Genomic DNA, 135,504 nt, shown 5'->3' with positions numbered 1-135,504 from the left:
AGAAGTATCGAAAATAGTCGTGGAAATTTAAGATCCAACAATACATTTCCAGTTCATCAGTGCATGCTGTTCAGTCGACCTGTGATATCGGCGTTCTCAACATACCTCATACCTTAGCATATGCATTACGTATCGCAATATTTTACAATGCAAAAATTGACCATTACTTAGCAACTTGGCCCCTGCGAAAATGATCCATTACATGTGGAATATGATTGAACCGTTTCACAAGGTTTTTATGCGTTGTAGGGCAGAAATAGAAGCATATATGGATTGCAATTGTTGAATTGTATAATTCCGTTCTTGTTTTCAATTGGACTTTACGAGCTGAAAACGTGTTTGACAGAACATCGACAAAAGGACATTCCGATATGTGTATCAAACAAGTTTTCTTTTTGTTATTTAGCTACGAACAGAATATGATCAAGATACATTCCACATCGGAACTTGTGTTGAATTAAACTTGTCATATTAGGGTGCAAAAGTAAACTGATTTCACCATTGTTATTCATGACATCGTGTCATAATCACACTTTGCTTGCTCAGAGATTCATACAACGATTGATGCAACAGTTTTCGAACATTATAATACTGAATTGAATAAACGTCCAATGAAATGTAATTTCAGTACTAGTTTGCGAAAGTGGTCTTTTCGTAACCGAATTACGTCGCTCAGATAAAGTTCACTGACCAACATGTTAAATAAATAGAATCAGGATCAGATTAAACATTTTGATGGTAAATCATAGGTTTTTGTTCTTTTGCTTTTTTATTGTTAATATATTTAGACGAATATAAAATATTTTTACCACATAAAAATATAAGTTCAATAGTAGACTCTGGCTAACTTAACAAATACGGTATTCATTTCTGTTTTTTTTAATAATATTATTTTTGACAAAAGCACGTAATTATATTTTTCTGTTCACTAAATTTTATTTTTAACTTAATCACAATCAATATATTCCATCATTTTTTTTTTTAAATCAGCAAATTTAAATTCATTTTTATTATTAGGTTTTGAGAATTGGGAACTTATGGTTATAATCAACAATGAGAAAAATTTTAATGTATAATTTGTCACAATTTCTTTTTTTTTGTAAATTTAATTATGCGTTAAGTTTATTATTATTTTATGTTTTAATAATTGTTTGTTGGTTTTGTTGTTTGTTCAGTTTTGTATTTATATACCACCCCTATCATTTTGGAAACAATAGATCGCGACTGAACGGAAATCGTACCATTATATCAAAAAGTGTCATATCATATCATATATCATATCATTATTCTGCTGCGTGAAATAGGGCGGTCCACTTAAAATTAAGTTATTCAACAAAAAATATCTAAAAGAAATTCCAAATGTGTGTGGCACTGCACTCTGATAAATAGTGTCTACATCTACTGGACGAACCAGATCAGTTCAGTGTTTTTAAGTCGTTTAAAAATTTTCAGAATGTAAAATGACTCTGTTTTGAACCAATAATGGATTAGTCAAAAACCCTTAAAAGGGTAAAAAGTGACGCAAGTCCGTATGCATACTTCCAAAACAACTGATATCGCTGAAGGTGACGCATTCTGCGCATGTACGAAAAAATTGTAAAAGCAAAAGTTTGACCAAAAAAGTTCTAAAAAATAAATTTACCAAAAAAATTTTGCGTTACAAAGTGGCAAATGATTCGGCTTTCTTCCGTTTGCCCATTCTTTCAGGACATATTGTTCCTTATTTTAACAGTTTTGTTAACAGTAATTTCCTCAACATCTGCCACTCGTGACGCAAAATTTTTTTGGTAATTTTTTTTATGTCTTAGAATGACGACTAGAATCTACTTCCAAAATTGCAAGAAATTCTAAAAAAGACTTTGGGAGATAGAACTGGAAACACGGACGGACTAACAAAGTAACGTAGGATTTTTTCATTTCGTTTACAGTACTGTAAGAGACCAAAATGTATGGGAGTGTGGCTTCTTGGAAGATTTATTGCGTGGCCAAATTTTAAGCTACACGAACGTGCTCGTTGAATTCGTACGGACGCCTAGTTTTTGTATGCTAATTTGGAGTCATTTAGATTTGAATTGTAAAACGTCAATATTTGCTGTATATACATGTGTATATATGGTTCTGCAGTCTACGACAAAAATGGGTACCCTCAACCCAACACTATGTTTACATTTAGCTATATTCCATTGTTTAAGGTTCTTCTGATGCGAAATTTTTTGTCTAGAAAAATAGTATAAATTGGGGTCGTGTAAAACCTGTAAAACATAAATGAACTAAACATATGAACGAAGAAAATTCGTAAATAATCCCTTCATTGCTTTACATTCGTGCAAAAAAAGTCCCTTAGACTTAGTCTAAAGTATATATTGTTGATGTTTGGAAGACTTCAATACGTACCAAAAAGCTGATTTCGGCAGAGACATTTCACTTTCGGTACTAAATTTAAACAAAATCAAACTGACTCCCTGGACACATTTTATCAGTGAACGACTTTGGATTATTTTCTGTCCGACGCCACAGACTTTCCGACAAATTTTCACACACATTTTTTTTTGTTGGACCACTCTACTGTACAAATCATTTTTTGAAAGAAAATCGGATTAATTTTCAACTTTTTAAAATTCATCCATTAAACTCTCTATTTATTAAACTCTATTTGAGCTGACATTTCTAAACAACTACGTAAGTTATGTACACATTTAAAAAAAATGTATTTTTCATTATCGCTAAAACATTTTTTTAAATTAAAAATTCAACACACTTATATGACTGGATCTTAGGAAGCACAATTTGATTAAATATTATTTTTTTATTTTAACGAACATTTTTCTTGTTTTCTTCTACCATTTTCTATATTTTGTGTAAATAATATCTCACGTATATCACAGAAATTTGTTTTCGAGTAGAGATTCTAAAGAGGTGTCACCAGATGCAAGAAATTATATTAATTTATAATCCGCTGCAGGTGTGCAAGATAACCACTTGATCAGTTATTCGATGAAGTGACGAAACATATTCAGTAAAAGTATAAGTAACGTAAGCGAGTGAAATTTTGTTTTAAAAAATATTTTCCGCCAAACCATAAAAATCGAAGTCTAAGTTTGCGTCGGGCTCTCTCTCATGACTTAAGCAATCCAAAGGCAATTGGCATCAACTCCATACGGAATCTAAATATTTGATTCATCCATACATCCGATAGACGATACTTCAGTGGGGTGAATGGAATAAGGCCAGTTCAAAGACCAAATTCGAAATCATGGAATATATGAAGCGTATTTTCACCGCATTACCAATAATGTATTAATCAAATCAAAAGAAACGTCAAAAGATATGAAAGTAGAAATGGGACATGTCACATTATCGAATTATAAGAAAAATGAATTTTCAAAATTATTGATGAAAGTGACTTGAATCTTGTATGGGCTTCTGGAACAGTAGAGTTATTTGGATAATAGGAAGTATAAGAAACAGCGTATCCATTTTGAAGACTTAAATTGTACGATTTGACGTTAGTAACATTTTTGCTTTTGCTAGTAAATCTTTCAACTTTTACTAGTAGTTGTAAGTAAAATAAACCGAAATTAAAACGAGAGTGATATGTTTGAGTCTGAGGAATGATAAAAGTGATGATAAATTTGTTTACGTTCGACGTTCTTCCTTCTCTTCATCTTCTTAATGTCTAAAATTACACTTCTATCTATCTCCTTTTCGCATTATTATCCATTTTTTTCTTAGCATAATGAAAACGATTTCCATAGAAGTAAAAATTAAAATAAAATGGAAAATGATTTACTTGGTACGATTTCCGATTCAGACGTTCAGCCATACGTCTTAACTACAATTGTAATTTTAAACGTTGACAGGGGCGGCTGTTTGTCAGTGCCATTTCGCTTTTTGCGCAAATATATCAGCACGGAGATTCTGTGCGAAACAAATACCGAGAATCTGAAATGGAGAATTTTCAAATCAAAACGAGAGTTAAAGAAAGGAAGAAAAATTCTCAATTTTTCTACGGACAAGCGAATAAGATAACAAATTAAAATGTAAAAACTTACAGAAAACGTCAATGTTATTAGACTGAAAATACACGAGCAATTTTGCGTTGATGGGATCGCCAATTATACTGCGTTTTCCATTGTTTGGCCTGTGGTGAATATCTGATTACAATTGAAAAAGCAGCACAATTGTCGATCCCATCAACGCAAAATTGCTCGTGTGTTTTCGGCCTTAGGCATGTATTGTCCTCAGTAGTTTTTCAGCTCATACAAACAAAACTGATCATAGGTGTGTGTGTAACTTTTTCACCCGTATAGAGACGTACGTTTTGGTTTGTATGAGTGGAACAGCTGACGCAAACTTATATCTAAATTTCACTGACGTCAACTGTAGAATGAACATAAAGAAAATGTCTGACCTGCATAAATGCTAAAAATATGGCACTCGATGCTATTAAAATAAGATTATGCTCAATCCATTCCTCACCAGCGGTAACACATCCCTTGTCATTTATTTCTGTTTCAAAGTTCTAACATTGGAATAACAAAAAAATAAAAATTAAAAAAAAAATGAAAATAAAAAATAATTTAAAAGAAAAACGCAACTGTCGATTATCTAAAGGAGCGAGTGTATATCAACCAAATATGAGTTATTTAACCAAGACATTCACTGAAAAAGTCTTGACCAAAAATTGAACTGGCATGCTATACACTCTTTTCCGTACTAAAAATTGTTCAACCATGAGTAAATTGAGGAAAAAAAAATTAACACAAAAAATGAAATTACTTTTAGCATGCAAACGCAACTCATGCAATGAAAGGAGTGGTTGTTAATATGAAAATTGTTATAATAAAATTGCAAGGAGAACGAAACCCGATGGCTCGGTCGTATGAAAATCTTCAGAACTCTCAGTGAGAGCCCGGAAAATAAATCGCTAAAAAAGGAAAATTGTTTAAATTGAAGATCGCCAATGCATTTTCGTAGCCATCCAGCAATGGATAATACTAGGAATAATTTATGTGAATGGGATTTTAGATGAAGGACATTTAATTTAAACAAAAAAAAATTATTATTCGGAAGCGAGTGACTCTCACCACACTTAAAGCATCATCCCCATCTCCTTCCTCCACCAATAAAGCGCAACTAAAAATTCACATCAAACAATAAAAAGAAGAAACAACCGAATACAGCACACAAAACGCATAGCGAATACATAAAAGTTTTCCAATTTTTTTTTCGATCCATGATTTCCATTGGTTTGATAAATTCCACCAAAATGCAAATATATCAATCGGGTACAAGGAACAACGTTTATTTGTACTGCATAATGAAATGACCAAGCTCAAAGGATTTACATAGCTATTGGGAAATGGAAAATGTTCGACATCGTTCGACATCCAAATGTGGAATGGACCCTCGTAAATCAATAACGATGTTTGTGTTACGGGTATTCCACCCTTTCTACACAGAGCAAATAATTGAATTTTGTTTAAATAAAGTTTTCGCATTGCTCATGTACGATACGTAAAACATTCATCATGTACACTAACATGGATTTTACCATAAATTTATTAAATATTTGAAAACAGCGATGAATAAACATGAAACTTTTGAGCGTATTCCATCGTAACAGTCAAAAATGGTAATTTTTTAATTAAAAACCGACTGACTTTCGTTGCCGATAACAGTCGGTTTTTGTTAAATAAATTTTGTGAAACATAACATCACATCGACCGTCAATAAAACTTCATTAGCACCGGATATCCGTGATCAAATATAGTCAGTTCGGAAATCGAAAAAAAAAATTGGAAATCAATTAAGAGGATTCGTGTAGTAAATTTGTTTAGTAAATACAGCAAATTGTTATTAACCTGTAGCACCATTACACTAACATATGATGCGGCTACATGGACTAAATTTCCTTCTAGCCAATCTTCACTGGCTCTTAAACACCCTCGTTCATAAATATGCCTATCAGCCGGCTGCTTTAAATGGGAATAGAAAGAAAATTCGTATTTTATATGGACCACCCACCTCAATTAGTAGGAAATCATTCCATTAGAAATGTTAAATTTGTTTAAAAGTTTTATTGTGTTAGCACCATGGTGGCAAAATAAACAAATTGATTGACCACCAAACATTTGCGTTGCATTTAAATTTTCAAAAGTTTTTACTTACATGTCCCTCTCGCCGTACGTCGTATCCACATTGCTTATTCTTAATCAGTTCGTGTGGTTTACGCTTGCAACACGAAAAGGGCACTCCACATGCCTCCCGACTTCCTACAGCACGAGATGAACAATTGAAATAATTATTACTATCCCAGTCTTTTGGGCCTTCAATGCCGCAGCACTGGAGCCAGTCTTCTTGTATCCAATCGATCAAATTCTGTTGATCGGGGTCTTCTCTGTAGTGAATGATGAAAATTTGCAAACTTGTGGTTGCTTGCTCTTTGATCTGATAAATGAAAAAAAATAGTATTTTACATGACTGGGGATAAAAAGATGAACACGAGAGTTTTCGTGTGAATTTTGGTCATCCGAGGCGAAGCCGAGACACACGAAAGCGAGACTTTTCATTTTTATCCCGGGTTATGTAATGGATTTTACATGCTGAGAGCGTCGAAAGATGTGCTTAAAACATGAAAAGAACGGTTTTCGACATCGCATTCGAAATCATTCATCCAAATTTTGAATGTCAGAGGTAACGGTACAGGTATTTTAGCTTCCGAAAGTTAGCGAAATATCTACACCATAACAATGTTTAAAAAAAAAAACTAAAATGGAAAATTATGACGACACCATGTAATCCAAATACGACTATTGATGACACTGTGTAGGTGTAAAGGCGTAACAGTTAATAGTATATAATAGGAGTTCTGTGATCCATGACTTGTTGTAATTCTTGTTTTTTAATGGAAAAACATTCAAATTTATAAATTTACCTGAAATGTGATTTTGAATGTATGATGAATCGCTAAACAACTACTTTAAAACGGGTAATCATTTCAACTCAATGAGAACGCTCAGATTCACGATTCAAGTTTTCGGATGCTTGCTTCCTGACATTTTGCTTCAGGAAGCACCATTAATTAGAGCGTGAAAATTGTTTTAAAGCTACGGTAGTATTGTTGTATTGTGACATTCATTTTCAGGAAAACAACAAAAAAATTATGAAAAAGCAAAATTCAGATTATCCGATGTTTAAACGCACTCAAATAACTAAATAATGAGAATTTATTGCAGCAAAACGTTTATGAAACATTCGCAACTCAATTCCCGCTGTGTAAAAAGGATTTTATCTGGAATGCAGTCGACGATTCGTCTTCGATATAATCCATTATTTTTGAAAACAATGCAAACTTATCAGTACGGACTAGGTCCATAAATTTTATTAAGTTTTTGAATGGTCTTACGAGCTTTGATTTTTCTTTCAAAGATTTAAATTTCAATAAAATTAGATTTTACACTTTTGCTTCAGCTGGTCGTTTTGAAGTGTTCCGCGCGTCAAATGGAACGAAAACACTACACACACACTGAAACCAATTCCGACGACCAGCTGAAACCGAAAATGTGTAACCTCTATGTTGAATCAATCCCACTGTGCCATTTTTCCATTGTAATTTCAAAAGTAAGTCAATGCCCCCACAAGCTCTTTAAAGCCAACAAAAAGCCACTTTATATTGCTTTGATCTTTAATATAGTGAAACGATCATAGTGTACGCAGGGAGTAAATATATTTCAGGCAAACACATACTCTATGTGTATCCTACCCCACGGGTACAATGACTGCTTCGTGGGAAAGAACCGAAATATTACTTTGATAATTTAAAGTTTAACGTTTTGCAGACTGCTACGTTATCTGTTCCTGTTATGGACATTGTCGACAAAAGCGAACGATTTTTCTCCGGCCGAAATTTTATATGCAAAATGTTGAAAACTCATTTGGTTAACGATAAAATTAGATCAGAATTGGGACGCACTCGAAATTATACCGATGCACATAATTCAATCGGTGTATTGTCCTTAGGCCGAAAACAACCTACGTTTTCAATTGTAAATCCGATAATCGTTGACCTCAGCAACACAAAATTGGTGGAATCAACAATTATGCTGCGTTTTTCCATTGTAATTCGATATTCACCACAGGCTAAACAATGTAAATCGCAGCATAATTGTCGATCCCATCAATTCAAAATTGCTCGTGTGCTTTGAACCTTAGGTCGAAAATAGACGAACAGTTTTGCGTTGCTGAGAGCGCCAATTATGCTGCATTTTCTATTGTTTAACGTATGCTACAAATCGGATGACAATAGAAAGCCCAGCATAATTGTCGTCAATGATAAATTGATCTTGTGCTTTTGGCATTGAAATTTTCGAACAAAAACAGTCTCGTTTCAGCTAGTTTCGATTAGACATTTTAGATTCTCATTATTTTTCCCGTCTATTCAGTTGTTATTAATTTTTAAAATACACATAAACTCACCCATCCTTTATCTTTCAGAATGAAAATCAGTATACCAGCTCCCATTTCCATCAACAGCAATACCACTAGGAACATTGAGTACTGTAACAGGTCAATTATTTCGTCTTTAAGTTTCAACGTTTCAGTTAAATATAAGCGGATTTGTAAAGAGCTTACAGCAGCAAGCAAACATGTATTCTCTCGTAGAGCTCCAACGCAACCAGTAAAGCCAATGATAAATGTAATCGTTCCACTGCATATTAAAATGAATGCAGGATCTAATGCAATGGTTGTTAGCTTGGAAATATTGTTGAACACATCTTTTTCCGTCCAGGCCCAAAATCCAACGGCCATAATACACAGACCGAGTAGCTGTTCATAATAATTGATAAATTGAATATTAAATTTGATTATGCGAATTATACGGAACGAATAACGAATCGATTAATTAAATTTCAGAAATTAATTGTTGCGTTAACTTAATCAAGGCGACATGGAAATATAACGACTGTTAAGTGGTAAATTCGTCACATGTAATTGGGTCAACAAGCTATACATTATCCCACTCATTCAAGTGTTTAAATCTCGTATATGATCTGTTTTGCAACACTTTTCGATTTCGATTCAACAAAATAAAGGAAAAATGTTTTAAGAAAATTGTTACTCACCCAAAACAAAACATTCACACTAAATATCACATATTTCAGGCAACAACTAACTTCCGATGTATCTCGACGATATTTTCTGACGGGCATATTGGTTCTATCTGAGTCCAAGAATCATTGGCAAAAATTTAAATGGTAAAAAGAACACACAACAAAAAAACAACAAACCACTCAATAGAACTCACTTACAATGGTAAAATTTTGTCACTTAAAAACAGCTACACTAAAATCATTGCGTTTCATTGGTTTGCTTGAGCTTTCGAGAGCAAACTGTACAAAATTGTTTACATTCGAATCGAGAACATTTTAAATTGATTTGTTTTTTTTTTTTTTGATTTTTCTGACTCGAAGAGATGCGAGATTTCCGAAAAGACCAAACGTTTTGTCTCTAATGCTTAAAATAAATGAACGTCAATGACCATGAAACAAAACGCTGAACTAAAATTTCTGAAGAAAAACAAGAAAAAAAAATCCGCGCAGAGACATCTGTTAATGTTGTGTTTCATACGAAAGTTGAATATGGCGCGAACAGCAATTGATTTCGAATTTTTTACAAACAATAAAATTTGTAACGAGAACTAACGTTGTTTAGTGCAAAGATATTAACGAAAGAGACTCAAGCACTTTCACCGTTTAGCTATCCGTTTAGAACGCCGTCGGCTCGTTCCGCAAACCCCACACTTGCCTAAACAAATATTTACAAACAGTGACGTAACATACTATTGTGTACCTGATTTGCACGATTGATTTTAGGCAATTTCGCGAGTTGTAGGCCGAACGGAGTGAAGCTTACAAACGAAAGTGCCTAAAATCAATCGTGCAAATCAGGTACACATGCGAGTTTTCATGCAAAGGGCCGAAAACTCGAGAAAAAAAAAATCTAAAATTGCCCTCATTTCGGCCCAAAGCATGAAAACAATAATGAACCATTTATTTTGGCAAGATAGATTGTGAAAGTGACGTAATAGTACATTTCGTACCTAGGACTAAAAGTCTTTTTTAGCGTGTGAGAAGTTTCCAGACAGAGCCGAAGGCGAGGCCTGGAATCGAATACGCTAAAAAAGACTTTTAGTCCGTGGTGCGAATAGTATTTTTCATATTGGACTAAAAAAAGGGCGACGAAGTCGCACTTTTCGGGTCCTAGGTATGAAAAATCTATTTTTGTGCCTGTGTCATGGACCATAATACGTAGTGAAAATAGCATCTGATGTTCTGTCGTGATAATAGCTCATGATTTCTGAAGTTGAATGGCATATTACGGACTGATTTGGAGATGCTTATTATGACGAGTGTGACGTTTGCAGTTCCAAAGCGTTGCGCAGTATATACTATTCACGAAGACCACCGGAAACGAATTGTAAAGCTGCTCTGATGGAAGACGAGTTCAGTCCAGTGAAGTAGGTGTATTGAAAAATTTCCTGTCAATACCACTGAATGCTAATAGGGAGCCTATATAGCTAGGGATGATAAATTGAAAGGTACTGAGGCTAAGATTAGCTGATGAACCGTTTTATTTACTTATTCTCTAACAAATTTTGTAGCAGCGGCTCATAACTGATTTTTCTTCCCACCTTACCTTGAACCGATCTGCTGAACACATTTCACACAATACGAACGTTGTACTTCTTCAGCCAGTGATTGAATGAGTATAGATTAGTTTGGACACCATTTACCGGCATCATTGAAGGAAGTAGTTCACTTCGAAAGCCATCCTTGAGAGCAAGTGCTAATTTCTCCTTGTCGAATATCCGAAAAATTGGTTCCTCTTCTACGCTATCCAACAGACTGAGCATCAACGCTTGGCCATCCAATGCAGTTTTTGGATCGATGGACACAGGAAATGGAACCTAAGCAGGAAGCAGAACATATCTGTGGCTGTTTTGTCCTCTCCGAATGTTCGTCATTTTGTTTTACCTTTTCTCTATCTAAAATTTCGCGCGGAAAATTCGCTTCATGTTCCATTGCCTTTCTTAAAATATATTTTTGCACGCCATTGTTGTAATTGTATGATTTCGGCAGAGCAAAAATGTACTGAACTAAGCGATGATCTGTAAATGGAACTCGAACTTCCAAGCTTGAAGCCATGCTTAAGAGATCCTAGAATTCAAATTAACATGTTCGTTCGTAACATGGCACTCACTTGCACAACAATATCCTTACCTTTCGTTCTAACAGGGCTGGCATAAATGCTTTGATATGAAAATATATTCTACGCCTATACTCCTCGTCTGCATCTGTCTCACCAACCATAGTGGGACAATGTGAAACAATTCGGTCGTAATATTTGCGCACAGAACCAACTAAATCTAGCTTGTCCTTCAACTCTTCCCTCAGCAAATTTTGATAAAATGCGGAAAGTCCTCCGCCTGGCACTACCAGCTTATCCCAGTGAATGTGATGGTAACCGCCGAAAACTTCGTCTGATCCTTCACCCGACAGCAACATCGTTGCTTCACCATTTTCTTTGATCTCTTTGAACATAAGGAAGAGAGAAGTATCAAAGTCACCGAAAATTGGGTGACATTTAGCTTCCGTAACCTGCTCGGTAAGTTTTGCCGTGCTGTTACATTGATTTGATATCCAATGATGTCGAGTGGCATACTTTTGAGCAACCAGTTCGGCGTAGATTTCGTCATTAGTTCGCCGGGTAGCTGTACTCTGAACAATATTCGAATGATCAAGTGATGACTGACAAAATAAAATTTTGGATCTAACCTGAAAGAGTTGTTGGTACTCGGGAAGCTGGAGAGAGAATGTGTGTAAGGTGTCCCTTGATACCGTAGAACGTTGCTTCATAGCACTATCGAGAAAATGGGTCACAGTTGTAGAATCTATACCACCGCTTAGCAAGCAACCGAATGGAACATCTGAGACAATCTGGCTTGATACTGCTTCTTTAATTAAATTTTGAACGTCTTGGGCCGCATCGTTCATGCTGATGGAACGGAAACTAGTCGCATACGGTAGTGACAGATCCCAATATTTCGTTAGGAACAGGCCATCTTTTTTAACCTAAGACAATCGTCGTGAAGTTGCATAATTACGAGCTAGAACACTAAATTCTCTGTACCTTAATGTAGTGACCAGGCATCAGTTCTTCCACATTATGAAAGGGAACATTTCCAGGGAGTCGTACTATCATCAGTGCCATCATCGTCTCCAGTTTTGTTAAAGGAACGTCAGAAGTTATTTCTGGGTGACTAAGTAGAGCGGACACTTCACTTGCAAAGACGAATTCCGTTAAACGAGATGATTCTCGCAAGACAGAGAAAAACAAAGGTTTCACGCCTAGCTGATCTCGCGCGACAAAAAGTTCGTCCTCATACCAAATGGCAAAGGCATACATTCCAACGATTTTGTCTAAGCATTTTTCCTTCCAAGTCATAAAGGCACGGAGAACAACTTCAGTATCCGAGTAGGAATTGAAAACATGTCCGTGGTTTTTCAGTTCCAACCGGAGTTCCTTCGTATTGTAGAGCTCTCCATTGTATATCAATGTGTAATCTTTACCCTCGGAGTCTGTGAGGGTCATAGGTTGTCTTCCTCCTAGGAGAAGACCAGATTCGGTAAGAATATTGATTCGCACCTTACGTATCTGTTTACCTTCAGGATCTACAACAATCAGCCTAGAATGGCCAAAAATGCATTTACTGCTGCTAGATGACCACACATTCTGACTATCCGGACCACGGTGTGTTAGTTGGGCGGTCATCTGTTCCACCAGAGATTTTCTTTTCGAGTACAGGCCTGCACTCTTAGTCCACGAAATGCTTCCACAGATACCACACATTTTACTGACTTACGTAATTCATTTCTAGGTTTTATATCCACTTTTAATCAAAAATTTCAAATTTTAATTCTTCACACACGACTTTTCAATCCTAACGAATAGCTGTTGATGTACTGAAAGATTATCTTCTTGTTTGCCTCAATGCCTCATATAACATAACACAAATACAGTTTCCAGTATCGGATCAGTAACACTTTCTTACAGAGGTGTAACGATTAAGTAGTCAAAACCGAAAAACAGCGAAAAACTGCTCCTTATGAGTATGATCTGGCTGCTATTACTTTAACGAAATGTGTTACTTATGCACGGTGAAGTATCTAGCATCGTTAGAATCGCTACCGAAATGTATCCCGTTAGGTTTAAAGGAGGTGTATCATTCTTTAGGTCATTTCAACAAGAATTCCAAGCGGGACAGCCAAAAGGCCAAATTATTTTGAAAAAAAAAACAGTTTCTCTTCCAAATTTTGTGAGAGCCAGATATTTTTACTCCCAAACCGTTCCGAATTCGTTGGGGGGTTTTCATTTATTACGTCGAGTAAGACATAAAAAGTCGAAGAAAATAAATGCCGAGGGGAAAAACCTTTTGCCAAAGAGTCTTGTGAAGTGATTTACGTTGTGAAAAAAAAATGTAACTAAAACAAACAGTTACGTCCACAATCTACATGACGTTCAAGAGATAAGATGATTCGCCAATTTCTTTGCACTAGTTGAGTTAAACTTGTCACCAGAATTTGTTTTGCATAGGGATCGCTAAAAAAACATTTTTTTTTCATTTCGGTGAAATTGATGGAATGTGAACTGAAAATATTTATAACGAAAGGAGGTCGGAAAGTATTGTTGAAGTCTACGTCCGTCGTATGTGACAGTAGTGGATAGTATTAAACGGCGGCTAATAGTGAACAATTTATAGCTGTGCATCAAGTCCATTCGTCCATAAAAAGATTACAAATTTTATCCTCAAATTTTACTATACAAAACAGTTAATCGAAGGGCAATCATTGCCTTATCAATCTCCATAAATATTGTTTCTATAAAATATTCCTTAAACCTAGGGTTGAATTCCATAAATTCAACATTAAAAAAAACATTTTTAAGTTTTCCATTTCTTGACGTTATGTTTTAAACAAAATTAATAAAAGTAATAAATTCTAATCACTATCACTCAGCTTTCGACGCTTTTTCTTGCGTTTCTTCTCTTCGGCTTCCATTCGCATGTCCTCCAGATCTTCCATTATACCTAGAACGAAGCGAAATAAACGTTTTTGAATAAACAATGGACAGTTATCGTTGCTATCAGCAATAGTCTTTTACATAACAAGGGATAAAAAAATGAAATGTCCAGTTTTCGTATTTCGAGGCGAGGCCGAGATCAATAAACACACGAAAACGTGACTTTTCGTTAATAATCTCGAATTTGTATGGATTTTCATGTTAGCACCGTCAAAAAATTCATGAAATTCGATTAATAGAACGATTTACGACTCGTAATCATGTAAATTATATCTCTTCCCTTCTCGATTCTAATCCAATTTGTTAACTTCTACTGATAACCTCGACAATACTTTCGAAAGTAAAATTTGAACAGTAAAGTGACTGGGGTCTCACCTATTTTTTTACTAACATACTCCTCTCGCATTTGTTGCGAGAATGACGATTCCATATTGTCGCAATCATCGTCCATTCCACGATATCTGTAAATGATCGACGTCAGTCAGTGGACGCGACGGTTTTTACTTTAAATTTGTAAACTTACCTCGATTTGTCGTAACCAAAGATCTCTTTTATGTACTTTGAATAGTCTTGCTCCTCGGGACCATCATCAATGAAATCATCCATTTCAGAATCGTATTCGCTATCATCATCGTCAATAACTGGTCGCCCTGTTTGAAAATTGAATGGTAAAAGTCGTTGATTTGATCGAGAGCTCATTTAACTTACGTTTCATCGGCTTTTTAATTGATACAGGACGTCGTTGCATATCATTCGGAGGAAATTGTCTGCCTCTCACATCGGCTGGCGGAAATTGTTTAGTTTTTACATCTTGCGGAGGGAAAGGTCTTGTTTTAACGTCCAGCGGAGGAAATTGTCTAGTTTTTACATCTGCTGGTGGAAACGGTCGTGTTTTTACATCTTGAGGCGGGAACTGTCGTGTTTTGACATCTGATGGAGGAAAAGGTCTTATTTTTGTGTTGCCATTATTGCTGTTTTGAGGAGCGGATGTTTTTTTCACGTTCAACGGTGGGTAGTTCCGATCATTCGGACGATTCGCCGTTGATTTACCATCATTATTTGCCAATGGTTTCCGTACATCTTTGGGTGGAACTTCTCGAGCTGATGGTGTGCTCCTCTGAGGATTGTTTTGCGGAATTTTATCTTGGCTTCGAGGCGCTTTCGGTAAAGGCTTTGCAGTAGTCGGACGAGGATGGGTGCTCGACGCTGGCAGAGGGGCTGGTTTTCGAAACTCGGAATTTCGAATATCGGAGTTGGTTTTACGGTCCCGGTCATCTTTAAGTTGCGAGCTGCTAGATGGCGTTTTTCGACTTTCTGTAGAATGCTTCGAATCTCCATTCAGTCGTCTCTCCGGATTAGGCTTACTCACAGTCTGAAGCGGTTTAGAGCCAATTTTCGGTATTCTACCGTTTGGTTCCATTTTCCGAGGTTCAGCATTTGATCCGCTCGGACTAGCCACTTTAGAACTGTTCTTTTCGTCGTTTGACCGGTTTTGCTTTCGCTTTTCTCTTTCAGCAAAGTAGCGTTGTCGTTCCTCCATCTCTCGCTTTTCTTTTTTCGTTAGCAAACGTTCCGCTTCCTTCTGCTTCACTTCGACTTCCACTTCAACGGGTTCGAATTGCTTCTTTTCGGCTAATTGCAGTAATTGATTGAAATTTAAGGCAGGTGGTGCTGGGCGATTTTTCGCTTTTGCTCTTTGTTCGTCGCGTTTCTTTTGTTCTTCTTCGCGTCGTTCACTTTCCGGATCGTAGAGATTTTTCCGTCGATGACCTGGCTTTTCTTCGTCCATTCTGGAGGTGCCCGACGACTCTGTGGTACGTTTCCGCCGATGCGGTCCACTTTCTTCCTCTTGTTCACGTAGCAATGCTGCTCTAACACGATCTTTTGTACCCGTCAAATCTGCCTTCTTCGTTGGTCGACTATCTGCAATGTATGAACCACATTTATGAATTTTGTCGGACACCTCAAACCGACTTACTTTTACTCACCCGAAAACTTTTTCTCTTCCGGCACTTTCTTGTACTTGTCCATTAAATTTTTGTAAAATTGAGATGCTTCTTGTGACGTATATCCATAATCATCTTCATCCGGTTGTTCGGGCCCTTGCAGCGTAATTGCTGTATTGTCATTATCGACAGCGTCTTGAAGCACAGATTTATTGGCCGATTTGGTGACTTTCAGCATTTTTTTAATTTTATTCTTTGCTTTGTCATCGCGCATTGCCATTAATTCATCCAGTTTTTGCTTAGCTGCGGCAGCTTTCTGACGTTCATCTTCTTCACGCTTTTTCAAAAACTTTTGAATGTTTGCCGACAGTTTCTTCTCTTTCGATTCTTTTTTGGGTGCAGAGAATTTGGCTGGATAGAATTTCGATGACTGAAAATAAATTTGAAAAAGAAAAACTTGAATGGATGCTTGAAGGTTATAATGGAGTAAACATTTAGAAGGAACGGTTTCAGGGCTAATGGGCACACCCCAACACTTCATCCGGTTGTAATTTAACAGGGATAATTCGAGAGAAACGAAGTGAAGAACTTGCAGGGCTGCACATAATATTGGAATGACGAAGACTCCGAGCGCTGAAATAAGCACAAAGAGTAAGATCCGAAACCATTAGCTAGGCAAAAATAGTCAACAGGTAGCCGAATCCCGTCTTCGAGTTTCCGTATGAAACAGACAGTCGAAAAGTACAAAACAAAACATCATCGAATGATGACCTCAATATGGTGCTTTGAAATAGATAGGAAACTCCTGGCAATCCGAAATGGTTTACGTTTTTGAGCAGCCATGGAAATATTGACTGTAACACACAAAGTACATTAAAGGTCTCGACCCGATTGTCCAGCGAAGGTATAATTAAGATTTATCGAAAAATTAACAAAAGTTCACCTCTGTCTTTGGGTTTTGTAAACTATTTCGCTTGGCAACGTGCAATAAAGACCCGAAATCCATGACGATGATGGTTTCTGATATTTACAAATCAAACTAATGTGACTACAATTTACTGATTCCGAGCAATGCTTCAAACAATTCAATTTTTGTGTGACACATTTACAGTAAATAAAAATTTTCCATCATTTTGACTTAAATGAAATTCATATACATATGAAAACACAGTTCGTGGTTTGGTCACATGGATCGCTGTAGTAAGTTGACATTTGTTGAAAATGTGGCGGGAAATCAAAGGAACATCGTCAAGTTCATCTAAAAAGGAATTCACAGTTTACCACTGGAAACGCACTTCAACGCAAAATGAGTGGCATTCTAAGTATTAATACTGGACAGTGTATCATTATACCAATATGTCATCCTTGAATGAAATTTATCATACAGTTACAGTAAAACCTTTTTATAAAGATAATTTTGACAGATCGAATGAACTTTTTTACACTTTACGTTTATTAAACCTGATGAAACCAATCCGTTGGATAAAACCTTATAATTCAAGTCAAAGAATGCAAGGAACTCGATCAAATGGTGATGCATGAGTTTATGTGAGTTTTCCATCAAAATCGATGAAAGTATCAGGCAGGTATGGCCTAACGTTGGCTATGGGTGTATCTTCGTCGCCATATTACGGGGACATATAAAGGTTTGGTAAACGAACTGTAAGTTTAATACACTTTTTTTGCCATGGCACTGCTGTTTTCTTTGAAATATACCAATGAGGGATTCTTTTGAAAAGCAGCCTGCCGAAATCGGACGCATTTTCCAGTCGACTTTTTTATATGTGCCTAGAAAGGTATTCGACCCTAGAAGCCAAAACAACTTTCAAAAAAATTCTTCGAAGTTTGTGTGGCTGGTGAAAGGTGATCAAAAACCGAAAACTTGCACTTTCCTTACAAAAATTTCTCCAGTTACACGAGCCGTACAGGGTGGTGTGGGGTGTCATTAGAAAGAGGATCACATGTACTATTGAGCCGAATAGGGACTTATTGGATTTAAAATTCATTTAAATATGTGCAGTTGAAGTTTTTGACCGAAGACTTACACTGTTCTTACTGAAATTTCTCGAGGTACACAAAACGTACATCGTGTAGGGTGTCATTTGACAGGTAGTTTAATATGCTTTTCGGCCAAATAGGGTCTTATGTCGTTTGGATGTATCTACGATGAAATAGAAGTTGAAATGTTTAGGTGTACATATTTCATCATAGATGCATCCAAACCACATAAGACCCTAATTGGCCGAAAAACACGCTAAATTACCTGTCAAATGACACCCTACACGACCATGTACGTTTTGTGTACCTCGAGAAATTTCAGTAAGAACAGTGTAAGTCTTCGGTTGAAAACTTCAACTGCATATATTTCAGTGTCGTTGAATTTTAAACTCAAAAAGTCCCTATTTGGCTCAATAGTACATGTGATTACCTTTCTAATGACACCCCACACCACCCTGTACGGCTCGTGTAGCTGGAGAAATTTTTGCAAGAAAAGTGCAAGTTTTCGGTTTTTGATCACCTTTCACCAGCCATACAAACTTCGAGGAATTTTTTTGAAAGTGGTTTTGGCTTCTAGGGTCGAATACCTTTCTAGGCACATATAAAAAAGTCCACTGGAAAATGCGTCCGATTTCGGTAGGCTGTTTTTAAAAAGAATCCCTCAATGGCCAAAACTAGAGACAAGCCTTGGGTATCACCTATCATAAACCTGTGAACTTTGACAGTTTAAACTGAACGAAAACATTACTGTATACGCTGTATACGTCTGTACGGTCTGTACACGCTCTCACTCACAACGATCGCCATCATTTAACGAAAATCAAACTGAGCTTTTCAAAATGTCAAATCTTACATCTCAATTTAACGATTGGCTGACCAAATTTATCAGTGTGATGTCAAATTTCGACTATCATGAATGAAAATCGTAAACAAATTCTAGAATCTATCAAGGTGCAAAGGAAAGTCGTTCGTAAATAAACTGAGCTGTAAAGGAGCTGAAGAAGCAGGTTTGTTTTGATAAGTTTTTTTTATTGACTTACCAATGAAACGTAGCAATAGAAATACAGATAATTAACCAAAGTTCTGAGTCTCTCATGCCTGACCTCTCTTCATTCCTCAGCATATACGCAATAGAAATGGAATATCATATAGTAGTATAAGCAGGTAGTATTATAGATCACTTCCTAACATTATTATAAGATTCGATGGATTAGGACAGTGTTTTTGTCTCAATGGAATAAGGATGATGAATGTTGAAGCGCAGTTTTCTCAGATTTCTTTCTGTTTCCCGATAATACAAATTCTAAATGTTTAGTTGACGCTTCCTCTTTCCAAAGCCTGTGTGTGTCCTATAAATACCTCAATCCGGAAATTCGGATTCAAAGTTCGCTTTTGTGTGAAAGTTAGTTTTAGTCTCGTTTTTAATTCGATTTTTTTCTACTTCACTCACAGTTATCACCGGTGTAGAGTATTTTAGCAGAAAGTGAACCGTAAAATGATTCGTAAAGTTGGTTTTTATTTTCGGAGCCAACTCACGTCTAATAATTTGATTAGTGACAAATGCCGCGCACTTCCACATTATTCTGCAAACCGGTACAAAACGAATTCGGCCGCATTGGAACATCGGCTTAACCAGGTCAGCCGGCTTTATTATTTGCAAAAATCTAAGAGACCCTCCTCTATTCTGATTGAAAAATCTAATGTCCAATGTTACTCAATCCACAATGCATGTTCAATGTTCATCCTTTTTAGATTGATGAAGAGGTTGCTAAACTGTTGGCACTGAAAGCATCTCTTCAAAATGAACCAGTCACAAAGCAGCAGTATGTTCTTAAAACAGAAAAAGGGACAAGAGATTATGGTCCGCAGGAAATGGCCCTTCGACAGGGAGTTTTTGATAAGATTATAGCAGTGTTCAAGAAACATGGTGCAGAGACCATAGACACTCCGGTCTTCGAACTGAAGGTTAGTAAATTGTTTGATCTTTACTTACAAGGTTATCACCGAAGTCTAATTTTCCCACAAGGATGTTCTCACCAGAAAATATGGCGAAGATTCGAAACTCATCTACGACCTCAAAGATCAGGGAGGTGAACTTCTATCATTACGCTACGATCTCACAGTGCCTTTAGCTCGCTACTTAGCAATGAACCAAATACAAAGCTTTAAACGGTATCACATAGCAAAGGTGTATCGTCGGGATGAAGCAAACATGAATAAAGGTCGATATCGGGAATTTTACCAATGTGTAAGAGTTGCAAAAATTGACGCGGTTAAATGTTCGATTCAATCTGAAAAATTTGTATTTTCGCTTTAGGACTTCGACATAGCTGGTAGCTATGATCCAATGCTGCCAGATGCCGAATGCGTCAAAGTCGTATCGGAAATACTCAAATCGTTGGATGTTGGTCAATATGCCATAAAACTAAATCATCGTCAACTGCTCGATGGAGTGTTTGAGGCATGTGGCGTACCAGCTCATAAATTTCCAGCGATTTCTTCGTCGGTCGATAAATTAGACAAATTATCGTGGCCGGAAGTTCGAAAGAAAATGATCGATGAAAAAGGCTTGAGTCCGAGTGCAGCTGATCAGATCGGTGAATATGTTCGGATGAATGGTGGCGTTGAATTGATTGAAAAACTGCTCGATGATCCCAAGTTGAAGAATGTTCCAGCTGCCGTTAACGGATTGGAAGCGATGAAACTGTTGTTGCACTATTGCAAGCTGATGAACTTGTCAAATGAAATTTCATTGGATTTAAGCTTGGCACGAGGATTGGATTACTATACTGGTGTTATTTATGAGACAGTGTTAACAGATGAGAGTGGCAAGGTTGGATCCATAGCTGGTGGTGGTCGTTATGATAATCTAGTCAGTTCGTTTGATCCGAAAAACAGACAAGTACCATGCGTTGGTCTCTCCATTGGTATTGAACGAATTTTCGCTGTGTTAGAAGCAAAATATGCCACTACGAAGACTTCCATTCGTACAACTGATGTGGACGTCTATGTAGCCTCAGCACACAAAGGACTACATGAAAAACGATTAGAATTACTGTCACAGCTGTGGGATGCCGGTATTAAAACGGAACACTCATACAAACGGAATCCGAAGCTGCTGAACCAACTGCAATATTGTGAAGGACGAGGCATTCCATATGCATTAGTGCTTGGTGACTCAGAGTTTGAACGTGGTGTGGTTAAGATCCGCGATGTTACGACCAGGGCAGAAGTTGATATTCCACTGAACCATTTGGTTGATGAAATACGGAAACGTTTAGCTGATCTGAAATAGTTGTCAGACTGAGGGTGGTAGGCTTTCTTGTCTAGTTGGACTGCAGTTATGAAATAAATTTTTATCAAATGAATGGAGAACTTTTTTGTTGGTCCTGGTCGGATGGTCTTTTACTGGAATTGTTATCTGTGAAGCATAGGTCGAAAAACGATGAAACAGCAAAACGTTTCGAGTAATGGCAAATCTTGATGGAGATGTTTCTGACAAACCTAATATATTGTTTTGGAAAGGTGTCATTATTGGAAATCCAGAGAGTTCTACGAGCAGTAATTCGTCCTTACAGACCATTAAAAACCTGAATGAAACAGTAATTCACTAGTTAGTGCAGTTACTACAGTCGGTGTATCGCAAAGGATGTCTGTATGTCATGTATATTTTTCCGACGTTAACCGTAAGAACATTAGACATTACGACACATCCATCTGTGCAGAATTGCAGTATCTTGTTGCATTTCACTTTCTAGTTGTTGAGGAGAGTCACTGCTTTAATATAGTTTTGCATCATCAGCATACAGTAGAATCGAGCCATTGAATCGAATCGAGAGAACGTCATTTATATAAATTATAAAATGAAGCGGTCCCAGTTTCAGGCCTCCTATACCTCCTAGAATCCCCTGAAACTCCTAAAATTTAAAAATTGCTTCTAAAATCTCCTAAACCTCCTAAAATGAGGCTGCGAAAATCTAATTAAACTCTTATGAATCAGGATCGAGAACAGAATCAGTGGATGAGTAAAATTCCATGAAAAATTTCCCTTTTCTTTTATTCTGGGTTTAGATGGTTTAGATACTGCCAATCCCCATTTTTTTTTGTAAATTAATTTTCTAATCGAAAGTATTTCGAACATTTTTCTAAACATTTTTGGTTAGTACAGTGGTGATACTTCAATCAAATTGTAAAATATGAAGAAAAACTTTCCAGTCCTTGAATTCCAGTTGAAATTAACTTTTAAATTATCTATCGCAATCACAAGTCGACTTACTTTTAATTATATCAAAGTTTTAGTTTTTGTATGACGAGCCTCATAATTAAACGTTTTCGACCTTTTTTCGTTTTTATATGCTGGAATGGAATTTCAGAAAAACTTCAACCGAACGAAAAAAAAGTAAAATGTAAATTTGTAGTAAATGCCACCCATAAGAAAAAGTAAATTTTTCAACAAACGAAAGCTCTGTCACACGATCCGAGCTGTTTCAATTTAAGTATTAGACGAACTGGGTCCGCCGTATCAAATTCTATCGTATCGTTTCAAATCAATGAATATACACCCACCCTACATATTTCTTGTGGCAAAAAGACTTGATAAAATTGTTGTGCAGCACCAAATCAACACCGTTATTTATTGACGTGGATTTATTGACAAAATTATTCACAATTAATCTGTACACTCAATTGGCTCTCCGTTTGATTGCAATTTTGCCACGGGCCAGTTGCGTTGTATGAATCTTCACCTTATTGTTGTCGTTTAGTTTCTTAACCCAAATCTGTAACCGAAAGAAATTATCAAAATTGGCTGATCTTAACACGACCTTTTCGACAGTTCGAGGCACACAATGCGTGCTCCACACTTACAATCTCATTTCCTATGGCTGAAATAGTTGCTGCAAATTTGATAATGTCCTTCCCCTCAATATAAACCGGCTGGCCTCGATGAAACCATCGCCGTTCATATAACAGTTTCCCATCTTCGATTTTTGTTTCGACCATTGGATACGTTGGTGACTGCAATATACTGGGCATTCCATTGCTCGATGGCGGACGTACCGGTGTCAATGGTTTGCCGCGCAATATCATCTTCAAGTCTTGTTCGATTTCTTTCTCGTCCAGCAATAGAACTAATTGGCCGGATGGCGGTTTTCTACGCTTTTCGGCTGCCACCGGAATGGGTTCATTCGGTCGTCTGCGCAATTTCCTTGTTATTGTTGGCTTCACTTCCATACAGTCACCCATCAGTTCCATCGTATGACGTTCGGTTTCAATTAATTTCCGTTTTTCATCAAAATCAGACAGTAGATTCTCTTTCAGATCGGCTTTCTTTTCTTCGTACTCTTTGGACGCAGCCTTCTTTTCCAGGATGTAGTCACGCTCCACACATTCGGTGAGATAATTCCGTTGAATGTCATTGAGGCATAGTCGCTCGTGACACTGAAAATCTAGCTTTTTTAAACGCCTAAGATACTCGGGGTGTTGATTTGTTTCTAATTCTTCCAGCTGACGTTTCAAATTCGCCAATTTGTCTTGGTACATTCTGAATGACAACAAGAAACAAGTGAACGCAAAGAAAATGCGATTGAATTAACCATAAACTTACTGTTCTTTAATTTCAATGGGCTCCGCATTGGTACGATGATGACTTCCACTGTTAAATTCTGACTCGCTGGCCTCTTCGGTATCTGGAAAATGAAGTAGTTATTGTTATTAGAAAAGTGAGTCGATTGCGACTGTTGAATGTTTAACCTGAATTATTATCATCTTCGCTTTCATTCTCTTCGAATTCCTCGTCATACGAATCGAAATCTTCGTTCAAGGCGTCCGGATAAAACGGGGAATTTAAGTAAGACATCGTCACTATCCTCCGATTTACAACGACGGAATACTTGAACGATTGAAGATTATTTTACTCAGCGTTAACAATAACAAGACTTTCACTCGAAAAATGGCGAAAACTCATCTGTCACCAAACAAAACAAATCGTAAACAAGACAATTTGTAATCGAAACTGAACGAAGTTGCACACGCAATTTAACATGACATTCGTCAATTTTTTCGTTCCATTTCAATTTGGATTGAACAACTTCATTGTACATTCAACGACCCGCAAAATTTTCGAAATAGGTGATGGAATTTGTTTATGTACTGTCCGTTTGACAAGCGGATCGCCACGGTTCAGCAGTGGGTTGCGAACATTTGTTTTTTACACGTTGGCACATGTGCTCTTGTCAGATTCAAGATTGTTTTTACGAAGGTTACGCTGATTATACTTTGTGAAAAAGGCCAATACCTTGCAAATATGTCACATCTTGGACAGAATTTGACACTGCAATATCTGCAACATGAAAAAACTAAATGTTCGAAACCCACTGAAACCCCGTGCTTCCATCTACGTAATATACACTACACATACTAGGTGAGCCAATCTTAATCTATTGCATCATGAATCTATTCTATCAAACACAATCAACCTATCAAATTTACGTTGCTCTTTTTCGCTAAAACTTTTATGCTTTTATGTTACAACATTTTACGATTCAATCCCGGCTGATTCACAATTGAATGGAAACCTGCTGTCGCAAGAGCTGTAGAATTAAATCGGTCAAGTGAATGTGGCGATAAAACGTCCCTTCCTTTTTTATGGCAGAGAGCCGTGTGTGTCAAATGTATCCACAGGATATCCACATACAGAAGCGCTTGTAGCCAGCCGCCCGATTTTTATTACATTCTTGGGTATTTGAAATCGATTGAAATCTTTTGGCAATTATTCAAAGTTCAATCGACATAGTTGGGATGAACAGTGGTGGATTCAGAGATTATTTCGGTAACCAAAGTAAATGAGCTGTTGAATGATCAAAGATCAAATGAAGACATACAAAGCACTCAATTAAGTTAGCCATGACTTCACAAGTTAAGTATAGTTTCCACTTAAAAAGAGCACTCCGTTTAGCCTCCGTCTACATGACAGTTGTAAAACAGTGGAAATTGAATTTATTTCAATTTTTTACTCCGTTTAAGTGACAGTTCCTTTGTTCTATTTTACAACTGTCATGTAAACGGAGTGCTCTTTTTAAGTGAACTATACTTTAGTTGTGCCCAAAGTACATATATAGACCATGGGTGTTAATGTACGTTAAGTTGGGCAATTAACATCAGCGCCACCATTTATCCTCTCGAGTACAACTCTAATGCTTCAGTGTAGTAGTAGAAGTTGCATACAACAAAAGATGTAAAGGTATACATACACCGCATACAGTTTTAACGAAAATCAAACGTTAAAAGCTTTTCCAAATGTCAAGACTGTCAAAACGTACATCGACGTGCACAAACCTACACACCCGTATCACTTAAAAAATCTACCTCGTGTCTTTCGGTGTGTAAATCTAATTTCTAGAAAGCTGAACATTACCAATTATTTGACCAAATTTATCAGTTGAATGTTAAATTTTTAACACAATGAGTGAAAATCGCGAACAAATTCTCGAATCCATTAAGGTGCAAGGCGAAGTCGTTCGCAAGTTAAAAGCTGCAAAGGAGCCCAAAGAAAAGGTTTGTTTTGATATGTTTTCCATATACTTTTTCAATGAAACGTAAGACCATAGAAGCAACAAAAGAAATATAACCCAGGAATATTCGTCTTAAGACATTGTTTGACCTCTCAGCATTGGTTTATAGGTAATAGGCAAAAAGTCAGCATCATTGTTACGATTCGTTTGATTGATTGCGTTTACTTTCACTTGAAATATTTGGAGTGATTGTGAAAGCATATAATGTAAGAGCACAGTAATAACTACTCATTGTTTGATGTAATTGATTCATACAAACGTTTGAATTTTTCGTATGCAATTTACGTGTTCAGTTACGTGTCTCATTTTTTTGCTCGATTTTCATAATGTCTTTTGGCTACCAAAGCTCCAAATCGTGATGAAATTTGTTCTGATATTGATGTTATACCAATAGTGCAAATAGACACAGCAACATACAGATATGTTTGTGTAATTACAATAATGACCATGGATGTGCCACGAATCTATTTATCAAGAACGTTGATCTCAACATTGCAATATTATTGAGTAAACAGAAACATGAGTGAGTAGTGGCAATTAAGGTTATTGACTGAAGTTTTGTTTTACTTGTTGTCTTGCACGATGCAAAATTTATTTGTATCAAAGCATGCACGAATTCCACCCATGGAGTAGCTTCTATTCTTAACTAAAATTGTCCTATTATATTTATCCAGAACCATGGAAACTGGCCCGATTCAGGAGAAACAGGAGGAAAGCTTAACTAAAAACTTAACTAAGGAACAATTCAACAAATCATGAACTCAATCAGAGTATATAAAAAAATCTCATCCAACCGTCCGAATGCATCTTCTCTAAACGTACCCATAACACAAGCTGCATTTGAACGCTGTAAAGCAATACCTATTCTTTGCTTCAAATAAGCCTTACATCTTGTTTCACCAGTTCTTTCAGAGATCAAATTGCAAAGAATATCCACGAACCGAACAGCTTTGAAGGATATTTGATTTTAAATTGGAATATTATCGAAACGTAGCCCAATAGTCTCAGTTTGCAATGAAAATACAGAAATCTGTAAAAGGGACTAGCGCGACGTTTTACTTTTAAGTTCAATTTCAATGCAAGGAAGTCCCTGTCCATAAGCGCCGTTTTAGTTTGATTTTAGTTTTTTTTTTGTTTCGTTTGTTAATTTGGATATTTTATTCTAGTTCGTTTAAAAAGTTGAAACTAAATCGACAATAAAAATGATTCATAAACTTGGTCTACATTTTCGGTATAACCAATTCGTTTCTAACAATCTCATTATAATAACGCAGGCCTAACGAAAGTTTCGTATGAAAATCGCGCCTACATTTGAACATCGGATTTATTGTTTGAAAAAAAAAACGTTGTTTTTCTTCAATTGTCTAGTACCCTCTCTACCCGCTCTACTGTCTCATCGATTCCGAAATGAAAGATGCCAAAGACCAAAGCCAAAGATAATGATCTACACATCAACCACAATTTTCAGATTGACGAAGAGGTTGCTAAGCTGCTGAGACTGAAAGCATCTCTTCAAGATGAGCCAGCTGCACCGCAGAAGTTCGTTCTAAAAACGGCAAAGGGGACGAGGGACTATGGACCGCAACAGATGGCCCTTCGACAGGGAGTTCTTGATAAGATTATAGCAGTGTTCAAGAAACATGGCGCCGAGACCATTGATACACCAGTCTTTGAACTGAAGGTGAGTAAATTGGTCGAGTGTTCCTTGTACAAGATATTAATTCCTAATTTTCCCACAAGGATGTTCTCACCGGCAAATACGGTGAAGATTCGAAGCTCATCTACGACCTCAAAGATCAGGGTGGCGAAATTCTATCACTACGTTATGATCTCACAGTTCCTTTAGCACGTTACCTCGCAATGAGCAAGATACAAAGCATCAAACGGTATCACATAGCAAAGGTGTACCGACGTGATAATCCATCAATGACCAGAGGTCGCTATCGAGAGTTTTATCAATGTGTAAGGATTAGTTAGATAATCTCGGATTGAACGTCCCACTCAAATTTTCGTTTCCGTTGTAGGATTTCGACATAGCTGGGAACTTTGATCCAATGCTTCCAGATGCCGAATGCGTCAAAGTTGTATCGGAAATACTCAAATCGTTGGATATTGGTGACTATGTCATGAAACTAAATCATCGTCAACTGCTCGATGGAATGTTTGAGGCTTGTGGTGTGCCAGCTGATAAATTTCGAACAATTTGCTCGTCGGTTGATAAATTAGACAAGTCACCGTGGGCTGAAGTTCGAAAGGAAATGATCGATGAAAAAGGCTTGGATCCCAGTGCAGCTGATCAGATCGGTGAATATGTTCGACTGAATGGCGGCATTGAATTGGTGGAAAAACTACTCGATGATCCGAAGTTGAATAAGGTTCCAGCTGCCGTTAATGGTTTAGAAGCTATGAAACTCCTGTTGCACTATTGCAAGCTGATGAACTTGTCAAATGAAATTTCGTTCGATTTAAGCTTGGCACGAGGATTGGATTACTATACTGGTGTTATTTATGAGGCAGTGCTAACCGGAGAGCCCGTGAAGGCGACGGCTAATGCAAACGAAGAAAGTGGTACGGTTGGATCCATAGCTGGTGGAGGTCGTTACGATAATCTGGTTGGTATGTTTGATCCAAGAAGTAGACAAGTACCATGCGTCGGTGTTTCCATTGGTGTTGAACGAATTTTCGCTGTGCTAGAAGCTAAACATGCCGCTGCGAAGACTTCAATTCGTACAACTGATGTGGACGTTTATGTTGCTTCAGCACATAAAGGACTGCATGAAAAACGCTTGGAAATTTTGTCACAGCTGTGGGATGCGGGCTTAAAAACGGAACACTCATACAAACTGAATCCAAAACTGTTGGCGCAGCTGCAACACTGCGAAGAGCGTGGCATTCCATATGCACTAGTGCTTGGTGACTCAGAGATTGAACGTGGTGTTGTGAAGTTCCGAGAAATTGCTACCAGAGCAGAAGTGGAACTACCGCTGAACGATTTGGTGGCTGAAATACGGAAACGTTTAGCTGATGGGAAGTAGTTATCGCACTGTGGTTAGCCTTTTCTGCCTCGTTGATTTAACTAATTTATTCCTTTCTTATTAGTATATAGTTGCCTAAAAACAAAGTTTTTGTACACTTGAGACTCATTTTCGTTGTTGTTACCAGTGCAGCATTTTCAAAAGTAAATATTTTCTTTGGCCTCCAGTTAAATAAATTTTTATCGATTGAAGTGTGAATTGTGTTTTGTATGGTCGGAGTACACTGTTTCAGTTTGTGGATAACTCCTCTCATCAAATATCAACATAAAATGTTTTACCAAACCAAATATGCCTCCATCCATCATACCAAAACTATTGACTTCTTACTAAGCGTCAAAAGATCGAACTACCGAAAGATACGACGATTAGACATAGGATTCATTTCCACTAAAAGTGACCTCACATTGGAGATGAGCAGGGTACCCGAACTTGGCAATACAAGTCCGACCCAAATGTAACTTTACCGGGTCTCGGTTTTCAAACCATGTAATGCGAATAGGCTTGTAGTATTCAATAAATTTTTAATAATTTTTTTTTGAAACGGGAAAATTGTTCAGAAACCAGTAAGAATTGTGTGATAGACTAGTACACTACGCCACTTCGAGTCCCTCAAAACATTTCTTCTTCGACTGTTACTTTTGAGCGTAGGCCTATTGTATATATTGACCGTTATATACATCGCAGAAAATCCAAACTTTTGTCAAATGAACAATAAAATTTTAAAACCAATTTTTTATTGAAAGGCCTCTCAGACAAGACAAACTCTTAGATTTTCAACTTATCGGGCACGACAGGTTATTCCACAAAAATTTTATTTTTTAATTTCATTCTCCAATTTAGACTTTCTATTTCTACAATGCATGACGGCTGAGATATACATTTGGGCTACTCCTTCTAGAGCTCGAGGGTAAAACTTGCAGAAAAATGTTTTTCCTATTTTACCGTAATTGGTAACGTGATCATGTGACAATATGACATAGGTTTCAAGCCATGGCATAATGAGAGACTCGCCTATAATACAAAACTTAGTACAATGTATGATCGTCAGGTATCCTGGGTCCAAAAATAATTTTTTGATGTTTGAAAATTCGAGTTTGCAAAGACGTTGTTGTTTCCAGAGAAATAATATTGTTTCGGTTCTACATCTTGAGTCGGGGCGTGAGCTGCCGTTATCATTTCTATGCTTCCGTTTCCAGATTTCTCCCTCACAATCTTTTCTTATCAATCAGCAACGTCTTAACTAGTTAAAGATTGTCGAAGACAGAGCCATGTGTTTTGAAGATGTGAGACAAACAAAAATTTCAACCACAATCGGTCTAGGAATTACTTTCCCTGATAATGGGAAAATTGACCACTGCGAGTCGTTGGCAGCTTAGAAATCACTTAACCTTTAAATCTTCGGAAAATTTAGATGAATCAGACAAACCGTCAGGAAACTAGTATCAGACTACTTCAATTTTCAACTAAAATTTTCGCTTTGGAAATGATGGTCAGGCAGATTAATAAGTTTGCTGTCCGAATATTTTTTGCAACAATATAAGATGGACGAATGAGTTGAATCATCGATTTTCAACCGTTAAGTTCTTTTCAGGAACCATTCACATAATCCTATCTTCACACAACATATGCTGAATCGATCACCATACACCATTCCATCGAATCGAAATTCAAATAAAAAAAAACTCAAAAACTGTGTGGCTACACGTTGTTGTTTATTTTAGCCCTCATGACAAAAATGTTTGACAAAAAATGTGTCCTCTATTGTCTATTTCCACGTCCGAATCCACCACGCTGTAACAAACGAAGAAGACCAGTTAAAAAATCGATCGAAATACGAATCGAATCACAGAACACTTACGAATTCAACATCACCGGCTCCAGCGCCAACATCGCCTTTCTTGTCTGGACCACCGCCAGGTACACGACGGTATGCCAAACGATCTTCTCCAGTTTTGGAGGCATCACCCGAACGTGCCATCGCTTGTGGACGAGGACGAGCAGTTTCTTGTCGTGTAGCCCGTTTCAGTGTGGATGGGACGATTTCTGGTGGTAAATGCAAGTATGTACGAAGGTACTCAATGCCGTCGTTTGTCAAGTACCTGTGGAAAGCACACAAAAAGCAAAACTTAAAAAAAAACTGTTCTCGAATGCATAATGGCAAAGGTGGGCATGACTTACCAGTAGTAATGTCTCCATGCGAACTGTTCCGTAACTAAACCCTTTGAATGTAACGATTGCATTGTCTTGATGACATGCAAATTGGGAATCTTGTCTAATTCGGGGTGTTTTGGTGCGTTGAAGTCCTTCATTGCTACCATAACTCCCTCCTTGAATAGGTACTCATAGATTGAGACGCGGTGCTGCTTTGGCATAAACATTCTGTAAAAGAAAAGAGGATTTCCATATTAGTCGAAGGGGTATCTTTTGCCGACATCTCGTTGTGTTGGACATTGGGACAATAATTGTTTATTTCGGCTGTTTTACTTCTAAAATGATAGTTTTTGCGACACAGTCACGGATGTTGTAGTTTTTCAACTAAAGAAATTGCACTCGCCGTATGTATACAAACAAATCAACTTTACTGCAAAATATCTGTAAAATTCGATATTGAAAGGCAGTTCAAATGTTTTACGGTCACAATTACACAGTGCGGTGAAGCGGTAAGGAAATTGCACGTCGAATTAATTCAAAAATTTTGCAAATAGTTTCACAAAACTTTAACAATTTGACACTTGATGAGAAAATAACCTAAGCGGCGATCATCACAAAAAACCAAATATTCGCGAAATTTGTCACTAAATCAGCCGAAAATCAATTGATTTAAATATTAGAAAGTACAAAGAAGCTCGTTATTACATTCTGGTTCAATTATACTTTAAGATGATTCGAATTTTTCAAGATTTTTACGAGCGAACTTACTTTACGTGTTATGTGTTGTCTAAACACCGGAAGAGAAGAATTTTTGACGTTTGTCACAGATTCAGTTCGATGCGTTAAAGTGTTTCTTTTTCAGAGCATGTGGAGCATGTTGACTTGATTAATTAAAGGCATGCCCGCAAGGCGGCGAACAAGCATTTCATTATGATTCAGTGATGGCAGACGTTTCCAGCAATGAAACTTTTCGTTCATTGGTTTTCCAAGGCTGTAAACTTTGGAGCCACAACAGTCTATAGTCTTGTGGTTTTCAGGCTAAAGGGATTGCTTTTGCAGAAGACTTGGATTAATGGAACAAATTTGAAAAATAATAATCTTGGAAATCTCCAAGTATTCATCCATATAGAATTTATTTCAGTCTGCTGAAATCTGTAGTGTCAGTTTTCACCGTGTATCTAAGGCTAGTATACAAAGTCAGAGAGCGTTTACATCAGATTTACATTTTAAATGGACAAATTTGAGAAATAGCCTATACATTTTCCGTCAACATTCTGTAATCGCTTTGCATGTGTCGCGTAGTTTTCAAACACTTAACTCAAACTAGGGCTCAGTGTGTTTTTGTGGAGTTGCATTACCTTCAGTAGTTAACAACAAAATTGTAAATCATCCTCAACCTCAAAATTTTGTTCAGAGACTTTTATGATGATATAGGAAATATAATTCAGAGCACTTATTTTAACTTGCCCTGCCTTCTCAAAATAATAGATTACATCCTTGTTTGGAACTTTCTATTTAGTCAATGTGAAGGCGAGAGAAGCAACCACACAAGGTAGAAAACAAAGTTCCAAACAATTATATCTAAGTTATTTTACTCACTAAGCCATTGGGAAATTAATTTTTACGCTCATGCCATTGAAGTAATTAATCAATTCACATCAGACATAACAGAAGATTAATTTTCTATGCAAAGATAGACCCGAATTCTCTCTCCGAGCTGATGCATAATGTATACGTTTTACCACACAGATAATCTATAATTAACTGGTTCAAGAGGTGCCAAGGTAGCGCTGTCATTATTTGAACATGTCTGGTCTCCCTTATATTATTGTAGTTTCCTTTGATCGACAGCGCCACCATGCCCCCTCTCGAGTAAAACTCTATTGGTTCGGACTTCTCGCTCTGATCATCAAAGTTCTGAACGAACAGGTTACGACACCCACGAAGGCGGGTGACACCAAATTTTATGAACAGATAGTGTGAGTAAATAACCTCCATACAAACTACACACACACTCTACGGGGAATAATGATCGAGATGTATTTGTATTTCATGCGTCGGGGACCACTGTCGTTTTTTAACGCGCGAAAAATTTGAATGAGTTGAGTTACATTTAATTTCCGTTGGTTCAATTAATTAGTTTTTAATTGAATTAGGTTAAACTACGTGAAGTGAAATCTTCACAATCAGTTATGAAAATGAGTTTTCATAGTTCAAACGCTGTAACATGAACTTTTTGAACAGAGGCAACACATCAGTGAAAAAGTTCGGGTTATTGAAAACGGAACACGGACAAATATTGCGAAAAATATGTTGGTGATGTTATTAATTGACATTCTTAGTCCTGTAAACTGAACGATTCGTAAAAAAAACTTCATTCAGTGCACCGGGATGAGATTTGCAGCGGATGTCGGTCTTGTACAAAATAATTTACTCATCTTTCCTACGCGCGATCTTGGTACAAAGCCCTTTTAAAATTGTTACATCCTACTATTCCGCTGGTCGCTGGAAATTTTCTAACATACATATATGTTTGATGATCGTAGACCGGATTCGTCGGAGCTAAAGTTTATTGTCAAATCCTCAGTGAAGCTACACCAGCCGAGAGGTTTTATTTCAATTTTTAAAAATTGAAAATTTCCGATACATCACAGAACAAAAGAAGTAAATGCAAACACATATCCTCTTAACTCGCCGACCCAACATTGTCCGAGAATAAATGTGAATTACACAAGGAAAATCGAAACAAAACATAACAAATTTTATCAAAACAACAATTTCATGTTACAAACGAAATAGTCATTTGTGTACCTGTTTTGGACGATTGATTTTAGGCAATTTCGCGGATTGTAGGCCGAACGAAGTGAGGCTTACAAGCGAAAGTGCCTTAAACCAATCGTCCCAAACAGGTGCACATGTGAGTTTTCATGCAGAGGGCCGGAAACCCGAGAAAATTCGAAAAATTGCCCTCATTTTCGGCCCCGAAGCATGAAAATAAATTTTGACAGTTCAAATTTTACGCAAGTAGTGGTTCTTTTAAAATAGCATAACGCAATGCAACGGACATCTCGATCATTATTCCCCGTAGAGTGTGTGTGTAGTTTGTATGGAGGTTATTTAAGTGGAGAAATCAACTTGAAGAAAAAAAATTTATCGAAAATTCAGAATTTTGTTTTTGTTAAGTTCAATTTTACATATAAACTTCGCAGCCGTTGACGCAATTGTGTGTCACCGCCTTCGTGATCAACTCAGGGTTGTCTTATTCTGTTCTTTCAGAACCTTGCTGATCGTAACAGTCTATTGTCGAAAGTTTAGTAGACATGAATTTGCCGACTGCTGCCATGTTATGAAAAGCTGTTTGTTTTAAATATTCGCCGCAAAAATATTGAAGCATATCGTGAAAACCCCTCGCAAGTAACCATCGTAACCATGCATTTTATATGAATGAGATAAGCTAAATTAAACATTTTGAACATCCAAATGAATGGCCTAGCAACACTGACTGATAACTGTCAGCTGAGTTTGTTTTTCATTGTTTTCGTTTACATTTATTGCGTTTGAGCCGAAAGTTTTCAGAGTTTCCAACAGTTGAAAAAAAACTATGGGCCAAAGTAATAGCATTTCAGGTTAGTTGAAAATACCCGACCGAACATTCGTTAGCAATTACGTTAAACAAATTTCAGAGGCGATACCAGAGACAGTGGAGCAACTGAATTACGAAGTGAAAAAGCACGCACAAATTTTTTCCGAAATTGGAACGCTGAATTATGACGATTTCCAGAAATGTTTGTCCGAATTGAATGAATTGTTCGTACGACAACAATCGGTTCAATTTTCAATCGTTTTCAATGAATTCACTTTGTTGATAGATCGCGCAAATGTTTGGACTCTAGTGGAAAACAGCTGGTTTTTGCAGTGAAAAAAGGCACAGACGCAACGATGTTATGGAAGGCAACCGTGCAAATCGCATGTGTAAAAGTCGATCCTGAGTCGAGACAAATTGAAAGCTACAAATTCCTGAATCTAAAACAATTTCTGCGAGTGTTCAAAACATTTCAATCACATCTCCAAGTGATGATTTCCAGCGAAAAGCAACAGGTTGGGAACGCTTATGAAAATTTTTAGTCTACTCAAACCAATTCAGATTTGATTTTCGCGTTCAGGAAAACTTAACCGCTTCAATATTAATGGACAAGGTGGACTGTTTCGCCGAATCGAGTCCAACCAGCGAAGAAGCATCCGGATCCGAACTACTTCAGGAGTGTTCAATTTGCTTGGATCGGAAGCCAGAAGTATTATTGCCATGCGCACATACATTTTGTTGTCCCTGTATAGAACAATGGTACGTTGATTATGATTGTTGTATTATGCATTTACATCCATGAAAAGGTCACCACAAGGTCGCAACCCACACTTTCCTTTCTGATTTAGGATTTTCTAGTACAGAGAGATCAGTGACTTTAGTGATATTGAAAAGTTACTTGCACGTGTGGTAGCCATGATGGAAATAGTATCTCCAAACAGATCTAATATATATATCGAACTTGAGGCCGGCAGAGCCTATTTTTTCGTAATTTCTTGACATTGCTTTTCGAGAAACTTGATAAAGTTTTCAAGAATTTAAGAAAATCCGATAAAAGAACTGTACACTAAGGCAGTTTGTTTGTTTGTCTGATTGTTCCCAGTGTATTCATTGTAAGTCTAACTTAAAACACAAAATTTGTCAACAAAAAGTGCTATCCATTTTTACGCGAACAAACTAGTGTGCAACAGCCCTTCCCACTTTCTGACACACACCCATTGTCATACCATGCAGTATTTGGAGCTTCAAGTTGGGTCCTATAATCTAGGTTGAAATGTCTTATGCTTCCACACTAAGAGTGTTGCTATTCTGTTCTTGAGCTAGGCATTTAATGCTGAAACGTCTGGAAAGGCAGTGTGCTCGTGTGAGATGGATTTAACTCTGAATGAAACTTAACAAAATCTCTGCTCCGAATTCGAGCCTGACGAAATTTGCAAAATGCATGCTCAGCCCTTCAGTACTTTTAACGCGAAACTACCATGGCTGCACTGCACTACCAATTAAAAGGAAGACTGTTGCTATAAACCTTTAAAATTGGCGAATCTAAATATAGAGTGGAGCTGCCCTAACCTCGGCATCGATTTATCTGTCACCACAAAATGGGCTCTAAATTGTATAACATCTCTAAAATAGTGTTAAAAGGACTCCATTTCTAGCGTAACATTGATTTTTTCCCTTTACAGGAATATGAGCAGAAAAACCTGTCCAATATGCCAGGCCGAGCTCAGCTCAACCGATGACACATGGGTTCTTTCAGAATTACCAGCTGCAGGAGAGATAAGCGAAAAGATATGCAACGAATTGATGGCATTGTCCAGAACAGAACAGTGAATTTGATGAAGACAATGTTTCCCCTTTCATTTGATTGAGCTTAAGAAACGTAAGAATATTAATTGTTCGTTGATTGGTTGTAGTATTATTTTTGAAGGCGTTGATGACGAAAGTGATTATTGTTGGGATGGGTGGTGAGAAGAAGAAACCCGGACAATTTTGATTAATAATTTCACTGAACAAAACAAAGAAGTTGAAGAAGAAATAAATAAATTATTTTTCGAGCATTTAGTCGGTCAATGAAATTGTCGTAGGATTGTACGAATTTTACTTTGTAAAAGAATTTAAATTTATTGATATGACGAATCATTTCCATTGATATTGTATTACTGTTTAAAACGAAGTTATATTGGATATTTTCAGCAAAAATTTAAATTTTAATTAAATTAAGCTAAACTTTAAATCAAATTTTCGTTGTTTCTTTTTGTGTGCTATCACAGTTTTGGAGAGAGAGAGAGAGAGAGAGAGAGACCTGCGATGACTCATAAAACCCACTGATCTCACTGAGTGTTTGATAATTGCGATTAATTACATTATGGCAGTGCTTGAGTCCGATGGTTAGTTTGAACCTCACCTTCTCATTAGCTTTTGCCAAGTCCGTGCCCATCTCCCTCGCCATCTCCTAATTAATTGTCTAGTTGATTATAATGCTCACCTGGTGCAGAGCTTTTGTTTAGTTCAGTTATTTTAGTGCTTTTCAACTTTTTTGATGTAATTTTCCTTCCTTGGACCTTCCTTGCTACATGTTTTCGTTTAATAACTAACAATGAGAAGCCTTCTATGCCGAAAATATGGTGGTTGGTAGACATTTCGGAAGCGTTCATATGGATTTTTTTTGTTTTTTTTTTAGAATGTTCATATGGCCAGCGTGGGACTTATTTTAAGAAAAAATAATTAAACATTTTCTTTAGCAAAAAAAAAACTCCAATCGAAGTGGTCATTTACCACCTGGTAGGATAGGTGAAATTTATACTATCCAAAGCAATAATATAGGCATGCAGGGTATTCCAGTTAGTCACAATCTGTTTGAGATATTTTTGCATAACCCCAGCGAACTGTGAATAGACTTTCTTTAATTAATAAAATTGTTGTAGACTTTCTTTGCAACAAAATAATATCTGCCTGTACCCCCATACTCAAGAATTAAAATTCTTTAAGTTGGAGTCATGGGAAATATCTTATTTGGGGTGTAACAGTAAGAGATACATTGGCGCCTTCATACATTAATGAATCTAGCAGCGGTCGATTGCGGATAACGCGGAAAGATTTAAACACAATCATTATAAGCGTTTCAAAGAAAATTATTTGTTTGCTCCTCTAGCTTTCGAGACTTTAGGCTGTATGGGACCTGAACCAAAGAAATTCATTGAGAAATTAGGAAAAATTACAAAGGCCGCTTCAGGGGAACCGCGATCATTGGATTATTTATTGCAGAAAATTTCAATTGCGATACAAAGAGGCAACGCTGCGTGTATTCTGGGGACTTTGGGACCGGATAAAGTAGATGATTTTTATATGTTGTAACCGTTGATTTTTGAAAAGATCGTTTTTTTACGGGCTGCGTCATTGTGAGCAGCCTTTTTTTCGCATATTTAAATATACTTTTTTGTTGCAAATAATTGGAAATTCACTTCGAGATTTACAGAAATTTTCGAGGATATCGAGGTGCAAAGTACTTTATTAGGCTCAGGATGTGTAATTATGACACGAGGCCGCATAAGACGTGAGCCTAATAAAGTACTTTGCATCGAGTTGCATACAATGTTTTATCCCACGGAGGCATCTAAAGTTTGAAAATTTTGCATATTATGATGCTGAGTGGCACTAAAGAATTTTAACTCACAAAAATAGGGTCTGGTCGCAATAGCTTCACTTCGATTTCTGATCAATATATAATTCATTGCTGCACGTGATGCAATTTTATTCCAATCTACGTTGCTTTACCTTTACCAGACAATCGATCGTTTGTAAGACATAGTTCGCTTTGTTTATTCTCAGATTTTGCTTTGAATAAAATAAAAGGAATGCGCAATTCATAAGAAATCAAGTCAGGGCCTCGGTCAGGGCCTCGACTCTCATACGTTCGTAATTTTAAGAATTCGTAACTTTACAGTTCTTCTTGGATTCTATACAGGTAACTGTCACGGTACGAATTTATAGAGTTCCAAATTTATGAGAAACCCAGGGTGCAGTTCTCGTATTTTCGTAACTTTAAGAATTCGTAACTTGACAGTTCTTATGGGAGTTGAGTTGTGTGTATAAACTGTCAAGTTACGAATATTTGGAGTTACGATAGCATGAGAATCGAGGCCCAGTTGTTATTTATGCAACAATCGTAAAAATTGATTGACGAAATCAGTCAGTCAAGGGACGTAACCCACCCAAAAGGTGAGGCCTAGTAATTCAAAAAGCAAATTTTGACGCTCTGTTGACACAAGTTTCTTTGATAGAAAAAATTCGGTTTATCATCGTTTAGACTCCAAAGTCTACAATACACACTAATCTAAAAACATCGGAATATCGGAAAGTTTTGCACCTCTTATGGAATCAAATCAAAACAACACTTCTCTTTCATTTCAATTATATCAGTAAAATTTTGGTATTTTTATTGGTATTATTAAGCGTAACTTCTGCACTCTACACTTTGTTTGATGGTAACCGTAAGTTGTGACCGTCATTTGGTCCAACAATTCCTTCTGTGCTGCTAAAATTATTTCTGACTAAGTGTTCGTTAGAAACTGTAACGGCCGCTGTTTTCTTGGAAAACATGATTTTCTCGAGCACGACAACAGGTGACTCGAAAGCTAATGTCCAAAATAAGGAAGCTGTTAATGTTAGACCTGTCAATGAATTCAAACAATTTCATTTTATTTGACGAAGCAATAATAAAAATCTGTGAAAATACCAAAATCTCCCCAAAATTTGTGGATCTGAAAACAGAATATTTGAAAAAATAAAAAAATTCAAAAAAATAATATTTTACCGCCAAATTTTCGGTGAAATTTAGTGGAGTTCGTGAGGACGCCGCTATCAGCAGTTGGATCGGAAGATGAACAAGATAAATGGAATATGAGAGTCTAGCCAATGGTTGCCATTGTGGTAGTGATAAGAACCAATTAACTGGACCACCATAGCCATGAATGCACGCAAATATTATCCAGGACAAACTGATCGCCCAACATACTCGACTAAATGACTCGTAAAATGCACTCTCCAAATCAGTTGCTATGTAATCTGGCTGCTGCATATAATATGGTCCGAATATTATCGAAAGTATTGTGCCTACGGCAATTGACCAACCAATTGCAATGAGTATCTGCGTGGAAGATGAAAATATTTTTCTTTCTGGTATTTTTTTAAGGGATCTGTCTACCTTTGGTAATTTGATCGACTTCCTTTTCAATTTGTACAACATATAACCGAGTAATACTCCCACCAACCATGCGCCCATTCGAGTGTGAGTTGGATAATAAGTTTTAACCATTGAATCACCGCCCATCCTGATCAATATTTTTTAAATTAAATATAAATAATTCGCTCTCTGCAATCTCGATCGTCGAGTACTGAATCATTGACATTTTATTGATCAGTAGGAACTAAAATCTAAGCAACGGCTACATCATATCATTGGATTGATCACGAATTATTAAAATTATGCAAAAAGGTTTAAAATGATTTTTGCACTGGACTTTTTAATGGGGACAACTATCAGTAACACTGATTTTTTTGAGAGTTCGAATTCCCGTTTGATTGGAACACTAAAGGAACTGAGGAAAGGATATTGAAGCCATAGCCTATTAATGGTAAACTGATTCACTAAATTTACTGAAATTTTCGGTAAATTTTGGTAAATGAATTTACCGGTAACAAGACTTGATTGAAGCTTGCAAGAATTTGTCATTTGCTACTTCAAAGATCTAGTGAAATTCGACCGCAGAAAAACACCTAAATTTTGAAGTAGCCATAACCATGACTTTCGAGAAGAGTCGGAAATGTTACACCCAAAATTATCATACGAACTCGTGTGGATGTGGTTCTTTTAAAAATTGTTTTTTAGATCAATGTTTTGTAGACCAAGCGAATTGAAAACGACTTACATGTGTGTCATAGCTTGTGCTGAGTAGTGATTTATCATGAAAATGCCGAAAACACATCCCATTGACAATGCAATTAGAATTGGAATAACCCAAACGAATTTCCGACGCCATCGCCATAACGGATACACGATAAGCGGTGACAAAACAAACAGCTGAGTGTCCACTGCTAAATACCAGGAATGACCAAGACACTACAGAACATATAAATTGAAACAATTTTGTTAGTGAGCATAACCGAAATTAGTGAGGAAGGTTTTAGTCACCATATTGTTCGGATTGACATAATTCTGAACGTACAAAAGTGTTGACCACCAGTACTTCTGGCATGGTTTATCAGCAGCACTTATGAAAATTTTCCACAACGGTCCACTACCAAACTGCCGCATTAATGATGATGATAGTAATACTAATGCGGCTAGCGGAGGAGTAAGTCGAATGTATCGGTGGAAGTACAACAGGAAAATGTTTAATTTTCCATTGCTGACAATTTTTAAATTAAAAAGAGCGAACGATGAATTGAACAGTTAGTTAGTTAGCAATTAAGTGTTGAACAACCTTTTGTCCAGATGTCTCAGGCTTGACCATGCGACTAAAAGACCACTCAACAAGAAGAAACTATCCACTGAAACCGTTGCCGATATCAATAGCATACTGTACAATTGTTTCATCCACTATGGACAATTAAATCGTTAAATTAAATTACTCAAATTGAATACAATACACGAAATGAAATACCTCCAGGATGTAGGCAGGATTTATTAATGGTCCCAAAGCGAATATCATGTGAGCGTGACCGAACATTACCTAGAAAAAAGGGGTCCAACATTTGTTCATTTGCTGTTATCGTATAGAACAAAATGAAATACCCAAACAATAGACAGCACCCTAATACCATTCAAGCAGTCTATGGCGTCTTGGGAGCTGCTTCTTTTGCAATGGAATATTTTCTGAGCGTTTGAGTACACGGAGAAAGCCGTTAGACCAATTTGCTTATTTTCTATGTCAAGTAGAAACAAAATTGTTTGCGATCAGCTGTAGAAGTTACAAATAATTTGGTTGTACCAAAGCACCTTTGGTTGTACTAACTTTTATTCCGGGTCATCAGAACATCATAAATTGTACTGGCTACCATGAGTAGAGCAATAATTCCGAAAAAGGATCTTTATTGACGAAATTTTTTGTTAAAATTGTAATTTTTAGCGTTTTTATGTCTCGTTGGTTGCGGTGTAGGTAACAATACTTACATAGTAAAAACATCTAGCGGACTCAAATCAGCTTTAACATTTGTGTGACAAAAATCGGTTGACACCAATGCCATTGCACTTACGTTTGAAACATTCAATGCATAGTTCACAATCTGTGTCAATGTTTCTGGTGAGCATGAATCCGGAACACAAATGCCGAGATTCAGGCCCAGCGATCTGATTAATGAAATTAGAAAAAAAAAACGAATTCTTAACCACCAGTCACATTTAAACTGAAGAATTATCTAACCCAGCTCGCTGCGTCGGCATTAGTCTAGCACCAGTTCCTTTAAATTTATTGTCTTTTTTTAACTGTCTATTGTCGTTTATTCTATCGAATATTTTTGATGTTCCAGCATCGCTTTCAATATTTAATTGAGTTAAACAATATTGTCCTTTGAGAGCATTAGTGTCCTGATTATCAGCAGGTTTCTCAATAGTTAGGCATTCATCGAACTGACCCAATTCATATGCGTTTCCGTATAAAATTCCAGACGGAATTTTACCCCAGGCATCAATGACTGTAATGTTAATAGGGATCATGAATATTAGCTGGCAGGCCCGGACTGGCCATATGGTGAATTCGGGGAATTCCCGATGGGCCTTTTGGATTTTTTTATGAGAATTTTTAATTTGTGGGCCTTTTTAAGTTGAGTTGCATGGAGCCCCCGATGGGCTTTTTCGAGCCAGTCCGGTTCTGTTAGCTGGTGTATTTTGAGTTTTTTTTGTTTTTTTAATATATTAACTAATAGTACGGGAGACGAGTACGACTCCTTTTCACGCACGTGCCATCGACAAAGTCTCATAAAAAGTAAAAGTTTCGAAACAAGCAAGGACATAATGTATTATAATATAGCGAAGCAGTTCGATATAGCTATCATGCTGCACAAGTTTTCGCAATACATCGAGTGCAGACATACAGCTTCATTATGACTGCTTTTATGGCACTGCTCCGCAGAATGCTGATTTATCAATATTTTTGCAAGAATGTGAACGTCGATATCAACTTGAAATAGGTCGAAGAGGTTAGTTGCAAGCCACGGCTTAGATGCGAATCCTCTTTTGCATTTTCTTTTGGTTATCCAAACAAAGGAAAAGACTAGACGTTCAAAATTATCGATAATATCTATCGAACGAAATTACCTATCGATTAATCATATCGTTATGGATAATTATCGATAATTATCAAAATATCGAAATTCGATAATTATCAAAATATCGATATTTTGATATTTATCTGAAAATTCATGATAATATATCGATATATCGGAATATATCGATAAATATCGGATTTTCGGACCGAAATATCGATAAATCGAATTATCGATATCTTGATAATTATCAAAATATCAATAATTATTGATATTTTTTTGATAATTTTCGATAAAAAAAGTCGATAATTATCGATAATCATTATCATTATCGCCCATGCCTAGAAAAGACGAAATGATCCACGCATCTAAACGAGGGCCTGTAACTGACCTCTTTACCCTACACTGCAGTACTTCGTACTTGAAAATAATTCGAATCGAATTATCCTAAAAAATCACCAAATACGAGTCTGGATGGCGGAGATGAGTCCCACAGTTTCTAGCCTTGGACATCTCGAAAGAATATTGTTCTGCCTAAATTTGATCATTTAGTTTCACACTAAATGGACTCCACCCCAATTAACGTAACGAGAAAATTCGTTCCATACTATTGAAGCTCCCCTCTCTACATATTTAAGGTTTGAAAGTATCATCATTAAGATAATGCTAGGAATCAATGGTAAAGGACATTGTGATAAAAAAGGTATGATTCTTAAGAAAGGAGCACTTTTCGTAAGACATTGACGGTCATTAAATTTAAATTTAAAAGCCGCTTAATGTCCCTTAACCTTAAATATACCTTAACAATTTGCTTATTTATTATTTCGGTCCCTGATTCTTTATTCTGTTTCGTTATAATATTTAGTAAAATAAGTCAAATACAAAACAATGGCATTTTTGCTTCCTTTTCATCGGTAGTGTATTACAAGTAGGGACGTATCAGATCATGTCACAGTACAGTTAAAATATTAGCTATAACAGGGAGACGTACGTTTCATTAGACAAAACAGCTAAGCAATTTTCTAAGCACGACTGTAGCGTATATCTATATAGTCTACAAATCGATTTTAGTGAAAAATTGTTTTATTTTTCTCGTACATTTGATCGAATTATGATTATTTACTTATTTACATGTTTTCGAAGAGAAATGGAATATTAGGCCACCTGGTTATTGTTACTTCTGAGTCTTACTTCAAAGTGGCCAGGTACGAACTAGTTTTTAAGGACATTAGTAGATTATCAGACCTCAAATAGCTTACGAAAAGACCTTTCCAACCAGTCGTTGTTTGTTTAGAGTCCATCTTTTTTGGCTTCTGAAATCTTAATAAAAAAAATGGATTGGGTCCGTGTCTCTATTCAGCTTTTGACCATTATTCTCCTGACTTCTTCGGTGATATGATGAAGTTCCAAAAAGACATTTCATGTCCACTCTGCAATCTATTTTCGTGACCTTATTACTGCCACAACGCAAACTCTTTTTACTGAGAGTCGACGTTCTCAATGAAACTATAGAGACTGGAATCAATTGAAACAACCTCCGATTCGGATTTAAAAAAAAAACACATTTTTCTCTAGTGTTTGACAAAATCCCATGATTAAAGGCTAACAAGTTCATTATTGTTCAGAATTTGTAGCCGCATCATCACCCGCCTGCACCTCAGCAATTCCCAACGCTTTCAAAATCTCAGAATTTTCCGCATGATCAGCTGGATTGGTCTGCCTGTAATCCATCAAAATTTTCGTTCCTCCATCGCTCACTATAAGTGTTCCACCAGTCTGGAGTCCATTACCAGCAAGATTACCTGGCAATCCATCTGATCTGCTCTAAAAGGGAATACAGTTTTTGGCGATTCAAATACAGAGAATAGAACTAAAACCTTAGCAATGGCATTCCGTGCGGTTTTATGTAACAGCGACATCAGCACTCCAAATGTGCTGTATTTTTTGTATCCGATTTCCTTATAACTAGCCTCATCAACGTCTATGTACAAATCGCCTTTAAAATAATTTCCCTGCACAAATTCTTCGTAGCCGAAATCTTCTAATCCGACAGCGAATAGACGGACGTTGTTCTTCTGGAGTGTAGGTACGAGTTTACTGATTTCCATGGCTGATTGTCGACAAAAAACGCAACCAAATCTTCGTAGAAATATGATAACTGTCGTAGATTCCTTCCAAAGAGAGTCTAGCTTCACTTTCTGTGAATGATTGTACCTTATCTTGTGAACTGTGATTTTTTCGAACTTAATTGACGGGCATTTACCTCCATAGTGGGAACCTTCTCAACCAGATTGTTTCCCAATGCGGTTAAATTTATCGAGCTGGGAGTCGAACTCATTTTCCGTACAGAAATGTTTGAAAAATAATCGAAAACAGTCGACGTTTCGCATGAATGCAATGGATGTTTCTCAGATAGAATACGCAGACGTTCGTGCTTTGTGGGTTCGTGTTGCTTATTGATTGTAATTGATCTCGCAACATATGCCTGACTCAATCTAAATGGCAACGAAGGTCTTGTTAAAGCACTTAACATTTTCATGCCGATAAACTGTGTATACCTTTTATCACTTTACGGGTGGTCGGCCGCTAGTATTGTTATGTTTTCTGCAACATTCATTTGATTTGACATTTTTGATTGCAAACACACATTCGGTAGAGTGCGTATGCGTTCAATAGGAGCGATTAGAGAATGTAGTCATTTTTTTGAAACGGTGCTCTTAATTGCGAGAGGGGCGATTTTAATCGTTTGAGATGATAAAGTATACACAGTTCTTCTAAGTAAATTAAGCTAAATTAATTTACCAGCCAAAATATCGACGGAGAACTGCTTTTGAATAAAAAACAGTCTTAGCGGTTTCGAGTTTAGATTTTTTTTTCGGAATTACTTTTAGTAAAAGGAATGCTTTACTTCCCCGAGTATTTACTTAAAATTTGGATTAAGAGTGAATTATTAAAGAATAATTCGCAATTTTGGAAATGGTGGCGACCTCGATCTAGAGTGTGCTTCGAGAAACTAATAAGTGGAAATGGGTGCGAACTCGATGTGGATACCTTTCCGAGAACATGAAAATTGGAATCTTCCCTACCGTTAAAAAATGAATTGCTATGCTTCTACTTTACTATGTTTTAAATAAAGTTTCTTTTAGCATGTCAAAGAAAAGTGAAACTTTAGAATTACACTCGCGGAATTTTGAAAACCGACATATTTTATGTAGTACGAACACTATGTCGATTTGCTAGAACAATTTATTTTCATTCCAGTCGCCACAAAGACGTCCGGTGTATTTGGCAAAGAAGCAATTAAACTAATAAAAGCAATTGGAAGCAAGGTCGCTGAAGTTACTTATAAGCAAAGAGCGACGAGTTTTATGTTCCAGCGATTAGCACTCTCAATTCAGCGTGGAAATGTTGCATCAATTCTTGGTACAATTCCACCTTCCAAGAACTTGGCAGAATTATTTTTAAATATAAATAATGTAAAATACTTATTTAACAAGAAAAACCAAAAATTTCATGTTTTGTGGTTTACTGGTTTTTGTGTGTGTAAATTTTGCAAGTATTCTCATATGGAGAAAATTGAGAAATCAGAAACAGAAAATGTGTCGGTTTTCCAAATTCCTTGTGTGTACCAAAAAATGATCACCTTAAAGTATTTTAATTTTAAGATGGAGCTGAAGCCCAAGATTTTTTTATGACAACGAGCAAAAATTGCTACATAGAGCGCCCCACTCGGATAGTTAACGGATGGTAATAAACTACCGAATTAATTCAATGCTACCGATAAAAAATAATAAACTACCGATAAAATTAGTACCGATAAAAGATAATAAAATACCGATAGAAATACGGTACATGTCGATGGCACCTCCACCATTTATGGCTGAGTATTTCTCTGTCTGTGAAATTTTATTAGCGTATTATTTTCTAAAGGGACTAATTATTAGACGGTGCGAGAGAAAAAAAATAACTCCTAAGTTACAAATAACTAATCTCATTTACGTTACATTTTATAAACGAATGAATTCCCTAGGAATGAATTAAACGCATTTACGTTCCATTTCGTAAAACAATAAATTTCCTAGGAACCCACAAAACGCCTTTACGGCCTCAATCTCAACTCATCTCAACAAAATCTTGAGTGGTTCTAAGATATTCCAGATCACTTCCAGATCAAAAAAAAATATGGTGCAGGTCGTGGAACTCGCGTCTCAGACGTCTCAGATGGAAGAAGTGCCAGCGACATGTACCACATTTCTATCGGTATTTTATTATTTTTTATCGGTACTATTTTTATCGGTAGTTTATTATTTTTTATCGGTCAAATTGAATTTTTCTATCGGTCGAATATAATATCCCATAGTTAAACTGGTGATATGCGAGGTGAATTATGATCTCCTCATAAAAGAACTAAAATTATAAGGTCGAGCGTGTGTCGATTGTTTTTATTTTGATATGCAACAGAAAAAAAATTGGCTAAGTGTAGATCGAGGCTACAGACGGGGAAAAAAAAGTTGTCACATAACAATCTAATATTCCCGACAATGATATCCTTAGGAAATAGCAATTATGCTAGTAGCCAATTATGCGAAGAACATAAATGTATTTGTTGAAAGAAGGTTATGAAGGATGGCTTACACGGTTTACCTTGCAATAAAAGCGGAGGATGGATTCCTGAAGGTTTTCCGAATCTGTTACAACCTCCGCGCATTTCTAGAGATGACGGTAAGTAAAAGTCAGGACAGTGTGACCCTAATTCCACGGTAAGCCGATGTACCCATTAGAGACGCACTAGCTCCATCTTATATAGATCAATCATCCAAAAAATCTGGATCAATTTCAGATAATGCTGAAAGATTCGAGCATAATCATTACATACGTTTAAAAGAAAATTATTTATTTCCACCCATTGCTTTTGAATCACTAGGCCCCGAAACAAGTATGTACATTTATTAAGATATTGGGTTCATTAATGCGAAAAGCTTCTGGCGAACCACGCTCAATGGATTACCTATTACAAAAGGTTTCTATTGCCACTCAACGGAGAAGCTCTAGTTGCATTTTGGGGACTTTCGGACGTAATAGAGTTGATGATTTTTATTTATTGTAAATATTTGTTTTTGAAAAGATCGTTTTTTACTGGTTGCGCCTTGCAGCCTTAAAAAAAAAACAATTCCATGTATACCGTATACCGTGGATACCGTGAAATCAATTGTATTACAACCACTAAAGTACAGTGTGATTTTTTTTAAACAATACAAAACCCAAAAAATTTTAATCATATTAAACACTGTAGCTTCAAAACTCTAATCCAAAAATGCCGTCAAACATCGTATCAGACCAAAACCAAAAAGATCCACTGACCTGTAAAAAAAATCTCACTGACGATTGATTGATTTTATTGCTATTTTATCATATAGTGTGTATCTTTTGTTCTCATGCGAAAGGATATGCAACAAACACCCAACATAGCTTTGAACCTAACTTAATTCGTTAAATGAAGATAATCTAAAAAAAAATAATTCTGCGTTCAAATTCTTGTCGACCGAAATGTCGTTGACAAATCGAACATTCCATAAATTTATTCATTCAAAAATATCAAGGTCTTCGACGATCTATGAATGGTTTTAAAGTTTGATTTATGTTTGGAACATTATTCGACAGTTCGTTTAACTTTCGATGGGTTTTTTATGGAAAGCACTGGTCAAAACAACAACAATATTTTGTTTTGCACAAATTTGGCTGAGATTATATTGAGCAAAACGTATTTTAAAAAATGAAAGTTAAATCCGAGACACTATAAAACTTTATGTTAGTCTTTTGATCTTGAGAGACAGCCAAAATTTATAATTGAAATTGATACCAGATGGTCAAGCATAAAATACTATGCTATAGGTGCACAGGGGGTGTAACTTAGAACAATTTTTATTGTCGCTGCTTAGAACATTTTTGATTTTTGTACCAGCCCTGTTGAATGTCGTTCAAAAACATCGAATCGTTTTTTAATTTTCTGAATACCTTTCAGCTCATTACCGACAATACCACAACATGTACCGAAATATTTTTTGAACCGGTGGGTGGCGAATTAAAGTCGCATTTGCGTCTAGTTCTCCAATTAATTTAATTAAAATCTGATTCTTATTGTAAAAAAAAACTTGGAACGAGCCGAACAATTCTTATGATCTGGAATTTTGATTACCCAACGCAGATCCAGTCAAATAAATCGACAAACATTTTAAATGCAAATTTAACCGATTTCTGTGATACAATTGGAAATTCCAGATCATACGAATTGTTCGGCTCGTTCCAAGGTTTTTTTTTTAAATAATATCAAATTTTTATTAATTTAATTAAAGAAATAGATGCCCTAAACGAGTAATTATTCCGTGGACCAGCTGGTAATCGATCAAATGGTAATTTACAGCCAGGTTCTACACTGAAATTCAACTTGACAAAATCAAAACCAAAATCTGCTTGCCTTTTTCATATAGTTCGTTAATGTTATAGTTTTCGGCAACAACGATTTTCTGTTATAGTAACTTTTAATTGTCTTCGGCAATTGCCTAAAATCGATGGTATTTTACGACAATTTTTATATACGGTAAAGTGGTACACCCGTGATGGAGATGGGGAAAAGGATGTCTAAAAATGTGAACGGTTTTTATGGATGGCTCCGAATTTTCCTATCAAATATTTGGGTTCGTGTAGGTCAATAGATCAATTGCGCACGTGGCGTGGAGTAATTTGGCACACGGTGCTAAAACAACGCATTTTTCGACTATGTAAAAGGTGAACTCGCACAAACTTTTGTAAAAGGAGTCATTAAGCTCATGTCTAAAAAGCATTTGCAATAATAAACTTGCGTGTGCGAGTTCACCTTTTAGGTAGTTTAAAAGTGCATTCTTTTTGCACCGTGTGCCAGATTCCCCGCTACCGTAGTAGAAAACTTTTTCTGTATTAAAAATTTTACTTGGAGAAATCTACTGAAACCTTCATATTTTGCTGCCAGCAGAATCCAAAATTATCTTTGCTTGATCTTTCACAACTTAGATGGTTTCTTATATTTTGAAAATGTCATTAAGGTGGACGTGTATAAATAATATTGGACTTCGAAAAAACATCTAACAGTATACCGATTCGGTATTATTATCGAACCTGAATAAATGTTTCTTTTTTAATAACTTGGTTGATATTATACCAATAAATTTGGTAAAATATCGACTGTATATCAAAATGATTCAACTGCGCTGTTTCAGAGCGATGAACTTCTATTCTGTAAACACATTTGAATGATTGCTCAAAAAACAGCTCAAAAACAATGCAAAAAAACATTAAAAAACTAGACAATAGGTTTTTATAAATTTGGTACTAGCACATTAGCACACGTCAGCATAATTTAATTTCGATTAATTTGTTAGTTTAGGCAGATGTTTTTATATACAGTCTCCTTCACACAAAAAATGAAAAATTACATTTTTCAATTATTTTTTTTTCTGACCTGTATGCCCTCATGGTAAAATTTTATTTACTCGAATGGACAAGTAAACAATAAATGTCTGTATTCTGTATGTATATTTGCAATATTCAGCTAGTAGGTATGTTTGTAGATGAATGAATAGACACTATATCCAAAGGTGTCCCGGTGACCTTAAAATATCAAGAAACACCAACTGAAGAGTGGTAGACACAAAAAAAAATCCATGCTTAATCGTCCTCTCGGACATTGTATGCATTATGTCTCACCAGCAGCCACTTCAACATCAAATTCATGAATTGTCATCATTACAATCGATAAGTAATGGAAAAAGAAGTCGCGATGCAACCGATTGTTTAAGTTGATTAGAAAGTCAGTAACGTGTCGTTGTAAATTATCTTTTATACCAAAGTCAGGGCAATGCTATCTACTCCCCACGTCTTTTATCAATTGATAACATCATAAATGCCCAATCACCCACTACTCCTATCCGATAAGTTTTCTTAAAACTACAGAATGTCTTTCAGTTTCTATCCGCATATATATATCAATGACCGAGTGGGTATATGAACGAGCTAGGTTTTAGTAGAATTTTGATATTAGGCGACTCAACTCACTATCTACTCTGCTAATTATACAATTTAGGACACTGACTGCTTATTGGTAATAACACAGATCTGCTTTGGATTGTTCGTGCTAGAAGCAGTGCTATGGTAACAAGCAACTAATACATTTTAGCGACCACCTGCAATTGCGTTATTTATGGACACTTGGTATTTAGTGTCTTCTATTAACCTGTCACGGCAAACGTATCAGCAGTATAATTATTGAATCTGTTACTTCGTTTTATCGAGGTTTTTTTAAGAAACTGATGTGGAATCTTTTACTTCATTTCTTTTTAACATACATTTTTCTATATAGCCCTCCAATTTTCGCAGTAGCTCATCATTTACTGCTGTCCTCGTAGTCGATAACATGACCAGCCGTTTGTAACAGGTTCAATAGGATTATAATATTGCACATGTTCCCTTTGCTAACATATTGAAAAATTGCTGCAGACACAGTGTAGTTAAGTAGTGTTTATTGAAATTATATCAACGGACTTATGTATGGTGTCAGTTGTATTCATCTCCAAAACATTTCTCGTTTGATTTAGAGGAGATATTATTAAAATGCAATTGAAAATTATTGGTTTATTGGTTTTCTGTATACAGAAGATTGAGTTCAAAGTTCGTTTTATGTTCCCACTGAAAATGAGCTCTCGAATTTTGCTTTGTTCAACAACGATTTCCACAATATCCACAGGCAGAACAAAATGTAGCTTTCACAATTTAACGATAAAATTGGTGTTGTAGTGAAAAGTATTTCAGGATGAAAAGATACTCATTCATGATGAATTTTAGTTCCCTTTTTAGGAACGGCTAAGCTTCTTGTTATCGATCACAAAACAACAAAAGTGTCAGGTTTGAGTCAACGTATATAGTAACTTACACTACTAGATGCTGCGAAAATAATTCATTACATGAGGTAAAGATTTTGTGATAAAATCAAACTAAAAAAAAGGGAACCGAAAATGGTGCATATGTAATGGATCATTTTCACAGGAGGCAGATTGCTATGTAATGGTTAAATTTCAAATGAGGCAGGTAGTAAAGTAAAATGTAATGTAATAGTATATTACTTCCGAGGTTCCAAGTTGTGTATTTGATAAGTGGGGTGTTACAGCCCAACTCGAAGGGAAGGGCTGTATTCCCCACTTGTCAAATACACAACTTGGAACCTCGTAAGTACAATGCTTTACGTGATTAGGCAATGTAAATGAAAATGAAACATGCCGTAACACGTAAAATCTATTGAATATAAATAGTTACAACAACAGAAGTAGTAGATTAGGAACCATTTTTTTTACTGACGAGTCCCGTGTGAAATTGTGTGAGACTTCCGTATACTACCTGAGTTTCCTCGGAGTTGACTTTGTCCTGCTTTCGTAATAAAAGCAATTCGATGATAGAAGTTAGTGCCAATTAACCGAAGATAATTTTCATTTCATATGTTACTTGACATTCATAAAAACAATTCGATTCATATCACATATACTGCAAAGCTTTCGATCCGGCATTAATACACCGCCGAATTCTTCGGTATAAACTTAAATTAAATAGACTTACTTTTGATGGCCCACAATTCGGAACTGTTCAATCCAGTCAATATTGAGTTGAATTGCTGCATACAGAGCTGATCATTACTTTGATCAATTAATTCTCTCCCATTTGGATAGCCTTCATCGTTATCGTTATAAATCAACGTAAAATTACTTTCAAAAATATCTAAAACCGTCGACACAACATTTTCGGTTTGTTGAAAAATGCTTGATCCGGATATTCCATAAGCGAATGGAAAACTTAGAATGAAACACAAAGAAAATAGTTTTGTCATTTCGAATTTGCTATGCTTTAGATAAAAAAAGGAAAAACCAAAAACGAAACACTTTTACAAATGAACCATCGAGCTCTAACCGATCCTCATCGTTTGATGAATATTTTATCAATGCGAGAAAACATCAATCGCTACTGATATTCTTTGTGAACAATATTTTTCATACCTCATGTACACCGACGAGCACACATTCTCTCGTCATTCTAAATATTGTTCTTCGAGTGTCTGTTTTACAATTTTTTTTTTTTTATAAAAATATTTCATCGAACAAAAGTACCTACAATAGAAAAATGAGTATTTAATCAATGATAAAACTGTCGCTTTTCATCATTTTGTCATGAATTCCGTTTGAGTAAACAGTTACCAATAAGGATGATTGCATTCATTGAAAATTGAACATCGTTTGTTTATGTATATCACCCACTTTTAACTGGTACTTCGGAACGAGACTTCAAAATGGTGCGATGATAAAAGGCTACCTGTTGCAATTAATTATATGCCAAGACGTTAGTCAGGGAACATCCATAAAAATTGTCAGCTATAGAAAAGAGTAGAAAATAGTGAGACGTGGGGTTAGTTCGATGGATAGAGATGTCAGATGTAGTTAACTAGAGGTTCTAGAGAGCAATAGTTCTAGGTCATAGGAGAAAATAACGTTTCATTAGTCTCAGGCGAAATCAGATAATGGTGTTTTCTGGGCCCTCTGAGCCTTTGGGCAAAAATCCACTAATATTGTATCGAGTTACATAAATACTGTTAAATAGACCCATTCGCCGTTTGAAATATATTCTAAGAACATTAATGGAATAGATTGCAAGTGTTCAAGTTAGAAAAAGTTCAGGACGCGCGTGACAGTGAATTACGTACGTAAATGAGCATTTTGGATTTACGTAATTTTATTGGTTCTTTTTATGATTTTCCTATGTAGAAATCAACTTTCGCATGAGGCACTGAGGCATTGAGGCAGGTAGTATACCAGAATACGCTAGATGCTGATAAGTCCTTTATTACTTCGGAAATAGCTTCGAGATGCTTGCAAACTCACTTGCATGTTTTGAGCAACTTGCTTCGGAAACTGTTTTTGTAGAGTAGTTGTACACCTTGCCTTCGGCTAGGATATACAAACTCTACATTTATCGAAAAGACAGTTTCCGAAACTTGTTGCTCAACATCACAAAGTTGTTAACTCATGTAACGAATTACTGCACTACTGTTACATAAAATAAATAGCTATTAAAGCTAAAAAAACTGAAACATCACATTTCTATGGGACAACTGATATAAATACCCACTGGCGAAATAAATTAATAAGACAACGTAACCCTTAGAACTGTAGCTTGATAAGGTTGTTTAAAGGACACTGAACCCAGTTGATGCGATCAACAATCAAAAAAAGTGTTCAAGTTCGCAGAAATTCGTAAAAGATTTTTGTCTGAAAATCTTCGTAGAAGCGTCTTCATAAATCATGTGGCTAAATGGTCAGCTAATGGAAATTGGCGATTTACCACAAGACTATAGAGCTTAAGGCAAAACTATCAATTGTTCCCATCTGTTTTTGAAAAGACCACGGAGGAGACACACGTTCTATCAGGGCCTACTTTTTGGAAACTAATTTCTTGAATTTCTTGAAATTTCTCGAATTTTCTCGAATTTCTTAAAATTTCTCGAATTCGAGATATTCGAGAAACTTCAAGAAACTCGAGAAATTAGTTTCTTGAAATTTCTTGAATTTCTCGAAGTTTCCCGAATTTCTTGAATTTTCTGGAATTTCTTGAAATTTCTCGAATTCGAGAAATTCAAGAAACTTTGAGAAATTCAAGAAATATTTCTCGAAATTTCTTGAATTTCTGGAAGTTCCTTGAATTTCTCAAAGTTTCTTGAATTTCTCGATTTTCTCTAAAAGTTTCTAAAAAGTAGGCCCTGCGTTCTATCAATGAGATTGAAAGACTGAGATGTTGAAGGAGGACTACGTTTCGAATGATCAGACTGAACATTTTTGTATTTTTTTTTATAATAAAAGTTACTGAATGAGGAAACATTTAGATTGGCTAATAATCCTATTTGTCTCGATCACACCAATGTAACTTCCATTAAACTTAAAACACGAGTGTCATGATACTGACGTCTAAGAATTTTTTCACTTCGTAATTTTTAGTCAGGACAAAAAGCCACCCTTTGCGCTTCGGATTCGTGGCTGACTCATGACATGATTTATTATTCTTCAATCTAAAGAGTCGTGCTTCTATGTTCATCGATTTTGAACAGGACGTTACAAGAATCGAAGGAAAACGTGGAACATAGAACCATTAATTATATATGTGGAATGTAATCATTAGGGAAAATGAAACTCCATGAAATTATAAATACATTCAAATATATTTTATTTGTATTTAAAACTAAATAATAAATAAAATAAAATTGTTAAACACCCTATTTTCAATATTTTCATTTATAATTTTTTTCTTCGTATTAAATCTTCTCATCATCATCTTTGCCAAGAAATTTGTTTTTATCATAATCTTCATCGTTTTTATTCATCATTTTACAACTTTTAGTCAACCATCAATTGTTATTTAATTTGTATAAGGCTAGGAAAAAAATTGATAATTTCTCATTTTTTTAGTTGTTGGTTGATCTCTCTTTCGTTTTTTCTCTCATTCTCTCTTCTCCACCACATCTTCTTCACGTAACGTTAATTTTTTCTTTGTTTCATCTTTTGGCAATTTTCGACTTTACAGGCACCGTTTGGAATCTGAATATTTTACAAGAGGTTTGAATTATACAATTGATTGAAGAGATCGTTTGATTTTTTTGTTTTGTTTTTAAAGATATTAGACGTTGTAACGTTTCGCAGTAAAATAAAAAATGAAAAAAAAAATATTTTTTTTTTCTTTATTCAAATGACAATTAATTACAGCGACTGAATGATAAAATTAATAAATTTTAAATAAAAAAAAATTAATTTTAATTGAAAAGGTATCGGTTGTGGAGGGGATGGATTGATAAACATGTCAAAACGAAAAAAAATTATTGAATCATTTTTTCTTTCATTTTAAATTGTGACTGATATCAGTCTACCCCTTCAACAATCAACCCTTTCACTAATTAAAATCATTTTTAATTTTAAAAATTTCCTTTTACTTTTCTTATTTGCTTTTGATTTTTTTTTTCCTTTTATCTCTATTAGATATTGATATTCAAAAAAACAAAAACGAAACACATTTTTGATGAACAAAAAATTCCGATGTGTGTCGTCAAAAACAAAAAAATGAAAATGTGCTGCATCCCCTCTTGATATAAATATGGATCCGAGATGATACAAGTAAAGTATAAATCTGCCATTTTTAATATTTTTGTTTGTTTTATAATTTAAATCAATTCTAATTTTTTTTTTCCTTTTTATTCTTCTTCTTTATGTGTATGGTTTTCTTTATTCTTTACTTATATGTATATTTCGCGACCACTTTTTTTATTATTCATCTTCGTCGTCATCTCATTATAATAAGAAAATATGCCTAGTATTGATACAGTTATACGATTTTATTAATTATGTTTTTTTTTATTATTTTCTTCATTTTTTTCTTTGTATATTTGTGTATACATTATTTTCATTTTCATTATTTAGTCGTGTGTCTGTGTGTGTCTGTACGTGTGTTTGTTGTTGAGAAACTAATTGTTATTTTAAAAGTAAAAAATAAAAAACGATAATTTTATAATACTTTGCAATTAGATTTTTTAGTTTTTTTTAGTTTCTTTTTTAGTAAAAAAGTTTTTCATTTTTTTTTGTTTTTCTTTTTTTTGATAATTTTTCTTTATTTGAATTTAATCCTATTTTATACAATTTTCATCTTTTCATCTTTTCCTCTTTTTTGTTTTGTTGTATATATAAAATTTTGTTTATTTGTTTTTTTTTTTTTGTTAAATGTAAATTCATCGTAATAAATTTTATAAATGAACCTTTTTCATATATATATATATATAATTATACTTGCTATTTTATATTAATTTATTATTACCATTATTCATTTAGCTTCATATTTTCTTCATCATTTTTATTTTACATTTTTATAATATTTACAAATAATTCTCCTCGCTCTATATCGTTTTTGTTTTTTTGTTTTTTCTTCTTTTTTTTAATTTTACGTTTAAATGTTTATTGTTACAATTGATTCATTAAAAAAAATAATAATAATAAAACAGAAAAAAAATTGAAATATGAAACAAAGATTATTTTAGTGCCTTTTTTCACGCAATCAACACCAATCGTTTTGGTAAAAAATATAATTTCTAATCATTTTCATCAGAAAGTATATTATAATAATTCTATATTCAAAAAGAAAATATAAGATTAGTAACAAAAATAATTAATTCGATTTCAAATTTATATTTGTTTATCAACTTAAACAAAAAAGAAACGTATGAACGACAAAAAAGTTTTTTTTTAAATTTAATTCTGTATACAATTTATAGTAAATAACCCGACTAATTTATGTACATTTTTTTTCTCTTTTTTGTTACTCTAATTTCACGACGTCTCAGTTTCATTTTTTTTTTCAATTTTTCTGTTTATATTTTCTTACAATGTCCTGCTCTGGTTCGTCTATTATCGAAAATTTACTAAAGATATCTAAAATAATATTCATTTATATATAGCATTCTGGTTGGTTTTGTTTTGTCTTTCTCATCCTTTTTTATTTGTATTTTGCTTCAACATCATCATTTTTTTGGTAATTATTTTTTGTTTTAATAAATTACAAATTAGCGGCTATCTACCCTATCTAACTACATATCAATTGTTTCTTTCTTTCTCTTATATTGCAAAAAAAAAAAAAATATTTACACAAGAAAAAATCGGGGGCATTTATACGTTGAATGATTTGTTTTTGCTTTTTAAAATTTAACTTTTTTTATTTTGAAAAAATAATTTTTTTTATTTCGAATCACAAGAAACACAAATCACCCGAAAAGTTCTTCTAAACAGTGCGGTGTTTAAAAAAATGTACGTCATTGCTTCTTCGGTGTTTTATCTAAATTTTTTGTTTGTTTATTTCTTGTTCACAATTCTCCCTGAAAGGATTTTCATATTTGACCATTTTATTACGGGAGGATTGGTTTTGTTATAAACTATGTCTTGTTTCTTTGTATTTTTTGTTTCTTCTATTTTGTTTATTAGGAAGCCCGGAACATTAAATAAAATGAAACGAAAATATTTTGTAACAACGAATCTGAGGTATTTCATTATTCATTTGTTGTCAACGAAACAGAAATTTTGCTTTTGTGAAACCAAAATTTCGATGACTTGAATAAACATTGCAACCTTTTCATGCAAAATGATTTTTTTGTTGTTTTGTTTTATGGAGTGTGAGAATTGTATTGAAACAGATCACTTCAGTCCAATATTTATTATTCAGTCCACAGTAAAATCCACATTCGATATCCACATTGCTATACATAAGTAATAACGTGGATATAGCATGTGGAACATGTTGGGCTAATAACGTTTTGACAATGTTACTTCTTTATTTTCTCACACTGTCAGTCTTGTTTCCAATAGAAAATCTTTTGTTTGTTGAATTTCATTTTCTTTTTGTGGAAGATTTGGAAACTACTTAGACTGACAGATTGTTCAATGTTTATTTACAATCAAAAACAAATTTGAATTCATTGAAAAATCACACCACACAAAATGTTAAACGAAAAGGGTAAAAGAATGAAATCATCGCAACAATTTTTTTTTTTTTTTATTGATCATACATTGCCTTGACAGATGGCGCTACTACATTGATCAAAACAAAAAAGAAAGACATTGATTTTTACTTAACCAAACTTTGAATTCATCTAGGGACGACGAGTGTGGGACATAAAATATGACACAAAGAAAAATTCCGATTAGCTTTCCCATCAAACCGTTTCCGTTCGAAGTTAATGTTTCCGTAGCGGATCTAAAAATGGGAAATTTTTATTAAGCTTAACAGCAAACACCAGTAATATTGCATACGGTTCAATCGAAACAAAATATGATTTTTCCGTTTCAACTGTTTAAGCTATACGATTTGCATGACACAATGTGTAAAAAAAATGATTAATCCGTCATAAGGCTGCGCGCTGAACGTGACACCTAATATAATTCTAAAATTGAAAAGCATTTCGATCGAAGCCAAAATTGACTTCCATTGACAATCGACCAACTTTTCGCGTAAGGCTTCGGTAAAAAATTTTGTTTAGTAGAAAACTGTAAAAAAATTTCGTTTCTAAAAGATTGCTTCGGTATAATAATTTGTTTAAGTATTGATGTCATTTAGGTTGCGAGCACAATAGGCGCAACACTGAGATAGAAGGAATTTATGACCAGACTAATATACCGTTTACGGTGTGTTTTTCGTATGATGGTTAAGGTTAATCTATGGGAATGGGATGCATATTTCATCTAATCACTACGATGTATTGTCATCTTTTAAAAGCCGCTGCAATGTGATTGGGATTCAATGTGAATCAAAAATGTGTTTTTTTTGTGGTTAAATTTTGGGGTAGAAAATTGTCATCCAATTCACAGACGCACACACACACATAGCATTGTTCATACCGAACAGTTTCAGTTGCTTTTGTCAGAATTCTTTTTTTTGTATAAAAATAATTTGCATTTAGAGACATATAGAGAGTATGTAGCAGCATTTTACCACATAATGGGTTTTACATTTCAGAAGGGTCAAACATGAAAAATCAGATGAACTGCCTATAACACTAATTCGTAGAGAATGTTTAAAAGTAAAAAGAGGTGGAGGAAGATGATGAAAAAAGGGTTTTTAAAGAGTTTCTCTCGAGTGTTCACGATATGATCTCCCGACGAGGAGTAGTTCTTTTTGTGTCGCCAAAAAACTCAAAAGTGAAGACAAAGGGGACCTCATAGTCTCGCATAACGAAAAATGTTGTTTTACAACATATTACACGCACCGTGCGGTTATTTGTTTTTAAATTTTGTTCTAAACAGAAACATACGAATTAAATGCCCGGGCATTGTTTTCTTTCCGTTATAATTGTATAGATTTTTCGTAAATTTTGTGTAAATTTTCATTTATTCATTTAGAAACTAGCTTAACAAAAAAGAAAGACGTAAATATTAGGATACGTACAAGTATAATGCTTCTGTTCATTTTATATTTCGTTTGTTGGTTTTTTTTAAATATTTATTTTTTGAAAACAACAGGAGAAATTTGTGATTTAAGCAAACGGAAGATTTATGTTTGTAGTGGAAACATTTTGGTAAAAATAATTTTTCATTTGCTTAAACTAATTTCGTTTAATGTTCAGTTGGATTTTTGTTTCTTAATTTTTTTTTTTTAAATTTTTATTTAATTTAGATTTGTTCGAAACTTGATTTTTTTTTTTCATTTTATTCTTCGATCAATTACCTTTTTTTTAAACCGACACAAAATTTTTGCTGTCTTGATATTTTCTGATTTCCTACAATTTCACCGATCGAACAAACTTTTTACGATTTTTTTTAAAGTTTTTTAATAAATTATTTAAAAAAAAGAAAACAAACGGGGATTTCTATTTCGTTTTTTTCTGTTTCATTGATGTGTCCGCAGGAAACACACAACTATTCAAATAGGATTTTTTTAATTTTTTTAATTTTATTTTTAACTTTCATCTGAACATAATTTGCGTCCTCTTTTTTTCTTTTTTATTAAATTCATGTTTAACATTTTTAGTTATTAATCACAATATGTACCTAACTTCACTTAATAGATACTTACAACTAAAAAAAGGTTTAAAGTTACAAAAAAAGTAGAAAAATGTTTTTAGCAGGACTTCGATTTCGTCACAAAAAAATGTATTATTTATCTGCGTTAGGGAAATGTTTTTTGTTTTGTTTTTCTTTTTAGTTTGAGTGATTGTGTGTATGAATGGGGTGTAGGAAAGTTCTAATGCGGAAAATAAGAAACAACATATAAACATTCGACTATTATTTTTATAAGTACTGAAAAGTGGGTGTGATTGTTTATTCGGTTTATTTCTCTTATCCAAATCAGATTAAGAGAAAATGAAGAAAAAAAGAATTTTCTTTTTTTCATTCTGTAAAAATATTGATAAATCACTTTCCGAAACTAATGAGTCGTCAAAATTATGATGATGCAAACAATAATCAACAACAAAATATTAAATATCACATACACCGTCATCATCATCATCATCAACATCGATTTTAAAGTCACCGTCGGATTATTTATTATTTCTTCTTTTTTCGCCTGATAAACATAACCGTAACCACTGCACCACGTTCATCACAATTTACGCACTTTTATTGATCACACATCAATCATCATGCGTTACTACAATTGTTCCACAAATTTGGATAGCTGATCTTGGGCGGTCAACTGGATGGAACCGTCATTGGCCGGTCCCATATTGTCGTTGGATGCGGGTGACTGATGCGGATGCATATGATTGTGCATGTCGGGTCCGCCCTGTTGTGGTGCTGGTGAATGACTAGGCAGATGATGTGGACTCGGTTGGGCACGTGGCGATGCTGATGGCTGAGCGCGTGGAGATGGAGCAGCTCGTGGTGACGGTGTCGGTTGTGGACTTTTTATCGGCGGAGGCGATCGGACCGATTGCATCACATGCTGTTGCATGGAATTGTGCGGTGTCGGTGGACCCATTACGTTTTGGTTCATTTGGCCTTGTTGCTGTTGCAGTGACGATTGTAGTACGCCACCTTGTTGATTGTTTGGCGGTTTGAGACCGTGCTGCAGCGCATATTGTTGGTCGGGAGCGAAACCTCCGCCGGGAAAACCGCCCATTGGTGCACGGGCTCGCTGTTGTGGATATGGTGGAAGGTAATTTGATGGCATTTGCATTTGACGTTGTTGCATCATGATTTGTTGTTGTTTCATGAATTGCTGTTGCTGCTGTTGTTGCTGTTGTTGATATCCAACCTGAATTATTTTTTTGATTTTATTTTACCGTTAGCTTGATCCTTTCTGTCGGGATTGAAATCTTTTCAGATTTAGACTTACCGGAACCGGTTGTTGATTAGGAACTCCAGTTTGGCCGAGCATTGAATTTTGCATTACTTGCATTCTATTTGGAGGTATTTGTCCCGGTGGCAGCACTTGTTGTTGTTGTTGCTGCTGTTGCTGCTGCTGCTGCTGCTGATGTTGTTGCTGCTGCTGCTGCTGCTGCTGTTGTTGGTGCTGTTGTTGCATATTACCAACCAGCTGATTACCTCCAGGCTGTGGACCAACTCCACCGGCAGAATTTTGTGTTTGCTGTGAAGCCTAATTTGAAAGAAATTTGAAATTATATTCCCACTTCGTCTCACAAAAAAACAAAATGTACAGTGAACGACATCTCACTGTCATTTTTTTCAGAGAATGTCATTGTGAATTTGCAATGACACAATAAAATTCTCAGAAAAATTTGACAGTGAGACATTTGAGATGTCGTTCACTGTAGCAAGCGGTCAGAAATTCGCAAACAAAATTGGGGAAAAATCTATTTTATATAACTTACTTGTCTCTGCTTGATAAAGGCAGCCATCAATTGAGGATTTGACTTCAAAATTTGAAGAATTTGTGTTTGTTGATCGGGACCGGAAGTTGGATTTTTCAACGTTTGCATTAGTTGTTGTAATGCATGTTTCGGTGCTTGATTGCCTGCATGTTGGCCTTGAACCATTGCACCTGGCTGAACTCCACCAGGGCGCATTACACTCATCATTTGATTGCCACCAGGACCACCAACCATTCCCATCATGCCCTTGGAGAGAAAGGAAAAAGGAAAAAAAATATTGAATTTTACACCTGACAATTTAGCTGACTAACAATTCACGAGTAAACAAGTAAACGAAAAGCCTTTTTCATTAGTCAAAATGGAAAAACTCACCTGTTGTTGTTGCTGTTGTTGCATAGGATTCTGTTGCATCATTTGATTTGGGTTGGGAGGCCTTAGTCCCGGTTGATTGGCATTATTTGGATATCTATGACCCCATTCATTCATTGGCAACAAATTACTACTCGTTCCCGGTCCAGACATCGGCAGATTTTGCTGTTGTTGTTGCTGCTGCTGTTGCTGTTGAGGATTGGGTAGTCCGCCAATCTGGGGAAGGATTTGGAACTTTTAGATGAGAGTTTCAAGTTTATAAGGAGTAAAAAAATGTGCTTACCATTTGCTGTTGCTGCATTCGTTGCATAACAGGTGGTGGCATTTGAACGCCAGTAGGTGCAACTTTACCAAAACCGCCACCATGAGGGACTTGCTGTCTTGCTGCTTCTTCTTGCACCTGCAATTGTAAACGTGAGATATAATCAATCTGACACCGACCAACATCTTTGAATCAACTGAACATTTTTCGGCGAACGCTTAAAGGGCGACTTAAAGGGGACTTGTACATTTAGGTGCATACTGACCTGTTTCACAACTTGCAAGACATTTGCTGGTGGTGTTTGTGTACCAGGTTTCAGACCGATACCCTGATGTGGACTAACCATTCCACCCATCGACGAGACAGGTGAAGACACAGATGATGGACTCATGCTTCCACTTCCACCGGCCATGGGACCTTGAATAGCGGGCAGACTTGATGATATTGTACTTGGTGCCATTGTGCGAGTATTCATAACAGCCATACGACGACGTAACAGTTGCGCTTGTTGTAATCTACAGAATAGAATTTAGAATGAGCTCCAATGGAAACTGTCGAAACTGATGGAGAATTACCTCTGTTGCAATTGTTGTTGCTTGAGTTTGATTTTGATATTGGGACAAAACGGAACCGGACACTTGGCATCCTGGCAATGTTTTGCATGGTAACAGCACAGTGCGATAAGTTGCTTACAAATTGGACAACCACCGTTCGTTTTCCGTTTGCACAATTTCGTGTGGCTGACAACGCGTTTCATCTTCTGGCACGACGGTAACCGACAATTAGCGTCACGACATTGACACGCATGTACCAATGACTGGATGCATCTTTGGATGGACTGTTTACGGGCTTCTTGTGGATTAGCTTGTTGTAAGTCACTCGGCGACGAACCGTCGTCCAGATCAAATCCGAGCTTGTCCATTTCGTGAACATGACCGATTTTCTCCTTACAACCGATACATAGATCATAATCCTGAAATTGGAACAAATAACAAAAGTAGAGGCATATCGATCAGACGCGAAATATAGTGCGAGACACTTACATCACAGACTCTACAATGATATCGTGTTTCCACGTGATTTTTACAATTGTTACAGGTGTACACGAATTTATCTTGTCCTTGGTTGTGAAGTTCGTACAACATGCACAATGTACTAAACTGTGCACGTCGCAGCGACGAGAATTCGAAGTGTTTATCACGAGCTAATGTTAAAAATGCATCACGTCCGTCCATGAGATCACAAGTCATGAGCGGATCAGGGTCTTGTATTGGCTGCAACAAGAAGATAAAATGTAAATCTCACAAATCAGGCCATTTCAAAAGTGCAAACTTACGGCTAAACTAGCTGCTGATTGCGCAGAGTGTAGTCGAATGACAAAGAACACTTCCTTGTGCTTTTCCATTGTAGCAAATATTTTTGCACTGAGATCATTTCCAGTTTGTTGCTCGCTAGACTTTTTACTGTTTTTCCGTTGAGCTGCCTTAGACTTATTTGATTTCTTAGCTTTCTTTTGGCCTTTCTTTTTGTCGTCGCCGCTGGCATCATTTTCGTCGTTCATCGAATTGAAAATCTGAAAATATATTTGGCGAATTAAGTATGGAATCCAATGATCCAATAATTTATTGTCATTACCGCTGCTTCAGCTGCTTCGGCTTGTTTCCGTTTCTCCTCTTCCTCTTGGTCCAACTCTTTGATGCTCTCTTCGAGAACATTTGGCCAGAAGTCACCTTCGAAATAAGGTAGTTCGGCAGCCGACGTCAGTTTATCCTCCATTGCTTGCTTCAAAATATCCTTATAGTCCTGAATAGTTCGCTCAATCATCCCTTTGTCAAGGATTTTCTTGTACCATTCTTGCAGTCTTTTTGGTTTTGGTATTTTCTGATCGATCGGATGGCAATGGAATATGTAATCATCACCTTCGGATGGAGGACAGGCCCATATATGAGCCATCGTATAACCTAATTGCTTAACATAATCCATGTAACCGAGTAGTATTTCATGATAGACGGCAGTTCGATATTGCCTCGGCTTGAAGAAATGCACGGAATCCAAATACGCAATGTACACTCGCCTCGTATTTGGATTGGCACATTCGGAACCGTATTCCTGGACATGCATTCCAAAGAAGCATACATCAACGCCATCCAGCTCTTCGAATGCAAACAGTGCCTTAGCCCGATAGGGGAATTCAGCATTCAGTTCGCCCGATTCGACAAACCGATTTCGCATGCCCGGCTTCACCTCGACCATTTTATCGGAACTCGACAGGACTCGAATGTGAACCTCACCCGCGCCGGCTTCTTTTTTCTTTAAAAAATTATTTACACGCGTTTCGATGTAAATGCCCAGCTTCGTAACGGGCAACCGTTTCGCATTGAATTTATTTTCTTTCCGCTTCGTGCCTTTCTTTTTCATACAATTATCACACACAAAACCGCCCGGCCAAATGCTTTCCAAATATAAAACACAAATTTGGTGTTGCTTTCGACCACAGTCTAGACAATCGACAAATGGCTCGAGTTCCAAGTGGTCATTTTTCATTTCTTTGAATTGATCTTTCTTGATTTGACTGTAAAAATTACAGAACATCAACATACGGTCATCCTGCAAATGGAAATGAAGGAAAAAGAAAAAAAAACTTACGTTTGAGACTGTGACTGTTCATCACCGAGTGTTACAGTATCTCCAGGTATATCGTTGAAACATTTTTGGCAAAAGGTGTATCTGAAGACGTAAAATGTGATAAATAAAAAACCAACATTGAGTTTTGGGTGGACGAGAGTGTCTCCAAGATAGACGGAACACGTACCTATTTTGGTAGCTAAAATATTTTGCGTCTCTAGGAATCGTGCACAACTGTTTGCCATAGCAACACAGCACTTGCGGATTAAAGGTGTACTTTCGCCCGCAGCAGTAGCCTAGTGCTTGCATGACTGGATCGATTTCTTGTTCAAAGACTTCCGATAGCTGAAATAAAATTCAAATTTCACAAATCTGTACACAAGCTAGACATTCTACTTCCACGTGAATGTCAATTAGAATCAATGCATCAAAACATAGGATGCACTAAGCTACACAAGGCCGATTACTGACAACTCAATCTCAAGCATTGCTATTCAGCGAAAGAAACGAAATGACAACTTACCCTGGTACAGTATCGATACACTCTGGATGTTTTTCGGTTATACAGCCAAGCGTTGTCAAACATTAGCCACACGTCTTCCACATATTCCCACGGGTCCGAGTACTGACCAGAGCTTAGTTTGTACTGAATGGTACTGAGATCCATGGGCTTCCGAACGATTTCAAAATAGTCCGGTATGCCAAGCGAATTTGGATCGACAGGCTGTCGGAATGGTAATGACTCGGGATCTTGACGATAGATTTTCTCTAATGTGGGCATTAGGGCTTGTCGAAGCTCTTCTGGTTTGAATACTGTGCAAAAAAATGGAACAAAATGGTAAAGGTTTAGTGAATCGGAAGAATGTGGCAAGGATAAAGTCATCACTCACAGCACTTCTTCTTTTTGTCTAATTCATTTGGTTGAATTGGTTGAGGAACAACTGGTTTCGTATCACTTTTGGTGCCATCTGAATTGGATGGTGACATTGGTTCGTCTTTAATTTCCTCCTTCGGTTGAATAGTTTCTGAATGATCGACATCCATCGGTTCAGTTTTAATTGTTTGTTTGATATTCATTTCGCTGTTAATATTCTTTCCGCCGCCTGATGCACCCGACGAACTGTAATCGTCATCTCCTTCTTTTTTGATATCAATCTCCTGCTTTATTTCACACTTTCCTTTATTGTTGTTATCTGGTGACTGGGAATCTTCGTCCCGATCTCGAGCTGCTGCTTCCAATGCGGCTCGTTGCGATGATAAGCTATTTGTCATCGGTCTTGATTGCAACGGTCGCTCGGATGCACTAGATCCACCTTTTCCTATTGACGTTGCCATCTGACTCGAAGACATGATGCCCGATGTTGGCGTCGTCGACGGCGTTGTTATTGGACCACTGTTTGAATGAGACGGAGATAACAGCGACGGAGGTGGCGTTGGCTCCGGTGCCGACTGAATTAGCGATGAGACACTTGGCGGATTCGGTGTACTCACTGGAATTGGTCCGTTCGAAGATAGACTTGGCGATGGACTCGGAACTGGAATTATTGAATTACCGCTATTGTCCGTTTGCGTTGGTGTTGGTGGCATACCAGTTCGTCCATTATTGAACGTACTGTTGTTTTGCTGCTGTTGCATTTGATTATTACTAAATGGTGATGGAGCTTGTGGAATAACGTTCGATTGCTGATTTTGTGAGACCATATTTACATTGACCATTCTAGATTTTATAATGTCCGATAAGCTGTGATTGTGATTGGACATACTGGTTGGCCCATTAGAGCTCATAAATTGGTTGTTCTGCTGTTGGGTGCTAGTTGAAGGTGGTTGATTTTGTTGTTGTCCGAATGGTGACAAAACTGAATTTGGTACAAGCATGTTCTGATTGGTTTGTTGGCTATTCGGACTAGGTCCTGGCCCAACAACCATATTACCGTGTGATTGTTGTTGACCAGTGAACTGCATTCGATTTTGAGGTATTCCTAACATACTTGGTGAATGACTTCTTAGACCGCTAGGTTGTTGAGGACCTTGCTGTGGTCCTTGTTGTTGACCCATCATTCCAGGCATGGGGCCACGTAATGCATTGACAATTCCAGTTGGACCGGCACTGTTCAAAACATTTTGAGATCCAGTTGAAATTCCCGTGCTCGAACTACTGGGACCGGTGGGTCGCATTGCTTGGGTCTGCTGCGCTGATTGTTGAATTCCACCGACTGCTCCACCCGTTTGTTGCATTTGCTGTTGCATTTGTTGGTCTCTCCGCTTCTGGCGTTTTTCTTCCAATTCTTTTTGAATTTTGTATATCTTTTCCGCTAGCAGATGATAGTATTCGGACCTGCAATTTGCCATTTCGTACATGTCACCTTCGACTTTCTTCGCGTACGCAACCAAATTGTGCATACGTTTGTCGAGCATTGCGGCTGGATCAGGCGTTGGAAAGATTGCCTGTACTAATTTGTGTACGAGATGGTTCCGCAGATCGGGTGTAATTGAATTATGCCAATCTTTTGTACCGGTAACAGGAACAGCTTGAACTTGACTGGGTTGAAAACCCATTTGTAATTGACCAATGCTTGGTCCGTTCGGATTTTCTACGCCAAACAATTGAATGTTGACAGATTGTGGAATGTTTGAGAGACTGTGAGGCGCTGACTGTCCCTGAAGCTGTGATGGCTGTGATTGTTGTTGATTGGGCAAACCTTGTGGCAGCGATTGTTGTTGATTTTGCTGTTGATTTTGTTGCTGATTTTGTTGTTGTGTTTGTTGCTGGGATTGCTGCTGTTGCGATGGAAGAGTTTGCGGCAAAGCTTGCTGCTGATTTTGCTGTGATTGTTGTGACTGTTGTAAATTTTGTTGTTGTTGCTGTTGCTGCTGTTGTTGTTGCTGCTGCTGCTGCTGTTGGATCATACTTTGCCCACTAGTACCAACTATTTGATTCACTTGATTGCCACTGATTTCATTTTGTGGTAGAAGTAGATTGTTTGTCATAATTTGATTCGAGTTTGGTGGTCCTTGATTCGGAGGAACGATGACCCTTACCACCTGATTCATATTGGGTGCAGTCATACGCAGGCTTTGTCTTGGACCTTGTGCTACTTGTGGTGTTATTGCATTGGATGGCATCATATTAGATGAGGATGAGGATGAAGATGAAGATGTGGGGCAATTGAGAAGCGTATCATAATTTCGCCGAATATCTTGATTCGCAGTTTGTTGTTGCTGCTGCTGTTGTTGTTGCTGTTGTTGTTGCTGCTGTTGTTGCTGCTGCTGTTGTTGTTGTTGTTGCTGCTGCTGCTGCTGTTGTTGTACATTGCCTTGTTGTTGCGGTTGTACCTGTTGTTGAGTGGGGTCTGGTTGAACTGGATTCACAGCAGGTGAACTTCCAGCAGTAGGTCCAGCATTGTTTGCATATTTACCAGCTTGCTTTAAGGGCAAACACACAGGACAATCTTGTCGTGCACAATTTTTCCAATGAGTAATTATTTGACGCGACGATGAACAATGCGGTACGGTGCAGTCTTTGTTCATTTTACAGTTGGTCATATGTCCGAGAACTTCTTTCATCGTTTTGCAATGATTCAAATTGCATTTGGATTGCTGGTTCGGATTCTCGATCTCCCTTCGCGCGCACTTGTGCGCATGCAGTAACAAAACCAGTTGTTGTTGGATTAACTTTCGTTTCTCCGGATCGGCATGAATGGGCCCTGCTGCATTGACACTAGGTGCCATGTTGTTTTGATTTTGGTTAGCCGACAATGGACGTGGCTGAGCGCCAGTTGGAGCACCAGATTGTGGTTGTGCGGGCGACGGAGCTGGTGGTTGTGCTTTTCCCGCCATTCCACCTTCATTATTTGCACCGCCAGGAACCATATTGATGCCGCCAGGACCACCAATAATGTTGCCCTGCATAACCATATTGGAGACTCGTTGCTGCGGTGCAACTATTCGTTGTTGTTGTTGCGCTCCTGTGATTATATTTGGGCCACCTTGTTGATTCGGTCCGCCATAATCGAAATTATTGTTAGGTCCTCCTGGCATCGAATTCATGTTTCCCATTTGTAAATTTGGCGCTTGCATTCTCGGTCCGCCCATCATGTGTGCACGCGGTCCCATATGTCCGGGCTGTCCCTGTTGTACATTTACTCTTCCCATCATCGGTCCATTAGGAATACCACCAGGATGATGCATTCCCTGATTCGGTTGGCCTGGTTGTGCCATCAACGGACCAGACTGTTTATTTAGACTATTTACAACTAATCCGCCGCCTACCATTGGCACTCCACCGATGCCACTCATATTGCTGTTTGTCATAATCATACCGCCGACAGATCCACCTCCTCTATTCATAACTGAAGAGACAAAAAAAAAGGAAAATTTCAGGAAATGAAAAACAATTAGAAAATCATTCGAATATTTAGATCTCTCTCGCTTTCTCTGTCTTCATCTCAATACATCATAACAAAATGTTCTTACCTTGCATCGTACTCAACGGCTGAGTACCATTGTTTGCTATTGATAGTGGCATTGAATTCATTCCGACGCCAAGTGTATTTGGCATACTGGATTGAACTAAGGTTGACTGAAGATTTGGGCTTTTGTTGTTCAGTTGGCCCATTGTGAGTGCATTTATATTTCCTTTTATCGTTCCCTGTTAAATTTCCCAAACAAACAAAAAAATATTTTGTTCAGCAAACCTAAACAAACCTGTGTTTGATTTATACAATATAATATTACCTGTTGCATGAGATGCTGCAGTTGTTGTTGCTGTTGTTGCTGTTGCAATTGCCTTTGCAAAACAACACTCGAAACTCCCGGATCTTCGCCGTTAAGATTGCCTGGTCCAGGACCTTGAGCTGGGGGTTTATTTGGAGTAAATTGGTCGGCCCAACTATTACCACTAGATACAAGTTCATCGGGTAAATTGTCTTCCAGGCCGAAAATATCGAGCATATTATCTGAAATGTTTAGATAACGTTTCGTTTATACAAACGGTGAAGAAGAAAACACCACCAGATTCGATGTAAAGTTTATGGTTGGCACGAGGTAAATTTCCATTTTCATTCAAAATGACAATCTACCTACATAAAAGCGGAATCGAGTAACAGATTTTCGCTGTAGAAAACCATCTTAAAATTCAAATTACAATTTGAAGCTAATGAAATTGAGGTGATGTTGCGGTTTATTCGTTGCGTTTTGTAAACATTCAACGTAAGTTTTGCATCCTATCAAGTTCGGTTTATATGCAATTTCAATCACAATTGTGCGTTTTTCATTTTACACTGATAAAATGTGCAAATAGAAGAAAAATATCGATTCACCTAAACCCTTTACCGGTAAATTACATGAAAACTTGTGTAGACACGTTGTCCGATTCTGACGCTTTTCGACACATTTTTATTGTGAAATCCGTGGGGAACATAATGTTTGAACAGAATGAGTGCTAGCTACTTTTTCATTCAGAGTTGACTATACTAGTCCCTCGAGTCCGAATATTTAGTGACACAAATTGTGGAGCGGTGCCAGTCGCTCAGTCAGACGTCATTGCGAGCGTCATCGGCAGAGATTGCGCTATAAAATATTTTCTGTGACTGCATTCTGGGAACAAATTATGAGATCGAGATAAAAACGCGTACAAAATTAGTACGGACTTGGGTCAGATTTTTTAAAAAGCTCATCAATCGCTAAAAAAAACACTTTTGTAGTTTATGGAATCAAGTTCATAAATCGGTGAAATGAAACTTTGACAGAAAATGTATGGGTTATCTGTCAAAATCTTCAGCTCGTGTAGAAAAATGTATGAGAATTTCATTTCACCGACGAAAGCTGGGACTATTTTTTTGGAAATTCGGGAAATTTGGAAACATACACGCACGGAATTTTGAAAACTGACACATTTCTGTGTTTTGCTTGAATTTTTGATTTCTCCACATAAAAATACATGCAAAATTCACAAAAAAAAACAGTTAACCAGAAAGCAGAAAATGTGTCGGTTTTCAAAATTCCGTGAGTGTATCTGTGAAGTTTTGGAGAAATTTGAAAGATCTTTTTTGGAGAAAATTAAGAAATTTAAAAAATAAGAAACTGATTTCTCAAAGTAGTCCCTGTCATATAGTGCAGTCCATAAAGCAATTTTTAGTAGAAACATTTACAGTGCAGCTTCAAGCTCTCCCAAAAGCACATCCAATTGTATTCTAACCTGTAGATGCAGAATAATTAAGTCTATCTTTGTGGGCCTCTTCTTGTAAGAATGGATTAAGTAGTGGTTTTGGAGAGATTGAAGCAGCAGATGCCTCGTAAACGTTTGGACTTATCGACTTCACTAACATTAACGACATAGTAAATCTGGACAGCATTCGAAAAATTGAATTATGTACAAACTAAAAAATGTGCAAAGCGTGTCGTTCCAACGTATAAAAATTTTCTATTCCGCAGAAACTAATTCCCCTTTGTGTAAATTTTTTTTTTTAAAAATGCAGTCTTCGGATGTCATACTTAGAATTAACTGACTAGACCATAGCTTTATTTCCACTCTCACCCTGTTTATATTTTACAATTCATAATCAAAACACTTCTCGAACAATTGGAAATGGTTAGCATTTAACACTTCGATTTTATCAACGAACGTGATGTCAAGAAATAACTTGATCGATCTTACTCTTTCATTCGGAAGCGGTTTACCATCTGTTCGGCATTTTGAACACAAGCAGTGAAATTTCTACTTTCCGAATGGGAATGTTAAACAGCAAAAAAAGAAGGAAATCACAGATACGCGAAAGAATCGCATGTCCCGTCGTTGTAATCTCTTTGTTCTCTTTTAATAATTTTAATCGAATTATTTATACGTTATGTGTTAGAACATGATCGAACGCCACCTCCATCCCTTCAGAGAATTTATTTTATTTCTCCTACAAACTTCATTTTAGTAATTATGTGTGCAGGCCAAATGTCTTGATCTTCGTGTCGTTCGGCTATTCTATCGATTCGTTTTGGATTTAGTATACGAAAAATGAATGAAGTGGCATGACTTTTTGAAGTCAGAAGTTAGAAACAAAGATAAGAAAATTGAAGTTTTTTTTTTGTTGTCGATTCTTCTCTTAAAAAAAAGAAATTGAAAATTTAAAAATTTCGATTGAGGCGTCAGACAAACTATTTCTAACTGTTTGAGAAGTGTTTTGATTTTCAATTGTAAAACATAAACAAACAGGGTGAGAGTGAAATATTGCAACAATACCTTCAGTTGACTTTAAATATTATGTCAGTAGACAGTAGTTTCTGATATTCGTAATTTCGTCTTAAGGGATCATTCATAAATCTCGTCAAAGGTAAAACATGCGTGTTATATGGTCTATGTGCAGGACATAATCTGATAATCTGAAAAAATGAGGACCCAAAGATGGTGGTTAGGTTACGTCTAAAAGGAGAAAACATTTTGTTTCGTTGAGCCTTAATTTTTATTTCTCTTTCTCATTAATTACTTCAAATAATAATAATTTTGCATTAAAACTGATGTATGCACAAATTGTACAGCACAATTCACAACAGTTGAAAATATTTTGAAGCAATTCCGTCACCACAACAATTCGTTAGAGAATAGAAAACAGAGAACAAAACTAGCATTTTGGCTATAACGCGTTGGACAACGATTTTCGTTTCATCTGTGGTCAGAATTGCTTATGCTAGCATCGCGATAGCATTATGGCAATAGTGGTTGTAAATGGCTTGTAGATTTTAAATTAGAAAGAAAATTTCTCGATGTACACAACAACCTCAATCGATGCCACAAAAAAATGGGAAAGGAATTTGATGAAATGAAAAGTTTGTCAGAGACGCAATGGAGACAGGCTAACAGAGCATAGAAGTAAGTGGTCCAGTAGTCCAGTCAAAATTTATAGTGATAGACTTTCGGACCATTCTATCATAATGAAAAATGTTTACGAAAAGCTGGTAAACAGCGGTAAACAATTAACAATTGTCCCATCCAAAACATTTTGTCACAGGACTCGTCATCTGGACAGATTAATTTTGTCATTGTTCTTTTTGTTGAGTGTGTTGGTATACATTGGGACACTGACACTGACGTTTTTTTTTTATAACTTATTATTCCACCATTGACCAAATTCCTAATTCAACTGATTCCAGGACAAAATTACGAAATACGAAATTCAAGAATCGGACACTTCATAAACCAAATTAAATTTTACCAAACTGGTCCAAAAAACTAACAAAATTATAGAAAACGTCATGAATAAAATTACCGGTAAATTTTCTACAATAGCACTTGTAATAAATATCACCCCAAAACGTTTAGAAATTCTGAACATGAACTGTCAAAATAAAACCGATACACGCACACTAAATGAAAATATTTAATTTCTATGCAACAAAAACTGTATGTTTGTCTCTCGGCAGCACCGGCATCCTGAGCCTTTTTTATGGACAAAGGAGGACCATACCGATGGAATATACTTTTCACGGTCATCACAGGAAACAAAAAGTGAACGCCAAAAACATTTATCAACAACGAAATGTATGGTAAGTTTGTGGACAATAGCCACATATAGAGAGAGAGTGAGAGTATTCCACCATAACTCGATGGATATTCAAAAATAGAAAAACGCACAGCTTAAGAACACACAACTGCATTTCACTGAATGACACATTACATATTCCTACCAAACAACACCATGTCTCTTTCATTGTTATGAATTGAAACAACGCAAATCGCTGTCATAATATGAACGCAAATTTTACACTCTTGGATCGAGTTGGACCGAAAAGCCTAAAAAAAGTCTACGCTGACTAAAACAATGTAAAAATAAAACTTAAGAATTTTGACAAGCCACCTTGCGCATATTATTGTATACATATCGTCTCGATTGACACGGAAAAAAGACAGGGCAGTGCCAAACAATGAAGAAAAGCAGCGGGTTCGTCGATTAAAGGAAAATATATTTAACACCAAACCGTACGTTGCGTACACTATCATCAATGGCAAGGTGTTCATTGCTTGTAATTTCGTACATTGGTCTAGAGACACTATCAATTCCACAGAGTAACTCAGAATTAAAGAGACAAACACACTGCACATAAATAATGTTTGATTGGCACTTGATAATAATAATTGAAGAGGACAATTTAATGAATGGAAGGATTTAATTGGTACTTACCGGACGTATCTGGAGGACCTTGCTGAAATCCATCATTTCGCAATTTGACTCGCTTCTGCGGTGGCTGCTCGTCCATATGATCGGCCATGACGAGGCAGCCAATGTATTATTCGTCAATGTTCTTAATATTTTCTTATTTTACTCGCGTAATGATTTTGGTTGGTTGGTTCGGTTTTTTAATCCTTTTTTTTCTTTTCTTTTTTCAATTTTTATTTGTTATGATTCTTTAGTAAGTTTTTGTTTTTCTTCTTCTTTTTTATATGCAATTTTTGCCTTAACACTTAAACACACGAAATACTCCGTTTCAACTTGCTTTCATGGATACAGACGATGGTCGTTTCAGATTTGTTGTACAAATTCCACATGTGTACAATTCGGCTAAATAATGATGGAACTGAGGTTGAAGGTATTTTTGATGTGCATTTTTGGTACAGGCTGCCTTGTCCGAAAATGCATTGCTGCGGCGATTTATGTATTCTTAATCTCTCGAAGACGCAGCAGTCCATTGCACCACGATACATGACACATTTCTTCCTCGGGATGAATTATAGGATTCCTTTTCTTGTTCGGCCGTTTCTCCACTCCGTTCCGTATTTTTTGTGTACGCTTTTTTCTCGTTCCGAAACTCTTGTCAAAATAAGTTGCCTCTTTGCATGCAAACCAAAACTGAATTTTGACCGAATGGATTCTGCTTGGATACGTTTTTGACGTACGAAACGAAGAAAATAAAAAACAAATCCGATTCTCGGTTATTATTTCTTTTTTGAGAAGCAAAACAATTTAACCAATTTTTTTCCGTTTTAAATAACTTTTATACCGACGATTCATATCATTTTTCAGCCACAATCGCTTGCCATAATTTTTCTCAAATGAAATTTCTGTCCGTAATTTTTTTTTAAATAAATTTTAGCAAATATTTTCTTATTTCGATTTTGCAATATCAAAATTCGCTTTTCTTTTTGGAAAATATTTCACGTATTATTTTCTTTCATTTAAAATGTTTTTCGGATTGAAAAATAAAAGCTGTGTATCGAGAGTATTCAATTCGCTGTGTATCGAAAAAACGTAATATTTCGACGACTTTGCGATGCGGTGAGAAACTCTTGTAACTCCGATACCGAACAAAAAAAAACCTCTCACAATGGAGCGTAGTCTATTGCACTAAAACACTTCTTGAAAATCGTCATCAAAATCCACCAAATTGCATAAATCCTCGACTCATTTTATGCTAAATCACTTCGAACACAAATTATAATCAATTTGAACAATTAAAAACTACACTAAATAGCAATTATATCAACAAGAAATTTCCCAAAAAAATTACTTTAGTCGCGATTATTAAAATGGCGGTGTTGATGTGAAAAAGTTGCAAAGCGCAGGTTATATGAAATGTCGGTTTTCATGGCTATGAGAATTAACATTGGTCGAAGATAATCACGTGACACCAAATGCTAGATGACGATTGGTCTAATTGGTTCCGTCTTATGCTCAACGATGTCGCTGACGTGAACGTACTGGGATCGGTAACATTTTAGGCACGGAGCAGCGGAAATAAATTAAATTTTTTATTTTCTAAATGTTGGTGAAAATTTTGTAGAAGATTTCGTTTTCAGAAATTTAATTACCGCACGACATCAATATACAAGACGAAGAATATTTAAGTTGAATTGCATTTCGAAATGTTTTTTTGAAACATTTCTGACAAATGGTGGAGATCAGTCGATTATGATGAAATTGGTTATTCCTTTAGTGATACGTCGTCCAAACGGGTACTTACCAATCCGTAATCATATGTGAGTTGTTCCAAAAACAAGAGGTCTGCTAGTCAAGTTTACTAATGATAAATTCATAATAAAGCTTGAAGCCATAAAATTTTACTTCGATTGAGAGTATTTCGAACCAGAAGTATTTCGATTTTTATTTGAAATTGGATATTATCAACGCACTTCAGGCATGAGTGGTACTCGAAATAGGTTACTTAAACTTGACAGTGTGTCACATAACTGTAAAACACTGTAAAAAACCATTTCATACAAAAACGTACTCTATTTGGCAGCTGTCGACTATGATCAATTTTGCATGAAGTGCGTCGATACAAAAATACCAATATACGGAAATTGGTGTAAATTACATATGGGATGAAAATAGAAACTTTCGCATTTTTGTGAGCTTTTTAAATAATTGATTTCCAAACATTTAAGCTTTAATATAACTCGTCGATTCCTGATTTAAATTCCTGATTTAAAAAGGGGCAGGGACTATTTTTGACAATTTTTGATAAATTTGCGAATTTTAAGAATTTTCAGCAAATTTTTGAGAGGACGATTTCTCAAGACAGTCCCCTAATAAATTATCACGATGTGTAGTTCGTACAGAATAGGAAGAGCTAATTTAGTGCTTCTCAAAATGTGCACTAGGAATGAGTTCATTTATACCTACCATAGTCACTGTTGAAAAAAACGTTTCTCAAAATTCTGAAGAAAAAAATCAGAAAGATGAAAGTTTCTGATAATAAGCCCTGCTTTAGAATGTAGTTCGTTTTATATGCCCTCAATTCGGAAGAAAAACAATTTCCAATAAAATAACAAAAGAATTCTGTAAATTGTTTTTTACCCAAATTACGGTAAAATATACTTAATTGTCCAAATCAAAGTTACAAAGTCTTTTATTTAACATTGACAAAATGATGAATCAAAAATGATGTGAATATGAAATCGAAATTAAAATTGAATCAAATCAAAAACAAACATTTTTAGCGAAATTTCTCATTATACATCCCAAATTTTGAGTTACTTGAGATTCGAAAATTAACTTGTATGCCATAAAACAACGCCAGGCTGAAATCGGAAAGTCAATCACAATATCCAGCAGGATTGAAAGTGTTGAAAATGAATACAGTCAACGCACTTCAAGCATGAGTGGTACTCTAAATAGAGTACTGAAACGGGACAATCTATCAAACAAATTTTGGCACTGTAAAAAAATCTGGAAACATTTTTCATACAAAGTAGTACTCTATTTGGCAGCTGTCACTCGAAGCACTTTTGCTTGAGTGCGTTGATACAGTCCGAAAAAAGTAATATGTAAGACGTTATTGGCAAGAGGAGCAAATTGGACTATAAACGTTCAACAACTGACTTATTATTTTTTCGGACTGTACGACATAATTGTAAATCTTATAAAACAAGGACAGCCGGTGATATTTGTTTATAGGAATGGTTGGCAATGAAACAAGACCGCAAACATTTTTTAATTTATTTAGAATGTTAGTTGTTACTCAAAAATCTTATTATGCTGTTAGAACATATAGTAGAACATGAAGCACAACATACAGTAGATTCCATTGGATGCTGCGAAAGTAATTCATTACATGAAGTATCAATTTTGTGATAAATGCAGATTACACGAGAGAATTTGCGAGTATCACAATGTTGTTTTCGAATTAATGAAGCATCCAAGGTATCCTCGTCTATTTCCAAGCGAAAGTCGTAAAACCAGAAACCAAAAATTTTCGCAGGGCTCAAATTGCTAAGTAAAATTGCTGATAATATTTTTTTTTTATTCAGGCGGACCAAAAACGTCACATTCTGTCACCAGATAGAGCACCAAAACAATAACTTTTTGTCTGACTATTTCTCTCACTTTTTTACACTTTTCGTTCCCAATCACGTCACTTGTGTACTGTGTAGTCACGTCACTTTTCGTTCCCAGTTATGTTAACTTTATTCGGGAATTCGTTAAATTTTATTTTCTTTGAGCTCGTTCAGAAACTCTTCGTTAAGTTTCACTGGTGAGGATTTTGACATTTCTTTCATATAACATATGTCAAAATCTTCACTTTGGGTAACGAATTTTTAGTTCCTGAACGAGTTCTTTCTGTACGAAATACAACTTAAACGTTGAAACAAGTTCGGACTTTGTTTGATATTTGAAGAATTGAGTTAACTTGCGAAACATTGATTAGATTACTTTGTACATGAAGTAAGAAATTTGCGTGATATCACAGTGATCACGGTGATCGCAGTGTATAATACAGTAAACAAAATATTCAATTCAAGCTTGTTGTTAAGATGGGTACACAGTTCGTCAAAAATAGCTGAAAAATTACTGAAAATTGTCACTCTGCAAAATGATTGAAAAATTGCGGCGCGAACGTTTGCGAATCAGAATTTCTGTTTTATGTGATTTATGTGATTCGATGAAAATATTTCCTTTTCGTTCTGGAATGTGAAATATTGAATTTCAACTAATTAATTATCAATAAATCTCATGAAGCAGAAACTTTAATTCGTACATTCAAAACTACGCGCCGCAATTTTTCAATCATTTTGCAGAGTGTAGTTTTTTCAGTAATGTTTCACAAACTGTGTACTCGCCTTTATAGTTTGTTCGGAATATGACTTTTTGGTCAGCCTGAATGAAACTATTATTTTATCCAAAGAAGGACAAATCCATGTTGCTGCTCTTCGGGAGATTGTAACGGAAAAGTGATCGCCATTCTGCCCTGTGGACACTATATTTATGTATAAGTCCCCCAGCTAGATTCAAAAATACCAAATTTCTTAGTGGTCATGAACCAAGATAATTTAAAAGATATTTTTCTGTGCACTAAAAATTTAAATGGACAAAAAAACCAATATGGTGACTGTATGCCATTTTGTTAAGAACCCAATTCACGCCGTAAGTGCGCTTCAGAATTTGAATTGAGGGTCATCTCGAGGGGTGGATAAACATTAAAAACAAGGTTCGAAGGGATAGAAAACAAACATAAATTTGTTGCAAAACAAATAAAAAACAGAAAAACGGAAAAAAACTGAAGAAAACAAGAAAAAACCGAAAAAAAAAACAAGAAGAAAACCGAAAAAACAACTGTAAGAAACTGAAAAACCAAATTAAAAACAGGAAGAATTAAAAAGAAAACAGAAAAACAAAATTAAAAATACAAAACCCGAAAGAAGTTCCATGTTTTTTTGTTTTTTTCTTTGAAACAAGAAAAAACAGAAAAAAACAAGAAAACATTTGTTAAAAAAAAAACAAGGTTCGAACGGAATTTACGTTCATCCACCCCTCGGGTCATCTATTGAACAAATGAATTGAAAAATAAATTTCAACGCACTCTGAAATGAGAACATCGTGAATTACGCATACACGACGCTGCGTTTGGCTCGGATTTGACAGTTTTAATTTTCAACCAAAAAAGAGCATAAAAATTGATTGAAACTGACTAGAATTGTATGCAATAAATTAGGGTACTCCAAAGGCTACTTGTGGAAATTAAATTTGCTAAAGCTGAAATTTTTCAAATACATTTATCTTGCAAATTTTGGGAAATGTTAGCAGCAATTTCCCTAAAATTGGCCAAAGCCACGCAAACAATTTTTTTCTCAGCTCAGTGACGAAATGAGATCCTTTCGTCGACTTCTTTGAGAAAAACGTTGCGGGCTAAATGATTTTTTAGTCACACGATCTGTATTGTCACACTCGGCCTGCGACCTCGAGTGACAATGCACATTTATCCCTCAGTTGCATAAATTACTGTTGACTTTTTCTTTTGATAGGTTTCCGCTTTCTTTCAACTTGCTTACTCGATTTGCTCGAAAAACATTTAGGTAAGTTCAGGACGGTCTGAACCAAATGTGCTCATCTTCGAATTTGGCCTTACCTCGTAGGCCATACGCCATAACATAACTTACTGTTACTGTGTTGATATCTTATATACATACATATATACCCTGTACGTACTTACGTACACAAGACGAATAAAGCCATCTGAAACAAATTACGTAAGGTAGAGTGACTGTTTTAGCGACAGTGGAAATGCACCTACCAAGCATGTAAAATAACTCATGCAATTGCTTGTAAATTATAGATCTGTTCCAAGGCGAATTGTCAAATTACTGTCAAATTTCATCCATAGAGACATAACCTCGTCAACATTTATATGAAAACCGATCTCTATGGATTAAATCGTGTTCATTTCGCCAGTGAAAATTCGTGTTTATAGTTACTTAGACAAAACCTTTTGTTTTGACTTGCGTAAACAATTCAGTCACCTTCGGGCTCCACGACCCTCAACACTTGTCAAAACAAATTTACAAGCATATGGATAATAGGTTTGTTCCAAGTAAATATAAACACGAATTTTCACTGGCCGAACGAACACGATTTCATCCATTGAGGTCGGTTTTCATACAAATATTGATGTGGTTATGTCTCCACGGATAAAATTTAACAATTCGTATGGCATCGGTAGTAAAAAGTGGGCGGAGTTTGTTTCATGGATTTTGTTCTCGTAATATTCTAGGCTCGACTCAACCCTCCATGACGTTACAATATAACACTTGGATTCGAATTTTTAAAGAAAAAATATTCTTTTTTGAGGGATGATTTTATACATTTTGTATTGAGAATATTTTATCTACGCAATTTTGAATAATAATATTTGCTCGCAGTACATTCCTCCATTCACTCTGCTCATCATTTACAACGCTCACATCTTTTGAAGTTTTCATTGTTCATCTTGTTCCCGTAGTTTTACACAGATGGAGCCAATGCAAAGTATTTTTTTATGTCAAAAAAATATTTTTTCTCTTCTAAAAATCGAGAAGACAATCGTATTTTTATCATTTATCAAAGTTGATTTACTGATTCTCCAATTATGAAATTAGGATTGATATTGCATATGAAATTGCAATCATTTCTAACTGATCCGATCGAATGAATTGTAGATGCTGAACAGCTACAATTTCATTCCAGAATTTTCTTTCTGTTGCGATGTATTTTGAAATTATTCATTATGATTTTATGTTTATTATTCATTCCAAAATGAAAATGTTTTCGATTTTTACTTGTAAAATTTAGTGGAATAAAGTTTTCTACTTTGCGGTGCATAGTTTTCAATTAAAAAAGATGAAACTTTCGATTGAACGATTCTAAACGTTTTCATGTCCAATTGTTTTCCCGATATTCGGAAAATCGTATATCATGAATTTTCAAGGGCATTCGATGGAAAGGGTGTTTTTATGTTTTCATTCAGTAATCTGGGTAAAATTGCACAAATGAAAATTGAGTGTAGTGTAAATCACACTGTTTGAATCCATTGAAATATTTAATAAAACAAAGAGCTAGTTTATATCATCATCAAACAAAGAACCACCTGCCCGTATTTTGACCAAAAATTCTTGGAAGAAATGATTTTCGACGACAACGCTGTCCCAATATAGTTTGGCTATTAAGTCCTATGAACTCCTATAAAGTTTTAGAAATCGACCGAAAAAAAACTTTAATGACTGCAAACCCTTCACTATGAAATCATTCATTCGTTATTATTCCCTTGGCAGTCTGACTGGTCGATTCGCATATAAACTCGCATCCAATTTGTTCTGAAAATAATGAGAAAATGTAAACTGATCCAGGTAACCGATTGCAAATAATTAAATTGTGTAGCTTGCACCGAAGGAAAGGGCTTTAACCCCTTTGGTCAAAGCAAAAATGACCAACTTACGTAATTGTTTTACGTTTTACAATGATGTTAATGACGAAGCATTTATGTCGCTTAATCATGTAAAGCAAAATAAATACGTGCTTCCAAATTGATATTTTGGAAATGTAACAACCCCTCTTCGGGTCGGGCTATAATCCCAAGCGAAAGTTTGGGACTATTTCGTACTGTACCACTGGAAAATGATTCATTACTTCATTGATATGATCGTTCAAATTAATTCATTGTGGGCCTCATGAGTAAAATGGCTTTTGTGGGCTAGAATTTTTCATAAGTTTTTTTTTGTAATCGACGCTTCGAAAATGTACAGATTTTCCTACGAACATAATTTAAAAAATTTAATAAACCCTAAAGTTTCGCATTAGCTCAGACCTAAGACCTAGCAGATGCCTCAATCCTATCTCACGATTCACTGAACCGATTTTCATGAAATTTTGTCTGTTTGGTTTTTCATATTAGCTTTCCTTGTCCGTTTCATTTACGTTTACAGAATTTATATTTCCGTAGATATACAATAGTTATTTGTTAACCACGAAGAGAAAATAGAAAATTTCACCAAGATCGAAGAGGTGAATTTTCCTATTTCTCCCCGAGGTGAACACAACGTTTTTCATTCTAGCGTTTTGCGAAAATCCGCATCTTTGTCCACTTTGAAGAAAATAAACTAAATAGCGTGTTTGAAAATGACAACAAAACGCCATTTTCACAACACTTCATAGTGAACAAAATAAGGATTTTCGCATCGCTAGCATGAAAAAACACTATGCACATGAGGCGGTCGTAGCTCACCAATCGATGGACCAAATTTGCTAAAATTCACCCATCGGCTATTTTTACCTCGAATTTCATAATGTTATTAAATGACACATATATACGTAAGAAAGGCTCTTACAAAAGTACCTCCGTATAGTGTGAGTCTAATTACAAAACTTTCACTTTTTTACTCACTCACCAGTGTCGATTTATTTTAATTTTTTCGTTAATGGTATGAAGATTGTCTTCTTGTATCGGTCGTATTAAAAACTTCATACTGGCTAGCAAAATTACTCTTCAACAGAATTTCGAAATTAATTTTTTGATTAGACACTACCTTCTTGGGGAATATTTTTTATCAACATAATTTGGAGAAAAGCGACAATAAACGTTTCCGAAACTCGTATAAAAACAATTCTTCGAAGATAGGATTTCCTAACTTATTATTTTTTGTCATTTTATAAAATATTTGGAATATACTGAAACAATGATAGATAAGGATAGAATGTGTTGAAATCTGGCAAAACTTATCACATACATTTTATAATAATTTTTGTTGGGAATTATAGAATCATTCACAAGGGAATTACCTTTACAGTTGAACAAATGCATTACAGCTTGTTAGGTCACTTATAAAATGAAAATTATTAGTTCTGTCTGTCTTAGGCAGTCACTGAGACATTTAGCAATTAATTTTAAAAAAATTCTAAGTTGAAAACGTTAAGAGGCTCATTTAGTTTCACGTTGTTGAAATTATAAAGCCTACATTTATGCGTTTCGTATTTAATGTTACATGCCAGAGTGCGGTAAAGTGCACTTTACATCAATGTTTGTGACTGTGAAATAGTATGTTGTGTTACAAGTATTGTAATGTTGAAAATTGGGTCGTGTGCTGAAAAAATCTCATTACAATACGTGTAACACATCATGCTTTGTGCCAACCGAGAATTGAAATAGACAAGAGCACAATGGTTATTTGTGTACCTGTTTTGGACGATTGATTTTAGGCAATTTCGCGGATTGTAGGCCGAACGAAGTGAGGCTTACAAGCGAAAGTGCCTTAAATCAACCGTCCCAAACAGGTGCACATGTAAGTTTTCATGCAGAGGGCCGGAAACCCGAGAAAATTCGAAAAATTGCCCTCATTTTCGGCCCCGAAGCATGAAAAAAATCATAATTTTCATTGTAAACAATCACTCTTTAAATTTGATCGATCACATTGCTTTGCATTTTCTCAAACGAATGCTGTAACAACTCATACAAATTCCATATTAACACTGCTTTGAGTGTTGTAATATCACATCAAACGGGTGCTGAAATAAGTTACTTTACAACACTAAAATGAGTGCTGAAAAGAGTCGTATTTCAATTCTCGGTGGCACAAAAGTGCTTACCAGACGCAAGCATGTAATAGTTATTTACATGCTTCATGCGTCGAAAACCGTACTTTTCATGTTTTAAGCACTTCTTTCGACGCCCTCAGCATGTAATATATATTATGCACCTGTTGCCAAGATTGGAATTTTGACGTGTAGGACATTATTGCCCTAGCCGAAGGCGTGGGTCATAATGCCTACACGTCAAAATAACAGAATGGCAATAGGTGCATATCATCTTTTAACTGTCGAGAACAGATATATCGAGATAAACACAAACACCGTAGAGTGATAAGCTCGATATTATCGTTCTAGACAGATAAAATCCATTACATAACTCGGGATAAAAGTGAAAAGTCTCGTTTTCGTGTGTTTATTGACCTCGGCTTCGCCTCGGATCAACAAAATTCAGACGAAAACTTTTCATCTTTTTATCCTTTTGTCATGTAAAATACGATTTCCTAACTAGTGTTGAAATATCGCCTTTTTAGCGAATTCGATTCGCCTCCGGCTCGAGCTGGAATCCTCTCATTCGCTAAAAAATCACTCTACATGCGTTAGGAATAGTACATTACTGCTATAAGGCTGTATATAAGAGAAGTGTACGCGTACATTACGTCATTACGTCCATTTATTTGGAGATTGCCGAAGGCAAGGGCTACAATACCTCGTGGCAAGATACTGGCGCAAGCATTAGTATGAGTCTCTTATATACAGCCTTATATCAGTGAGGTATTTTATCGCATAGGCAAACATCTCAAAATCTAGTGATATAATTTTGCTTGCAATTTGTTTACTCTTATGTACGCCGAGTATATAGGGCACAATATACACATGCCGTATGCGATAATATATATTATCACATAAGCGAAAACGAGACAACAACATAGACCTGAAGTGTAATTTTTAATTATTCTTCTAGTTGAGTAATTTTGACATCCGAACACTGCGCGTAATGAAATGTATATTAGATATTAGTGTATTGGTGAGCTATGATATGAATCGGTCGGCAGGGAAAGTAAATGGTCGAGAAGGAAAGTAACGTTTGGGAAGGAATGCACCAACACACTCTCACTATTACATAAAAATATCTTTCAAAATACCCCAATACACACTCGATGTGTGTTTTCGCTTGTGTGTATTGGGGTATGTTGAAATAAACTATTTCTGAATTTTTGATAGTAACACGCACGCGACCTGCAACAAAATATTGCAACACTGAACAATTACTGACCACGGTGTCGGGGAATCTCGCACACGCGAATCATAGTATGCGCCAAATACAAAAAGTAACGAAAAACAACAAAAAGTCATGAATGTGTGAGATTCACCACTTAGAGGTGAGTCTCGCACACCAGAATTTGTATGGTGTGCCAGACTATACCCTACCCCACTTCTTAAATTGGAAAATATGTCCGATTTCACTTTTCTGCTAGTGGATCGAAAATTAAGTGCGAAACGCACAAATGAAGACTATAATTTCAACTAAGTGATCATATCTGTTCAGTCGAACCAACGCTAAATTGTAGCCTAAATTGTATCCGTGTCCTTTCTGGAAAATGTGTAACCATAGTTTTGCGTTAAAATGTGGTGGATTTGAGTAAAAATAATAAATGTTTCTGGTGACAGAGTATAAGTTGGACTGTAACTTACAATGGAATAGGGCGTGCTGAGCCTTCGCTTCAGATACATAAAATCTACAGTTACCGAAGCAAAGAAAACACAGAAGTGAGTATTCCAAAGTTATTTCCGGGTAAAATAATTATGTGGCATGCAGCATCAAATGTACTCTGGCTGATTGCCTGACCCACGCGAAAATTGATTGACAAATGAATTCGCATAAAATTAACCGAAAATATTTGTTCACGTAATGGATCATTTTTGCAGGGGGCCAACTGTTATGTAATGGTCGACATTCAAATTTATGAGGCAATAAATGTACATCAAATCGGAAATAGATTGTTATAAAAGAGGTTTAACTCAACTTTTAAATGACACGTTCTTTTGCTATTGCAGTGGTTTGTTAGAATTATTTTCGTTTGTAAGAACGAGAAATCCGATTTCTTTTGAAAATTTGTTATTTTAGATGTTTTTTTGAGAAGATATTGATGTAACAACGCGTACATACGTATATACGTACTCTGTGGCTAAAGACTTGTACATATACAGATTACGGGCAAAATCTGAGCTGAGGGTAGCTGTGTTATCCGTTTATCTCCCGGATTTTTAATGAGTTTCCATTCCATCTAGAAAAATCCACTTGAGGGTTTGCCACTACTTTTCTCAGCATAAAGGCGAAAATTATATCCAAATTGTGAAGTTCTCGACCTTAATTCAATGACGAATTAATTCAATTTTAACGGTGTCTCACTTAATAAAAAATGACTGAAATTTTAATTTTGGATTTTCTTCCTTAGAAATAGTTATTATAATTCCCCATCCCTATAAACGAATACGATATGAAGTGGTGCATTATCGGCAAAGTGATCAGTTCAATTACGTTAATGAACAAAATTTCGATTGAAGGTAAATTAATGAGGTGTCCGATACATTCCATCCGTATAATTGAAAACTCGAATTCCGGTAACCGAAGGCTTTATTGAATCAACCTCTCAAGTATTTTTTAATAAATTTCCAGGTTGAAGCTCGTGCAATTGTCTACGATTGTTATAACAAATTTTCAAGTTTTTCAAAGAGGTTTTTTCGTTGACATTATTTGTTTATCCGGGTTATATGCATGGTATCTCATTTTCTCTGTATATTTATCATCTGGAACGTGAGAACATTATCGACGTATATTACGAATAGACATTATAGTGTTGGCGTAAATAAATATTTTGGAAATAAATTCTAAGTAACCTTCCAGAACCTCTTGTATGAAGATGTGACTTATAATTTTCAACTTATTAGTTCACTTATAAATTATACGTCATTTGCGCAAAGAGTCTAATGAGGAACAAGTGGAACATGTCTTAAAAACGTAGTTACATATTTCTTTGCATATTTCAGCGGGAATTTGTCGCCTGTGGGACGGAGCTCAATAGTGAATTGCGTTCGATCTTCCAAAAAAATTATTTTGAAGAATCATGGGCGCGCGTTAGCATAGCGCCCGTGACGCAAGTCCTATTACAGCAAATATTGAAGTTCTACAAATCAAATCCAAATGACTCCAAATTATCTTTAAAAAAAAACTAGGCGTCCGTACGAGTTCAACGAGCTAGCACACGTTTTTGTAGCTTAAAATTTGACCACGCAATAAATCTTCCAAGAAGCCACATTTCCATACATTTTGGTCTAATACTGCACTTTAAACGAAATGAAAAAATCCTACGTTACTTTGTGGTCCGTCCGTCCGTGTTTCCTATCTTCTAAAGTCATCTTTAGAATTTCTTGAAATTTTAGGAGTAGATTCTAGTCGGCATTCTAAGACATTCCACAAAAAAAAATTGGGTGAACGAGCCTCCTTTGGGAGCTAGGGCTTCTGGAAGTTTCCATCCCTATAACAGCGTGTTTTATGTGTGTGTCAGAAGAAATATTTTTTTTTCAGCTAGTAATTATGATTATAGTGATTGGTAAATGCCGGAAAAAGTGTTTTGATGAATTTGGGTTATTTTCGACATGAGTGATGTATTCCAAGGTTGGTTCCTAAATTTTGGGATGAGAGATGATTTCTCTGGCACTTCCTAACTTCCATCGAATTTTTCGATGGATTTGGGTTATTTTCGATATAAGCGAGGTGTTCCAATGTTGGTTCCTCACTTTTGGGATGAGAGATGATTCCTCTGGCAAGTCCTAACTTCCATCGGATTTTTCGATGGATTTGGGCTGTTTTCGATATAAGTGAGGTGTTCCAAGGTTGGTTCCTAAATTTTGGGATGTTAGACGATTCCTCTGGCACTTCCTAACTTCAATCGGATTTTTAGATGGATCTGGGCTATTTTTGATATAAATGAGGTGTTCCCACATTAGTTCCTAAATTTTTAATTGCTGATTCGGATAGAGTTCTTCTGAAACGTCGAGAAAACACTTTTTCGGAAAAAGTATGTTCGCGAAATTTCGCGGTTTTCGCGTTTTCGGATGGAAGATATAAAGGATATAAATTGCAACCAAATAACATAACAGAAAATCAAACTGCTGATCTGAATTCGTCGACTTCACCCAGCGAGGCGGCTAAATCTAAATTTGACCTTTTTTTTTATTGCTTTTCGTATTTTGTTTCTGAATTAATTTTTGACAATGCCGCTTGTTCGACAATTCGCGCTTGAAACCTTGAGATTTTGTTGTACTTTTTAGTTCTTTTTTATTATTTCTTTTTTATTATTTAATTGAGGTTTACTTATAAATAAATTCAACTTCCACTCCGTTTGCGTAACAGTTCTTTTGTTCTATTTTACAACTGTCATGTAGACAGAGGCTAAACGGACTGCTCTTTTTAAGTGGAAACTATATTCTTGAAAACTACGTAGCAGCCTTATTTTTAAATTAAGAAAAAATAAAAATACAAATACTTTTCAGGCTAAAACACAGGGCGGAAACTATACATTACAGAATATCAACAATATTGCTATCTCCCAGCTAAACGTTTTTATGAGTTTTCCAAAAAGAATAAATGGGCATAAGAACCTTACGTCGAATTTGTTATGTCGATAACACAAAAAATCTTTAAAACTGCCAGATTGTATTGAAATATGTTTTTGAGGTCAGGGTTTTTATGTTTTCTATTTTTTATATTCTAAAAATGAAAAAACCGTTTTGTAACATTTTGTCTGAAAATATTTTGAAATGATTTTTATGAGTTGAAAACTACAAGAAACGTGAATAGAGAATTGGAAATAAACCATATTTGAACCATGGACATCTTGCTTATGAGGCAAGCGTTATTATGAACAAAGTCGCGGGAATTAACGTCGAAATTTAAGTAAACTTCAGAAAAGTTAAAAAATACTTATTGTAAAACTAAGTCATAACTCATACAGCGTACGAAAAAAACACCAATTGAACCATTCGTGAAACGCGTTTGGAAATGATGTTTTCTTCCCGGTATCCGAGTCAAAATTTCCCGGTAGCCAAAAAGCTAATTTCCCGGTGGGTTTGTTCGGCAGTGGTTTTATTTCCCGGTATCCGTAATTTTTGCCAAACGATTTTCCGGTATCTAGGATACCGCGGATAGCGTGAATTTCCACACGCGTCGTGAAATGTCTCTTAACACTTTATTGCACAGACTCCGTAACACAACTTTTTGGTATATAATCGAGATGTGGTCTGATATGTTAATGCAAGTCTCCGAAACGAAATCAATGAACATTGTTGCTAGTCGCTTCAGCGGCTTTCCGTTGCATATTTGATTCTCTTTCCATAATAAAGTCCACCTGGTTTTGAGAAACTGAATTTATTTTCCAAGAGCCTGGTAGTAACCTGCTTCGACGACTATAATTGACCATTACCGTCAAACAGATTCACTTTTCGTTTTGTTCAAACACATCATGATGAGCGTTCAAAAACCTTGCGGGTTTACAAAAGATTCTACACATTCCATTTCATGAATATTCGTTTCATTCAGATTTCAGTGTAAATTTTGTAGTAATTGCAGATTGTTTGACAGCATAGCATAGCGACGCAAGAGTGCAGAGGAGAATGACTCTTTCAAAAAAAATTGGTCATTTGAAAGTATTGAATGTTCGATTTGGGTCATCTTCATATAATTGTGCTTTGTGTTGTTTACAAATGTCGATAGTGAAAAGTCAACGTTTGTAATGCAGTTCTTTATTAATGTTGATACCAATTGGCTAACATAATACAATATTGTAATGCAAATGTTACTTTAAAAATGTTTAATTTCTTCTGACACTGGTCCAAGAGTCATCATCTGGAAAGAGAAAATAAGGAATAAGTGACGTTTGTCAAACATTTCGCATCGCTTCAGAGACTGTTCGATAAAAATTCAATACACACCCTTCTCCTGTTTCGGTCTATCTTTTCTGTCGTCATCGCGGGGTTTATTAGCTGCTCTCCAATTACCTTCAGCTGGAGCCCGGTTGCGATCATCAGATCTGGATCCTTGGTCGCGGTTGCGGAAATCCGATTGTCGATCATCACCACCACGTCTCCAATTTGACTTTTCGTCACGATCACGACCGCCGTCTCCTCTGCGAATAAAACCTCCGTCACCACGTTCAACGCGGTCACCTGAATGTGCAAAAGAAACAAGAAATTAAACGCAAGAATTTTAACTTTTCAGAAATAGAACTTACGATCGCCACCACGTTCATTACGGTCGCCACCACGTTCGATACGGTCTCCACCACGTTCGATACGATCGCCACCACGCTCAATACGATCTCCGCCACGTTCGATACGATCTCCACCACGCTCAATACGATCGCTACGGGGTCCTCCACGTTCAATACGGTCACGATCGCGATCATTGCCACGATCTCGATCATTGCCACGATCGCGGTCATTACGGTCACGATCATTCCGCGGACGATTTCTATCATCACGCCATTTATTTTCACTTGGTCCGGATCTTGTGGCACGCCACGGCTCAACCGGCTTCGACTGGTCGCTCGGTTTCATATTTCTCCAATTTACTTCTGGCTCAGCCGGTTTTGGATCCGCTGGTTTGGCACGATCACGATCTGTTCCGCCTTGACGCCAAGACACTTCTCTCTCTTTTGGCGGCAAAGATCTAGTCAAGTTCTCACGCTCTTCCTGGATCTTGCGTTCTGCCTCTTCTTCGCGAGCTCGTTGTTTTTCGCTTTGAATTCGTAATTTCTCGTTTTCTAATTCACGTTCCTTTGCACGACGCTCTCGTTCGACTCGTTCCTCCTCCTCCTTCACTTTACGAATTTCATCTTGACGACGTCTCTCTTCTTCTTCTTGTTCTTGAATCCATTTGCGGCGACGTTCCTCTTTCCTTTCTTGGGCTCGAATGACATAGCGTCTCTTTCGTTCTTCCTCAAGTTGCAACTTGAACTTTTTGACCTTTTCAAGATACAACGAGTTACGCTCCACGCGCAATTGATTCAAGAACTCGTCACGGTCTGGATGCATTCGCTTCAAGCGTTCCTGTTGCGCAACAGCATTTTTCCGTTCAGCAATAGCTTGTTCAATGCGTGATTGTTCCTCTTTCACCCAGAGCTCCTTGTCTTGCACTTGCTTATCAGCCAAATATTTCTTGATCAAAGGAATTTCTTCGATTCGCTTAGCTCGTTCAAAGTAATCAATTTTCTTCTCTTGCGTTTTCAATTTCATCTGAAGCTCTTTGCGCTCCTTGATCAATTCTTCCGCTTCCTTGGCCGCAATCTGTTCGGCATCGAGTTTCTTTATCTCCTCGTCGTCGAGTTTCTTCAACACCTTCTGACCATGGGACGTCTGCGAAATTTGCTGCATTTTCTCCTTCAGATTTTTCTCCTTAATCTGTTGAATTTCATTGGCATGGCGTTTACGTTCTCGCTCCTCGTTTTCTTGTTCCAAACGTTTCTGTTCTGCCAACTTTTGTTGTCTCGAAATTTCTTCCTGACGACGTAGTTCATCCTCTTCGCGTTTCATGTTCATTTTCTCAATAGCTTCCTTGCGATCTTCGATGAACTTTTGCCGCTGCAAAATGCGTTGATGTTCCTTCACCTTGTTGTCATGGTAATTTTGGACCATCTGCGAACGGAGTCTTTCACGGTCGGTTCGTTTATTATTCGGATTGATCGCCGCAATTGCTTTGTGCAACACAATGGACATATTGACAAGCTGGGAACGAACTTGTTCCGATGGCATCGACTGTAATGTAGGACCATCTGGGTTATCTTCACGTTGGCTTTCACTTAAATCGGATCCAAAGTGAATGCAACGCTCCTGATGATCGATGCGAATCTGCATGTCGTTGTGACGAACACAATCGACCAAAATGCGCTCCAAATAAAATGTATTGGTGAATTGCGCTAGTTCAAGGATGCGAACGAATTCGATGGTTTGGTAGACCTGCGATATCTGACGAATCAAACGGACCAAGGTGACGTCGTGGAGCGACTGAATGTATTGCTGGAGAATTTTGTTTTCGTCGGTGTTGATCATATCGGTAACCGATGTAACACGCTTGCACAGTTGCAATGGCTCGAAATCGATCTCCAACCAATTGTACAGATTTTGGAATTCCTCTGAAGCGAGTTGCACAACGTTGAGACGAGTCTGAAATCGATACAAAGAAAAATGAAATTAGCGCGAAGCTGCATGCATGCGTTGACGAGGAACCGTACCATATCCTTTAACAATGATGCCCTCGTTGGTGGCTGCTGTAGTCCAAGCAAAACCGCTAAACGTTGAGCCTTCTCCAAGGGACTTTTGTCGGTTTCAATGAACCGGTCGAATTCGGGATGAGCCGACGGCAAGGGAATTGACAGTGTAGCTACAAGAACATGCGACGCCATCCGTTGGAGTTCATCCATTGTAATGTTTTTCTTCATTTCGCGAGTTAATTGGAACAGTTTAAGCAATGCTGAGGCATGGAACAGCTGATTGCCGGCCTTCCAGAAGACCATGGCCAATTTTTGATAATAATTTGCCATGGTCTTTGCTACAGGCGTCTTCTTCGACATGGTCATCAAACCGTGGATGTCCTCAATGGCTTTGTAGGCCTCTTGCCACAACTCCATGTGAATGGCACTTTCAAGTTGGTGTAATCTAACAATTGAATTTGACAAAAGAACAAATCAATTGAAACAATCCATCATTTGCCGGCTAAATAACGCAAATTTTACCTAGTGTCCAGATTCAATTGTTGTGTTTCCGGCTTCGAAATGCTGACGCCAGTTGTTTGCAAGGACACCTTGCAAATATCCTCCAAATGTTTCCTCAACTTCTCGCACAATTTACGGAATTCCATTTTCCTATTGTACTTCAGGCAAAATGAAAAGGCCATACGAGCAATGTCGTGATATAAGGCCTCACAGTGGGTGTTGACACGCAACAATTCCAAACACTGACAATACGATTCCCACAAAAATTTCACCCATGGCAATAGAATGGTACGATCGGAACGATCTTGGGCGTCCTCTCCACAGACCGCACTCATTAAAATACTTTCGGGTGTAGCCAGATCGTCCAAATCATCAATGTCTAGAACGGCTTGAGACGATTGCTGTTGGGCTGCTTCTGTTCGATCTTCAGCCATTTTCAAGTAGCCACGAATTACATTCTCTAGCGAACCAACGTTGACCAATTGGAACATGTTCCGGTATTGGAACAGTCCCTCTTTGGCAATGTGCGATTTCTTTAATTCGACGCATAGATCCAAATATTTGAACATAATCGGTTCAATCACCGATTCCGACCACGTATACGTCCATTTCTTGTTTCGAAACACTTCTTGCAAGGTGTCCAAAGCTCGGGCTGGTTTGCCCACATCAATGAATTCTATATGGGGGGAGAAATGAGAAAGATGCGGGTTTATGATTGTGGTTTAGAAATCGTTTCACGATGAATTTGATAGTCTAATGCACATTTTATTGTTGTCGATTCGTGCATTTTTTGATAACGTAGAACAATTTTTATTGTCGCTCCTTAGAACATTTTTGATTTTTGTACCAGCCCTGTTGAATGTCGTTCAAAATGATTGACTCTCGTTTTTCAATTTTCTGAATGATAGTTTTCGGGAACAACGATTTTTGTTATAGTAACTTTTAATTGTCTTCGGCAATTGCCTAAAATCGATGGTATTTTACGACAATTTTTATGGTAAAGTGGTACACACCCGTGTACCAGCAGCCCCAGTCGTTCATAAATTAACGTCGAATATATTTTCTTTATTTCTTCTTAATTAATTGATTAATTAGTAATTAGTAATTTTTTCGTGACTAATTACATAATTAATTATTTGCCATAGAATTGTCGAATTAATTTTTTGATTTTACATCAAACAAACGTTTTAGAGCCAATAATAGCATCAATGTTTCAAACAATTTGAACAAAAAAAGTCGACAATTCTATGGCAAATAATTAATTATGTAATTAGTCACGAAAAAATTACTAATTAATTAATTTAGAAGAAATAAAAAAATAAGAACTTATCGTCAAAATAAAACAGATGAGATTTTTTGAAATCAGAAATCTGAAATCAGAAATTGAACGACTCGTCTTTATTAGTCTGTCAATAAGGCCGAAAGAACCAATCAATTTTGCATTGATGGGATGGACAATTTTGCGTTCATTGTTTAGCCTGTGGTGAATATCGAATTACAATGGAAAGCGGAGCATAATTGTGTCGATCCCATCAATGCAAAATTGCTAGTCTTTCCGCCTAAGCAATTTATTTGCCTAAATTTTGATTTTGATTAAAAAAAAACATTCGAACAGCGCTGGTACAAAAATCGAAAGTGTTACTAACCGGTGATACGTACGGACAAGAAAATAAAAATGATTTTAAGTCAAATGTCAATATCGTGTGGCAGTGTGGCATACAAACAATCCATATTGAAAATACATTTTTTGCACACATTCGATGAATGTAATATACACAGTTGGTGCGGTTTACCCACATAATCTGACACGCAATTGTTTTGCATTATGGCTATTACATTCTATTAGTTGGATTGCTTCGGCTTAGAACTAAATAAACTCAATATTATTTGTGTATTATTGGAATTTCTACAATTTTTACTGCACAAACAAGGCCACCGGCCATTCGTACAAATCGTAATATTGGGATACGGTATACTCGGTATGGAAATTTTGCCATTTTTCGTATAACTACATCCGATTGAGTTGGTAAAGTGTTCACTGTAACAATAATTCTTAACCAACTCTGATCAATTCACGTAAATATAATGCACCAACATTCGCATCAATTCGGGCGCTTCATACATTCAGATGGAAAAAATGAAGTCTTCTTAACCCCACATTAATGGCAGCTATCGAAATGACAACGTGGAATTGCACCTACTTTCCACTTACCATTAGCTCGTTTCAGAGCATTCTCTGGCCGTTGAATATATCTCGACATAATGAACACTTATCCGATGCACTATTCAAAATCAATTTTAAATTTTTAGTAACCGAGAAAACTATAAAATCAATTTTCTTCGTTTTACCGTGCGGTATAAAATACTTTTCCCTTTTTAGAAGGCGATGACGTCAAAATGTAGAACCCGCACACTTAGCGTCGCTCCAGTCGACATTTGTGAATGAAAAATTGTAATAGATCGCTTTCGATAGTGTTGCGAGAGTTCGTTGACGGTTCGATTATGTGATATATGTAATGCAATGAATGTACAAACCAGGTATGGCCGATTCTTCAAAATCGGACGATTTAGCTTGAACGCGCTCATTATTTTGGTGAAAATCGGTTAGAATCGGTTTTTAAAATCGCTATATGTCTTCCGCTGTGATGCCATACCTGGGAAATAACGAGCAATGTGTAAATTATTTTCTATGTTGGGTCACATTAATTTCTTTGAGTCCACCCCAGTGCATTATCAGCCTAAGTACGAACAACTATAGCGAATTTCATGATAAAAATCATAAACTGTCAATCAGTTGAGAAAATTATGCATCTCATTGTTATTTGGTAGAAGCCGACGCCGCTTTAATGACCTGGACGAAACTAAAATTCGGTCAATGCGATGAATTTTCACTTGTTAAATTACTAGTTGTGCCTGATAAACTGATGGGTAAATTTTGATAAAATTGAGATTTTGAGATTCGTGAAGGAGTCGTTTTTGGCATCTGCCAGGAGTTTCAAAACAACAATTTCCAAACAAATTTACAGCTGAACAGAGAAACTTATGACTTTAGGGGCCGTGGAAAAATTACGTCTGCCATAAGAGGGAAGAGAAAGGCTGTATACTTGGGGAGGTCACACAGATCGCCATTTTATTAAATACGAGGGAACACATAACAAAAACACTGTGGCTATTCGCACGCGCGTGCGATTAGCCATTACACGTTGGATTTGGCTATTCGCACGCGCGTGCGAATAGTTAAATCCAATGTGAAATGGCTATTCGCACGCGCGTGCGAATAGTCAATTACAATAAGAAATGGCTATTCGCACGCGCGTGCGAATAGCATCAGCCTAACAAAAAATGCATCTACTATTAAGTTGTCAAATTTAAGAATCCACTTTCTCTGAAAATGTATGTCAAATTTTGCACGTGTCATCTGCATCTGCATCTGCGTGACCTCCCCAAGTATACGACCTTGGAGAAGGGGGCGTATATAGGAAAACGTACCGGTACTAACAAATTCGAATAAATTTTGGCACTTTTTGCGAGGCTTCAAAAATTTACCATTCCATATTTTTCGCAATCCAATGACGGAAATTTTATATGAATGAGGCTTGTTTTTTTCGTCCAACAGGAGCGTGTGACGAAAACTTTACCACATTTTTTTTTACATATTGTGTGGTTGTGTACTGTGATTGATGAAATGTCACAGCAGTGAAGTTGGAAAATAAGCGCAGTGACAGAATGTACTAAAATATGGGAAAACTCTATTACATTTCTTCTTAATTTCTAAACATCATTCTCCTATATTTTGATAAAAATTTTGGTATTTATGTTCTGCATAGAAATAGTTTATTTCCGTCTTGAATTACGAAAAACGTTGTATCGCTGCGCCTCAGGTTCACAATCGACATCTAGTGAAATAAATAAAATACCGTCATAAATACCTTGGTAGATCAATAACTAAAAATCTCTCACTCCATTTTCTTACCGTTCACACCGTTTCTAAAATAAAAATCTCTAACAACACTGATTGTTGTTTGCTTGAAATGTCGCGCATATCGTACGCATATCACGAAACTCCATATGTGAGCGATATCGGGTATATGCATCATGCATCAATATCGAGTATATCGGGTATATCAACGAAATTGAATCATGTCCGTATTTTATTTCTGCGCATAAATCAAACTCAGAATCTAGTCTGTTTTTCAATAGCGGTCTGCAACGCTGTATATTTATTTGGAGTGTCCGCTTGATGATCGAAAATAAAACCACAAAAACACAGATTTGAACATTAATAATACAAAATAAAATAATAAATAATTAAAAATGGGTCTGTCAGGTTGTGCAAAATTTGTTAAGTACTTGCTGGTCATCATAAACATCATATTTTGGGTGAGTTTCATAAATTGTTGCTTCGAAAACGAAAAAAGTGCACAAAACATCATCCCATAAATACTATTTTTAGATGAAATTTGACATTTTAGTGATAGTTTTTTTTTTTTTTTTTTGTTGAAAAAACATAACTATATGGAATAAGGTGTGTGAGACAAATGTGGGTTGATGATACCGCTGCCTTTTATGTTACATAATATTTTGTTTTGAAAATGTTTTCCAGTCTTTTTCTTTGATTTTTCGAAAAATGAAGGAATTCTCGTCCGCCTCAAATCATGTTTTTCTATTACAAATCGTTTCAAAAATTTCTTTTATTTGTGTTTACTTACTAAAATGCCACCGAGCAGAAGTTTATTTTCTATTTCTCATTTCCTATTTTTTCCGGATTTAGCAACTCATTTTTGTCGTTAATTTATTTAAAAAAAAAAAAATATTTTAAATTTAGAGCGATACATTTAGATTTACATATATTTCGGTTGTTATAAATATTTACGGTCAGAGAATGAACACGCGTAGAAAAATGCATATGACTGTTCATGGAGAGTATAGTTTGTAAGCTGTGCAATAATTGTGTATCGTAATCAATGCAATGGAGAGAAATGTTGTCTTGTGTTATCAGTATATTATGATACCCTCTGCACTTCATATTCATCACTCTTCTACCCGAATTCTTTATTTTGTTTTATTTCCAGACGATAAGTTCTTATTTTCTTTATTTATTCTAAATTAATGTGTTAATTAGTAACTTTTTCGTGACTAATTAAATAATTAATTATTTGCAGTCGAATTAAAGATACGTATAATTTATCGAGTACTTACACAAAAATGAAAAGCACAATGGCACAATGCATTTCACATCTCTAATCAACTTTCGTTATTTTGTTCATGTTCATGCTTTCGTCGACTTTTTCAAAATATTATTAAAATAATCCCTTCAGATGAAAATGAAATGCCCTATAATCAGTTGCCACTCAAACGATAAGAACAGACGTAAAACGAATTTTATTGGCTTTTCATTTTATTGAGTTTGTGTCTCGAATTTAACGTTTACCGAAGCTACTAAACTAATTAGGTCAAAAACATAGCACTGTTCCTAGCATCAACATAGAAAACATTCGGAAGTTGATAAAATCACCAGTAAAGATAGATAACTTATGTTCGTTGTATGAGTTTAAACTATATCTTCAAAGCACTGCTCCTAGCATAAACTATGAATTGACAAGTGTTAAATTTGGAGGTTTTAGTGATAAGAGCTACCGCTTTTGATATTGTGTACTGTATGTTTAAGTTCATTCAACGAATACAAGTCTATAGATAAGAAAGGCAATGATTTCCAATGAAAGTGTAAAACAGGTATTGTCCGCCCGGAGGACATAAAAATTTGATTTTCGTACTTAAACGCACTCATTTTTATATTATTTTTACATAAAATGTGAGTGCGTTTAAGACGAATTCGCCGATCGACCATACCTGTTCTAGACTTTTATTGATGATTTCATCAGCATCCGAATATTTTCTATGTTCATGTTAGGAGCAGTGCTGTGTTATGAAGCACCTTAGAACTTAAATGTCAATTTTTGGCCTACACATTCTTGAAATCGATGATGGCACATTTTTCAAGGCTGTAAACTTTAAGGATGTCACGCAGTTGATGATAAAATGGCGGATTTCATACAAAAATGCACCTACTCTGATGATTCTCGTCGCCGTGATAATGTGGTGATTTTTTTATATGTAGAATCATCAGTAGTGGTGTGTTCCCACGTATTTTATAAAATGGCGATCTGCGTGACCTCTTAAAAGTTTACAGCTATGACATTTTTGACCAAATGAAGAAAAATGCAATGAATGTCAACCACTCAGGTATGGTCTAACGTCACCTCGGAGGAAATGACGATTATAAAAACGGATTCTTACGCACCCATTTTCATATTTGTTTGAAAAAAGTAATTCGTGCGTTCAAGCTAAATCGACAGATTTTGAAGAATCAACCATACCTTGTATATGAACATTCATTGGAAAAATGTAGACGACCGCCAGATCCAAGGCTGTATACTTTGGGGAATGCGTATACAGCCTTGCGCCTGATCTACATTTGACCAAAAATGTGTCATAATGGTTTTACGGTCAAAAATCGATTTTAAGAATGTGTAGGCCAAAAATTAACATTTAAATGGTTAGGTTCTTTGACGTTTGTTTGTTAATACAATATGAACCACAGTGGGGCTGAACAACTTTTTTTCGACAAGTCAATGTACATGAAATTTTATTCATGATTATGAAAGGACGTCACCTCACGATAACTTTAAGCCCAAATTTAAAATATTTTATCGGTAGAGTTTCCAGAAAAATTTGTTTTCTTCCATAGCTGTATCTGTATCTGTACTTCGATGAGCTCTGGTGGGCGTCTATCTTCTCGTTCCAGCCTACGTTCATTATTTCGTCATAGGCTGATCTGTAACCATTCAAAATATACCAAATTTGTCATAGGTTCCTAAAAAATTGCAAAAGCTGAAATTCGGAGTAATTTTGAGTAATTTTCAAATTCTATTAATTAAATATGCATTTCGTTCAGAAAATACCACGAAAATCATAGAATTAGACATTTTTAATTTTTCCATATTGGGTATCACCACAGTTGTATTTTTTTAGGAACCTATGACAAATTTGGTATATTTTGAATGGTTACAGATCAGCCTATGACGAAATAATGAACGTAGGCTGGAACGAGAAGATAGACGCCCACCAGAGCTCATCGAAGTACAGATACAGATACAGCTATGGAAGAAAACAAATTTTTCTGGAAACTCTCCCGATAAAATATTTTAAATTTGGGCTTAAAGTAATCGTGAGGTGACGTCCTTTCATAATCATGAATAAAATTTCATGTACATTGACTTGTCGAAAAAAAGTTGTTCAGCCCCACTGTTCGAACAGTCATAAATAAAAGGCTGATTTTAGTCTCCTAAATAGAAGTTTTGATGTGTAGTTTGATTTCCAAATTTAGCTGTTAGTATCACAGACTAAAGCCCAAAAATAGACTTTACTTGATGATGCCATATGTGAGGTCCATTTAAAATGTCTGCTAAAGAAATCAAACTCGAAGTTATCGTCGGTGGATAAGATAATACTATCGAATCAGGTCAGTACAATCTGAAAAATTCACGTCTTGCATTAGGTATTACCTGAAATCAGAATTTCATCTGAAAACTTCAGGTCATCAGTATAGTACTGTATTGAAAATTTGGATCATCCAGATTTGGTCAGGTCAAATTCAATTTCGTTTTCAGGTCGAGCTGACTTTTCATTACCAAATATTTTTACAATTTTTTTTTTAATTAGTCGTTTGACTTGGTAATTTGATAGCGACGCTTTGATTTACCTATGACAATTCCGCATTTTAAGAGTTTCTTCGTGAGTGTCTAACTACCAGAAACCATTAACTTCAAACACAGATATGATTACAGAGTGATGATGACGACAAGTTCAATGACAATAGTAGATTATTCACCTCTGTCCATATGTCGCCTTCGGCTCATGCAATAACTCCCCAAGTGTCTAAATAAACATTTGGACAGAGGTGAATACGCTATTTTATCTACCGACGGCGAAATAATAGCACTTTTTCACTGCTATTATTTCACCTAGGTAGATAATACTATTTTAAAATAAACTCATAGGCTAATTTTGCATAAATTTGTAAGAACAATTGGACCACGGCTATCAAGCAAAGGTATTTTTAAACAATGCATTCAGCACAAGAAATTGTTCTGTCGTACACCTTGGAATCAATGGATTGATTTTATATCGTAGTTTCAACGTGTGTTTTCAGTAAATTTTTCATTTTATTGTTTCTTTATGCACCTGCACAGCACAATAAAAAAAAGTACGGCTAGACTGAATTGGTTTCCAAGAAACACATTCAAAATTGCAATGAATGTAAAATCGGAATTTTTACAAATTATTTTTATTATTAACAAAAATTGTTCAAAAAGAAAGTGCTTAAAGGTGCTAGAATTCAAGAGGATTTTTTTGTCATGTCAATTTAGCGTCGTGCTTTGTTAACAATAGAAGATTATTGCACTGGTCTACTAAATACGTCATTAAACGAATGTTTTTATATATACAAGAATACAATGCAAAAATTATAGTCCAATGGAAACGCGAGAATTTATAATTTTTGTTTGTATTGCACTCGCGTATACATTAGGGTGTGTCGATTTCAATTATTTTTTTTAGTCATTCCGGGTTCCGCCCTACCGCGATTCACCCTCGCACTAGCAATAATAATCAGCAATTTTTTTTTTTTTAAAGTCAACATAAGCTTGCACCGTCACTTTTTCAAAAATTTTCGAGCTACACGAGATAGCTGGATTATGGGTCCGAACCAAAAAAAATCTACAGATGCCTTTGCAAAGTTTTCACTCTGTACGGCATCTAGAGGGTCTACTAGAACATACAAAAATTAAAAAAAGTTAAAAAAATGTTTTACCGTCATTTTGGTATAGCATTAAGTTTCACCGAGGTGGAATTTTCAAGAATTTTGTAAGTGGAAAAGTCATCTCTTCTGGGTGAATTTTTTTCAAGCTATTGTTGTGATAGCTCATTTTGTAGGTATTTCAATAGCGAATCCAGCAAACATACAGTTTAGATAGATAAATTTAAATATTTTTTGGTTTCGCTGTTGGAAGGCCCAAAAATTGGGCATTTCTTCGAGTATGGAGACAATTAACATTTTAAATACAGCAAGTAAATGAAAAATTTTGACAGAAATTCAAATATTATTCATGAATAACACATTTAAAAGCTGAAAATAGTAAGATTTCGTTTTTTAAGAGAAGCCAATTTGTTATGTTTTCGAAAATACCCAAAGAAATGCCCCATTTTTGGGCCTTCCAACAGTGAAACCAAAAAATATTTAAATTTACCTATCGAAACTGTACGTTTGCTGGATGCGCTATTGAAATACCTACAAAATGAGCTATCACAACAATAGCTTGAAAAAAATTCACCCAGGTGAGATGACTTTTCCACTTACAAAATTCTTGAAAATTCCACCTCGGTGAAACTTGATGCTATACCAAAATGACGGTAAACATTTTTTTAACTTTTTTTAATTTTTGTATGTTCTAGTAGACCCTCTAGATGCCGTACAGAGTGAAAACTTTGCAAAAGCATCTGTAGATTTTTTTTGGTTCGGACCCATAATCCAGCTATCTCGTGTAGCTCGAAAATTTTTGAAAAAGTGACGGTGCAAGCTTATATTGACTTAGAAAAAAAAAAATTTTGCTGATTATTATTGCTAGTGCGAGGGTGAATCGCGGTAGGGCGGAACCCGGAATGACTAAAAAAAATAATTGAAATCGACACACCCTAGTATACATAAAAACATAAGTTGTTAACGCATTTAGTAAACCAGTGTGCAATATCCTTTTCTACTACGGCGCTGTGAAACGTGAACTTTCTCATACCTGATTTGGGTGACGTATGCATGGTCTTTTTTTCGCTGGTTTACGAGTGGCATCACAAGTGACGAAAAGTAACTATATTTCATCACTAATATGCAGCCAAGAAATATAACTGAACATGCTAACCGTTTTAAAAAATTCAACTCAACCGAAACGAATTGATTAATTACTCGAAAAAAAACAACAGATTATCACCAAAACCAACGCACTGTCAAGCACCCTCTATTCGCAACTTGTTGCATAAATTACTATTTTAACCTGCAGATAAAACCAACTTTTATATCGATATCTTGTTCTGTAAAAAATCGTTACATTACAAGATAGTGAGTATTCAATGATTCATTTAGTGTCCCATTATCTTGTTCTGTAATGCCACTATACAACCTACAAGTTAATTTTTTTTTCTGTTAGTTTTCTGCATAATGTTCTGCATGGAAATTGTTGATGGTATGGGCTGTTGTAGTCGAACTGTTCGATGAAAAACAAAATAAATCTGAGCTGTTCGGTAAAAATTATTCGTCTTTGTCTATGGTCTATGAATTGAAAGAAATTGAAAGATAGAGTTTATGATCGGTTAACGTTAACTCGTGAGTAAGGCATTTCAATCTTAAAAGCATTTTCCAATAATTTTTAATTGATGAAAAAATTTCTGAACAGAAAATGATTCTATTTACATTTTAAAAGATGTTCATGCCACTCAGCATCGTTGTATGTAAAATTTGCAATTTTTTGATGTCTCTGTGTTGTATGAATCTCGGTTCGAAGTACTTTATTAGGCTCATGATGTGTATTACTCGATGTCAGAAATAACTATTACGCAATTCAGTGAGCGAATTCGATACTTACGCCGCCTCGGGTTTGACAATAGACATCTACTGCGATAAAATACCTGCCTACGTTTCTTGTTACATAATAGTTATTTATTACATTGACTGTGAAGAACTTTATTAGGTGCAGGCCGTGTGTCATAATACATATCGTGAGCCTAATCAAGTACTTCACACCGTGATTCATACAACGTTTCATGCAACAGAGGATCTAGGGTTCGCAGCTTTCTTACATTATGATCTCGAGTTGCATAAATAACTATTTCATGCCTTGGACATTAATTTCAGAAATTCTCTCGTAACTTAGACCCTCAGCATGAAAAGTTGTATACGCATCTGTTGTGGGAGGTTGATTTTAGTCACTTCCAATTGTTGCTCTCGGCTCGTTTGGGCTACAGCTCACGAAGTTGCCTAAAATCTACCGTCCACCACAGATACGTATACATATATTTTACAGTAAATATCAAACAAAAACAAATTCTAGAGATAATTGATTAATTTTTAAGGGATGTCAATAAACATTTTTTGTTACACAGAATTAAATTCTGCGTCGGTTTCATAAAAATGTTTAGGGCAATTTACCTACCGCACCTGCTATGAATCTTACGTTTTCTTTCTCCCGCGCTTCGTGTTAGCAATCTCAAATCTATTATGTAGAACAACACCAATTCGATGCATATATATATATACGTATCGAAAATGGCTGTTGCACTAACGCCAAGAAAACAACTATTGGCTTATAAGTGCCTTCTTGAGTACTTAAAATTATTTTAGGAACTTTTCTTATCGATGAATTTCGGTCACTTATTTCTTCATGTTCAATTCGTAATTCGTACGTAAAGATATATGTGTGAGCAGTGATTACTACAATCAATTTAGCAGTAAAGTTACACACTCAATTTTATATACAAATATTCAAAACTTGAGTAGAATGTGTAATTTTGGTCGAGCCACACATTAATTCTTAAAATGAACATGACTTGCGTCTTGCATTGGTTTTAAAAACATTTGAGAATCTTTAGCGCATACGTAAGAATCTGGAATCGGCCTGTAGTCTCTGAGATTCAGCCTGAGATTCACTGTATTTTTTCAGAATAATGTATTTTCGTCAGCGCCTTTTAGCAAAATCATCCTCTTTTCCTAGGTCACAATTGTCCTTACTTCTTCTATCCTTTATTTTTTTTTACAGATAATCGGTCTAGCTGCCGTTTTCGCCTTCATATGGATTTTTTCCGACCGATCAATCATGTGGACGGTGACGCCAGACCAAAAGAGTTTCAATGTTGGAATGTGTATTTTGTGCGTCGGTGGCATTGTAATGCTAATTATTTCAATTCTGGGTTGCTGTGGTTCATTAAGGGGATCTCATTGCATGTTAATGACAGTAAGTGGAGAAGAATCAATTTGACCGCAATTTGCATAAATATGAACCGAAAACAATCTTTCGCAGTTCTTCTGTTTCCTATTACTCATTTTGGTCGCCCAAATCGCAGCTGGTGCCTGGGCTATACATAACAAAAGCACACTGGATGACATGTTCCGTGCAACGATCAAAAATACCGTTCAGAATGAGTATGGTGTGAATCAGGAGAACACCGATTCATTTGATACATTCCAACGTTATGTGAGTAGCATTTATTGTCCATCGAAACAGTAATATAAAAATGTAAACCCTTAGTTGGAATGTTGCGGAGCTTCGGGACCGAATGACTGGGCATTGAGTAAATACAACAGCAAAGATTCATCAAACGTTATCAACATGAAAATATCCAGCTCGAGCACTTCGTACAAAATTCCAGAATCGTGTTGCAAGTCTGATATTGATGCTGACCAATGTATGCTGTCGACCAAGGTGACGCTAAAGTCGGTCATCAATAGCGATATTCACAGTCAGGTAAGAAATCCGTGGAATTATACATGGATGAAGAGTGAAGAGAGTTGAAGAAGAAATATTTTATTTCGATTTTTGATAATTGATAGGGTTGCACGGACAAACTGATGAACGAGGTCCATGCACATATGACGCTAATATGCGGTATCATCTGTGCAGTGGTGGTCGTTGAATTCTTTGGACTATTGTTTGCATTGATATTGTACTGTGCCGTCAAAAACAAGGAAAACTACAAATCTTAAGGTAAAGATTCCAGCAGTATGATGATAGACTATTGAGAACAGTTTCTGTTTTTTTTCTTCAATTGTGCAAAGTGAAAAGAGTTTTGCAAATAAGCAAATGGACAATTTTTTTCGAATTAAGTTGCTTTCTACTTGTAATTAAATAATTCAAATGACACAAAATCGAGTCTCTGATCAGAACTGAAATACTTTTTTTATTAAAACATACTAAACGCTGCCATTCATTAGATAGAGATTTCTTTAAGAGAAGATAAAAAAAAACGAACAAAATGCATAAGAAAAGATATACTAAACTAGACTCACTTTCTGATAAATAATTTTACGGATAAGTGACAAAAACGAAACTTATTTTTTCTTTGACGAAAATTTTCTTCTTTTTAAGTCTAACGATCTAACTTAAACTTAAAATATTTTTTTAAAAACATTTTTGTGACTAAATTTAGTCTAACAAAAAAAATCGAATTTCATTAATTTTAAAACTAACCAACCGATGATTACGTGGCTTCAGTTCTCTCCACGTGTAATTTACCTTTAATTTTTTTTTTAAGTAATACCAATGCACAACATATTTCCGTCGTATATACCCATCAACTAACGAACAACTAATTTTTGAATTCATTCATTCAAAACTCATTAATTGGATCATGGAGCTCTCAACTATAGTTAGATGTCATCATCACGTTCAATATCAGAGTATAAAAAGCCAAAACAAACTGAGTTCATTATTAGAACAATCGGTCCAAGCATTAGTCCATCATCTTTTCGAATCGTAAATCGATGAATGGCCAAATAAATTTTCTCTAAAACACTCGACAGCCCGTCAAACGAATTCTCCTTTTTCATCCATTTCATAACTATTGTATCGTCTATACAATGACCGCGGTAGCATTTGTATCTCAATTTTCGTTATATTTCACATTAAAAAAAAATCGTTTTGTACGAGGCGGAACATTCGTTTTAGTTGAACTGATGCCAAATTTTTCCTGATATGAGTAAGCGTCTATTCAACAGGTGTCACACCATAACAATTCTATAATTTTGTGTGGAGGCTTTAATTTTCTTGTGATTTCCCATAGGGATTTCTCAGACGTTGTAGCATGATTCTCTGGAGTCGTTTGTCCCTTGGTTTTTTTTTAACGGAACAGATCAGGTATCCCTTGATATGAACCTAAATTGTGGGTCGACCTGAGAATATTTCAATCTACACTCACCTGACCATAATTTACCTAAAATCTTAAAATAAGTAAAAGTTCAGGTAAATAAGGTCAGATTTCAGGTGTATCTGGGACTTTTTCAGGTATACCTTAAATCTGACATGATTTACCTGAACGTTTACTAATTTTAAGATTTCAGATAACTTCAGGTCAGGTAAAATTTTTCAGTTCAGGTTCAGCTCTAATCAGATTCAGATAATCTGAGCTTCAGGTTTCAGATAGACGTGACCTGTTCCGAGCCTTATTTTTTCTGAACGTTTTAAAGCCAAATTTATACCACCTGAATCGACAGATTTACATTACCCTATGAGCTTAAAAAACACGCACAGTCTGTCAGTAAGATGTAACCTTTTTTTAAGAAGTTAAAGCCAAAATATCAGTCCATTATCGTACTCCAATAAACCATTTTCATTTGCATAAGATTTTCATCATCAAATTCAACAAGCAAAACATTTTTTGCCAAATTAATCAAACGCGCATTTCGATATAAAGTGATAGTAACGTAAAAAAGCAAAGAAATTAATTCAATAAAACGTTTGTATCCGATGAAAAACCAAAAAGAAAAAAAGTAAAGAAGTGGAAGAAGTTTAATGAACTTCAAGTATTATTGTCGTCATTTTAATTATAAAATAATTCGCTATGAACTCTAAACAATCAATTCGTACCTGTTGTGAATTTCAATAAAAATTTTCGCGTAATTAATAATTCCGATCATGTTTAAATCATAAACAGAACATCATAGTTGAAATAGTATATTATGCACTGAGTTGCACAAACTGAATCTGTTTATCCAACGAAGGTACACACACTACACTTTTTGCAGTTGAAAACTACAATAAACAAACGTCAAAATAATAAAAATAAAAATGGAGACACAATCAATGCAAATGATATTCATTTCGATACTAGTGTGAAGACACAATGACATAAAAATTTGAAATGTGGACTCGAAGGAAATTTGCATTTTTCTGATTCTTCGAACGAAATCAGACAAACGTAACGACTATTTTTTGGGAAACCTTTTCTCTAATTTTCTACATTTTTCCTGATTTTTCTAAAAATATTTTAGGTAAAATTAAGGAAAATACAATTGCTAAAAGTTTCTCATATGCAGAATGAGCACCAGTTGAATATCACCAGCTGGTGTACAAACAAAAACACTTTGTATTGTATACAATTCAAAGACAACCTACACACAGTGCATTTCTACGTTAACGTCATCTACGCGCACATAATACGTATGAATGTAGTAAACACATTGTTAAGCATGTGTTTTGATTGTTTATCATACAATAAGTGCGTGTTAGCAGATCCAGCTGGTGATATTCAGCTGGTGCTCATTCTGCATATGAAAAATATTTACAGGATGTATGGGAAAATCTAAGAAAAAAGAAAATTTTAGGTAAATGACTTCCTAAAAGTTTTCGCCCTAACAATCACACTTATCTCCATTGCTCCTCACATCACAATTTGTCATATTGTAGTTGTCAATCACAAAAAGATTTTTATTCTCGAAGTAAGAAAATGTAATAATTAAAAGGAAAATTACGATTAATCGAACGCAATATAAAAAGGAAACTATGACAAAAGTAAAGTAAAATGAAAAGAAATTTGTAATATTCGATATACACAACACTAATGAATGGCTTCTTAAAATGAAAATGAAATAGAATCTAACGTATAAAAGAACCAACAAGAATTCTTTTTCCGTCACAAATGATCTGACTTAAACTATTTTTATATGATTTTATTTGTCTCTTCTTTTTTTATTTGAATATTGAAACAACTTTTACCAAAGATATTTTAATCGAAAACAATATATGAATGAATAAAAGAAAATACTGATATAATTACTAAAACATGAAAATATAATAAATATAACTTCCATTATATACAATGAGTTTAATGAACAAAAAAAGAGGGAATGAAATATTTTTTAAACGAAAGGGGAAAATGTTAAAATTTAAAATATTTTTAACATTAAAAAATTTACAATTAATTTTAAAAAAAAATCAAACTAACCCACCCAAAATCAAACATTAAATTAAATTAGTAATGTGAGTAAAAAAAAAGCAATGTGTTCGTGAAAATTTAAAAAATAAATTATATTTAAAAAAATGAAAAAAACAAAAAAACTAAAATTAATTTTTAAAAACTTTTTTGAAATGCTTGATAATAATAAAATGTTTTCATTGTAAAGGTTTTTTAAGCTTTCGGTGTTCGGTAAATAATAATGTTTTGTATCAACCAGTTTTTGTTTTTGTAACAAATTTGTAATCTAATTTATTCACAGTTCTTTCTGTGGACAATTAACTTTTTTATATTCTTTCCAACCAGTACACATTTCATTTTGGCTAAAAAAAATTTTTAGATTAAATAAGGGGCCGTTCATAAATTACGTAACGCAAGAGGGGGGAGGGGGGGGGTATGAGGCAAGCGTTACGGTTCTAACAAAATTGGGTCAAACTTGACCCTTTTAGCGTTACAGACCCGGGGGGGGGTCTGAAAAATGTTGATTTTTGCGTTACGTAATTTATGAACGGCCCCTAAAGGAAACAAAACCAACTAAAAATAAAACTCTCGACTAAATTCGACAAAGATGATCAAAAAAGGATGCATTTAAAAATTACGTTTAAAATTTTTTATTTTAATTTTTTTATAAGACAAAAGAAAAGATTTTTTTTATTTTAAATGTGTGCCATAAAATCAAATTATATTTTGCGTGAATCAATTTTAGAGACTAAATATTTTTAGCAAAGCCAATATTTGTACTTTTACTCTTCTTTATGAGTATATAAAAATTGAAAAATATATATTTGTTTAGAATAGATTATTGGATGTTGATTTCATTAATTGGTCGACCGGTGCAATTGGAACTATCAATTTTGTGTACATTCAAATTCCGAATCGAGGATTTGCTTTTGCCGTTCGTTGTTACAAATGTATTGACGAATTCAAGGTTTTATTGGAAAAGGTTTCGTACATTGCTCAGGAAGTGAACATGAGAGCGATGTGTGTAGCCAGCTGATAAGCATGCAGGGAGAACCAATTTTTGACTTTGCAATATGCCCAAAGAAACATTTTTATCCAAATTTAATGATTTTTTTTTAAAATCTGTTTCTGAACTCGAAAGAGACCTCCCAGTGAGCTTAATTTTTTATTTTTTTTGACCTCTCGTGTACAAGAAATGTTTTTAGTGGTTTATGTTGAGGGCGGTACCACGAGTACGAATAACATAACAAGAAAATATTTTGTTGGGAAATTTTTTAATTTGATCGATTTTTTGTTTTTTTGGACCTGCAGGAGACTTTGAAGACTGTTTGATCACAAAAATATAGTTGCTGTTTAGCCTGAGGCCCAAGCTTTACAGCGATACCAATGATATTCATGACTACCAACAAACATCTTTTATGAAGCAAAGTGAACTAAGTCGTTGCGAATTTTAACCTGTCACAGACGGCAAGCATACTAACAGTTTTACTATCTGATCTATTACTTCATTTGATCGAAGATTTTCATAGATTGATTTCAGATATAAGAAATCTTTAGTCAGAGCTTGTCGTTTATTATTACTGTCATTGTCGATAACAGATGACTTATATTCTGTCTCAAAAAATATGTTTAGTTATTTTACACAATTTAAGTGGTGAATAAAGGTCGGAAAATGAGTTTGTATTTCATTCTGATATAATCTTTGTTATTAGACCTGAACGACCAACCAATTTTCTTCGTATAATGTCTTATTTTTGATTGGAAACCACTAAAATGTTGCAGAATTAGCCCAAAATCTTCTTTCGAAAAAGCTATTGTACTTTACCTTTTTGCACGAGATTTTCTTCTCGACTGTTTTTGGTTTCGGAAATTTTTCTCCCACTTGTTGCAAAGATAGTTATAATCGATATCTAGTTCGAGAAAATACCATCATACCTATCGTGATCGATAAATAACTGTTGTTAGTGATTTTAATTCTAAAAAATTCTGAAAATTCTGCAGAAACTCCTTTAAAACTCCGAAAAATTCGGATTTTTTTTTTTGAAATTTTATGAATTTTCAAAATTTTCTTGAATTCAAATTTCCAAAAAAAGATCTTTTTTATGGCGATCTTTTGAGGAGTAGTTTTTTTTAGTAGGACAAAAGTGCTCATGCTCAACCTTCTCTTTCCTAATGAGGTACGAGATTTGAAATCAACCGACTAAAAATACTTTGATCGATGGAATTAATAGGCCCGATAATAATACTGGTCATACGCTTGACGTCTGTCAAAAATTCAACCATTCACCATGCACAAACACCAAAAAAAAGTGACATGACAAGTATCTGAAAGTGACAGATAATGTATGAAGATTTCAATTTTTGTTTTTATCAGTGTAAGTCAATGTATGACACACTGTCCGAGTGTTGTATCTGTAATATAGGTACGCATCTGCCTGCATGGGGCGTTGATTGTACATGTAGTGTAGATAATAGTGTTAGTGAAATAATTGAGACATTTTCTTTGCTAAAATAATAATTTGTGTACATTGAACATCTCAATGAATTGTTTTGGAAAATGAAAATTATATTGCCCTTCCCTAGGATTCTGGCTGAGTTCCCAGTATATTATAAGTCAGAGCCAAAACTAACATACATCGTTGAAGGAAAAGTGCACAATGTCTATTTCTGTGCTCCACGTCCTCCTCTCTTCATTTTACAGTCAAAATTCATAACAAAAAACTTTCAAAAAGTTACCTTTGAACGAAGTCTTTTTCAAGGCTGTATACTTTGGGGAGGTCACGCAGATTCAGATACGCGGGTTACACACCACGTTTCATACAAAAAATTCACCACGCCATACAAATTCAATTTTGGTGAATTTGTTTGTACGGAAAAGGTGTGTTCCCGCGTATCTAATAAAATGGCGATCTGCGTGACCTCCCCAAAGTATACAGCCTTGGTCTTTTTGAGATTAGAAATAATTTAAGAACGGCAGAGTAAAATAAACCAGGCAGCAGCGGTTCATTTTTGAAACGTCAAATTAGAGACCTAACTTAATGCACTGTACGAAAATAAGATCAAATGAACACTGACGTAAATCGTATAATTTTATTTTCAAAAATAAGGCTACTAGATAATTGATGCCGCAATTCTACTAAAACACAGAAGTGTGAAGCAACTGATTCACTCAATTCGGTATCGCCACAAATCAGATGCTACTCGGGCAGAGTAACTATGTCAGTGTTTCCGAGCATGATTTTTTGATGAAAATACGCTATATAAAGCCGAACGAGTTGATCGTTCGATGTGCATCACACTACTCGTTGATACGGAGAGTAAACTTCGCCTTCGTATCAAATTTCTCTCATTGACGAATAACATAAACAAACTCCACCATTAAGGAAAACATCGCCTGGATCCCTAGACCTGTTTGCAAGGTCTGCTGAGAGAGAAAAATTATATCACACACACCACTAACACGAAAACGTCAACTTTGCTTTGCTTTTGACATTATCAGTCCCTTTACTTTTGACATTAAGAGTCCCGTGTACTGTCTGTACACGGAGCTGTCACACACACATTCAAATATATGATTTTTCATTTTAATTTGTCAGTTTGTACTATTGAGAGGGCCCTTGGAGAGAACTAAAAAGTGTGGTTTCCGATAACTTTTGACGCGTGATATTCAGTGTTTTCATGGTTTGGCGAGCAACTACACTGGATCGTGTGTCAACAATAACTTTTCTGCAACTATGTTTTATTTTCTCGACTTATCTCATAAAATGAAGTTGCGAAGGTGGATCGTCTTTCAATTCTTTAGTAAACGAAGAAAACTTCGAAGTTCACGTTTTGTTTAATAAACGCTGTGACAGATTTGTTGTTTTGATTCAGTTAAATACAATGTAGTCTGTCAAAATTGGCGTTTACTGATGATTATTTTTATTCGACCATCTTTTGTTGCCTCTTCTCTCTTCAGCTAGCTGTACATTGTGATGTTGAAGACAGCACATCCGTTGCACTTTCTCGTTGCAAGGTTAAAACAACCACTAGGAGTTGCACTCGTTCGACTCGAAAAATCCTGTCTCAAATATTACTGTGTCACTATTTTACCCTGGCAGTGATATCCGTATATCGTTTTTGTGTTACCGTTGTTGATGCTCTCACTTTCTAACAATCAGCCTCGAAAAAAATATGAGGTTCTACCGAGATTTGAACTCGGATCGCTGGATCGCTTCATTACTTCATTCAAAGTCCAGAGTGCTAACCATTACACCATAGAACCGGTTGAATTTAAATTGATAAGTTAAACATTTGTGGTCATGTAGAAAAGTCGATCGACAATATGAATCCGACTAGATAACTAGCTACTATATCAACTGAGATATTTTTTTGATGATCCTAGCAATATTCCCATCACAAAGCCTATGTCATCGAAAAATTATAGATCCGGAACGTAACGGATTAATTGAGAAAGCACATGAAAATAAAAATCAAATCGAGATTACGCCTTGAGTATTTAATGAAGCAGGCAAAATTACAATCACATAATTAAAGTGCAATAAAAATTATCGAGTCAGATAAACAACATCAAAGACACTCAACATTGCTAAAATTAACTGTTCGACTCTGTTATTCTTGAATGCAATATGTCAAATGTATCAAATAATTCAAAAACTACGAGAAAAAAATTGAGGTTCTACCGAGATTTGAACTCGGATCGCTGGATTGCTTCATCTGTGGATTCAAAGTCCAGAGTGCTAACCATTACACCATAGAACCGGTTGAATTAAAATCGGAAAGTGAAACATTTGTCATCACACAGACGATTACCTGTTCCTTTCATTTTTACTCTTCTCATATTTTAGGTGATTCGACTTTCACTACCGAATGGTACGATCAACAAAAATATGTTGACCTCCTTAGGCTAGAGAAATATGACTTGTAATAGACGATGTTCCACAATGCATAGATTTCTGTGTATAATGCGCACACATATAGTCACTAGAGCGCATGACGGAGGGTGTTTAGGACATTTTTTTAAATAAAATAATATCAACAAGTATTAGCATTGTACAATTGAAAGCAGAATTTATTCAGAAATATAATTTTCTGTCACTACATTCAGATTTATTCAGCCGATGTATGCTCGAATATATTTACGTCACAGTATTCTTGTGTGCACATATATAAAGTAAGTTTTCTGCTATAAACATTCACCCTTATGTAACACAAAAAAAGTCCTTGAACAGCAACAACTGATTAAAGAAGATAAGAGTCTGGTTTTAAATTCATGAATGGCGTACAACGTAAATAAACCTTATGTCCCATTAGCTCATGCGGTATGAGCATGGTACTACAAAACATGGTGTCGTTGGTTCGATCCCAACCGCGTACGTTTTTTTTTTATTTGCACAACATAAAAGTTTAAAAAAAAAAATTCATTCGACTCAGTCTCTAAAATTGGAGTTTGGAATTTATTAACAAAAACCTTCAATGACATAGTACTACTACTTACTACGTCATTGAAAATATTTAGTCATGGATATCAGTCAATTAATATATATGTTGTAGATGCATCCAAACAGAACAAAATTTTCGAATAAACTCAGAAAAAAAAAATCAAATAAAAAAAAAGATTTCGCCCAACGTGGGGCTCGAACCCACGACCCTGAGATTAAGAGTCTCATGCTCTACCGACTGAGCTAGCCGGGCTTGTATCGTTCCTTGCCAATAAACATTTTCGTGAGACTACACACATTATACACGATTTCATGTAAGGTGAACATTTAGCAAGGCGCTGTATAAGCATTTCATCAACTTCTCAAACCTATACATAAAATATACCCGCTAGTTGTTATACTCTCACACACCCATTGTGACTGAGGTATTATGTCGTGTGATTACATACATTACTGAAATACTTATGCGAATGAGATTTTTGTGCCATGAAATTGGAACTAATTTTCTTTACTCTACCTCATCTATCTAATCTAATCAGTTTAAGAATTTGAATGTTTGTTGATTTGATGCTATTAAATAGGAGAATTGATTTTTATTGATGTTCATGTTCAATGAATAATTTCGTTTTGTTTATTGGATGTTATGCAATTCCAGATGTTTGCGTGGACGTCACACCCCAGCAAGTAGATATAATGGAATTACAAATGTTTCTTTAAAACAAACATTGTTTTAAACACACCTAACGGACTCGTTGACTCTTTCGGTGAAATATGCTTTTCCGATTATGTTGCAGGAGGTAAAATTCACAAAAATCAAATTCACAAAAATCGAAAATTTCTTCTACAGAAAACTGAGTATATCATCGTGTGTATAACATTGGAATGGTGTTTATGTTATAACTTCCTACGTCTTAGGTATTTCACAATCGCTAGATTTGTTTTGTAAAAGAAAAACAACAACCGTTATGAGTATAGAGCAATGAAAGAACCTTGTTTCGGGTATTTAAAATCGATTGTATGGAGAACTTAGAGATTCTTAGAATTAAATTTGATACCCTCGCATTTGAATGATACGTGGATAGATTTTCTCGAGGATTCTCTTAGATTAAGTTAGCGTATCGCGATATAGTCATTAGATCTGCTAAATCTTTTGTTTAAAGTCCAAAGTTTCATAATAGTATATTACGTTCTTGCATAGGTTACTTGCTTTGGCATGTGTTTTCTTTGTGGAACGAGCCGAAGGCGAGTGGAGGAATCATATAAGCCAAAAAAAATAACAAGCAATTACGTAAGATATTTTATATGGGTCTGTGTGGTATGACTAACATTATGCATCAGGTGATATGCACTTATGTCCAAATGTTTATTTTGACGAGTTGGATTATCATCCGCGTCTTCGGCTAAGGATCACAATCACCAACTCGTCAAAATAAGCTTTTGGACACAGGTGCATACTCTTTCTTATCGCATTCGAGAATGTCGATGTTTTCGGGTCGCATTCGTATCGACATTCAGTAAACGGAGTTCACGAAATCCCGAAAATGTGGTTTTTCGGCCCTCATTGGCGAGGTGCTCACATTATTTTTTTATTTTTCGCTATAAGCTATAATTTGGACTGTAAATAAGAGATTCCAGCAGAAAAAATCATATGTAACAAATTACCAACCAACCATTGTTCTAGTAATGTGGTTCTATTAAAGACATGACGGTTCTTTTATGATCATCGTCAGTATCGAAGTTAAAACGTGCATACGAATTTATGATTGATACTTGTGAGCTCAGTGTTTTTCGTGTATATTTTCACCAAATATTTCGCCCGCGTATCGCTGGCATTTTCAATGGGTACATAGAAAAAACGTAACATATTGGTCAAAGCAATAACTTCACTTAGAATCACAGTGTGGACATACCTTAAAACTAAAACTATTAAATTCTAAAACGAATTTTCGTCAAAACAAATATCGGATTCTTATATCACAGCCGTTTTATTTCTTGTTTACATCACAATGTCAATGCATACGATTTGTTCGATTCTCTTGTCAAGCTCAGAACTTATGAGATTGACAAGAGAATCGAATGGGAATACAAATTTTGTACAGTAACTATATCGGAATTAAGTGTGGAAGCGGATTTTTGGACTATTACTTCTTCTATTTATCTCAAAAAATGAAATTTAATTTATTTTCCAAGTTCTAAATCAGTTCTTAGAGAAAGGGATGCTCTGTAGGCCCACAAAACTCGATACGTCACACGGAGAAGTACTTTCGGACTTCAGTCCCTGTGACGTAAATGACTATTCTAGAGTTATTGATATTTTTTTCAGTTCGAGTGTTCGTCAAACAGGTGAAGTATTAGATTCTTTAAGCAGTCGAAAACTCAGCGTTATATATTAATCAAGCAAAGCAGCTGATGTATGAGGTTGCTAAAGAGCTGCTTTGGCAGAAATCAATTGCTTCATCTGTTAAAATCTATCAATATCACTAAAAGAGACGATGAATTAATTTCAAAACTTTCAAATGCTTTCCAAAAATATTTCTGCTTGCTAAAATAGAATTTCTAAACAAAGGCCTATAATCTACTATTCCTTTTAAAAAATTAATCATTTTTCATATTGATTCGCGCGCGCTAGTCGACTGACGTGTCTGCAATGACATTTACGCGAACCCAGTAAGTAAAATTGTGATACACGATTTCGTCGAAAAAAAAACCCCATTCATTCCGTACAAAATCAGCCAAATCACCAAAGTTTCATTTCTTTGCAGAAAATTAATTTTTCATTTATAAAAGTGGTTTAATCGTCAGTAAATTAGTGAGAAACTGTTACATTACCATTGAAACAATTCAGGCAAAATGGTAGATAAATTCATAAGCATGTGGAAAGTGCGAGAACTCGCCGATAAAGTGTAAGATTTATGTTTAGAAGAAAAAATGCACAATAGTTTTCATGTTGTGTCTCGGGAATGGGACCGGATTTCTGAACGGATTCTGTTTCAATCGTTTGTTGTTATTCGCTTTTCAACAATCTTATGTCCCCGCATCCAGCGAGGAATGGTTGGCACAGTTATCTAACTGGAAATTGTAGATAAAAATCTACAGTATGTTGGGGGATAGAGTTGTGTAAAAATGGCGAAAGACTAAAGAAAAAGTTCAGATGGAACGATATCGAATGTGTATATACATTGGTGGAATTGATCAGCCGAATATATTTCCATTCAATTTGTTCGTCAATTATGCAAACCTACCTAAAATTAAATTCTGTCGCTAACAAATTGGAAATTCATTCATTTCGTGCGAAGGTCATTCTATTATGGTGTTTTGTGTATAAACATCTTGTCAATACATTTCCCATTGAATGACTTTTTTTTTGGAAAATTAATGTTATAAATTCCACACCTAAATTTTAATTAATTTAATTTTCTTCAATTTTGACTATCGAATTGGCCAACTCGTTGTTTTGATTATTGACACATTATGTGAGATGTATATCTGCTGGCCAGACGTATTAAAAACAAAAAAATACTTTTTCTCTACAAAATAGAACCAATGTCGTAATGAACTACACGGAAATTGAGGGGAAGGTACGTGAGGCCACAAATGACGAACAATGGGGTCCCACCGGTCAAATAATGCAGGAATTAGCTCATGCAACTTTCACCTATGAACATTTTCCCGAAGTTATGTCAATGTTGTGGAAACGAATGTTACAAGACAATAAAACAAATTGGCGGAGAACGTACAAGGTTGGACACGACGAGTTTTTTTTTCTTCTGTTTCTTCATTAATTTGATGTGTTGAACGATTTTGTTAATTTAAATTTTTCCAATCTTCGAACAGAGTTTGCTGCTTCTTAACTATTTGGTTCGAAATGGTTCGGAACGAGTGGTGACATCGTCCAGAGAACATATTTATGATTTACGGTCATTGGAAAACTACACTTTTACAGACGAAAATGGCAAAGATCAGGGAATCAATGTCAGACATAAGGTAAAAGTTTTGGATTTTTTTTTGTCAAGTTTAAATTGCGGTGCCGGTGTTGTGAATTGTTTTAGAGGTGATCGGGTTGCATGACAATGTATTTAAAAGAGCCTGAACCTGAATGAACCTTTTCGGTTGTCAGATTCGGACGCATGACATTTGAAATAGTGTTTTCTTCTGGGAAACTGACTTCCCGGTTCCGCTGTTTTTTTGTTTTGTTTGAGTACCAGGTGAACGCTTTACCAGGATACCACATTATATCTACATACCGAAGGTGTTCTCCTTTGACCCATAACTTAGGTCTGACTCAAAATCTCGATTTTTAGTTCTGCTTAGTTCTTTCCATCCGCCTTGGATCTCTCTTCTCATCATGTAACGTGGGCGAATTGCATTTTAATTTGACGTTTCATTCGCAGGTTCGTGAATTAATCGATTTTATTCAAGACGATGATAAACTGCGAGAGGAGCGTAAAAAGGCGAAGAAAAACAAGGACAAATATATCGGAATGAGTGCGGATGCAATGGGAATGCGTATGGGTGGTTCAACTGGTTCTTACAATGATAATTGGGACTCGAGTCGGCGATCCGGTGGTGCCGATCGATCCGGTGGCGATCGACACGGTGACAGAAATTGGTGTAAGTATAATGTTGCATTGTTGTTGTAAGTCCGTTAAAGTGTCGCGTTATCAGTAACGGGATTTTAGACGAAAAAAAAAATTGCCGCGTTGATAATGATTGTCATTTCATCAGAAGATAACGAGTGTGTCTGTTTGCCAAGAATGTCGTAAAACAAATTTTTTATTTCAATTTTTGTTTGTTTTTCACGTTTGAATACAGATTCGGAAAACAGATCGAGAGGTGATTACGAGGACGATTATCAGTACGATGGCGAGCGTGAAGATTCCGATGTTGAATCATCGGAACCGCCTACATCAGCCAGGTGAGTTTTTCGAACGTTAAATTTAAACACATCCGAGAAATTCAAAAAATGTCCTTTCTCCCGACAACAGACGATATCGAGATAAGGACCGATCATCGCCCGTCAGCAGCTCATACTCCAATACGGATAGGAAACCGCAATCAACGATCAATGTTACAGTGAATCCGAAAAATCCGGTTATTACCAAAGCGCCTCTGCCAAAGTCAGCGAAAAAAATTGACATGGGAGCCGCAACGAATTTTGGTAAAAGTGATTTGGGAATCAATTCGCCCACCCATCGTAACACCCATGCCGAAGAAGACCTCTTTTCCGCGGATAGTACGCCCAGCAATAACAACAACAATACTAAGCCAACGGAGAATATGTTCAAAACGTGTTCGCCATCGCCGACAAATATCAAAAATGACAACCGAAACGAGTTGGATTTCAATCCGCGCGAAGACGAAAACGAATTTGGCGACTTTGCTAGTGCATTCGGTTCGGTGACGCTCAAAGACGATGTACCTAAAGATGATTTCGCTGATTTTAGTAATGTTTTCGCACAACCCGCGGCTCCAACCTCAAACAATGCCAATAATTTACTACTTGATCCATCGCCAATGTCAATGTTTGGTCAATTTACAAATAATCCAGTTAATTTGATGTCACCTTCCACTTTATATCAACCGCAACCACAACAACAACAACCTCAACCGGCGTCTGATTTATTATCAGATTTTGGTGGATTAACATTCAATGCTCCAGTTAGTAACGGTGAGTTCAGGCTTTGATTTTGTTTCACCTTTTTTGTTTCTGGTGACAGTACACACCATAATTAATATAACTTCCGGTCGTTGACCCGTACAATTTTACCGATCGTTTCGGGATTGGCACAGATCTGATTTTTACTTTTCCAAACAGTAGGGCAATAGAGAGATGCTAATAGCCCCACATAAAATGCTATCCAGAATTGTACACTGAGCTCTGCGGAATCCCGAGACTTTTGAATGGAAATTCCAGGAGCCGACGATTGCAATTTTGAGGATACGAAATCCGTTTTTTTTTAAATGCAATATTGACCGTTTGTCTCCCTTATCAGTTTGTCGAGTGGATGAGAATCTGATTTCTCATACGGTTCGTCACACAAACTCGTTCACCCAACATATGTTCAAGTAATAAGGGCCAATGTGAGATTTCCGTTTGAAGGGGAAGTTTCCATCATATAACCAGTTTGTAAATACTGCAATTGACTGTAGTTTCACATGACGGACAAATCTCCCAAATATTAATCCATTTATCGGTAAAGGATAAATTTAACATTAACCCCCTGCGAATCGAAGTTCCCACCGACAGTTTCTGGAACCGTTCTGTTGAGCGGAAAAATCTGCCATCTACTAACAAACCAAAAAAAAAACAACAATTAGGCTAAGGTTAGGCATTGCAATAAAAATATAAAAAATTTTATCTGTCGACAAACGACTCTACAATTTATCGGAGAAAGAATGAGCTGTACACAATCTCTGACTTGCAGCGATTTAATGGTCGTTTAATTAAGAAGTGTTTGAAACGCCGCAGGCAAATAATTATGGAGGAAAAAAGAATGTTTTGTTGTGGATTAATGAAAAACGTTAGTTTCTTGTTGTGTTTAGATAGACATTGTAAAATAGTTATTTGTATTCGTGTGGTGCTGCTTCGAAAAATCAAAAAAAAAAAAGTTATCGCGTGTGTAACTCATCAATCAAAAATACCCTTTGTGTCAAATAGGAAACGAGTGATATTTTCCCCATTCCAGCGCTCAACAACGATTCAATTCAACCAAAAACACCACAAGACACCGACATCGGTATACACTCAAAACTACGGAACATTTTACGAAATATTCAAACAGCAACAGCGCTACGCTCAACCAACGACATGCAACGATTCGAACAACTGATGGTGGATTTTATTAATCAACATCCCGGTTCATTGACGCCGGAAAAAGTGATGCGAATCGATGAAGCCATTTACGTAGATTGGAAGTCAATTGCTGTCAACGAGTATTCACAGTGCCTTGAGGCTGTACTGCATCGAGTCGATAGAAACTGGCCGAATGTTGTTGGCGGGCCGAGCGTTTTTCAACAGCTGTTTACTGTTGACTGTAATGCAGAGTTTGTTATGGAAAGTGTGACGACTCTGGCAACAAATTTGTCGAAAAACTGTGCAGTTCTGTTGCATGTACTTTCGAACATAATCAACAGTGAAACAGCATTGTTTACAACATTCCTGGATCTGAGCTACAACGACGATGGATTGAGTGAAACGAACAAAAATTTGTTGGAGAAACGCTGCGAAGATTTTATTCAGATATTGGTTAGCCTGCCGAGTCGGGTAGCTAATGAAATGAGGCAGTTAACACCTGACGAATTCTTAACCGATGGCTTTAGCAGAATCGTTCTGTCTCACATTTTGAAAACCGTATCATTTGCATGTAATGTAAATTCGATGGAGGCGCGACCCGTGTTCAATGGTACCTTCATTACGAAATTGTTGAGCAAAGTCATCACGAATTTCCACATGGAACGAACATCGAAACCAATTGTGCAAACCATCAAAGCCTTAGCGTCGTTGAGTAACCAGTCCCCTGTGATGATGCAATTTGTCAGCGAAACATTTATTGGTTTAAGTCGACAAGCTATCGACATCATTGCAGTGTTCATTCTAAAGCACATTCCCAACGTTCAACGAATACTGGGTCCGAATGCAATTTCAAGATCCGCTAACTGGAAGCAATGTCTTCTGGTGACCATTCCGTTTCTGAATTTCTTTCGTGATCCAAACATTTGCATTAATTTCGTTCGTTATTTGTGTGATGTCGATGAGGCGCAGTTGATGGACACGCTTCTGTTGGAATTGGTGTCAACATGGGCGAGTAAAATATCCATTTGTAGAACATCAATCGACCAGCATATTTACCTATCGTCACTGATTCTGTTGATTGTGCATTCCAAAAAGCGGTCCGATGAAACTAAATTCAAGGAAATTTTGTTCCGCGGTGTACAGCAACACATTGACAGTCAGAATAGTTCTATACGATGTATTGGAATGATATTGACCGAATTGGTGCTGAATAAAATCGATTCATTTGCGGCGGAGGAGAAGCTTCAATTTGATTATACGGCCTTCGACTCACATGACAAAGAGATCATCGCTGATTTAAACCGACTTTGTGGTTTGTATGACAATCAGCAGTCGTCAGAAGATGTTTTCGACGACGAAGAGATAATTATTCAACGAAAACCGGAACAACTGATACGTCCTCAGTCGAATCAGATCCTTAAAGTAAATGAGGAACTTGATTCGGACGATGATTTAGAATCTTATGACATGTCGAACGATGTACCCGTTGTGCTCGACAAAGCGCCAAAGTATTTGCAAGACTTGAAAGAATTGATTTGTGAGACGGACGATCCGAATATTTTCGCATCCTGTCTTGAAAATGGGCGAGACTTAATACTTGAGCAGCTTCCCAACGATGATGCTTTACTAGGTCTGGATCTTTTACGAATTTTGATTGGTTTAGACCAGAAATTTTATATGACAAATTTCGAAGAGCATCGGCTGTCTAGCTGCGTAGCAATTTGCACAGTTTATCCCAAAGAATGCGTTGAGTACATTTGTGGCGAATTTAATTCGGAAGTGGGGCGATACTCACTTGCGAATAAGATTTTAATGTTGGAGATTATTGCCGAAAGTGCCAAAGAATTGTCGTCGCTTGAAACAGCCAGCAGTAAACTTCAAACCAAAACCAAATCCTCCGACAATCATGTCAAAAAATTGTCTAATCCACTCGAAGATGTCAAAATCAAGGAAACGGAAAGAATTATTCGTGATCGGATTGAGAAGAAATCGAAAAGATTTGCAACAAAATCAACGCACCTGTTAAAGCATGCCCAACAAAATCGATTCGCCCCATTCGCTGGGAACTTTTTCTACTCGCTGCTACACGGTTTTGGTAAACATCAACTTACGTTAACTTCATCGAAGTCACTAAAACACGACATCGACAACATTCTTCTGATTAACTTTTTGCAAACGCTTACAACGATCGTACTGGCTGCGCGTAACTGCATCATCGTAACGAAATTTGCTAAGGACATTTTGCTGATGTGCTCCATGTTACGATTCAATGATGAAGCAAAAATTCGATTGGTTGTGCTGCAAATGTATGCATCAGTTTTGATAACCGTTCCAAGGTGGTCGTTGCACAGTGAATTTTTCGACGATTTGTGCGAAATGAAAGTGTGGCTGGAGGCGTGCTGTCAATTTAATGTTATCAAAAGGGAACAGAACGACGAGTGTAGAGAGATGGCCGAACATGTTCTTGTTCTTTGTTTAAATGTGTTGAGCACCAATTAGAAATGTAGATTTTTAGTATTTTCTCAGTATTTTTGATAAATAAAACGCGTTGCCATGACAATTTGCTTGGTCGAGAGTTTTTCTTTTATTGTCAACGCTACGGTGTAGTAATCGGATACAACTTAAACGGCTTGTTACAATTAACAACATTGGCAGGATAAAACAGCCTCATCTAAGATAAACTGATGGACAATGTCTACTGAATACAAACAAAAGGTGAAACAAAGAGTCCTACTCAAGGGATTTCAATTTTAGTTGTCCCAATTTCATTCGTTCCACGTTCATCTCATACGATTATCTACTCTCTACGCTCTTCGACTTCATTCCACAAGTATGAGTGCGTGCAGCCACTCTCTTTACGTTCAAACGAGTTTTTAATTCAGTTCTCAGTGCGTATAGAAGACGACACGAATTTTAGAAGCAATTACAGTTTACCAGTAGGATCCGTAGAGTAGTCTTTCAAAGCACCGACAGTCTCCACATCATTATCATACACGAATTTTCAATAATCTTCAGTCCAAAGATCCAGTGTTGTGTTATCGACTTCAAAATTGTTCTCTTACTTTTTGCATATTTGACAACTAAATTCGAAGATCTTGAGGGACGAGCTGGACGATTTTTTCGTTGACTATGGACTTTACGGTCTGTATTCCGTTGTTCGCTAGAGCAGGCAATGATTTACGTTTTGAATTGTTTATGCATTCGTGCTTTCTTAAGCTTGATGTTCCAGCCGTGGTCTTGTATGCTTGTACTGGTGACAATTAATGCAAGCAATTAGTTCAGGAATTAGTTCTCTTCCTCCGACAGTGACCAGTCGCCACGTTTTCCAAACGCTTACTTCAGCGGTTTGCCGTTCGTGATGAGCTCCAAATACGATATTTCTCAAATTCTCATAAATTTCATCGGCTTTCATAACTGACATCCTTTATACCGTCACACATTTGACCCTATCAAGAACGTATTAAGATTTATTTGAATCTATGTAGCACGTCTGCCTTGTATTACCGTGTTGGTGGTGTTATAATTAAGCAAATTATCACAAATGCAAACAGACTGAGTGTGATTACGATTAACAATAAATCATGAGTGCTACGAATGCTCCATCGAAACAGTTCCAAGGAATTCTTTTTTGTCCACAAACTAAGCATTGTTTTTACTCCTCGCATAGCCAAACTGGCTACCTGAAGGGCGTTCAGTCTATGGACACAAAATCTTACTCTAAAAGCACAAAATGTGAGATAGGCGCCAATATTGGAATTTCAAGAAATAAAACTAAGATGCCCAATAGAACTTGCCCGATTTCACCATATTCTCTTCGGGTAGTCTCTTTTTATATTTTTAAGATTTCCAAACTAATTTCGATGGGTCACCGACTACCGGGGATTATTTTGAAGTAACCCACGGCTTATTTGCGTAGTAGTTAACGTCCGTACACATCGTTTACTGCTGCTAGTATTCCTAGTAAATGCCAGCGTACTGTGAATTTATGATTTTCCAACATATTAATAGAAGACGTCACCATTAACAGTTCTATTTCCATTCATCTATTTACAGACAATATTCTCCTACCATCGAGTAATCTGTTGCAACCAGTCAATGCAAACAATTCTCAGAATCAATCAACCGAATCAAAGGTCCCCACCATTCCGGTGGGATCGACATGGACAAATTCCGGTTCGATAAACATAGATTTGGACAATTTGTTGTCGGGAAAGTCAAAAAATACCGGTCCAGCGCCGTCAATGAACCAATTAAAAAGTCAAAGTCCCGTCAAACAAATACAGCCCATAAACAGTGTGGCTAGTCCGCCAAAACAGTATCCAAACATTCCATCAACAGTCAATCAACAGCAATCGCAAATGTTTGGCAACATTCTTATGCAACCGCAATCAAATGTGAATAATCAATTCAATGCCTTTCAATGATACATACCCCGTAATTATTACAAATATTAAGTAATTTCTGTTGCAATTAATTTTCGTTCATATAAATAGGTCAATCATCTTTATGTGAATGTCTTTTTGATTTTTTTTTAAATTTCTATTCTTTAGTGAAAACTCTGTTGTTGTTATAGTGCATTTGCTTACTTAATTAATCGATTTATGATTTGTAATTTTCTTTGGTTTTGCGTTGTCATTTTTAATGAAATTATTTAATATTCGGTATACGAAGCGTGCGATTAATTTTTCAGAAAAATATACACACGAACAGGTCGACGAATTATGTTTTTGGTTTTTTTTTTATTTAAATTTAATTTTCGATTGGATTTATCTCGATGAGCAATATAATTTTTTGTGAAGAAAATGAAAAACAATTTTTTTTGGAAGAAAACAAAAATTAAATTGAGACTGTTCCATACATTAAAATCATGTTTAGAATTTAATGCATCCCTCTTCCTACCGCCCTTCTTTTTATTTAAATTTTATTATTAACGACTCTGTACTACACATTGTTAAATGAACTTTTTTTATTGAATTTTAGATAACTTTTTATTGGTGTTGGTGCTTTTTTTTTTAAATAATTGTTAATTACTGAGATCATATAATAGTTCATTTCCACGATATTTTTTTTTGTTTTTTTGTTGTTGTTGTTGCACGTATCGGATTTTTTTAAACTATAAATATACAATCACCTAATTACACTAAGATCGACAAGAGGTTGAACAAGAGGAAATTCTGATATTTTTTTATCTTTAGGTTGTTTTTTTCCTTATAAATAAAGTCTACACACACAGGGCGATAATTTAAGTTTAAAATCTCGAAAAATTATCAAAATTCTCAAAAAAATTCAATTCGATAATTTTGAGAATTTTCAGAGATTTTCCGTTAATTTGGAGAATTTGAACTATCCAAAAGGTGCCCTGGTCTGTACGCAGTTCATTAAAAATAGCACTTGAAAACTGGTACATCGTTCCATCTTTTATTCTAAATGTGACTAGAGGCTCCCGCGCTCTTACAAAAGCATTCCGTTTTGTACAGACTGTTATGATCAGAGCGAGAAAATCGAAGACTAGTTATTATAACTTGCCTTGGGGTACTTGTCAAAGTATTTGCGTCTCTTTCAACGTGGTACTTTGAGAGCGATAGGAAAGAAGACCAGTTTATTTTAACTTGCCTTCGGGTACTTGTCAAAATGTCTTCTTCTCTTTCATCATAACACTCTATCCGTTTGCACTCCGTTTTGCCTTCGTTTAGAAAAATAAAATTGAACTCGATTCAATTTTCTCACCGTTTACTTGACAGTTCGTACTTTTGAAGTTTCTTTTTTTTCTTTTAAGTTCATTTTCGTTCACTAAATGTTACCAAAACTTGCAAAAACATGTTTATGTGGAATGTCTGTTTTTTTTTGTTTATGAATTATTTCGTTCAAATGTGTAAAATAAATGGTGATAATAGTTTCAATCAATTAAAATATTAATTATAAATTTGATAATAAATACTTTTTCAGTGTCAAATTATATTTTTATAGAACATTTTAAGTGAAAATAAAATTTGATTGAAAAACACTCAAACATTTAAAATGTCAAGTAAACGGATAAACCGTTTTCCAAACGGAGACCTCTCCGTTTAAGTGCGCTGACGGCCTAACAATCGCATAGAATGTTAACGGATACGGTAAATTTCACTGGGTTTGAGTTTATGAATGAAAATAAATCGAAATTCAAATTTTGGATTTTCGAAATACAGTCTTTGTATGTGCTGCTTCTCTCATTTTGACCCCTCAAGGCCAGTTACGTTTAACTGAACCGAAATATCGTTATCACTCTATAACCATACAATATTTGTGAATTGATCGTCCGTTGATCAACATTTCCGCATTCTAGTTGGGGAACGATGTGTACATTTTTCACAATTAATATTTTTATGCTTATCCCAACGTAATTATGACATTCACATCGAATGTGAATGGGCATAGCCGAGACTCAGTCTTATTCACGTGTTTGCATCAGAGGGGAGAATTTCGAAAAGCTTAAGACATTGCCGCCACCAGGGGTATTTGGAGCCCATTGCACAAAACATTTAGGACCTTTTTATATGTACGGGCTTTGTTTCCGTCAGAAACAGAAAAACCGAGTATTTTGCATTGAAATGGTGGCACTGGCTTAAAGTTTGCATGGTTGAGTTAATCGTTGTATAAGATGATTTGGGTGGTTGAACCGTTGTATTTCTTACAATGAAAAGAACAAGTTATTGTGAATCCTATAACCGTTGGATATTGATAATTTCTATTTGCACATATTTCCTGTCTCTGAATTCAAAATTCAGTCCCGAGGAACAGATGATGTACATAATTAAAAGGAATTCCTTTCGATTTTTGTTTTTCGTTTTGTAAAACCGTTCAGTTAACGCATGTAAGCAAGGCGCAAAACTCATTGTTTATTTATCTGTGAAACTCTTTCATCTTAAGACAGATATCATTTTCACATCTGTCTCTTCGTTCATCATGCTTGATTTCCTCTTACGCCGTTTAGGCTTCGTTTAGCTAAACTACGCCTCTTTTTTATTGTTTAAAGAACGTAGTGCAAACCGAGCGTAAACGGCGTAAGAGGAAATCAAGCATTAGGGCTCATTGTCTTACTCTTCCGATTTGGCTTTTGTTTGACGTTACATTTTTTGATGCATTTTATTTCGTTCTGAAATCTTGTAATTCCAAGTTTATAAACGTAAGCAATCATAACATCGAATCGAACATTCATTTTTCTGTTACATTTTATCGAACCGAAAACAGAATCCACATAATTTTTTATCAAGAGACTGAACAGAAAACATAGATAGGTTGGATTGCATTGAATTAAAATCGGCAGAATCGGGGCAGAATCATCGGATTTAATCCAACAAAATTCTATCTGTTTTGTTCCCCATTTTTTTATCAATAGAATTCAATACATACGAGTGTAGTTAGACTAATAAATCAATTTCAAAACTTGTTAAACGTTTATGTAAATTACTTAAATTCAGTTGGACGTTCCTCTGCGATGCGGATGGGGCTAATTCATTTCACCGTTGATTGTAATCCGTGTTGACATTTCCTACTTATATTACTTAGAAGCCATAAAGCTACCAGAATTTAGAAAAAAAAACTTAAAAAAGAAAAACTTTAAGATTCTTGATTACGGTCATGTCGGGGTCTTATTGGAACACGCTGTAAAAAACAAAAACATTCTGGTTGAGGTCAAGCAAGTTTATTGCTGGTTTTCAAGTACAGAGCAAAAAAGGCGAAAATTTAGTACTCAAACAATCTTCCTTTTTCCGAACACACATCACTCAATGTTCGTGAAAAGAGTTAGTAAAATTTAAACAAAATTAATGAAAGGCTCATCTTATAGTCCGACAAAAACAAAGGTGGTGAATTTTTCAACGTAATCCAACTTGTTCGACATTCGTGGATATCGTATGCGGAACAAGTTGGATTATTATACACGTTGAATTGTTGACTTCTTATGTATGTCGGGCTGTACAGAAAGTTGGAGAGACTTCAGGTAGAGACAATTTCGAAAGAGGATAATTTATAATTTTATCTACCTGAAAGTGTCTGTTAGTGAAGAAACTTTGAGTCACATTCGATCAACGCCACTAATTTTACCGGTGCCGTCATCTTACCTCTTTTGAGTTGGTGGATCCATAACTCAAAATACTCTGTAATCAGATTGCGCAGATCGTTGGGATAGTGAAGGCAGATGTACCACTGAACTTTAGCTCAGGACTCCTGAGTCAGGAACAATTGTTATTTGGGGGAAAATATACCTAAATTCGGTTAACCAGTGTTATCCAGTGTGAAGGAACGATGTTTTGACAGGCCTAATATTATGAAATCAATTTCCTAAATTTGCTACAAAAAAATTCTATTTGCAAATTTGGAGCATTTTTGGAAATTTTAGGAAATCAATTTCTTAAAAAAAATTGATGCGTTCTTCACACCCGAGACTATATAATGGCCCTTGGGCATGACCACAAGAACGAATCTGAAGTTGAATGGAAAGCATATATAAAATATAAAAAGCGTGTCTGATGCGTCAATCCGTTACTAACACACTCTCACACAAACAAACACATAGATATGTCTCACCCATTATTATATTCCTAAGCGTAAATCATTCTTTATAAATTTTTTTTTTGTTATTTATAAGGTTGCAAACATATTATGTATATGCATCTAGTTAATTAAATTTGTATAAATGAAAAATTAAATAAATTTAGAAATGTTAATAAAATGAAGGAAAATAACAGCAAACAATAAAATTTACACTTTAACTTATATAAGAAATGATATAAAGTAAATGTAAAATGTAAATAAAATAAAAAAAAAGAAATTTAAATAAAAAAAAAACATTTAAAAGTAGATGTTTAGTTATAATAACACAAAAAAAAAAAACATAAATTGATATAGAAATTTCCTATATAGTGAAAATTCCATTTAAAAGAAGAAGAAGAAATTTAATAGAAAAACAGAGAGAGATATAAAGCTTCAAAAGCGCAAATTAAATTAATTAAATTGTTGAAAGGAAGAAAGAACGGTCCTCAAATCAAGTCAAATAGGAAAAGAAAATAGAGAGCAAAGAAAGAGAGAGAGAGAGAAACGAAAGAGTATTATTAATTTATAGAAATTGCGTTCGCCACGGATAATTTTATTTTTCTTTACACTTCCGATTTTTTTTACTTACTTGTTTACAATAAATTTATATTATGCCTACGACGTTCATTTTACTAGTGCATTTGGTCAACATAAATTTCGTCCTCTATCGAATTTTGTACAATTTTTTGTTCAAAATTTAAACAAAGATTTCATTCCAGAACTATTGTTAAAAAAACCTCTGCTCATATCAGCTCAAATTAGTGAAAATTCAGCAGAAAATGCATAGTAAAATCAGCCCATGGTGAGACTGGCTGACTGGCTACCTGACGGACGATTTATGAAGCGACAGCCAAAATATGTTTGTCGGAATGGCTCGTAAAGAAGCAAATCGCCCATCGGGCTGTGACCAATCCGAGCCCGAATCAACCCATTCGAGAGGTGCACTGATAGTGTTGCTTTCCACACAACTGTATTAGTCAGACATTTTAATCCTGGTTAGAATGTGATTGTAAGAATGTTCATCATTGTTTTTTTGTTGACCTCAGAAGAGTTCTGTCTGAGTGGGTCCCTAGTTGGGCCTATTGTGTATCTATCGAGTTTAACTTTATGTAATTCAATGATGATTAACATTGTGTCCTGTAAGGTGACAGAAGTTCGTTATTGAATTGTGTTTTGTTATGAATGAAACGGAACGTATGAGAGAAAATTGTATGTTTCAGCATTAGAGATTAGTTACCAAAAATATTGCTCAACGTCGCATGATTGTCAGAAAATAGAACCGTTTAAGAAATCATTTCAAATCAAGTTCGAAACATGTTTTTGAATATTATTTATGCAGATGCAACAGTCAGTCAAATACAATCAAACAGTCGAAAGTTATCGTCTGATCTTATAGTATCAAATGTTTCAACCCACTCCAAACTCGATATAGGCTTTTTATTAAATTTGTCCTCCTATAAGGCGCCACTAACAAAGTATACTGATATTTGTCAAAAAAAAGGTGATGTGTTGTGCTGCCCAGGTCAGTAAATAAATTTCCATATTTTGAAATTCATGTACATTTATGAGAATTAGATAAATTTGATGAAATTATCGAAATTTAAGAAAACAATTTCCAAGTAAAATGTATATCTGCTGTTATGTTAGTCATGTCTATCTCTGCTATCGTTCCGATGTTGTATTATACCTGTTGATATCATCAAAACCTTACATATCCTACTACGAACCAAACATTTTTTAAAAGAGAACTATCTTTCGTAAGCGATAGTGTATAGGCAACGAAGACTACATGGAAATCAGGCTTAATCATTGAGATTCTCAGGAAGCGCGGATTTTTTACTTAAAAAATAAATTTTAAATCTTGTCAAATCATGGTCCAAAAGTGTTTTTTTTTAAACAGTAATTGCCTCTCAGTCCTTCTTTCCTATATTATATTTGAGTAACAAGGCTCAATATTTACTAGTTTTCGTTAGCTTCACTTTCTGAACGAAATTGTTTGTGGGAATGCCAGTCTATGCATTTAGAAGTCATTGGAGAAAATGTGTTTCAATTTTTGTTATAAAAAACAAACAAGCAAAGTGAGTTTAAAAACAACAAATCCTGTCAAAAGACAACAAAATTATATAATTCCACGAAAAAAAAAATATTTTGAGAGATTGAGAGAGAGAAAAAAAATGGAAAAGAAATTAACACTCAAAACAAATCTGTGCCTTATAATTTAAATGAAAAAAAGTAAAAATAAAACTGAAAAAATACAAGTTAGACACACAGTGTACTGTAAAATGAATGTGGAAATAAACAGTAAATAAATAAAAAAAAAAAAAATTGGAAACAAATCAGTATCAAAATGTTCTCGTTTTATTCACCGGATCCAGACGATCGGAATTGTTTTTGCAACTGGCATAGTCAAACCATTACGCCAGGTATCATTACTAGCAGCAAAATAGTTGACCACTTAACTGAAGTCGTATTAAAGTATCATTGGGACTATACCAATTCAAATTAAGAAATTCGACAGTCAATTTGCATTCACAACGTAAACATACCAATATGGTGTTGTGCGTGAGGTCTAAAATCGATATTTCACACATCCACACTACCTCAATCATTTCAACTTCTAATTTCCTCTTAAATTTTCTAAAATATACTGTTGTGAAGAACAACAACCATTTCTATGAGAACAATGATGAAATTTGCACGCCGAAAGCACCATTTAAAGTGACTAATATCCTACATATCAGTGATACGATATCACGACTTTCACAAAGTATATGTAAAATAGTAGATTATTGAACTGGTCTACTAAATGCGTTATTAACCAATCTTTTTATGTATATGCGAATACATAGGTGAAAACTCCTTTTATATAAATACTCCACCGCGTAAGTAAACAAAAATTTTTCTTTTGAGCGCTTATAATGAATGTGTTTAACCGGTCACAGACGCCAAGCATATTACCAGTTTTACTATATCTGATCTATTACTTCATTTGATCGAAGATTTTTAGAGATTGAATTGATTTCAGAAATGTATTACTTCATTTGTTTAGAACATAATTTTTGCTATACAAGACCTCATTAGATAAATCTTGTCGTTTATTATTGCTGTCGTTGTCGATAACAGATGACAGCCGTCTGTAACAGGTTAAATCAATCCGCATTATCCGCGATCGACCTTTGTTTCTTGCTAGATTCGTTTATTTATGAAGGCGCTAATGTGTCTCTTACTTTCACATCCATCAGGCCTTTTACCATCATCTCTAGAAATCACGGTGAGCTTGAAATTTTTTTTATTTGACCTCTCGTGGACATGAAATGTTTTTAGTGGTTTTTGTAGAGGGCGGCAGCACGAATAGGAATAACATAACAAGAAAATATTTCGATGGGAAAATTTTTAACTAGATCGATTTTTCGTTTTTCTGTGCCCTGCAGGAAGCTTCGAAAATTGTTTGGACCCTACTGGTGACTTGTTTGATCACAAAAATATAGTTACTGTTTAGCCTGAGGTCTAGGCTTTACAGCGATACCAATCATGACATTCATGACTACCAAGAAACATCTTTTATGAAGGAAAGTCATTCTACTATGTCGATGTGAATTTTAAAGGCTGTATCATACGTGGATTACTTATATTTTCTCTTAAAAAGTATTTTTAGTTAATTAACATAATGTAAGGGGTTAATAAAAGGTTAAAGGATGAGCTTGGATTTCATTCTGACAAAATCTTTGTTGGTACACCTGAACGACCACCCAAATTTCTTCGTATAATGTCTCATTTTTTAGTGGAAACAACTAAAATGTTGCAGAATTAGCTTAGAATGACTATTGGAGAAACTACGAACGAAACAAAAGAAAGGTTTGTTAATTTTTGACTCGAGATAATGCAGTTTACTCATGGGTGCAATTTACAAAGAAACCTATTTCGAGTTAAAAATCTTCTTTCGACCTTTTATTAACGCCTTAAATTATGTAAAATAACTAAAAATAATTTATAAGAGAAAATAAAAGTAATCCGCGTATGATACAGCCTTTAAAATTCACATCGACATAGCAGAATGACTTTCCTTCATAAAAGATGTTTGTTGGTAGTCATGAATGTCATGATTGGTATCGCTGTAAAGCTTAGACCTCAGGCTAAACAGTAACTATATTTTTGTGATGAAACAAGTCACCAGTAGGGTCCAAACAGTTTTCGAAGCTTCCTGCAGGGCACAGAAAAACGAAAAATCGATCTAGTTAAAAATTTTCCCATCGAAATATTTTCTTGTTATGTTATTCTTACTCGTGGTGCCGCCCTCTACAAAAACCACTAAAAACATTTCATGTCCACGAGAGGTCGAATAAAATTTTTTCCAAGCTCACCGTGAAATACCTGGTTGTTGTAACATGGTTGGAAATTCTGCTGAGGAGAACGCATGAGAAAAAACTTTGTTAACTTCATCATGTGCAGTAATTTTTTTAATTTTCATTTTGCATGATAAACTGTGTAAGCCATCCTTTTTAACGATTCCACCACAAACACACTTATGTTCCTCCCATAATTCAGAACCTAACTAAACGAATACCAACAGCAATTCTAGCAGAGTTGTTATCCATAAGTAAACCCAATTGGCTCGATGCCTGCAACAACTTTGAAGATTCTTTAGTTGATGACGCAAGTAATCTCGCACGAGCAACAGGTTCACTGTTGTCAAACATCTCATCGAATTTACTCTCAATTTTCTTCTTCTTCTCACCACCTTCTGGAACAAAATCTCGAGGTATTTCCTCAATTGAATCGAAAACACTAGGATCAAAATATTGTTCGTAAATTATGTAAAAATGCTTTTTGCAAATTCGATTCCAGAATTTCCCTCCAGCTTGTGTTGGAGACATCCATTTTTTCTATATTACGCAACGAGATAGCAAGGAAAAAATTATTTATTAAATACTCCCATCTCACCATTCCAATATCCATGCACGAACTTCATTCTTCTTGATTAAAGCAAATATTTTGAAAATCGGAAAAACAATTCTGCAGAAAATCTTTTACTTCATTTGTCTTAACATAATGTTTTCCCATGTCAGACAAGCGATACAACTGAAGTTAGAAGGGCCAATTTTTGATTTTTTTCTTAATTCTTAAAAATTTCCTAAAATTTCCAGTTTATAAATTTATAAATTTACAGTGAACGACATCTCAAATGTCTCACTGTCATTTTTTTCAGAGAATGTCATTGTGAATTTGCAATGGCACAATAACATTCTCAGAAAAATTTGACAGTGAGACATTTGAGATGTCGTTCACTGTAGGAATTCTTTTTTAAAAATTGTATTCTAATGATTATCACACTGCTACTGACTATGTTTGCTAAACTCTGGACGCCTATGCAGTTTTCTGATTATAGCGGTGATTCCAAACTTCCAGTATAAGGACGCATCGAACTATACTGTATCCGTCTATCAACCATAACACCACGACGATTCTCATTTCAGCTTCATTCTCTTTCTAAAGTATTCTTGTTGTCCATGGGTAGTTGATTACAATAGTTTGTGATGGACACAAATTTTGTACATCTCTCGAACTGGCAAGTAAAATGCTCTATTATCAATGTTTTCCTTCATTCGCTTTCTATGTAACACTTACTCGTAGATATTTTAATAGTCCGTTGCCAATTCGCAACGTTAAAAATATCGAATGTCCTATTTTTATTTAATTTTTAAGATCGACTGAATTGTCGATGAAAGAGTTGTGCCTTTTTAAAGCGTGGTAGAGTTCTGGACAAAATACAAAAACATTTTTTACGCATCATT

At 35.7% G+C, this 135,504-nt stretch overlaps 15 protein-coding genes, 1 long non-coding RNA gene and 3 other non-coding genes across 29 annotated transcripts in view; 6 read left to right on the top strand and 13 right to left on the bottom strand.

Annotated features, from left to right (window-relative positions):
* Window positions 1-3,631: 3,631 nt before the first annotated feature.
* On the bottom strand, window positions 3,632-9,605 carry LOC119070374 (tetraspanin-5). Of its 6 annotated transcripts, XM_037174675.1 has the most exons (8): window positions 9,312-9,573; window positions 9,126-9,223; window positions 8,635-8,829; window positions 8,479-8,559; window positions 6,172-6,450; window positions 5,865-5,978; window positions 4,412-4,522; window positions 3,632-3,942 (listed from the first exon to the last, which is right to left on the bottom strand). In XM_037174675.1, exons 2-8 carry the CDS (start codon window positions 9,210-9,212, stop codon window positions 3,874-3,876), a joined length of 936 nt encoding a protein of 311 aa, XP_037030570.1. In that variant the 5' UTR covers window positions 9,213-9,223; window positions 9,312-9,573; the 3' UTR covers window positions 3,632-3,873. The 6 variants fall into 6 exon arrangements, with proteins under 6 accessions (XP_037030570.1, XP_037030574.1, XP_037030571.1 ...); XM_037174679.1 differs by lacking the exon at window positions 9,126-9,223 and having other exon boundaries at window positions 9,312-9,605; XM_037174676.1 differs by having other exon boundaries at window positions 5,865-5,975; window positions 9,126-9,574.
* A 998-nt stretch (window positions 9,606-10,603) lies between these two features.
* LOC119070373 (asparagine synthetase [glutamine-hydrolyzing] 3-like) lies at window positions 10,604-13,038 on the bottom strand. Its single transcript, XM_037174674.1, has 6 exons — window positions 12,726-13,038; window positions 12,193-12,668; window positions 11,838-12,134; window positions 11,283-11,780; window positions 11,037-11,219; window positions 10,604-10,969 (listed from the first exon to the last, which is right to left on the bottom strand). The coding sequence occupies exons 1-6, from the start codon at window positions 12,910-12,912 to the stop codon at window positions 10,724-10,726; spliced, it is 1,887 nt and encodes a 628-aa protein (XP_037030569.1). The 5' UTR covers window positions 12,913-13,038; the 3' UTR covers window positions 10,604-10,723.
* An 823-nt stretch (window positions 13,039-13,861) lies between these two features.
* Window positions 13,862-17,237, bottom strand: LOC119070372 (protein SPT2 homolog). Its single transcript, XM_037174673.1, has 6 exons — window positions 17,032-17,237; window positions 16,131-16,518; window positions 14,851-16,065; window positions 14,666-14,792; window positions 14,518-14,603; window positions 13,862-14,149 (listed from the first exon to the last, which is right to left on the bottom strand). Exons 1-6 carry the CDS (start codon window positions 17,092-17,094, stop codon window positions 14,061-14,063), a joined length of 1,968 nt encoding a protein of 655 aa, XP_037030568.1. The 5' UTR covers window positions 17,095-17,237; the 3' UTR covers window positions 13,862-14,060.
* Window positions 17,238-18,927: 1,690 nt separating this feature from the next.
* LOC119070369 (histidine--tRNA ligase, cytoplasmic-like) lies at window positions 18,928-21,454 on the top strand. The gene is made up of 5 exons (XM_037174670.1): window positions 18,928-19,093; window positions 19,539-19,722; window positions 19,839-20,051; window positions 20,113-20,334; window positions 20,404-21,454. The coding sequence occupies exons 2-5, from the start codon at window positions 19,582-19,584 to the stop codon at window positions 21,379-21,381; spliced, it is 1,554 nt and encodes a 517-aa protein (XP_037030565.1). The 5' UTR covers window positions 18,928-19,093; window positions 19,539-19,581; the 3' UTR covers window positions 21,382-21,454.
* Window positions 21,455-22,694: 1,240 nt separating this feature from the next.
* On the bottom strand, window positions 22,695-24,090 carry LOC119070371 (sin3 histone deacetylase corepressor complex component SDS3). The gene is made up of 4 exons (XM_037174672.1): window positions 23,838-24,090; window positions 23,692-23,773; window positions 22,953-23,628; window positions 22,695-22,864 (listed from the first exon to the last, which is right to left on the bottom strand). Exons 1-4 carry the CDS (start codon window positions 23,941-23,943, stop codon window positions 22,769-22,771), a joined length of 960 nt encoding a protein of 319 aa, XP_037030567.1. The 5' UTR covers window positions 23,944-24,090; the 3' UTR covers window positions 22,695-22,768.
* A 1,292-nt stretch (window positions 24,091-25,382) lies between these two features.
* LOC119070370 (histidine--tRNA ligase, cytoplasmic) lies at window positions 25,383-28,792 on the top strand. Its single transcript, XM_037174671.1, has 4 exons — window positions 25,383-25,640; window positions 27,126-27,338; window positions 27,398-27,619; window positions 27,682-28,792. The coding sequence occupies exons 1-4, from the start codon at window positions 25,548-25,550 to the stop codon at window positions 28,690-28,692; spliced, it is 1,539 nt and encodes a 512-aa protein (XP_037030566.1). The 5' UTR covers window positions 25,383-25,547; the 3' UTR covers window positions 28,693-28,792.
* Window positions 28,793-30,383: 1,591 nt separating this feature from the next.
* On the bottom strand, window positions 30,384-31,752 carry LOC119070368 (40S ribosomal protein S10b). 2 transcript variants are annotated; one of them, XM_037174667.1, is made up of 4 exons: window positions 31,612-31,752; window positions 30,871-31,071; window positions 30,551-30,791; window positions 30,384-30,483 (listed from the first exon to the last, which is right to left on the bottom strand). In XM_037174667.1, the coding sequence occupies exons 2-4, from the start codon at window positions 31,068-31,070 to the stop codon at window positions 30,451-30,453; spliced, it is 474 nt and encodes a 157-aa protein (XP_037030562.1). In that variant the 5' UTR covers window position 31,071; window positions 31,612-31,752; the 3' UTR covers window positions 30,384-30,450. The 2 variants fall into 2 exon arrangements, with proteins under 2 accessions (XP_037030562.1, XP_037030563.1); XM_037174668.1 differs by having other exon boundaries at window positions 31,549-31,644.
* Window positions 31,753-34,317: 2,565 nt separating this feature from the next.
* Window positions 34,318-36,664, top strand: LOC119070367 (RING finger protein 141-like). Its single transcript, XM_037174666.1, has 5 exons — window positions 34,318-34,469; window positions 34,527-34,650; window positions 34,713-34,941; window positions 35,007-35,185; window positions 36,109-36,664. The coding sequence occupies exons 1-5, from the start codon at window positions 34,445-34,447 to the stop codon at window positions 36,254-36,256; spliced, it is 705 nt and encodes a 234-aa protein (XP_037030561.1). The 5' UTR covers window positions 34,318-34,444; the 3' UTR covers window positions 36,257-36,664.
* Window positions 36,665-38,825: 2,161 nt separating this feature from the next.
* Window positions 38,826-82,049, bottom strand: LOC119070363 (nose resistant to fluoxetine protein 6-like). Its single transcript, XM_037174660.1, has 17 exons — window positions 82,039-82,049; window positions 71,010-71,014; window positions 56,854-56,862; window positions 55,768-55,775; window positions 52,328-52,677; window positions 41,848-42,118; window positions 41,598-41,774; window positions 41,440-41,513; window positions 41,220-41,350; window positions 41,089-41,157; window positions 40,909-41,024; window positions 40,617-40,833; window positions 40,354-40,544; window positions 39,630-39,756; window positions 39,240-39,572; window positions 39,162-39,186; window positions 38,826-39,096 (listed from the first exon to the last, which is right to left on the bottom strand). The coding sequence occupies exons 5-17, from the start codon at window positions 52,593-52,595 to the stop codon at window positions 38,894-38,896; spliced, it is 2,202 nt and encodes a 733-aa protein (XP_037030555.1). The 5' UTR covers window positions 52,596-52,677; window positions 55,768-55,775; window positions 56,854-56,862; window positions 71,010-71,014; window positions 82,039-82,049; the 3' UTR covers window positions 38,826-38,893.
* Window positions 40,244-40,391, top strand: LOC119070366. Its single transcript, XR_005086505.1, has 2 exons — window positions 40,244-40,304; window positions 40,335-40,391. It is a non-coding gene; the product is annotated as an uncharacterized LOC119070366 (long non-coding RNA).
* LOC119070364 (prostamide/prostaglandin F synthase-like) lies at window positions 44,230-45,376 on the bottom strand. Of its 3 annotated transcripts, none has more exons than XM_037174663.1 (4): window positions 45,247-45,376; window positions 44,952-45,183; window positions 44,566-44,886; window positions 44,230-44,512 (listed from the first exon to the last, which is right to left on the bottom strand). In XM_037174663.1, the coding sequence occupies exons 2-4, from the start codon at window positions 45,024-45,026 to the stop codon at window positions 44,303-44,305; spliced, it is 606 nt and encodes a 201-aa protein (XP_037030558.1). In that variant the 5' UTR covers window positions 45,027-45,183; window positions 45,247-45,376; the 3' UTR covers window positions 44,230-44,302. The 3 variants fall into 3 exon arrangements, with proteins under 3 accessions (XP_037030558.1, XP_037030559.1, XP_037030557.1); XM_037174664.1 differs by having other exon boundaries at window positions 44,952-45,173; window positions 45,247-45,315; XM_037174662.1 differs by lacking the exon at window positions 45,247-45,376 and having other exon boundaries at window positions 44,952-45,228.
* On the bottom strand, window positions 57,400-75,906 carry LOC119070361 (CREB-binding protein). Its single transcript, XM_037174656.1, has 17 exons — window positions 74,535-75,906; window positions 70,102-70,322; window positions 69,841-70,015; window positions 66,258-69,716; window positions 65,891-66,180; window positions 65,555-65,712; window positions 65,389-65,469; window positions 64,378-65,314; window positions 64,079-64,315; window positions 63,786-64,016; window positions 63,318-63,715; window positions 63,008-63,257; window positions 62,764-62,880; window positions 62,484-62,696; window positions 62,112-62,357; window positions 61,616-61,876; window positions 57,400-61,534 (listed from the first exon to the last, which is right to left on the bottom strand). The coding sequence occupies exons 1-17, from the start codon at window positions 74,620-74,622 to the stop codon at window positions 60,929-60,931; spliced, it is 7,968 nt and encodes a 2,655-aa protein (XP_037030551.1). The 5' UTR covers window positions 74,623-75,906; the 3' UTR covers window positions 57,400-60,928.
* A 7,862-nt stretch (window positions 82,050-89,911) lies between the features above and the next one.
* LOC119070362 (eukaryotic translation initiation factor 3 subunit A) lies at window positions 89,912-95,316 on the bottom strand. 3 transcript variants are annotated; one of them, XM_037174658.1, is made up of 7 exons: window positions 95,243-95,316; window positions 95,106-95,175; window positions 92,915-93,569; window positions 92,414-92,837; window positions 90,416-92,345; window positions 90,117-90,350; window positions 89,912-90,030 (listed from the first exon to the last, which is right to left on the bottom strand). In XM_037174658.1, exons 2-7 carry the CDS (start codon window positions 95,152-95,154, stop codon window positions 89,996-89,998), a joined length of 3,327 nt encoding a protein of 1,108 aa, XP_037030553.1. In that variant the 5' UTR covers window positions 95,155-95,175; window positions 95,243-95,316; the 3' UTR covers window positions 89,912-89,995. The 3 variants fall into 3 exon arrangements, with proteins under 3 accessions (XP_037030553.1, XP_037030552.1, XP_037030554.1); XM_037174657.1 differs by having other exon boundaries at window positions 95,106-95,314; XM_037174659.1 differs by having other exon boundaries at window positions 90,479-92,345; window positions 95,106-95,314.
* Window positions 95,317-97,063: 1,747 nt separating this feature from the next.
* Window positions 97,064-107,545, top strand: LOC119070365 (CD82 antigen). The gene is made up of 5 exons (XM_037174665.1): window positions 97,064-97,273; window positions 104,758-104,952; window positions 105,019-105,192; window positions 105,247-105,462; window positions 105,549-107,545. Exons 1-5 carry the CDS (start codon window positions 97,208-97,210, stop codon window positions 105,699-105,701), a joined length of 804 nt encoding a protein of 267 aa, XP_037030560.1. The 5' UTR covers window positions 97,064-97,207; the 3' UTR covers window positions 105,702-107,545.
* Window positions 107,546-113,083: 5,538 nt separating this feature from the next.
* Window positions 113,084-113,171, bottom strand: Trnaq-uug. Its single transcript is given in 2 exon segments — window positions 113,084-113,118; window positions 113,135-113,171. It is a non-coding gene; the product is annotated as a tRNA-Gln (tRNA).
* A 409-nt stretch (window positions 113,172-113,580) lies between these two features.
* Window positions 113,581-113,668, bottom strand: Trnaq-uug. The gene is given in 2 exon segments: window positions 113,581-113,615; window positions 113,632-113,668. It is a non-coding gene; the product is annotated as a tRNA-Gln (tRNA).
* Window positions 113,669-114,528: 860 nt separating this feature from the next.
* Window positions 114,529-114,601, bottom strand: Trnak-cuu. Its single transcript has one exon. It is a non-coding gene; the product is annotated as a tRNA-Lys (tRNA).
* Window positions 114,602-117,014: 2,413 nt separating this feature from the next.
* LOC119070360 lies at window positions 117,015-123,701 on the top strand. The gene is made up of 7 exons (XM_037174655.1): window positions 117,015-117,251; window positions 117,887-118,088; window positions 118,183-118,332; window positions 118,740-118,959; window positions 119,161-119,263; window positions 119,334-120,016; window positions 121,035-123,701. The coding sequence occupies exons 1-7, from the start codon at window positions 117,199-117,201 to the stop codon at window positions 123,638-123,640; spliced, it is 4,017 nt and encodes a 1,338-aa protein (XP_037030550.1). The 5' UTR covers window positions 117,015-117,198; the 3' UTR covers window positions 123,641-123,701.
* An 11,790-nt stretch (window positions 123,702-135,491) lies between these two features.
* LOC119070359 (protein Skeletor, isoforms B/C) overlaps window positions 135,492-135,504 on the bottom strand; it is a 5,093-nt gene continuing 5,080 nt past the window's right edge. The window contains exon 10 of the mRNA XM_037174654.1: window positions 135,492-135,504. This exon is cut by the window's right edge and continues 371 nt beyond it. The gene's annotated coding sequence lies outside the window, so the exon portion shown is untranslated.

Source organism: Bradysia coprophila (assembly GCF_014529535.1).
Source record: "Bradysia coprophila strain Holo2 chromosome X unlocalized genomic scaffold, BU_Bcop_v1 contig_79, whole genome shotgun sequence".
In the NCBI taxonomy this organism is placed as follows: domain Eukaryota; kingdom Metazoa; phylum Arthropoda; class Insecta; order Diptera; family Sciaridae; genus Bradysia; species Bradysia coprophila.
This window is presented reverse-complemented; position numbering and strand designations above follow the sequence as displayed.

What these genes read in the sequence shown, in the direction of transcription:
- LOC119070374 (XM_037174675.1), bottom strand. Translation starts at nt 9,212, where the DNA reads ATGCCCGTCAGAAAATATCGTCGAGATACATCGGAAGTTAGTTGTTGC. An exon ending in ATACATGTTTGCTTGCTGCT is followed by an intron (nt 8,560 to 8,634) that starts GTAAGCTCTTTA and finishes GACCTGTTACAG; the next exon opens with TACTCAATGTTCCTAGTGGT. An exon ending in ACGTACGGCGAGAGGGACAT is followed by an intron (nt 5,979 to 6,171) that starts GTAAGTAAAAAC and finishes TCCCATTTAAAG; the next exon opens with CAGCCGGCTGATAGGCATAT.
- LOC119070373 (XM_037174674.1), bottom strand. Translation starts at nt 12,912, where the DNA reads ATGTGTGGTATCTGTGGAAGCATTTCGTGGACTAAGAGTGCAGGCCTG. An exon ending in AGTACCAACAACTCTTTCAG is followed by an intron (nt 11,781 to 11,837) that starts GTTAGATCCAAA and finishes AATATTGTTCAG; the next exon opens with AGTACAGCTACCCGGCGAAC. An exon ending in CAGCCCTGTTAGAACGAAAG is followed by an intron (nt 11,220 to 11,282) that starts GTAAGGATATTG and finishes TTTGAATTCTAG; the next exon opens with GATCTCTTAAGCATGGCTTC.
- LOC119070372 (XM_037174673.1), bottom strand. Translation starts at nt 17,094, where the DNA reads ATGGATTTCGGGTCTTTATTGCACGTTGCCAAGCGAAATAGTTTACAA. An exon ending in GGAAGAGAAAAAGTTTTCGG is followed by an intron (nt 16,066 to 16,130) that starts GTGAGTAAAAGT and finishes CATACATTGCAG; the next exon opens with ATAGTCGACCAACGAAGAAG. An exon ending in AATTAAAAAGCCGATGAAAC is followed by an intron (nt 14,793 to 14,850) that starts GTAAGTTAAATG and finishes ATTTTCAAACAG; the next exon opens with GGCGACCAGTTATTGACGAT.
- LOC119070369 (XM_037174670.1), top strand. Translation starts at nt 19,582, where the DNA reads ATGATTCGTAAAGTTGGTTTTTATTTTCGGAGCCAACTCACGTCTAAT. An exon ending in CTCCGGTCTTCGAACTGAAG is followed by an intron (nt 20,052 to 20,112) that starts GTTAGTAAATTG and finishes TTTTCCCACAAG; the next exon opens with GATGTTCTCACCAGAAAATA. An exon ending in ATCGGGAATTTTACCAATGT is followed by an intron (nt 20,335 to 20,403) that starts GTAAGAGTTGCA and finishes TTTTCGCTTTAG; the next exon opens with GACTTCGACATAGCTGGTAG.
- LOC119070371 (XM_037174672.1), bottom strand. Translation starts at nt 23,943, where the DNA reads ATGTCTTACTTAAATTCCCCGTTTTATCCGGACGCCTTGAACGAAGAT. An exon ending in CCCATTGAAATTAAAGAACA is followed by an intron (nt 23,629 to 23,691) that starts GTAAGTTTATGG and finishes GTTGTCATTCAG; the next exon opens with AATGTACCAAGACAAATTGG. An exon ending in CAGCCATAGGAAATGAGATT is followed by an intron (nt 22,865 to 22,952) that starts GTAAGTGTGGAG and finishes TTTCGGTTACAG; the next exon opens with ATTTGGGTTAAGAAACTAAA.
- LOC119070370 (XM_037174671.1), top strand. Translation starts at nt 25,548, where the DNA reads ATGAGTGAAAATCGCGAACAAATTCTCGAATCCATTAAGGTGCAAGGC. An exon ending in CAAAGGAGCCCAAAGAAAAG is followed by an intron (nt 25,641 to 27,125) that starts GTTTGTTTTGAT and finishes CACAATTTTCAG; the next exon opens with ATTGACGAAGAGGTTGCTAA. An exon ending in ATCGAGAGTTTTATCAATGT is followed by an intron (nt 27,620 to 27,681) that starts GTAAGGATTAGT and finishes TTTCCGTTGTAG; the next exon opens with GATTTCGACATAGCTGGGAA.
- LOC119070368 (XM_037174667.1), bottom strand. Translation starts at nt 31,070, where the DNA reads ATGTTTATGCCAAAGCAGCACCGCGTCTCAATCTATGAGTACCTATTC. An exon ending in GCATGGAGACATTACTACTG is followed by an intron (nt 30,792 to 30,870) that starts GTAAGTCATGCC and finishes TGCTTTCCACAG; the next exon opens with GTACTTGACAAACGACGGCA. An exon ending in GAGCCGGTGATGTTGAATTC is followed by an intron (nt 30,484 to 30,550) that starts GTAAGTGTTCTG and finishes CGTTTGTTACAG; the next exon opens with CGTGGTGGATTCGGACGTGG.
- LOC119070367 (XM_037174666.1), top strand. Translation starts at nt 34,445, where the DNA reads ATGGGCCAAAGTAATAGCATTTCAG. An exon ending in TTGTCCGAATTGAATGAATT is followed by an intron (nt 34,651 to 34,712) that starts GTTCGTACGACA and finishes CTTTGTTGATAG; the next exon opens with ATCGCGCAAATGTTTGGACT. An exon ending in TTTCCAGCGAAAAGCAACAG is followed by an intron (nt 34,942 to 35,006) that starts GTTGGGAACGCT and finishes TTTCGCGTTCAG; the next exon opens with GAAAACTTAACCGCTTCAAT.
- LOC119070364 (XM_037174662.1), bottom strand. Translation starts at nt 45,227, where the DNA reads ATGAAAATGTTAAGTGCTTTAACAAGACCTTCGTTGCCATTTAGATTG. An exon ending in AGAAGGTTCCCACTATGGAG is followed by an intron (nt 44,887 to 44,951) that starts GTAAATGCCCGT and finishes AATCATTCACAG; the next exon opens with AAAGTGAAGCTAGACTCTCT. An exon ending in CACGGAATGCCATTGCTAAG is followed by an intron (nt 44,513 to 44,565) that starts GTTTTAGTTCTA and finishes ATTCCCTTTTAG; the next exon opens with AGCAGATCAGATGGATTGCC.
- LOC119070363 (XM_037174660.1), bottom strand. Translation starts at nt 52,595, where the DNA reads ATGACAAAACTATTTTCTTTGTGTTTCATTCTAAGTTTTCCATTCGCT. An exon ending in GGGTGCTGTCTATTGTTTGG is followed by an intron (nt 41,158 to 41,219) that starts GTATTTCATTTT and finishes CCTTTTTTCTAG; the next exon opens with GTAATGTTCGGTCACGCTCA. An exon ending in AGTCGATCAAATTACCAAAG is followed by an intron (nt 39,573 to 39,629) that starts GTAGACAGATCC and finishes TCTTCCACGCAG; the next exon opens with ATACTCATTGCAATTGGTTG.
- LOC119070361 (XM_037174656.1), bottom strand. Translation starts at nt 74,622, where the DNA reads ATGGCCGATCATATGGACGAGCAGCCACCGCAGAAGCGAGTCAAATTG. An exon ending in GAATGCAGCAACAGCAAATG is followed by an intron (nt 62,697 to 62,763) that starts GTAAGCACATTT and finishes ATCCTTCCCCAG; the next exon opens with ATTGGCGGACTACCCAATCC. An exon ending in CCTTTATCAAGCAGAGACAA is followed by an intron (nt 61,877 to 62,111) that starts GTAAGTTATATA and finishes CTTTCAAATTAG; the next exon opens with GCTTCACAGCAAACACAAAA.
- LOC119070362 (XM_037174658.1), bottom strand. Translation starts at nt 95,154, where the DNA reads ATGTCGAGATATATTCAACGGCCAGAGAATGCTCTGAAACGAGCTAAT. An exon ending in CAATTGAATCTGGACACTAG is followed by an intron (nt 92,838 to 92,914) that starts GTAAAATTTGCG and finishes TTCAATTGTTAG; the next exon opens with ATTACACCAACTTGAAAGTG. An exon ending in TAGACCGAAACAGGAGAAGG is followed by an intron (nt 90,031 to 90,116) that starts GTGTGTATTGAA and finishes TTCTCTTTCCAG; the next exon opens with ATGATGACTCTTGGACCAGT.
- LOC119070365 (XM_037174665.1), top strand. Translation starts at nt 97,208, where the DNA reads ATGGGTCTGTCAGGTTGTGCAAAATTTGTTAAGTACTTGCTGGTCATC. An exon ending in CTCATTGCATGTTAATGACA is followed by an intron (nt 104,953 to 105,018) that starts GTAAGTGGAGAA and finishes AATCTTTCGCAG; the next exon opens with TTCTTCTGTTTCCTATTACT. An exon ending in TTGATACATTCCAACGTTAT is followed by an intron (nt 105,193 to 105,246) that starts GTGAGTAGCATT and finishes GTAAACCCTTAG; the next exon opens with TTGGAATGTTGCGGAGCTTC.
- LOC119070360 (XM_037174655.1), top strand. Translation starts at nt 117,199, where the DNA reads ATGGTAGATAAATTCATAAGCATGTGGAAAGTGCGAGAACTCGCCGAT. An exon ending in CGAGAACTCGCCGATAAAGT is followed by an intron (nt 117,252 to 117,886) that starts GTAAGATTTATG and finishes TCTACAAAATAG; the next exon opens with AACCAATGTCGTAATGAACT. An exon ending in CAATGCTCCAGTTAGTAACG is followed by an intron (nt 120,017 to 121,034) that starts GTGAGTTCAGGC and finishes TCCCCATTCCAG; the next exon opens with CGCTCAACAACGATTCAATT.